This window comes from Oncorhynchus gorbuscha, linkage group LG08 (assembly GCF_021184085.1).
Source record: "Oncorhynchus gorbuscha isolate QuinsamMale2020 ecotype Even-year linkage group LG08, OgorEven_v1.0, whole genome shotgun sequence".
In the NCBI taxonomy this organism is placed as follows: domain Eukaryota; kingdom Metazoa; phylum Chordata; class Actinopteri; order Salmoniformes; family Salmonidae; genus Oncorhynchus; species Oncorhynchus gorbuscha.
This window is the reverse complement of record NC_060180.1, coordinates 18,050,952-18,187,859: the sequence shown is the minus strand read 5'-3', so window position 1 is coordinate 18,187,859 and position 136,908 is coordinate 18,050,952. Positions and strand designations below refer to the sequence as shown.

The 136,908-nt window shown below is 42.8% G+C and overlaps 2 protein-coding genes, 1 long non-coding RNA gene and 1 pseudogene across 3 annotated transcripts; 2 read left to right on the top strand and 2 right to left on the bottom strand.

The window, feature by feature from the left end:
* Window positions 1-17,121: 17,121 nt before the first annotated feature.
* On the top strand, window positions 17,122-18,274 carry LOC124041066. Its single transcript, XR_006839843.1, has 3 exons — window positions 17,122-17,487; window positions 17,681-17,822; window positions 17,915-18,274. It is a non-coding gene; the product is annotated as an uncharacterized LOC124041066 (long non-coding RNA).
* Window positions 18,275-28,299: 10,025 nt separating this feature from the next.
* soul2 (heme-binding protein soul2) lies at window positions 28,300-31,335 on the bottom strand. The gene is made up of 4 exons (XM_046357867.1): window positions 31,099-31,335; window positions 30,875-31,001; window positions 29,175-29,352; window positions 28,300-29,075 (listed from the first exon to the last, which is right to left on the bottom strand). The coding sequence occupies exons 1-4, from the start codon at window positions 31,231-31,233 to the stop codon at window positions 28,901-28,903; spliced, it is 615 nt and encodes a 204-aa protein (XP_046213823.1). The 5' UTR covers window positions 31,234-31,335; the 3' UTR covers window positions 28,300-28,900.
* A 9,403-nt stretch (window positions 31,336-40,738) lies between these two features.
* On the top strand, window positions 40,739-82,815 carry ccdc85a (coiled-coil domain containing 85A). Its single transcript, XM_046357866.1, has 5 exons — window positions 40,739-41,035; window positions 41,123-41,371; window positions 43,983-45,030; window positions 75,045-75,102; window positions 81,822-82,815. Exons 2-5 carry the CDS (start codon window positions 41,141-41,143, stop codon window positions 81,835-81,837), a joined length of 1,353 nt encoding a protein of 450 aa, XP_046213822.1. The 5' UTR covers window positions 40,739-41,035; window positions 41,123-41,140; the 3' UTR covers window positions 81,838-82,815.
* A 33,494-nt stretch (window positions 82,816-116,309) lies between these two features.
* Window positions 116,310-119,458, bottom strand: LOC124042256 (annotated as a pseudogene).
* Between the last annotated feature and the right edge of the window lie 17,450 nt (window positions 119,459-136,908).

The window sequence follows — 136,908 nt, the reverse complement described above, 5'->3', positions numbered from 1 at the left end:
TACAAAATGTACATTCTTTTCATTGTTTAACAGTCGGCTAAATTCAATGAACAGTAATTGAAAGCCACATTCACAATGCTTTTGGTGTAGGGAATAATTGTGTTTTATTTTACATAGAACTTCAGCTAGCTTAGTCCAGTTCAGTCTAGTGACATGCCTGCTGTGTCAAGCCCTGGCCATAGAGGGTTTTATTCTCTATTTTGGTTAGGCCAGGGTGTGACCAGGGTGGGCATTCTAGTTTCTTTAGTTCTATGTTTTCTATTTCTTTGTGTTTGGCCGGGTGTGGTTCTCAGAGGCAGCTGTCTATCGTTGTCTCTGATTGAGAATCATACTTAGGCAGCTTTTTCCACCTGTGTTTTGTGGGTAGTTGTTTTCTGTTTTTGTGTTTCTGCACCTGACAGAACTGTTCATTGTCATTTTTGCTCTTTGTTATTTTGTTCTAGTGTTCAGATTTTAATAAACATCATGAACACGTACCACGCTGCGCTTTGGTCCCCTCCCTCTTCAGACGAGCGTTACATGCTGCTGGTATCTAATGTCCTTTTCAGGCCTGGACAAACTGTCCAAAATACAGCTAGGAAACTGTTCTAAAGCGAGGTGGTATCTCAGCCGCCCTGGCTGACCTGTCTGATGCACTGGCTGCTGCTTCATCTTCATGCAGCAAACATGAGGGCAGCCAGTGAGTGCAGTTTTGTTCGCCAACCATGTATTAAACGTTATCCAGCAAAGGACCGTGTGGGGCCAACCAGATCTAACAACCAGAAACCCTAATCATGCAAATAAAGGTTTTGGGTCAGAATATGATTAATTGCATCATTTACATATATACACAGTGCCTTTAGAAAGTATTCATACCCCTTGAGTTACTCCACCTTTTGTTACAGCTTGAATATTTTTTTCACCCATCTACACACAATACTCATAATGACAAAGTAAAAACATATTTTTCGAAACGTGTGCAAATGTAAATTAAATACAGAAATATCTCATTTACTTAAGTATTTATACCCCTGAGCCGATACTTTGTAGAAGCACCGTTGGTGGCGATTACAGCTGTGAATATTTTGGGGTAAGTCTAAGAGCTTTGCATTTTAAAATATTTTTCCATTATTCTTTTAAAAATTCTTCAAGCTCTGTCAATTTGAGTGTTGATAATTGCTAGACAGCCATTTTCAAGTCTTGCAATAGATTTTCAATCTGATTTAAGTCAAAACTGTAACTAGGCCACTCAGGAACGTTCAATTTCGTCTTTATCAGGATAAGGTAAGACCCAGATGCAGACTGTGTCGAAGTAACAATGTTTATTACATCAACAGAGGCAAAGGTACAGGACTTCAGGCAGGCTCAGATGAGACAGAGGTCGGAAATCCAGATAGGGGCAAAGGTACAGGACGGTAGGCAGGCTCAGGGGCAGGCAGAGTGGTCAGGTGGGCAGGGTCAGGAGAGGCAAGGGTCAAAAACCAGGAGGGTGAGAAAAAGAGAGGCTAGGAAAAGACAGGAGCTGACAGGGCAAACAAGACCAACTGGCTAAAGACAGAGAACACAGGTATAAATACACAAGGGATAATGGGGAAGATGGGCGACACCTGGAGGGGGATGGAGACAATCACAAAGACAGGTGAAACGGATCAGGGCAGGACAGTACCCCCCTCTAGGGGCACCACCTAGCGTCCTACCTGGGCACACACCTGGTAGACCAGGGTGCAGGCAGTGGAAGTCGTCGATGAGGGCTGGGTCTAGGATGTCTCTAACGGGGACCCAGCACCTCTCCGCCGGACCATAAACCTCCCAGTCAACCAGGTACTGAAAACCCCGTGGTCGAACCCTCAGGAGGTGTTTCATCGTATACGCCGGATGGCCATCAACGACACAGAGAGGAGGGGTGGGCCTGGAAATGGAAGACAAGGGACTGAGATACGGGACACATGAAAGGTGGGGTGTATATGAAGGGTACGTGGCAACAGAAGAGGAATAGCACAGGGGCTAATGACAATGGAAATGGGGAAAGGTTCTGATAAACTGGGGGGACAGTTTGCTGACAGGGGGGAAGCCAGACCCTTGACAAAATCCAGGAAGATGTAACACCAGGGACAATGGGCACAGGCAGAGGTTAGAGGGGACCCGCCAGAGCTTGCGAGGAGTCTTGTTCTGTGCACAAACTGTGCAAGAAGCGACAAATGTGGACACGTCTGGGACCATGGTAGGCCACAAAAAGAGCTGTCACACAAAGGCCAGGGTCTGACGGGCGACTGGATGGCAGGCCAGGGTGGAGGAGTGGGCCAACTCCAGGACCATGGACGGTGTCAGGAATGAACATCCGGTTATCAGGCCCCCCCCGGGGTTGGTTGGGAACGCTAAACCTCACAGACCTGCATCCCTATTCCCCAACCGAGTGCTGTCACCAGGCCTGAGGTGGAAAGGATAGTAATAGTCGTGGGGCTATAGCGGTGGGACAGTGCATCAGGCTTGACATTTTGGATCCCGGCCAGTACGAGAGGGAGATGTTGAACCTTGTGAAAAGCAGGGCCCATCTGGCTTGCCTGGAGTTGAGGCGTTGGTGATGCGGAGATACTCCAGGTTCTTGTGGTCAGTCCACACAATGAACGGATGTTCCGCCCCCTCCAGCCAGTGCCTCCATTCCTCCAACGCCATCTTCACCGCAAGAAGCTCTCAATTCACCACATCGTAGTTCTTTTCTGTGGCGTTGAGGAGATGTGAAAAGAAAGCGCAGGGATGTAGCTTGAGGTCAAGGGCAGAATGCTGGGACAGGAAAGCCCCCAGTCCAACGTTCAAAGCATCTGCCTCCACCATGAACTGACGAGATGGGTCCAAATGAACCAGGATGGGAGCTGTGGTGAAGCGATGTTTGAGGTCCCGGGAGCTGGGGAACACATGAATGGAACCTTGGACAAGGTGAGTGCTGACAGGGGGGAAGCCAGGGTGCTGTAACCCCAGATAAAGTGGCGTTAGAAATTGGCAAACCTCAGGAAACGTTGCAGCTCGAACCTGGACGTAGGCTGAGGCCAATCCATCACTGCTCTCACCTTCCCAGGATCCATCGGGACACTCCCAGCAGAGATGCTGTAACCTAGAAAGGGGATGGTGGAGCGATGGAACTTGCACTTCTCTGCCATTCCAAACAGCTGATTCTCCAGAAGGAGTTTTCAGGACCTACCGGACGTGGATTACGTGTTCATGAGGAGAGCGGGAGAAGACAAGGGTGTCATCAATGTAGATGAACATGAACCGGTTCAACATGTTGTGGAGAATGTCATTCACCAGAGCCTGGAACACAGCAGGGGCATTGTTGAGGCCAAAGGGCATGACCAGATACTCGTAGTGGCCACTGGCCATGTTGAAGGCGGTCTTCCACTCATCCCCCTCTTGTATCCACACCAGGTGGTTGGCATTTTAAAGATACAGCTTGGAAAACACAGTGGCCCCCCTGGAGCGGCTTGAAGTTTGAGGGGATGAGTGGTGGTGGGTAACGGTTCTTAACCGTAATGTCGTTGTGTCCCCGGTAGTCAATGCACAGACGCAGGGTCTTGTCCTTTTTATCCACAAAGAAGAAGTCTGCGCCGGCGGGAGAGAAAGAGGGACGGATAAATCCAGCAGCTAGGGAGTCCCCAATGTAGGTCTCCATAGCCTTGGTCTCCGGTCCCAACAGAGTATAGACATCTTCGGGGCAATGTGGTGCTAGGGAGAAGGTCAATCCCGCAGTCATAGGGTCGGTGCGGGGGACGCGACATGGCCTGGACCTTGCTGAACACCTCCCGAAGGTCCTGGTACTCAGTGGGAATGGCGGAGAGGTACGGGGCACCTTCCGAGCCCCCGTGAAGACTTCCCGAGGCAGGTTGTGCTGAATGGGCTCCAGCTCATGATGGAACCAGTAGACCAGTTAATGAGGGGATTGTGTCTTGGAGCCAGTAGAATCCAATACCACGGGAATCAGAGGGGACTTGATGAGTAGGAACTGGATAGCCTCGCTATGGTTCCCTGACACCCGTAGGTGGATGGGAGTGGTGTTGTGGGTGACTCTGCCTATAGTGCGCCCGTCCAGTGCTCTAACGTCCATGGGAATGGAGAGGGGCTAAGTGGGGATGTTTAGCTCGGATGCCAGAGTAGCGTCCAAAAAAAACTATAATCGGCCTCCGAGCCAATGAGAAGAGAAATTAAGTCCCCCATCACCTGCGCCACATGCTTGGTGACCCTCTGCTTTACAGCAGAAAGAGACTGCTATGGCAACTGGCATCAGCAGCACAATGTTGTGTAGAGCTTTGGCAAAGTGGGTGGGGTTATATCCTTCCTGTTTGGCCCTGTCCGGGGGTCTCATCGGATGGGGCCAAAGTGTCTGCTGACCCTTTCTGTCTCAGCCTCCAGTATTTATGCTGCAGTAGTTTATGTGTCGGGGGGCTAGGGTCAGTTTGTTATATCTGGAGTACTTCTTCTGTCTTATCCGGTGTCCTGTGTGAATTTAAGTATGCTCTCTCTAATTCTCTCTTTCGGAGGACCTGAGCCCTAGGACCATGCGTCAGTTTCAACTGTTCTGCCAGCGGCTATGGAACCCTAAACTGTTCATATTTACTATTGAGGTGCTGTCCTGTTGCATCCTCTACAACTACTGTGATTATTATTATTTGACCCTACTGGTCATCTATGAACGTTTGAAAATCTTGGCCATGTTCTGTTATAATCTCCATCCGGCACAGCCAGAAGAGGACTGGCCACCCCTCATAGCCTGGTAAGATTGCACACCCCTGTTGAAGACAGCTAAATTGTGTGATTAGGGCTAAACAAGTGACCATGACATTATATTGACATTGAACTGTTTACCAACCGAGAATGGACCCTTGGTGCCTCGGGGTGCAGGCTCAGGGGCTGGAGGAGCATTGACTGGGTCGATAGACCCTGGGTGGTGGGGTGCAGGGTAGAGGTCGACTGATTAATCGGCATGGCATATTAATTAGGGCCGATTTCAAGTTTTCAAAACAATCGGTAATCACCCTTTTTTGATGCTAATTATGGCTGATTACATTGCAATCCACAAGGAGACTACGTGGCAGGCTGACCACCTGTTACGCAAGTGCAGTGTCAAAAGGACCTTGTGGCTGCAAGGAGCCAAGGTAAGTTGCAAGCTAGCATTAAACTTATCTTATAAAAACAATCAATCTTCACCTAATCACTAGTTAACTACACATGGTTGATGATATTACTAGGTTAACTTGCTTGTCCTGCGTTGCATATAATCAATGCGATGCCTGTTCATTTATCATCAAATCACAGCCTACTTTAACTTCGCCAAACGGGTGATGATTTAACAAAGGCATATTCGCGATAAAAGCACAATTGTTGCACAAATGTACCTAACCATAAACATCAATGCCTTTCTTAAAATCAATACAGAGAAGTATATATTTTTAAACCTTCATATTTAGTTAAAATAAATTAATGTTAGCATACAATATTAACTAGGTAAATTGTCACTTCTCTTGCATTCAGTGCAAGCAGAGTCAGGGAATGTGCAACAGTTTGAGCCGCCTAGATTGTTGCGAAAGGTGTGACCGTAATTAATTTGCCAGAATTTGCCATAATTATGACATTACATTGAAGGTTGTGCAATGTAACAGCAATATTTAGACTTAGGGTTGCCACCTGTTCGATAAAATACGGAACGGTTCCATTTTTCCCTGAAAGAATAACATTTGTAAGTCGCTCTGGATAAGAGCGTCTGCTAAATGACTTAAATGTAATGTAAATGTTTGGTTTTCAAAATTATAGTTTCCGCATTTTACCATATTAATGACCAAAGGCTTGTATTTCTGTGTTTATTATATTATAATTAAGACTATCATTTGATATCTGCTAGAGCAGTCTGACTGAGTGGTGCTAGGCAGCAGCAGGCTTGTAAACATTCATTCAAACAGCATTTTACTGCTTTTGCCAGCAGCTCTTAGAAATGCTTGAAGCACAGCGCTGTTTATGACTTCAAGCCTATCAACTCCCGAGATTAGGCTGGAAATACTAAAGTGCCTATAAGAACACCCAATAGTCAAAGGTATATGAAATACAAATGGTATATAGAAATATTTGACGTGTCATAATTCCTATAATAACTACAACCTAAAACTGGGAATATTGAAGAACTGGGAATATTGAACCACCAGCTTTCATCCTGTCTCGATTGTCTGTGTGGACCATAATTTCCTGTCAAAACTTGCAGACTTGTTTACATGCTGCTGTGTGTTTTTTTGCTAACCTTACTTTGCAACTTGACAACTTTACGGTTTTTACTTCTTAATTACCGTTTATATTGTTAGATTTTCCCTCACTCAACTTTTTTTTTTCATTCAACTTTTTCACTCCGCACGTTTTATCTGGACGTGGTTCGTCAGGACCTCCACCAGCCGAAGCTTAGTAGTAACATTAACATGATGCCTTCTAATTGCAGTCACTGTACTCATAATATACAGGAGAACGATCGCCTTACGGCGAGGATAGCTGTGCTACAAGCCCAGCTTCAGACGCAATCATTAGGCAAGGGTAATTTCAGTGTAGGAAAGGATGAAACAGCGTCTGTGCCATCAGTAAGTACAGATAGTAGTATAAATCCCCTCGCACGTTCCCCGCAGCCGAACAACTTTCTCATGGCTTCTGGAGGGAAATGCTGTAGGAATGCTCAACCGGTGTTGCTCATTCAGCCGACAGAAACTTTCAACCGGTTCTCCCCATTAAGCAGCGAGTCGGAGTCAGAGGCCGAGCCTTCTCTGGTCTCTACTCCTCCCGTTACGGGGTCTGAGACGCCGAAGCTTCCCACCATTAGCTCTGACAAATAAAAAACCCTAGTCATTGGCGCCTCCATTACCTGCAGTATTAGACTTAAATCATCCAGCGATCATACACTGTTTACCAGGGGGCAGGGCTACCGACGTTAAGGCTAATCTGTAGATGGTGCTGGCTAAAGCTGAAACTGGCGAGTGTAGAGAGTATAGGGATATTGTTATCCACGTCGGTACCAACAATGTTAGGATGAAACAGTCAGAGGTCACCAAGCGCAACATAGCTTCAGCGTGTAAATAAGCTAGAAAGATGTGTCAGCATTGAGTAATTGTCTCTGGCCCCCTCCCAGTTAGAGGGAGTGATGAGCTCTTCAGCAGTCTCACAACTCAATCGCTGGTTGAAAACTGTTTTCTGCCTCTCCCAAAAGATAGAATTGGTAGATAATTGGCCCTCTTTCTAGGACTCTACCACAAACAGGACCAAGCCTAGCCTATTGAGGAGTGACGGACTCCATCCTAGCTGGAGGGGTGCTCTCATCGTTTCTACGATCATAGACAGGGCTCTAACTCCCCTAGCTCCACATTGAAATAGGCCAGGCAGCAGGCTGTTAGCCAACCTGCCAGCTTAGCGGAGTCTGCCACTAGCACAGTCAGTGTAGTCAGCTCAGCTATCCCCATTGAGACAGTGTCTGTGCCTCGACCTAGGTTGGGCAAAACTAAACATGGTGGTGTTCGCCTTAGCAATCTCACTGCCATTATTGAAAGAGATTGTGATATCTCACATCTCAAAATAGGGATACTTAATGTTAGATCCCTCACTTCCAAGGCAGTTATAGTCAATTAACCAATCACTGATCATAATTTTGATGTGATTGGCCTCACTGAAACATGGCTTAAGCCTGCTGAATTTACTGTGTTGAATGAGGCCTCACCTTCTTATAATCTGGACCTAGTTTTGTCCCATGGAATAAATGTTGTGGATCTTAATGTTTTTCCTCATAATCCTGGACGATCGGTCCACCATTTTATTACCTTTGAAATCGCAACAAATAATCTGCTCAGACCCCAACCAAGGATCATCAAAAGTCATGCTATAAATTCTCAGGCAACCCAAAGATTCCTTGATGTCCTTCCAGACTCCCCTCTGCCTACCCAAGGACAACAGAGGACAAAAATCAGTTAACCACCTGAGGAACTCAATTTAACCTTGCGTAATACCCTAGATGCAGTCGCTCCCCTAAAAACTAAAAGCATTTGTCAAAAGAAAGTAGCTCCCTGGTATACAGAAAATACCCGGGTTCTGGGTAGAAGCAAGCTTCTAGATAATTGGAACGTAATGGCGCCACACCAAACTGGAAGTCTTCCGACTAGCTTGGAAAGACAGTACCATGCAGTATCGAAGAGCCCTCACTGCTGCTCGATCATCCTATTTTTACAACTTAATTGAGGACAATAAGAACAATCCCAAATTAATTTTTGATACTGTCGCAAAGCTAACTAAAAAGCAGCATTCCCCAAGAGAGGATGGCTTTCACTTTAGCAGTAATAAATTCATGAATTTCTTTGAGGAAAAGATCATGATAATTAGAAAGCAAATTACAGACTCCTCTTTAAATCTGTGTATTCCTCCAAAGCTCAGTTGTCCTGAGTCTGCACAACTCTGCCAGGACTTAGGATCAAGGGAGACACTCAAGTGTTTTAGTACTATATCTCTTGACCCAATGATGAATCATGGCCTCTAAACCTTCAAGCTGCATACTGGACCCTATTCCAACTAAACTACTGAAAGAGCTGCTTCCTGTGCTTGGCCCTCCTATGTTGAACATAATAAACAGCTCTCTATCCACCAGATGTGTACCAAACTCACTAAAAGTGGCAGTAATAAAGCCTCTCTTGAAAAAGCCAAACCTTGACCCAGAAAATATCAAAACTATCGGCCTAAATTGAACATGTTTCATTATCTTTTGAGACTAGAAGATTTCATGTATTATATTAAGTTAAAATAAAAGTGTTCATTGTTCATTCAGTATTGTTGTAATTGTCATTACAAATATATAAACTCATCAAAAAAAGAAACATCCTCTCTCTGTCAACTGCGTTTAATTTCAGCAAACTTAAACATGTGTAAATATTTGTATGAACATAAGATTCAACAACTGAGACATAAACTGAACAAGTTCCACAGACATGTGACTAACAGAAATGAAATAATGTGTCCCTGAAAAAAGGGGGGGCAAAATCAAAAGTAACAGTCAGTATCTGGTGTGGCCACCAGCAGTACTGCAGTGCATCTCCTCCTCATGGACTGCACCAGATTTTCCAGTTCTTGCTGTGAGATGTTACCCCACTCTTCCACCAAGATACATGCAAGCTCCCAGACATTTCTAGGGGGAATGGCCCTCGATCCAACAGGTCCCAGACGTGCTCAATGGGACTGAGATCCTGGCTCTTCCCTGGCCATGGCAGAACACTGACATTCCTGTCTTGCAGGAAATCACGCACAGACAAGCAGTATGTCTGGTGACATTGTCATGCCGGAGGGTCATGTCGGGATGAGCCTGCAGGAAGGGCACCACATGAGGGAGGAGGATGTCTTCCCTGTAACGCACAGCGTTGAGATTGTCTGCAATGACAACAAGCTCAGTACGATGATGCTGTGAGACACCAGCCCAGATCATGACGGACCCTCCACCTCCAAATCAATCCCGCTCCAGAGTACAGGCCTTGGTGTAACGCTCATTCCTTCGATGATAAACGCGAATCTGACCATCACCCCTGATGAGACAAAACCACAAATCGTCAGTGAAGAGTACTTGTTGCCAGTGATGTCTGGTGAGGACCTGCCTTACAACAGGCCTACAAGCCCTCAGTCCAGCCTCTCTCAGCCTATTGCGGACAGTCTGAGCACTGATGGAGGGATTGTGCGTTCTTGGTGTAACATGGGCAGTTGTTGTTGCCATCCTGTACCTGTCCCGCAGAAACAGTTTTGTAAAGAGGAATGGTCCAAAATTCCTCCTGACCATTGTGCTGGTCTGATCCGCAACTACAGAAAATGTTTGGTTGAGGGTATTGCTGTCAAAGTAGCGTCAGCCAGTTATTAAAACCAAGGGTTCACATACTTTTTACATCCTGCGTTGTGAATGTATAATTGTTTGTGTGTCATTAGTTTAAGCAGACTGTGTTTGTCTATTGTTGTGACTTAGACGAAGATCAGATCTAATTTGATGACCAATGTATTCAGAAGTCCAGGTCATTCCAAAGGGTTCACATACTTTTTATTGACACTGTATAGGTTTAGCTGCAGCAACGTATGTGCAGGAAGTTGGAGCTCTGTTCTGACCTACTTTCAGATGGTGGTTTATGCAAGTCATCCTGGCTTCGAGGTAGAACCCTGTCACCAAGTTCTGAGTGACAGGAGGGGAGAGAGAGAGTGAGAGAGAGAGAGAGAGAGAGAGAGAGAGAGAGAGAGAGAGAGAGAGAGAGAGAGAGAGAGAGAGAGAGAGTAGACGGGAGGAGAAGCTGACAGGGAGACAGTGCCTGGGGGAAGAGAGATGCTTGAGAGATTGAGACGGAGACAGAGAGACCGATAAACACAGAGAAAACGAGAGGAAAATAGAAAGAGAGGGTAACGAGAGAGACAGAAGTAAATCTACTCGACACAACACCAGCACGGAAAACAACGCCAGACACTAAAAGTGAAGGAGAGAGAGAAACTTCCCATACAGCTACTACAAAACATCATTACCCAGGCCTCAATGGTATTTCATGGCTTTGTTCTCAGTTATACTGTATCTGGGCTGGGGGAGACTTTGCCTTGACACCAATGTCTGAGCCTGTCTAAATATAGCTTTTGGTGTTAAACTTCCTGCTTTCTGGGCCGTTTAAAGATCACATGGCAGAGTTAAGATAGTTCCATCAAGCATTAAGAGACATACAGCGTGCCATATCTGCCCTCACCAGCCGTTATCACTGGGAAAAGGATGATAAGGCCATTTCTCTGTAAACCAGCCCCTGATAAGATAAATCCCCCATGAGCTTCAGCCAACAAGGTCTCTGTGCTGAAACAGTGATGGAGAACTGAACACCATCCACAGTGGAGCAGAATAAAACTGACGACTGATGTTTCACCATCCATTTCACTGACCAAGTGGTGGTTTCGTTAGAAAGGAACTGCTCTCACAACACAAGATGTGACTAGAATAGCAATCAGATAGATCATTAATGAATCAATTAATAAGGCACATCAGTGAACATGTAAACAATGGTATGGGTTTAGCTGCAGCACTGCATGTGATTCAATCTGTGAATTTGAAACTGTGAAAACAGGTTGATATCTGGGAATTTTCCAGGCCTATCAGAAATATGAGGCGGCTCTGCATGGGAAAAGTGTTGATAGGCAAGCAAACACACTTTGCTGGCATTATTACAGGCATTATTAAAAGTATGATTGTCTGTTGAGCGCCTGATGGTCCTGTGGCGAGTAATGGGCAATGGCATGCTGGGAAGGAAGTTGTGTGCCTTGTCCTCCAGACTAATGCCGCCCACAACCTTTCCATCAGCCTCATTCTGTACCCACTTCCCACACTCTAGAATTCTTCATTGAAACAATAACAAAGCGGGCACCCCACCTGTTTTGGTAAAAAGCTGAGGGAGGGCCTGGAGAAATAGAACCACTCAAATGTTTAGACAGAGCTATGGATGCTATTACTGACCATCTGTGATATCATAGTTTTTACTATGTTTTGAGGCTATTGTGTTTGTTTACATATCTACTTTTATTTACATTTACATTTACATTTAAGTCATTTACAAACATTGAAGGGGGAAACTATATATATTTTGGGTTCTGATGGAGCACGACAGTTGAACCAAGCTCAAGAGGAATTTACAAGTTGTATTCTTTAAAAACCATCGGGTTTATATTATTAATGTAGAAGTCCAAAAATGGACTTCTACAGATTCTAGCTTTGAAGGGGCAATAAGCAGTTGGTACATACGTTTTTGGACTTCTAAATTAATGATATATACCCATTGATTCTTGAAGAATATAACTTATAAATGAGCTTAGTTCAACTGTTGTACCCCATCAGAACCCAAAATATAAGCTTTATTCTTTACTCCCATGTTTGTAAACAAAGTAAATGTAAACAAATACTATATAGCATAAAAACATGGTTAAAACTATCATTTTCATATCATGATGGTTAGTCCTTGCATCCATAGTTCTGTTTTTCAATTTGAGAGTTGTTACATTTCTCCAGCCCCATCCGTCAGCTTTTTACCAAAAGAGTGGTGGGGAATCAGCTTTGTTATTGTTTCTACTGCTGAGTGCCGCTTTAAGGGCTGTAGTCAATCTGTATCGCTGAAGTCATTTCCAATTGAGCCTACACAGTGCCACCTCTAGCCAGTGTGGGGCCCTAAGCGAGATTTGGTTTGGGGGCCTGTCATGCCAAATAGTGTCCCCCTCAACGTCGATTCGATGAGTTCTAGCTTCTGTTGCTAGAGTAACGCAGACTTTGTCCATCTTCAGGAAACTCATTCGGGTGAAAGTGATTTGAAATTGTGGAAAGCACAATGGGGAGATATGGCCTATTTCAGTCGTGGATCAAATCATTCTGCTGGTGTGTTGACACTTATTCACACGTTTAAAGGTGACATTCTAGAATCCACATCTTCACAAGGCGGCAGATGGGTCATAGTAACTGTTAAACTTGACAATGCTATTTTCATCATCTGTAATGTATACGGACATAACTCTCATGCTCCTAATAAGACCTGTTTTACCCAGTTTACCAGGAAAGTAATGGATTTAAGCAACAAATACTCAGAGGCTTTTCTAATTATTTCAGGGGATTTTAATGAAACACCTGATGCATCTGCTGATCATTTTCCTCCTAGAACGAGTAAAAACCCTCAAAATAGTAACATTATCATTACATTATGCAAGGATATCTGTTTTGAGGATGCCTGGCGTTATTTCAATCTGGATGCTAAGTGTTATACCTGGACCAACAAAACTATGTCACGTAAATCTAGAATAGATGTATTCCCAATTGACCCTTTTTTGTTACAATTTGTTATAGATGTAGCTCATCAGTTGGCTCCCTTTTCTGATCATCACTTGATTTCCCTGAATTTACAAGCTACTAAAAACTCAAAAGGTACTCGAGGACATTGGAAATTTAACAACACTTCTTAAAGATACTACTCTCATTGAAAACATCAAATCATTAGCTAAAGATATTTTTGCAAGAAAAGACTTGGGTCATGGAAATAGATGGGAATTCTTCAAATATAAAGTCACAGTGGTAGCCATTAAACGCGCCAAAGAGCTGATGCAATTAAAGAACCTTAAAGAAAAGGAGATGATGAGCAAGCTTGACAGTTTTCTAAAGAAAGATAATCTATCTGAAGAAGAGGAGTCTGTGTTCAGGTCTTTATAACTAGAATTAGAACAGACTTATATGAATCTGGTAACGGGTGCCTTTGTAAGGTCAAGAGCAAAATGGATTGAAGAGGGGGAAAGAAACACTACTTACTTTTTTGCACTTGAAAAGAGAAGCTACAGAAGAAAATCTATAACTGCACTCAAAATTAACGATGTTTTATGCAATGATCCCATTACAATATCATCATTTGTCAATTCCTTTTATGAAAACAGGAAGATGGTTGTGAAAGCTACATTTGCCACATTCAGAATTCTGTCCCTGTAATTGAGGATGATTTCCACTCAGTTTGCGACTCACCTGTGTCTATTGGAGAAATTAGAGAGGCTCTGAATTCAATGAAAAAAGGGAAATCACCTGGCCCTGATGGCCTGTCAGTTGAATTCTGGAGACAGTTTTGGGAGTTACTAGAATACCTGATTTTCAATATGTTTCAAGATTGCATTAAAAATGGGGAAATGGTCTCCACTATGAAACAGGGCCTTATTTCATTGATTCCGAAGCCTGATAAAGACCCTTCACTCATTGGCAATTGGAGACCAATTACTTTATTAAATGTTGATTACAAATTGATTGCTCTGGTTTATGCCAAAATATTAAAGTAAGGAATAGATACCATTATAAATGAGACTCAAACAGGATTTATGAAGGGCCGTCACATAAGCTCTAACATTCGTTTAGTCTTGGACCTTATAGATTATTCAGATGCAATTGACTCAGATGCGGTTGTCCTATTTCTGGACTTCTGTAAAGCCTTTGACACAATTGAACATGAATTTCTCTTTAGGTCTCTTAAACTTTTTGGATTTGGTGAAAATTGTATTAAAGTCATTTGCATGTTTTACAAAGATATAAATAGTTCTGTGCTACTAAACCTTAATACTTCCAAAATATTTAGTATTTAACAGAAGTGTACGACAGGGATGCCCAATTTCGCCATTTTTATTAATTTTGGTTGTGGAACTTCTATCTCTAGATATTCTGAATTATGCAAATTTGTATGGCATAACCATTTTTAACAAAGAAATCAAAATTTCCCAACTGGCTGATGACACTACTCTTTTCTTAAGAGACAAAAACCAGGTTGCACATGCCCTTAATGCTATAACTGCATTTTCTATTGCATCGGGATTCATGCTGAATGTTTGTAAATGTGAAATCTTATGTTTATTTGACTCCAATGATAAAGAAATATAAATATTCCTGTAAAGGACTGTGTTAAATATTTTGTAATACATCTGTCATAAAACCACTTAGTCAGACATTTGAATTTTTCTCCTAAAATTAAAATAACTAAAAATAGATTTAATAATTGTCTACAAAGAGATCTTTCCATACTTGGGAGAGTACTTCTGTCCAAGGCAGAGGGACTGTCTCATTTTGTGTACCCCTCATTATCATTATGTGTAAATCTTGCTACTTGTAAAGAGATCAATAAGACCTTTGACTTCATCTGGAAAAATAAGTCTCACAAACTAAAAAAATCTGTTCTTTCTAACAAAAGAGCCGAAGGCGGTCTAGAAGTGTTGGATTTTGTTGACATAAATAACACTTTCAAGATAAATTGGTTGAAAAAATGTTTGTTCGATACTGATTCAATATGGTATTTCATTCCAAAAAATGTGTTTAATAAATTGGGAGGTCTTCAATTTATACTGAAATGTAATTATATTCCTGAAAGATTACCCGGTAAATTGGCTAGGTTTCACCAATAAGCTTTAATGGCCTGGAAAATATGTTTCCTGCACAATTTTTCTCCCCATAAAGCTCTTTTGTGGAATAATTCAGACAATAACTGTAAGGAATAAGTCATTGTTCTACCCCAGCTGGCATGAGGAATATTGACGTTGTTCTTGATATTTTCGACAACAAGGGTAATGTTCCCACATACGAACAATTTTTAACATTGAAAGAGTTTCCAAAACCTTTCAGAGAGTTTATTTCTGTGATTAAAGCCGTTCCCAGTGGTCTAACTACACGAATGAAAACACATCTTAATTTTGGGAATGATCAAAAAGTTTATCCAGAACTCAGATTGGAAGGTGTGGGCTTACTTGAGAGATCTTGTTGCAATAAATATACAAGACAAATTCTTCATTCACAAAACCAACTTCTACCGAGAGGAAAGTTTTTCTGGAACATGCTTATTGTAACGATGTTTGTCTGAGGAAGAAGGAGTAGAACAAAGCGCAGCGTGTTCATATTTCCTTTAATTAACTGAACACTAAATAAAAAAGAACAAAATAATAAATGAAAGCCAAAACAGTCCCGTATGGTGCAAACACTGAAAAGGAAAACAACTACCCACAACTCATAGTGGGAAAACAGGCTGCCTAAGTATGGTTCTCAATCAGAGACAACGATTGACAGGTGCCTCTGATTGGGAACCATACCAGGCCAAACACCTAGAAATATAACACACAGAACCAAAACATAGAATGCCCACCCCAACTCACGCCCTGACCAAACTAAAATAGAGACAAAAAAAGGAACTAAGGTCAGGACGTGACACTTATTCCTGACATTGTCTGGAAAAATGCATGGTTAAGGCCTTACAAATACTGTATACCAAACAAAGTTAAGGAAGTGCACTTCAAAATTTTATTCAAGATATATCCATATAATTCTATGATTTCCAAATTTGTGGCTATTGATGATATCTGCGTTTTCTGTGAAAAAGAAGGTGTCACGAATCCCGTTTCCTGAGTCTGTTTTTTGCCTGTGTTCTGTCCTGGAGTGTTTTTTTTCCGGAGTTCTGGAATGCACCCTGTCTGGTTGCCGGGCTATGTAGCCAGTTGGGAGTTCTGATTACCCGCACCTGTATCCCATCAGCTATCTGCTCACCTGGTCCTGATCATCATCATCTCTCCTCTTCATAAGCCCGGATCTGACATCCATTCCCTGCCGGATCGTTAGCCATGAACAGTATGTTGTGCCATAGTATCAGCCTCAAGTTGGATAGAATTAGTTTTGTTGTTTTTTACGTATTGCTTGCCTTAAACTTACCTCCGTTTGTTCTGTCTTCAGTTACTCACCCGGATCATTTACCCCATTGCCGCCTGGTCATCGGAGGATTCCGCTACCCCATTGGATCCACCTATTTACTCCCATCAACTCACCACCGCTGCCCGCTACGCCACCTGGATATATCTACCCATTCACATTCACTTGTAAATAAATACTCACCTTCTTCCTACTCTCCTTGTCCTGGTCTGCTTCTGGGTTCGATTTTGAAAGAACGTGACAGAAGGTGAGAATCTGTCTCACTTGTTTTTTGAATGTAAATTTGTCCGAATTTTGGGAAAACCTTGCAAAGTACTTATTTACCATTATGAACACTGCCTATATTTTTGACATTAAAGATATATATATATTTAAATTCTTGTTGCCAAATACTTTATACACAAACAAAAATTCCAAAATTGTATACCAGAATTACACATTTTTCTGATTGAATTTTATCTTATTAAAACATTAACCCTAGTGAATAACAACAAGAATAACATCTTCATTAAAAATTATAATAAGATCTCTTCAGAGTGAATATAATTGCATTTTTTTTTTATGTTTGAGTATTGTTAATACCTGTTTAGTTTGCTAGACATGTTTGATGTAGCAATGTAAGTTGATTTTTGTATTATGAATAAAAATAAATATATCTTTAAAAAAAAGCTTCTGTTGCTAGAGCTGTTGCTGGAACTTGCAACAATCTGACCGGATTACGTAATGAACCAAAGCGTCCGTTGCTATACTGGTTGCATGGTTACCTCGTAGCGGTCGCGAAGGAAGGACGCCAGCAGTTCTAGTTCTATTTCACCTCAGAAGTGCTCGCTCAGACCACGCAAAATTATTACATTAGAATTGCTCTACAAGGATGGTGCTTTTGACGGTGACAACCTGTTGACTACCTGCTGCTTCAGAGGAATGAAAAGACTGGAAAGAGAACACTATTTTTTTACCATATATTTGTCTTTATATAAGTACATATTGTTAAATAGGAATAAATAATAATTTATTAATAATAATGTAAGCTGTTTTTAGATGTATTATTGCATCATTGCTAGTTACTTATTTACCTCAGCCAGACTGTTTTATTTAGCTAACTTTATCCAAGTTAGCTCGCTAACTGTTATTGTAGCTGCTTTCTGTTTGTATGTAGCTTGCACTTTAATGGCATCCCTCGGAGGTTTTCTTTTATCTTTCCAACCAGGCGAAGTACTATAACGGCAGTAACACCACTGATCTCTACAAGAGGCAAAACATTTGTAAGTTCGGCTCATCAATGGAGAAGTCAACATACTTCTTACTACTTACACTTAAGTAAAACCTAATGACAAATGACCAAGGTTTTTTTTTCTTTTTTTCCCAATTCATTTTATTGTTTTCCATGATACATAATCAGACAGATTTCAATATCTTACACTGTCAATAGATATCCCTTTCCTACCCCTTCTCCAGGTTTGGATGAACGGAATAACCAGACCCTCAAGACTGCCATAAGGGTTACCTTGGTGGAAGCCAACAATTTTCTCCAGTTGGAGCAGTTGGATGGTCGACCACTGAAATCCCTGACACCTTACAGTGAAGCCAGTGAGACAAAGTATGTTAAGCTTTGGTTAACATTTCAGAATGCAAGAAACGGTAGTTATGCGGAGCTCATAAGTGTACCTCTTCAATTTACCTCTCCAAAAGACTTAAGGACCATCAACTGTCCGAGCCACCCAGGAAGTATCCCATCCACCAGAGACAGTAAGTTCTGCTCAGTCTGATTCTCTGTGCTCTGAGTCGTAAGGGGACCAGCTTGGGGTAGAACCCCTGACTGAGACTGGCTGCCTGTCGAGGACAAGGGACAGGAAGAACTAGCAGCAGCACCTGATCAAGCATCTCTTCTGACTCTTTCCGCTCTCCTCATCCTTTAACTTGTAACTCCCATCCCGTGAATGGGATCATTGTCATCATCTGACACTAATTAGCATAACGCAACGGACATAAATATTACTAGAAAATATTCCTATTCATGAAAATAACAAGTGAAATATATTGAAACACAGCTTAGCCTTTTGTTAATCACCCTGTCATCTCAGATTTTCAAAATATGCTTTACAACCAGAGCAAGACAAGCATTGTGTAAGTTTATCGATAGTCTAGCGTAGCATTATGTCCAGCAAGCACCAGGTAACTTCGTCACGAAAATCAGAAAAGCAATCAAATTAAATTGTTTACCTTTGATGAGCTTTGGATGTTTTCACTCACGAGACTCCCAGTTAGATGACAAATGTTCCTTTTTTCCAAAAATATTATTTTTGTAGGCGAAATAGCTCCGTTTGTTCTTCACATTTGGCTGAGAAATCGACCGGAAATTGCGGTCAAGACAACGTCGAAAAAATAGCTCCATAATAGACAGAAACATAGCAAACGTTGTTTATAATCAATCCTCAAGGTGTTTTTCAAATATCTATTCGATAATATATATGGTTTTTCAGTAGGAGCGAGAGGAAAAATGGCTACCTCTGTATTTTACGCAATAATCACTCAGAGCCATCAGTTGACCACTTGCGCAATGTAGCCGCTTACGGGTATTCTTCAACATAAGGGCGTGAAACTATGTCACAATGCTGTAGACACCTTGGGGAATACGTAGAAAAGGGAATCTGGTTGATAGCCCATTCATTACTCAATAGGGACTCATCGGAACGCAGGGCATTCAAAATACGAGTCACTTCCGGATTGGATTTCTCTCAGGCTTTCACCTGCAATATCAGTTCTGTTATACATACTTATTTTCCACCATAATTTGCAAATAATTTCATTTAAAATCCTACAATGTGATTTTCTGGATTTTTTTACAGGCCACTCTCATCTTTAAGTGGGAGAACTAGCACAATTGGTGGCTGACTAAATACTTTTTTGCCCTACTGTATATATTCAACCACAAGGGTGTACCAATGAGCTACTGTATGCACGATAGACCAAAATGAGACCATCACAGTGCAGGTGCATTTATACGGAGACTTGATTACACACAGGTGGATTGTATTTATCATCAGTCATTTAGGTCAACATTGGATCATTCAGAGATCCTCACTGAACTTCTGGAGAGTTTTCTGCACTGAAAGTAAAGGGGCTGAATAATTTTGCACGCCCAGTTTTTCAGTTTTTGATTTGTTAAAGTTTGAAATATCCAATAAATGTCGTTCCACTTCATGATTGTGTCCCACTTGTTGATTCTTCACAAACAAATACAGTTTTATATCTTTATGTTTGAAGCCTGAAATGTGGCAAAAGGTCGCAAAGTTCAAGGGGGGCGAATACTTTCGCAAGGCACTGTATGATTGTGATTGTGATGTTGCCAGATTGACTTTAAATGCAATATAACATTAGCCAGCTAACTAAGATTGAGGGGACACCAAGTCACTTGGCTCTGTCATAACCTCACATGGTCTCCTATCATTGCTATGCAGACGACACACAATTAATCTTCTCCTTTCCCCCTTCTGATGACCAGGTGGCGAATCGCATCTCTGCATGTCTGGCAGACATATCAGTGTGGATGACGGATCACCACCTCAAGCTGAACTTCGGCAAGATGGAGCTGCTCTTCCTCCCGGGGAAGGACTGCCCGTTCCATGATCTCGCCATCACGGTTGACAACTCCATTGTGTCCTCCTCCCAGAGCGCTAAGAACCTTGGCGTGATCCTGGACAACACCCTGTCGTTCTCAACTAACATCAAGGCGGTGGCCCGTTCCTGTAGGTTCATGCTCTACAACATCTGCAGAGTACGACCCTGCCTCACACAGGAAGCGGCACAGGTCCTAATCCAGGCACTTGTCATCTCCCGTCTGGATTACTGCAACTCGCTGTTGGCTGGGCTCCCTGCCTGTGCCATTAAACCCCTACAACTCATCCAGAACGCCGCAGCCCGTCTGGTGTTCAACCTTCCCAAGTTCTCTCACGTCACCCCGCTCCTCCGCTCTCCACTGGCTTCCAGTTGAAGCCCGCATCCGCTACAAGACCATGGTGCTTGCCTACGGAGCTGTGAGGGGAACGGCACCTCAGTACCTCCAGGCTCTGATCAGGCCCTACACCCAAATAAGGGCACTGCGTTCATCCACCTCTGGCCTGCTCGCCTCCCTACCACTGAGGAAGTACAGTTCCCGCTCAGCCCAGTCAAAACTGTTCGCTGCTCTGGCTCCCCAATGGTGGAACAAACTCCCTCACGACGCCAGGACAGCGGAGTCAATCACCACCTTCCGGAGACACCTGAAACCCCACCTCTTTAAGGAATACCTAGGATAGGATAAAGTAATCCTTCTCACCCCCCTTAAAATATGTAGATGCACTATTGTAAAGTGGCTGTTCCACTGGATGTCATAAGGTGAATGCACCAATTTGTAAGTCGCTCTGGATAAGAGCGTCTGCTAAATGACTTTAATGTAAATGTAATGTAATGGGACCACTGTATTTTAGGTAGCTAACATTAGCATTGCTAGCTATTTTTGACAAACTTTGCTAGTAACAGTAATCAATCACTTTAAATTAAATTTGATGACATATGGCATTTTTCATTTGCCTACATAAGCAATGTCATATTTCCAAGCCGCTATAAATGAATGTAATTTAAACTAAACAGTCACATTAGCCTCCGAGGTGCAACCCATGTCTAGGGCATAAATACATATTTAATGCAGCTATGGTGGTACTAGCTAACTCATGTCTGACTACAACAGTACCCCTGCACAGAGGCTGAAAAAACAGTACCCCCTCAGAAGGCTGAAGAAATTTGGCTTGGCCCCTAAGACCATCAAATATTTACAGATGCACAATTGAGAGCATCTTGCCAGTCTGTATAACAGGCTGGTACGGCAACTGCACCGCCCACAACTGCAGGGCTCTCCAAAGGGTGGTGCGGTCTGCCCAGTACACTACCTGACACCAGGACACCTACAGCACAGGAAGGCTAAAAAGACAATCAAGGATATCAACCCCCTGTGCCACAGCCTGTTCACTCCGCGACTATCCAGAAGGTGAGATCATTACAGGTGCATCACAGCTGGGATATAAGCTGTTTTTCAGTCTTTCTATCTCAAGGCCATCAGACGGTTAAATAGCCATCACTAGCCGGCTACCACCTGGTTACTCAACCCTGCCCATTAGAGGCTGCTGCCCAATATACATAGATATGGAATCACTGGTCACTTTAATAATGGAACACAAGTCACTTTAATAATGTTTACATGCTGCTTTATTAATTTCATACACTACCAGTTAAAAGTTTTAGAACACCTACTAATTCAAGGGTTTTGCTTTATTTTTACTATTTTCTACATTGTAGAATAATAGTGAAGATATCAAAACAATGAAATAACACATATAGAATCATGTAGTAACCAAAAACATGTTTAAACAAATCAAAATATATTTTATATTTGAGATTGTTCAAGTAGCCACCCTTTGCCTTGATGACAGCTTTGCACACTCTTGGCATTCTCTCAACCAGCTTCACCTGGAATGTTCTTCCAACTGTCTTGAAGGAGTTTCCACATATGCTGAACACTTGTTGGCTGCTTTTCCTTCACTCTGCAGTCCGACTCATCCCAAACCATCTCAATTTGGTTGAGGTCAGGGGATTGTGGAGGCCAGGTCATCTGATGTAGCACCCCATCACTCTCCTTGGTAAAATAGCCGTTACACAGCCTGGAGGTGTGTCAGGTCATTGTCCTGTTGAAAAACAAATGATAGTGGAACTAGGCCCAACCCAGATGGGATGGCGTATCACTGCAGAATGCTGTGGTAGCTATGCTGGTTAAGTGTGCCTTAAATTCTAAATAAATCACAGACGGTGTCACCAGCAAAGCACCCCCACACCATCAAACCTCCTCCTCCATGCTTCACGGTGGGAACCACACATGGGCAGACCATCCGTTCACCTACTCTGCGTCTCACAAAGACATGGCAGCTGGAACTAAAAATCAGACCAAATGATACATTTCCACCGGTCTAAGGTCAATTGCTCATGTTTCTTGTCCCAAGCAAGTCTCTTCTACTTATTGATTTCCTTTAGTAGTGGTTTCTTTGCAGCAAATCGACCATGAAGGCCTGATTCACACAGTCTCCTCTGAACAGTTGATGTTGAGATGTGTCTGTTGCTTGACCTTGGTGAAGCATTTTTTTGGGCTGCAATTTCTGAGTCTGGTAACTAATGAATTTATCCTCTGCAGCAGAGGTAACTCTGGGTCTTCCATTCCTGTGGCGGTACTCATGAGAGCCAGTTTCATCATAGCACTTGATGATTTTTGGGACTGCACTTAAAGAAACTTTCAAAGTTGTTGAAATTTTTCATGTCTTAAAGTAACAATGGACTTTCTCTTCGCTTATTTGAGCTGTTCTTGACATAATACGGACCAGGTATTTTACAAAATAGAGCTATCTTCTGTTTACCAACCCTACCTTGTCACAACACAACTGATTGGCTCAAACGCATTAAGATGGGAAAAAAATCCACAAATGAACTTTTAAGAAGGCACACCTGTTCATTGAAATGCTCACCAGCAGACGACCTCATGAAGCTCGATGAGAGAATGACAAGATTGTTTGCCTTGGTGAAAGGTTGAACATTGTGTATTTGAAGAACTTTTGACTGTTAGTGTATGTATATACTGTATTCTATTCTACTGTATTTTAGTCAATGCAACTCTGACAGCTCATCCTAATATTTACATATTTTTAATTCCATTCTTTAACCTTTAGATTTGTGTGTATTGTTGTGAATTGTTAGATACTACTGCATTGTTGGAGGTAGGAACACAAGCATTTTGCTACAACTTCAATACATTCGGAATGTATTCAGACCCTTTGACATTTTCCACATGTTGTTACGTTACAGCCTTATTCTTAAATGTATTACATTGATTGTTTTCCTCATCAATCTACACACAATACCCCATAATGACAGCAAAAACTGTTTTTAGAATTTTTTTGAAAAGTTAATAAAAATATAAAACAGAAATATCTTCTTTAAATAAGAATTCAGACCATTTGCTATGAGATTCCTACAACTTGATTGGAGTCCACCTGTGGTAAATTATGTTGATTGGACATGATTTGGAAAGGCACACACCTGTCCCACACTTGACAATGCATTTCAGAGCAAAAACAAGCCATGAGATCAAAGGAATTGTCCGTAGAGCTCGGAGACAGGATTGTGTTGAGGCACATATCTGGGTGGGTACCAAAAAAATGTCTGCAGCATTGAAGGTCCAAGAACACAGCGGCCTCCATCATTCTTAAATGGATGAAGTTTGGAACCACCAAGACTCTTCCTAGAGCTGGCCGCCCGGCCAAACTGAGCAATCGGGAGAGAAGGGTCTTGGTCAGGGAGGTGACTAAGAACCCAATGGTCACTCTGACAGAGCTCCAGAGATCCTCTGTGGAGATGGGAGAACCTTCCAGAAGGTTCAGCGGCATTGACTGGGAGACTAGTCAGGATTGAGGCAAAGATGAATGGAGCAAAGTACAGAGGGATCCTTAATGAAAACCTGCTCCAGAGCGTTCAGGACCTCAGACTTGGGTGAAGGTTCACCTTCCAGCAGGAGAATGACCTTAAGCACACAGCCAAGACAACGCCGGAGTGTCTTTGAGACGAGTTTCTGAATGTCCTTGAGTGACCCAGCCAGAGCCTGGACTTGAACCCAATCGTGTCAGTGTGTTAGACAGCCCAATCCTAAGATTTGGGTAAATGGACCATAGAAATAGAAATGCCATTCTAGTTCTGGTTAGATAGCTGAAGTTGTACTCCGCACACAACTGATATGTTAGGTTAAGTGTTGGCATACTGTCTTTATAAGCACATTAATATGATAATTACAGCAGAAAATGTTTTGTCTTTGTAACACGAACACATTAATACATTTTTTTGTTGATGTATGTACAGTCAATCTGGGCAATGTTTGTGCAATGTCCACATGTAGGGATATTAGTTCTGGGATTTGTCTTCCGGGAAAGATTTACCAGCGGACACAAGGAGAGACGAGATGAGCCAGTTATAGAATATTGTGTTGTAGGACAGCTGAGCTGACTGAAGACTGTGTGCATTCAACTCCCAGTAGTTGGTATCGTCTCCACACTATTGGAGAGTGTCCCATTGTGGCGGTGGGGTTATGGTATAGGCAGACATAAGCTACGGACAATAAACACAACTGCATTTTATCAATGGCAATTTGAACACACGTGACGAAATCCTGAGGCCCATTGTCGTGCCTTTCATCTGCCGCCATGACCTCATCTTTCAGCATGATAATGCACAGCCCCATGTCGCAAGGATCTGTACACAATTCCTTGAAGCTGAAAAAGTCCCAGTTCTTCCATGGCTTGCATACTCACCAGACCTGTCACCCATTGAGCATGTTTGCATTACTCTGGATCAATGTGTACGACTGTGTTCCAGTTCCCGCCAATATCCAGCAACTTCGTACAGCCATTGAAGAGGAGTGGGACAACATTCCACAGGCCACAATCAACAGCCTAATCAGGAGATGTGTCACGCTGCATGAGGCAAATGGTGGTCACACCAGATACTGACTGGTTTTCTGATCCACGCCCCTACCTTTCTTGTTTAAGGTATCTGTGACCAACAGATGCATATCTGTATTCCCATTCATGTGAAATCCATAGATTAGGGCCTAATTAATATATTTAAATTGACTGATTTCCTAATATGTACTGTAACTCAGTAAAATCTTTGAAATTGTTGCATGTGGCCTTTATATTTTTGTTCAGTGTAGAATGAGTGTCTTATATACACATTCCAGACACTGGCTCTTGCTATCTTGACATAACTGATTTGGCATAAAAATATAATCTAGATTGTATAGCCAGGTTCAGCTATCACCAACCTATGCATGGTAGCTGCTGTCAGCTTAGCTCAAACAAGGTCAGCGCAGGCTTCGGCCTACACATATAACTGAATTATCTGACCTTCTTGAGATGGTGAGTCAGTCAGGAGGGGAGAAGTCCTCAACTTCAAAACTTCGCTCTCTCCTTAGCAAAGCTAGCTTATTTTACTTCGCTCTTTTCAGTATTGCACTTGTTTGTTATGATTGAATGACAAAATCACACCCAAGAATCACCCATTTCAAACCACACCCCCAAGACAACTCTCGTTTGCCTTCTGTAATGGCCACTAACATTTCTTAATGAGCATTGATGAAAAACGAGGCGAAATCAGGAAGTGCAATTGAATTTAAAATTTCAATCACGATGTAACGCTGAACTTCAGCATTATGGATTGAAAGCCCAGTTTTGACTACAAAAGCAGCACTCGCCTAGCCACGCTAGCTTCTCCCTCATGTGGATGCTAACTAACAAGCAAGCTAGGTAGTGCTAGGTATCAACAGCCATTTTCAGCTAATCCAGTAGGGGCTGGAAGCTATGGTGAGCTTCGACTGGTCACTCGAGTCGTAATATCGCAGAGGATTTTTATGAAGTTCAGATTTACCCAACTTTAGTCCTACCTTGTTCAGCTCCCTCGCCCATCCTCGCATCGCTCAACGGTTCCCCACCCACTCCACCTCTCTTGCTTTCCTTCCATTGAAAGATGAATGGCTTCCGATGATTCACCAAGCGATGCCGATGTATAGTGTGAACACATTGTAGTCACACACTTAACACATCCAGTCCTGCCATGCACACACTCCAAAACACTCGCTCACAAACGCACACGTGCACGCACACCCTTGGAATTTAATTGTTATCAACAGTGCAGGTTTTGGAGGCTGACATAGAAAATATAGCAGTTATAATCAATAAATCATCTCAATTTCATTAATATTTCCAACAACTCCTAAATTTTTTACAAAGAACCTTGTATCTCTAATGAGATGATGCAGAAACCCGTTTTTCCACTACTGTCAGTAATTGTTACCTTTAACAAAGCTACAATCCAGAAAAGCAACACCACCATCTACAGGACATAATTGTACACCACAGCAGGCAAATGAAATGGCTGTGTAGTACCATAACGCTTCTTACAGACTCCCTACTAATGTCTACTTAAAGAGTTGTTTTTTAAATAATCTGTGAGATGGTAGGTATAACTCTCCTTTCCGTTCCTCTCCTGTCTCCCTCTGTTCTGTTTGTATGTAACACTGCAGTGATCAGGTGATGGCTGGCTCCTATTTCTCTGCTCCAGCACAAATAAGCCAAACCAGGAAGTAAACAAGCAACGTCATCACAATGCTTGGCCCTTTGGGAAACACTGGGGCCCAATTAGGCTGTTCCTGAATCAGTCACATACCAAACCCACATAGCTTTGTCCCTTGTTGGCTAACCCAGATTACCCCTCCTGACAACACACAGCCATGCAGCCAACTGATTCAAATCAATGCCATACCAACAGTTTACCCACAGTATTGTGCTTAAAAATACTGCTCCTGCTCACCTGTAGAAGGCAATCACTAGATGGCCATGCTATAAAAGACAAACATTTCTCAATTATCAGAATCAATGAGCACATTAGTAATTTGTTATCACCCCCACTACAGATACAATAGGTAATTAATTCACTCAGTTTCAGAGGTAGGTCAAGTGGGTTGATGAGGGCGAGATTCAAACCAGGCTTGTTTACAGGCAGGGACGAGCAATTTCAAAACAGCTAGGGTTCCTGTCCATACAAGCTCATTTAATATGCAGATGATGTGCAGTTTCAGTGAAAGGAAGATTAGGTTTGTACATGGCAATGTGAATCTCAATTTAGTATTCAGCTCTTAGTACAAGACAGTCAATACCATTGAAAAGGGTCAGTAAACATATTTGGCACAGTCTAAAAGGAATGTCCAAATATAAAACAAAACAACACATAAAATAAGAAAATTCACATAGGCTATTTTGAGGGTGGGGGTTAGATGGTCAAAACAGAAGTGGTCAATCTGGTATGGTGGGGTATCTAACCCTATTAAAAGGGCTGAGTCACTGGCTTACTGGTGCTCTTCCATGCCGTCCCTAGGAGGGGTACATCACTTGAGTGTGTTGAGTCACTGACGTGATCTTCCTGTCTGGGTTGGCGCCCCTCCTTGTGTTGTGCCGTGGCAGAGATCTTTGTGGGCTATACTCGGCCTTGTCTCAGGATGGTAAATTGGTGGTTGAAGATATCCCTCTAGTGGTGTGGGGGCTGTGCTTTGGCAAAGTGGGTGGGGTTTTATCCTGCCTGTTTGGCCCTGTCCGGGGGTATCATCAGATGGGTCCAGTGTCTCCTGACCCCTCCTGTCTCAGCCTCCAGTATTTATGCTGCAGTAGTTTATGTGTCGGGGGGCTAGGGTCAGTCGGTCAGTCTCATATTTGGAGTACTTCTACTGTCTTATCCGGTGTCCTGTGTGAATTTAAGTATGCTCTCTCTAATTCTCTTTCTTTCTCTCTCTCTGGGGACCTGAGCCCTAGGACCATCTGGCATGATGATTCCTTGCTGTCCCCAGTCCACCTGGCCGTGCTGCTGCTCCAGTTTCAACTGTTCTGCCTGTGGCTATGGAACCCTGACCTGTTCACCAGACATGCTACCTGTCCCAGACCTGCTGTTTTCAACTCTCTAGAGACAACAGGAGCGGTAGAGATACTCTTAATGATCGGCTATGAAAAGCCAACTGACATTTACTCCTGAGGTGCTGACTTGCTGCATCCTCGACAACTACTGTGATTATTATTATTTGACCCAGCTGGTCATTTATGAACATTTGAACATCTTGGCCATGTTCTGTTATAATCTCCACCTGGCACAGCTAGAAGAGGACTAGCCACCCCTCATAGCCTGGTTCCTCTCTAGGTTTCTTCCTAGGTTTTGGCCTTTGGAGTTTTGCCTAGCCACCATGCTTCTACACCAGCATTGCTTGCTGTTTGGGGTTTTAGGCTGGGTTTCTGTACAGCACTTTGATATATCAGCTGATGTAAGAAGGGCTATATAAATACATTTGATTCAGGGTAAATGTAAATCATTTTGGTGAAAAATGAAAAACAGCACAACATTGTCATGTCTGACATGTATCCAGCCACTTCCTTGTTCCTTGTCAACAAAAGATTCTTAAAGCAAAGCTGGGTATATTTATATTTTTATTGATTTACATTAATATATAAGTCAAGTAATTTGCAGGTACAAAAGTACATTATCTGTAAGTATCACTCCTCACTAGATGATATAATATGTAAGCTTCTCATGTGTCTTTACTGTGATTATCTCTTGCGGAAATTGAGAATATTCTGAGAATGTGGCTAGGTACTTTTGAGGTTACTTGCTGCACAACATTCCTACAACCAGTCGCTTTCTAATCACTCTGGCAGAAAATGAACCTGAGACTGTGGACTAACTTCACATTCTTATACAGCATGTTGTTATCGTTCTCATCTGAACTTTATTTACCCAGGAGCAGGCCATTGAGATTGCAAAATATATTTTACAAGGAACTAGGCATATAAGTGGCAGTAGAAAAACCAAATCATTTATAGAACAAATCACTCATAGTGTAAATAAAGATTGCTGATAAAATGCTAGGGATTGATGTTTTAAAAAACTGAATCTTGTGTTTGTGGATTACAATACTGAATCTATATTTTACTAAACCTGCTCTGTTTGACTTGCGACAGTTAGATGGTTGAAAGATTTTAAATCTGTGTTTATTACTTTAATCTGCCTTCCTCAGGTGGCGTGGATCCAAACCTCATTGTGTCGGCCAATCAGAGTCCACGGGCCTTCATACCCTGCCGCGATGAACCGGTGGGTGTCAAATGCTTTCCCAGCCTGTGTCAGGGCATCACGTAGCTTCTTCAAATTTTCCTGGAAGTTGTACTCTGACAGAAAACCACTGAAAGTCCTGAGAAAGAGAGTTAAAAAACAGAGACATGGACTTAAACTTCTACAGCGGGATTTGGCCCCTAGTTAGTGAAACAGGATGGCAATGGTGGTTCATCACCTGACATATATGGTGCAGGCAGGCATAGTCTCGTTCCTGATTGAGGCATCATTGGGAGTGGGGAGGACTGTATCTTCTGGAGCCACATAGAAAGAGAGAGATGCATGCTTCTCTCCACCATCCTCTACCTCAGTCGTAGAAATAAGTGCAGGCCAGGTATGAATATTGACATGTTCACCTGAGAAGGAATGATTTTTTAAAAACATACATTTTACAACCAAAAATCAGATAAAAAGGATTAATTGAAAGATAATCATTCAAATTATTCATCCTTTAGAAAAGTTTAATTGAAAGATTAAGTTTAAAGATTAAATAAAAGTTATTTAAAATATTGAAATTGTGCATTCCAACAGGTAGGCTTCCAGTTGTGTAGGCTACTGTAATTACACTGCACTTGTCTATGTTACTAGGCTACCGTGTAATAATAGATCTTTTTCTCTTTAATGTTGAGTGTTAAGTGGATCGTCATGTTAAACAGATCTTCATAAGACAGCCATAAACAGTACCTAGTAATGACATGTAGTTAGAAAGCTCAGAGGTCCTGCTTTTTGGGGTATTTATTATTTATCTATGATTTGTGTGCAATTTGTCCACTAGTATGCATTGCTATAGTAAACAAAGTGAAAAATAGTACATCGTAGATTTTATTTTCAAATGTCATATGCTATGAACAACCTATTAATGAAAAATAGGGGAATATGGCTTAATCTACATATACTCAACTTTACAATTAACATGATATACGATTTGAGCTGCCTTATACTGTAATCATTTTTTAGATTACTAGTGATACGGGAAATCATACTAATTTCCTGGTGGACTGCTCTCATTCATTGTTGTCTCTCTCCCACTGAATGTGCCGGAGTTGGCTAGCGAATCAACTGATTTGTCACAATCCCAGTTTTCATATAATATAAAGTGTGTCCCTTCACATTGTGATTTGAAAATTGTAAAGTGATTTCTTCATATTGTGTTCAATTTGATTTATTTTAAATTCGGAACAAATCGTCGTGTGTTTGTCATAGAACAAATGGGACACTTTCATATCGCTGCAGTAGACTATAAGCATTGCAGCGCTATGCTGCTTGTGTGCCTGAGATAGATGTACCGTTCTGCCCGAGCCTCCAACAGCTGTGGACATATAACTTGATACATTTAACCGAATTTAGCAGGCGTAAAAGAAACGCCTGAAACTACTACCCCATACATAGTGGTCTTGCCGAGAAGAAAAGAAAACTGTCGGGGGAGGTTCTCTTCTACACTGTTCAACCGATCCAGTAAATGTGGAGGAGGAATTAAGATGGAGTGTTGCCTTGTTAATGTCCAAAAGTGAAAGTCGTGTCATAGGCTTTCTTTCCAATTCCCCTAAAAACCGGAACACTCGGTTTTTGTAGCCACTGCCGAGGCTCCATATCCAAGATGGCCTAAAATAAGTTGATTTATAATCGAATAACCTTGATATGCCATGATAAAAAAACAATTAAATAACGAATGTCCACTAAATAGGGGAATTAACATTGCATTGGTTTGGAACATTTGTAGGCTACATTAGTATTGAATAGTCACCTTTATGCCAAAGGACTTGGATATAAATTACATTTCCTTGAAGCACATTTCAGTAATACACAATACCGCATGCTAGAACTTGCAATTAATCAATAAGGTCATTATTGCAGTTTAAACAACATTGAGACATCCACCTGCTTTATTGTCCCACTGGGTGTAGTCCCACAGTTTCGTGAATCCAGCCTTCACGTCGTGGTCAGAGACACCCTGACTGTCGACGGTTATCCAGCGGCTCACTTTGTACTCACGTTCCTCAAAGTCCTGTTCAAATAAAAACAACGCTAGGCTATTTAACAACTACACCTCAAGCTTCTTACATCAGTTATCATTCGTGTCATACATCTCTATATTCACTTACCTCATATTTATTAACGACCGTGAACTCAGGACAATCATAGCTATGACAAAACGGCGGCGCATCCCAACCGTGCGCCCCGCGTAAAAACACCACGGCCAGAACCGAGAGAAGCGTTGTTACCTCGGGAAACTTCATCTTGTCGCTGGCTAAACTCGGATGACACTTTCAATTTTAACAACTGTCTACCATCTTTGTATTTTCAGGACACACCTACAATACCTTTCTGAGAAAACAGGTGTCGCCTGACTAATTCTTTCCTCGGGGGGGGGGGGGGGGGGAAGCTAAATAAACAAAACATTGCAATACGCGGGGGAGTCGTGCGCTGTAGCGGGGAGTTACCTGGTTATGGTCTCCGTCCATAACAAGACAACGCCCCAACCCCTCCGCTGGGAATGGAGTTGAATACCTGAAGAAGATAAAAGAGAGGAGCAGGTGCACTAGAGGCATACTCCCTATGAAATTGCACACGTATAGCCACGATAACCAAGGCTACTACTATATAGAAAAACACATTAAATACGACAATAACTCATGTAAAGTAAATGTCAATGCTACTTTTCATGTAAATTCCATTGCCTGATGAAAATAGATCTACAGTATCTGCCAGACCCAAGCCTTTCTGCTTACATGGGATAGGCTAACCTTATACAACTGGTCCAACTGGTCCAGGGTCACTGCAGGATGCCAGATTTTCTTAAGCAAGTCTAGCCAGTTTCAGCTGCACAATTTAATGCAAAGTTTTGACTTTGATGGGGGGACTTTGTCTAAACAGACAGGCAGTGAGTGAGACAAGTTATGAAGTCTTTGGTTTGCTAATCAGAGCAGAATTAATATCTGTTTCCTGGCCTAGGTGTCTGTGGATGTACATTAACTTTGTGTGGGCCATTATTGCTCCTGGCTTGTCCTTGATGGATGGAGCCTGGGGTTAATAACAAAAAAAAACAGACATGTCAGATGGCATTCAGCAGATATTTGAGGCTCCATTCAGCCTTAACATAATTACTAGTTCAATTACCATGACAGAGATGACCACCTGACAAACTGTCTAATAATGTGTAGCATGTGAAATGGAACATGTCAAAATCTAGTATGTACACTAAAATAATAGTGCTGGTGTTGAAGAAAGGTTTACTGTAGCAATCCCTCTATATTGCAATATATTGGAGGTAGAGATTATATAATTATTTTATTGAAACTATTATTATATTTTGATAAAACTACCCATTGAGACATAATCCAAATGACTGTGCATGCGAAAGTGTATTCCACTGCATTGCTTCATTTCTAATAAATGTATTACTCACCTCCTGACTTAGTACTTGCCATGGAGTGGAATACAATAGCACAGACTGAAATATGTTCTGGGATTCTTCCGATGGCATTGAGGAGTTTACTACATCAGTCACTCGCTTCATCAATAAGTGCATCGATGACGTCGTCCCCACAGTGACAGTACATACCCCAATCACAGAAACCATGGATTACAGGCAATATCCTCACTGAGCTAAAGAGTAGAGCTGCCGCTTTCAAGGATCGGGACTCTAATCTGGAAGCATATAAGAAATCCCACTATGCCATCTGAAGAACCATAAAACAGACAAAGTGTCAACATAGGACTAAGATCATATCGTACTACACCGGCTCCAACACTCGTCGGATGTTGCAGGGCTTGCAAACTATTACAGACTACAAAGGGAAACAAAGCAGAGAGCTGCCCAGTGACACGAGCCAACCAGACGAGCTAAATTTACTTTTATGCTCGCTTCGAGGCAAGTAACACTGAAACATGCATGAGAGCATCAGCTGTTCCGGACGACTGTGTGATCATGCTCTCCGCAGCCGATGTGAGTAAGAACTTTAAACAGGTCAACATTCATAAGGTCCTAGGGCCAGACGGATTACCAGGACTTGTAATCCGAGCATGCACTGATCAACTGGCAAGTGTCTTCACTGACATTTTCAACCTCTCCCTGTCTGAGTCGGTAATACCAACATGTTCCAAGCAGACCACCATAGTCCCTTTTCTGAAGAACACTAAGGTAACCTGCCTAAATGACTATATACCCATAGCACTCATGTCTCTAGCCAATAAGTGCTTTGAAAGGCTGGTCATGGCTCACATCAACACCATTATCCCAGAATCCCTAGACCCACTCCAATTTGCATACCGCCCTAACAGATCCACAGATGATGCAATCTCTATTGCACTCCACACTGCCCTTTCCCACATGGACAAAAGGAACACCTATATGAGAATTCTAATTCATTGACTACAGCTCAATGTTCAACACCATAGTGCCCTCAAAGCCCATCGCGAAGCTAAGGACCCTGGGACTAAACACCTCCCTCTGCAACTGGATCCTGGACTTCCTGACAGGCTGCCCCCAGGTGGTAAGGGTAGGTAACAACACATCCGCTACGCTGATCCTCAAAACGGGGGCCCCTCTGGGATACATGCTCAGTCCCCTCCTGTACTCCCTGTTCATTCATGACTGCCAGGTTCGACTCTAACACCATCATTAAGTTTTCCAATGACACAACAGATCACCGACAACAATAAGATAGCCTATAGGGAGGAGGTCAGAGACCTGGCCGTTTGGTGGCAGGACAATAAACTCTCCCTCAACGTGATCAAGACAAAGGAGATGATTGTGGTCTACTGGAAAAGGAGGACCGAGCACGTCCCCCTTTCTCATCGGCGGGGCTGTAGTGGAGCAGGTTGAGAGCTTCAAGTTCCTTGGTGTCCACACCACCAACAAACTAACATGGTCCGAGCACACCAAGACAGATGTGAAAGGACACGACAAAACCTATTCCCCCTCGGGAGACTGAAAAGATTTGGCATGTGTCCTCAGATCCTCAAAAGGTTCTACAGCTGCACCATCAAGAACATCCTGACAGGTTGCATCACTGCCTGCTATAGCAACTACTCGGCCTCCGACCACAATCCACTACAGAGGGTTGTGCGTATGGCCCAGGACATCACTGGGGCCAAGCTTCCTGCCATCCAGGACCTCTATACCAGGTGTTGTCAGAGGAAGGCCCTAAGACTCCAGCCACCCTAGTCATAGACTTTTCTCTCTGCTACGCATGGCAAGTGGCACCGAAGCGCCAAGTCTAGGTCCAAGAGGCTTCTAAACAGCTTCTACCCCCAAGCCATAAGACTCCTGAACATCTAATCCCCCTCTCCCCTTTCCCCCCCCTGCTGCTACTCTCTGTTATTATCTATGCATAGTCACTTTAAAACTCTACCTACATATGCATATTACCTCAATTACCTCAACTAACCGGGCACATTGACCAGTGCCCCTGCACATTGACTCTGTACCCTCTGTATATAGCCTCACTATTGTTACTTAAAAATAAATAAAAGGTCGTTTTTTCATTTGTAGTTTTTTAAACTGCATTGTTGGTTTGAGATTGTAAGTAAGAATTTCACTGTAAGGTATTCGGCGCTGTTGTATTCGGCGCATGTGACAAATACAATTTTATTTCATTTAATAGCTGCACAGAGACGGCAACCAGGCTACTCTTGACCTATATTATATAGCTTAACAATAGCTATTCATTCTATGGTCTCCTTTTTTATTCTTTCTATTGTTGTTAGGTCATTTGAATTGTAGGTTAAGTCTGTCACACTGATGACTAGGTAGGTGTTGGCGGTAGACCTGTACTAAAACTTTTGTTTACAGTAAATCTACCTGTTCCTTTTCTTTGCTTACATTTGGCACCTGCACTTTTGGACAGTGGTAAATAAAATCATCCACTCCTCAACACACCTTACTTCCTGCTTTGTTCCTGCCATGAAGACCACCTCTCTGTCCACAACACTATGTTGTAGCGTTCATTAGTGAGTTATTGGGCTCAAATAGTCATGATGAGTGGTCAAAATCTGCCCAGTCACGGTATCAGAGCTAATTTTAGTGGTCATTAGAGCAACTAAATATCTTCTAATATGGCAGAGTAGTCATGGAAAATCTGAGACAAAGGGCAGAAAAAGCTGGAACATTAGTTGGCCTACATTTTGGGAGGCAACCTGTCTGTCTTGAGTAACGGTTTCCAACCTTTTCCGTTCAGAGGCTCACCAATTCACTGTCAACAGCTCTCGAGGACCTCCATTACCAAAGTCGCATCATTTATTTACATAAAATATCTTGGCAGCTACATTTTTTCAATGAACAATAAATGCAGATAGTTGACTGTCATTACAGTTTCAGTTTGAAGCGATTGTATTATTTGTGTAGTTGGCTATCTCTTCTGAACAGTGAGATATAAAATATTTTATGCCATTTGAAATCGCACATCATTAGCTCATTGTTGTGGATATATTCCCCCCCAAATCACTAGGAAACAGCTTAAACAAATGCAAATGCAGCTACTTTGCTGTTATTCTGGGTACACTGTTTGACGTGACTGTGTTAGCCAAAGTTGTCTAGCTAGCAAGCAAGGGAGAAGAACATTGCCAGCCATCATGGCAACGTAACATTTAGAACAAACAACTGGGTCGTGTCCATAGATTTAGAACACAATGACTTAATGACTGGGTCTCTTCTCTAGCAACCGAGCCGGCTTGGGTGCTAACCCTAGATTTGTGTCGGGACTATATCTCGTGGAAGGATGAAATGGTATGAATAAATTCATCAAAAGAACGTTAATGAAAATATGTAAATTATTATTTGAATATGTTGGTAACCTTGGTATAAAAGTGATAATGCCGTCGAAGCCAGTGTTTGGAGGATATATTGGCAAGGTTTTAGGGCCCTCAACTTCATCTCAGGCCTAACAACACCTGTGCCACTATATTCTCCAAATACCGTTTTTTTCTGGCATTATTACTAAAGTAAGTCATTAGGAGTTAGTAAATCCGAATAATGAGATTCTAAGTCACAATTATCAGATTGTAAGTGTCACGTTGTCTTAAGATTCGAGACAAGCTCAGGAATACAAAATAGTAAAAAATAATAAAAAATCTCCACCCAAACAAAGGGCGAGGTGTAAACCTCTAAATAATACATGGGACGAGACCCATAAAACAAGTGCACAATAACACGCAGCATGGAAGCCGATACAATAGCACAGATACTCACAGGACCAACGGACATGGTAACAATAACCGACAAGGACAATGGGGAACAGAGGGCATATACAGTTGAAGTCGGAAGTTTAAATAGATTTAGGTTGGAGTCATTAATAGTCGTTTTTCAACCACCCCACAAATTTCTTGTTAACAAACTATAGTTTTGGCAAGTCAGTTAGGACATCTTCTTTGTGCATCTGTCTGCAATTGTTTGCAGACAGATTATTTCACTTATAATATATGCCATTTAGCAGACGCTTTTATCCAAAGCGACTTACAGTCATGTGTGCATACATTCTACGTATGGGTGGTCCCGGGGATCGAACCCACTACCCTGGCGTTACAAGTGCCATGCTCTACCAACTGAGCTACAGAAGGACCACAACTTATAATTCACTGTATCACAATTCCAGTGTGTCTGAAGTTTACATACACTAAGTTGACTGTGCCTTTAAACAGCTTGGAAAATTCCAGAAAATTATGTTATGGCTTTAGAAGCTTCTGATAGGCTAATTGACTTCATTTGAGTGAATTGGAGGTGTACCTGTGGTTGTATTTCAAGGCCTACCTTCAATCTCAGTGCCTCTTTGCTTGACATCATGGGGAAATCAAAAGAAACCAGCCAAGACCTCAGAAAATAAATTGTAGACCTCCACAAGTCTGGTTTATCCGTGAGAGAAATTTCCAAACGCCTGAAGGTACCAAGTTCATCTGTACAAACAAGCGACCATCGTCCTGAAGCCCCGGTTGAACCTCCGGAAATAGTTGGCTTACCCCAGGAATCGCTGGACTGCTTTCACGGAGTTGAGGATGAGCCATGACCTGACTGCGCTGACGCGTTGCTCCTCCATCTCCACTCCATCCGTGGATATGCTGGAAAAACAAACACTTATCTTGATTTAACATATAGATCATGCTACAACAGTCTACCCAGCACAGACCTGACTAACGAGACATGCTGGGCGCGGTCAGCAGAATAGACCAAAGTCTATATAAACCACTACGCCCCATTCCAGCAAAGGCCTTGAGGACTGAAGGAGCATTAGACAGGCCAAAAGGCATTACGAGATATTCGTAATGGCCCGTTGTCGTGGAAAAGGACGTTTTCCATTTGTCGCCTGCACGAATGCACACCAGATAGTAGGCGCTCCTCCAGTGCAGTTTCGTAAAGTACTGCGCCCCATGTATTTGTTCGATGATGGTTGGGATGAGGATTAAAGGATAGCTGAATTTAACGGTGGCTTTATTCAGTGTTCGATCATCAATGCAGGGGTGCAGTCCCCCATCTTTCTTTTTAACAAAGAATAGTACCGGGAGGATCCGTGACAGAAAGTCGTTATTATAAGATAGTATGTCATAATTAGGAGATAGTAAGTCATAATTAGGAGATAGTATGTCATAATTAGGAGATAGTAAGTCATAAGTAGGAGATAGTACGTCATTATTAGGAGATAGTGAGACATTAAATATTCCTGCAGGTCGACCCCTTTTAAAGGGGGAATTTTTATGTCTCTGGATACAGACACACACACACACACACACACACACACACACACACACACACACACACACACACACACACACACACACACACACACACACACACACACACACACACACACACACACACACACACACACACACACACACACACACACACACACACCTGTGATTCATGTGATACAGTTTGCATAAACATATCTCATAATAATGGCGGGAACGAGCTTTCATATACAAAACCACATTCCTGTCACCCCCAAAAAGTATCTGATTAAGAGTTATGAGATAGTAAGTTATTATTATTATTAGATAGTAATTCATAATGGTGAGATATGTAAGTCATTATTATGAGATACTAAGTCCTAATTATGAGATTGTAAGTCATTATTATGAGATATGTTAGTCATAATTATGAGATAGTAAGTCTGGATCCTGGACATTGAACAGTCCTGCAGGTTGATCCCCAGTTTTAAAGTTGAATGGTCTTGAAACCTCTGATTTGGATCCCAAACAATAACAAAGATATATACTCTCTGATTAAGAGTTATGAGATAGTAAGTTATTATTATTATTAGATAGTAATTCATAATGGTGAGATATGTAAGTCATTATTATGAGATACTAAGTCCTAATTATGAGATTGTAAGTCAATAATTTAATTTGGTAAACAGCTGAGGAAGGGGGCAGTATAAATGTAACCACTCAAATAAACTCAGGAAAAAAAGAAATGTCCCTTTTCAGGACCCTGTCTTTCAAAGATAATTCGTAAAAATCCAAATAACTTCTCAGATCTTCATTGTAAAGGGTTTAAACACTGATTCCCATGCTTGTTCAATGAACCATAAACAATTAATGAACATACACCTGTGGACCGGTCGTTTAGACGCTAACAGCTTACAGATGGTAGGCAATTAAGGCCACACTTATGAAAACTTAGGACACTAAACAGGCCTTTCTACTTACTCTGAAACACACCATCTCCGTGAACGTGCCTTCATCTCCGTGAACGTGCCTTAGGCATGCTGCAAGGAGGCATGAGGACTGCAGATGTGGCCAGGGCAATACATTGCAATGTCTGGACTGTGAGACGCCTAAGACAGCGCTACAGGACAGACAGCTGAATGTCATCGCAGTGGCAGACCACGTGTAACAACACCTGCACAGGATCGGTACATCCGAACATCACACCTGTGGGACAGGTACAGGATGGCAACAACAACTGCCCAAGTTACACCAGGAACGCACAATCCCTCCATCAGTGCTCAGACTGTCCGCACGAGGCTGAGAGAGGCTAGACTGAGGGCTTGTAGGCCTTTTGTAAGGTAGGTCCTCACCAGACATCACCGGCAACAACGTCACCTATGGGCACAAACCTGCAATCACTGGACCAGACAGGACTGTCAAAAAGTGTCACTGACGAGTTACGATTTTGTCTCACCAGGGGTGATGGTCAGATTTGCATTTATTATCAGAGGAATGCGCGTTACACCTAGTCCTGCACTCTGAAATGGGATCGATTTGGAGGTGGAGGGTCCGTCATGGTCTGGGGCCGGTGTGTCACAGCATCATCGGACTGAGCTTGTTGTCATTGCAGGCAATCTCAACACTGTGCGTTACAGAGAAGACATCCTCCCCCCTCATGTGGTGCCCTTCCTGCATTCTCATCCTGACATGACCCTCCAGTATGACAATGCCACCAGCCATACTGCTCGTTCTGTGCGTGATTTCCTGCAAGACAGGAATGTCAGTGTTCTGCTATGGCCAGCGAATAGCCCAGATCTCAATCCCATTGAGCACGTCTGGGACCTGTTGGATCGGAGGGTGAGGGCTATGGACACCCCCCCCCCCAGAAATGTCCGGGAACTTGCAGGTGCCTTGGTGGAAAAGTGGGGTAACATCTCACAGCAAGTCTGTGGAACTTGTTCAGTTTATGTCTCAGCTGTTGAATATTGTTATGCTCATTCAAATATCTTTCAAATATTTACAAGTTAAGTTTGTTGAAAATAAACGCAGTTGACAGTGAGAGGACATTTCTTTTTTTGTCAAGTGTACATAGACGCAAGAACTCTCACTGTCACACCCTGATCTGTTTCACCTGTCTTGTGCTTGTCTCCACCTCCCTCCCCATTATCCCCTGTGCATTTATACTTGCGTTTTCTGTTTGTTGCCAGTTCGTCTTGTCCCGTTAAGTCCTACCAGCATGTTCCTGTGCTCTTATCTTTTTTTATTCTTAGTGTTCCCAGTTCTGACCTTTCTGTCTGTCCTGATCCTGCCTGCCGTCCTGTACCTGCCTGACTGATTTTGACTACGACCCTTTGCCTGCCTTGACTTACCTTTTGCCTGCCCCTTGTACTATCTAAAACTCTGAGACTCGCACTATCCACCCTCCTGTGTCTGCATCTGGGTCTTAGCCTGAGTCCTGAAACTCAGATATTGATGTGAGGACTGACCACCCATGAGATCAAAATGATATGTTTATATATAATTATATGATTTGAATCTCTCTCTCTCTCTCTCTCTCTCTCTCTCTCTCTCTCTCTCTCTCTCTCTCTCTCTCTCTCTCTCTCTCTCTCTCTCTCTCTCTCTCTCTCTCTCTCAATTCAGAATTACACTTGTAAGTGGGGCAGAAGCTCAATGTGTAATTGACTATATAATATGCATAAGGTTATCATTGAAAATTGAAGAGGGCCTGATGCTAAGGCAGGTAGCCTAGTGGTCAAGGTCACGGGTTCAAATCCCTGAACGACTGGGTGAAAAGCACTTAACCCTAATTGCTAATGAAATTCGCTTTGGATAAGAGTGTCTGCTAAATGAAAATTCAACGTGCACATTGGATTAATGTGATACAGATCACCTTTCCTCTTTTTTTGGTGGCAGGAAGAGCTTCCATAGTAGACATTTTTATGCCGACCAATATCTTCACAGGGTTTTCAAAACCTGATGAATACAGTTTTGTGCAAAATCTATTGGTTTACAAGGATAAAATCCTGCAGCAGATGGCGCAAGAAGACAACGCGTCCTTGCCATTCAACCCCTGAGGGAGAAAGAGAGAGAGAGAGAGAGAGAGAGAGAGAGAGAGAGAGAGAGAGAGAGAGAGCACCGTTGCTTCTCGAGATGCATCTACAGCCACTACTTCTCCCTTCTGGCCGAAGCGCAGGAGCAGGAGAGCCATAGGCAAAGGCTTTATGTGCAGCAGGCATGCCCAGAAACAGCCCACGAGCCGGCGATGGGCTCTCCAGAAGAGACCGCGTGCGGACTACTTTGAGAAAGGCGGGAATATAGGAGAGCGCTGCTTGTCTTGAATAGCTTTAAAATGGGCGTTCGATAAATCTGGACGTTAGATAAAGAGTGTACATTTGGGTAAGTGCAGGTGAGGAGTTACGTTTGGGTGGCTTTTGCATTGAATTAGTAGGTTACCGTCGTAGTGTTATCTTCTCATTCGAGTAGGCTAGCCTAAATTCAACGATGGAGAAGGGGACGCAGCCCCAGCTGATGGCCAAGAGCGCAGAGAGTCCAGCGGAGGAACTCTCCAAGATAAGCGACGAGGAGCTGGTGAAGTGGAGGAAAGAGGAGCTGGTGAGGCGGTTACGGAGGGCAGAAGCCGAGAAGATGGGCGTCATGCTTGACCACGGAAATTTGATCCGGGAGGTGAACCGGCGACTCCAGCAGCACCTGACAGAGATCCGGGGTTTGAAGGTGAGGCAGGTGTGATGTTGATAATGCTGGACGCACAAGTTTGCGCACTGCTCTATGGATGTCTGATGGATTCCTGATGAAAAAAGCCATGGTCTAATTATTATTATCATTCATGCGTTAAAAAAGCTGTAATTTACCACTGCAAACTCCTTAAAAATAACAACGGTAGGTGGTTTGAATGTAGCAAGGTAGTCTTCAAGTGGTTTACATAATTCAACCCAATGGACCACTTGTTGCTTGTATGCTTATCATAAGAGCTGGAACTGCTGAAGATATGGAGTAGCCCTTCCTGCAGTCGAAATGACGTGTCCCCATGGGTGGAATGTTATTCAGATTTTTTAAATAATAAATACATATTATTTAAAAATAATAATAATAATCCTGTGTTTCTATGTCAAATTGGTTTTGTTATATTTCAATCTTCTGTGATGGACAGTTGAAGTCGAAGTTTACATACACCTTAGCCAAATAAATTTTAACTCCGTTTTTCAGAATTCCTGACATTTAATCCTAGGAAAGATTCCCTGTCTTATGTCAGTTTGGCTCACCACTTTATTTTAAGAATATGAAATGTCAGAATAATAGTAGAGAGAATGATTTATTTCAGATTTGATTTCTTTCAACACATTACCAGTGGGTCTGAAGTTTACATACACTCAATTAGTATTTGGTAGCATTGCCTTTTAAATGGTTGAACTTGGGTCAAACGTTTTGGGTATCCTTCCACAAGCTTCCCACAATAAGTTGAGTGAATTTTGGCCCATTCCTCCTGACAGTGCCGGTGTAATGGAGTTAGGTTTGTAGGCCTCCTTGCTCTCACATGCTTTTACAGTACTACCCACACATTTTCTATGGAATTGAGGTCAGGGCTTTGTGATGGCCACTCCAATACCTTGGCTTTGTTGTCCTTAAGCTATTTTGCTACAACTTTGGAAGTACGCTTAGGGTCATTGTCCATTTGGAAGACCCATTTGCGACCAAGCTATAACTTCCAGACTGATGTCTTGAGATGTTGCTTCAATATATCCACATAATTGGCCCTACCTCATGATGCCATCTCTTTTGTAAAGTGCACCAGTCCCTCCTGCAGCAAAGCACCCCCACAACATGATGCTGCCACCCCTGTGCTTCACGGTTGGGATGTTGTTCTTAGGCTTGCAAGCCTCCCCCTTTTTCCTCCAAAAATTATGGCCAAACAGTTCCATTTTTGTTTCATCAGACCAGAGGACATTTTCCCCAAAAGTACGATCTTTGTCAGTTGCAAACCATAGTCTGGCTTTTCTTATGAAGGTTTTGGAGCAGTGGCTTCTTCCTTGCTGAGCGGCCTTTCAGGTTATGTCGATATAGGACTTGTTTTACCATGGATATAGATACTTTTGCACCTGTTTCCTCCAGCATCTTCCACTAACACTGAGTGGCTGCTGCCAACACACTGTCATTGACACTGACCCAACTCCAGCCATTTTAATAATGGGAATTGATGGGAAATGATATAAATATATCACTAGCCACTTTAAACAATGCTACCTTATATAATGTTACTTACCCTACATTATTAATCTCATATGCATATGTATATACTGTACTCTACATCATCGACTGCATCCTTATGTAACACATGTATCACTAGCCACTTTAACTATGTCACTTTGTTTACTTTGTCTACACACTCATCTCATATGTATATACTGTACTCGATACCATCTACTGTATGCTGCTCTGTACCATCACTCATTCATATATCCTTATGTACATGTTCCTTATCCCCTTACACTGTGTATAAGACAGTAGTTTTGGAATTGTTAGTTAGATTACTTGTTGGTTATCACTGCATTGTCGGAACTAGAAGCACAAGCATTACGCTACACTCGCATTAACATCTGCTAACCATGTGTATGTGACAAATAAAATTTGATTTGATTTGGTCCTTTGTTGTTGTTCTGGGATTGATTTGCACTTTTTGTATGAAAGTACGTTCATCTCTAGTAGACAGAACGCGTCTCCTTCCTGAGCGGTATGACGGCTGCGTGGTCCCATGGTGTTTATACTTGCGTACTATTATTTGTACAGATGAACGTGGTACCTTCAGGCATTTGGAAATTGCTCCCAAGGATGAACCAGACTTGTGGAGGTCTACAATTCATACAATTCAAGACTGAGGTCTTGGCTGATTTCATATGACTTCCCCATGATGTCAAGCAAAGAGGGGTAGGCCTAGAAGTACACCTCTAATTAACTCAAATTATGTCAATTAGCCTATCAGAAGCTTCTAATGCCATGACATTATTTTCTGGAATTTTCCAAGCTGTTTAAAGGCACAGTCAACTTAGTGTATGTACATTTCTGACCCACTGGAATTGTGATACAGTGAATTATAAGTGAAATAATCTGTCTGTAATTTTTTGAAAAATTACTTGTGTCATGCACAAAGTAGATGTCATAACCGATTTGTCAAAACTATAGTTTGTTAACAGGTAGTTTGTGGAGTGGTTGAAAAACGTGTTTTAATGACTCCACCTAAGTGTATGTAAACTTCCGACTTCAACTGCATCACCTCCTCTGTGCTTGCTCCTGTGTGTGTGTGTGTGTGTGTGTGTGTGTGTGTATCCAGGACGTGAACCAGAAGTTGCAGGAGGATAACCAAGAGCTGCGGGACCTGTGCTGTTTCCTTGATGACGACCGTCAGAAGGGCAAGCGTGTGTCTCGGGAGTGGCAGCGCCTGGGACGCTACAGCGCTGGCCTCATGAGAAAAGAGGTGTCCCTTTACCTGCACAAACTGAAGGAGCTCGAGCAGCGCCAGGGAGAGGTGATCAGAGAGAACCTGGAGCTCAAGGAGCTGTGTATCCTAATGGACGAGGAGAGAGGAGAAGGGGGAGGAGCAGTGCTGGGTGCAGGGTGCAGAAGTTCCATCGACAGCCAGAGTAGTCTGTCTCAAACTGGGGGGGCTACAACGTGCCTGCTCCGAGACGTGGGGGATGGGAGCAGCAACTCCAGCGCGGGGAGCACGGACAACCCCGATCACCCCCATCAAAAGCCCCCTACCCAGGGTTCCGGGCTGGGCTCCAATCCTGGCTCTAACCATGACAAACCAGAGGGCCCAGGCCCAGAGTCTACAGGCCGTCGCCACAGCTCCACCCCAGACTACCACACCTTCCCACAGGCCTGCAGGCCCCGTGGAGGGTCCCTCACCAGCCCTGACCCCTGGGGCCTCCGGGGACCCTGCAGCCCAGACAAACACGGCAAATCCCCTACTAGACTGGAGGCCAAGGCTCAGTCCAAACCCAGCAGTGCTGACATGCTGGCCCAGAAACAGCTCTTGGGGGCTGGGCAAGGGCTAGGGCCAAACCAGGGTCCGGGTCAGCCAAGTCCAGACCTCTCACAGAGACACAGGGGTAATCCGGTCGTGGTTGGGGCTGGATGTGGGAGCCCTGAGGCCAAACAGGCACTGCCGGGGACACCAGAGCACCTGAGGAAGGGTCGGGTGATAGTGGGGAGCCCTGAAGTGTTACGACACCAGAACCTCCACCACAGCCCCAGTTCAGAGCACGGGAAGGGGAGGTACAGCAGCAGCCCCCCAGCAGGCAGGGAGGGGGTACAGAGGAGGACCACTGGAGACGAGTTGTCCCCTCACCACCGCAGCATCTACAACGGCATGAACGGTGCGTTTTTTGTTCAGAATAGTCATAATGTTTTATTTGATTATTTATCAGGGGAAATACTGTGTGTAGCTGAGGTGGATCAGGGAACGATATCTGTGGGTTGAGTCTTTTCCAATAACACTGTCTGAGACATACAGTAAACACTTGTGCTAATACCTAGGCTTTAGCTGAGTGGGCTAACACAGTCTTTAGGTGTGCAGACATTATGGGTTAGCACACCCAGTAGCCTTCCAGGACCACTGTATATGACTAGAACACTCATATAAGCAGATCTAACACAATTGACTGTGTAATGTGTTTAGCAGCCAATTGGGAGGTTGGGGCTATGGCAGGTTCAGTTACTGTGGTATCACCTATGTGGTTCAGCTGCAGTTATGGTGTTAGCCAAGCAGCAGTGATGTCACCGCTCTGTGGGATTCTCTCTCTGTGGGTCACATGGGGTTGTGGTGGTGGGGGTGGTATTTGTGCGTGTGTGTGAATGGATGGATGGATGGTGGAGGGCATATGATGTAACACTCCCCAGGGTGTCTGAAGTCAACACAGGTAACACAGCTGTGTGCTTTCAGGGCCGTGATTCAGGCAACACACACACGCGTACGCACACACATATGTGCCACTCAGCACAGCAGGGTCCTGTCTTCTTGGTTCATTATTATTATTAGCAGCATCTTTTAGTTATTTTTACCCACAGTTCCAAGGGCATGTGTGTGTGTGTGTGTGTGTGTGTGTGTGTGTGTGTGTGTGTGTGTGTGTGTGTGTGTGTGTGTGTGTGTGTGTGTGTGTGTGTGTGTGTGTGTGTGTGTGTGTGTGTGTGTGTGTGTGTGTGTGTGTGTGTGTATAAGAGTTCAGGGAGTCTACTGTCTTGGATAAACATGGAGAGGGAGTCTATCAGTAAGGGTCTCCACTTAGTTAAATATAAGGCTTTCGTTTGACAGTTAAATAACATTAAATCAAATAGATTTTCTTAATAACCTTGACAAACGGTTCCTCTTTTAATAGTAAAAGTCTCTTTCATACCTAAAAAGATTTCTGGGAATCCATTTCAGTGACTGCATTGACTGAGGAACAGCTGAGTATGTATTCATAGATGCTCTGTCCCTTAGTAAGTATGCATTTATTAGGGAGAAATTACGTGAGTATGTTTTTCCATTTAAGAATGTGTGTGCACATGTTTGTGTGTGTGTGTGAGAGACAGAGAGAGAGAGTGTGTGTGTGTGCCTATGTTTGTATGTGTGTGTACCTGCAGCCCTGAGATCTAAAGATTAGTGTGGAGTGCTGAGTGGATCCTCTGTGTAAGGCCATGAGAATGAGTCCTGGTTGTGAGCAGTTGGCCTGATGCGTCAGTTATCAAATAAAATACAATTGCATTTGTCACATGCGCCAAACACCTTACGTTGAAATGCTTACTTACAAGCCCTTAACCAGCATTACAGTTGTAAGAAAAAGTAAATAATAAGAAAAAGTAACAAAGTAACAAATACAGGGGGTACTGGTACAGAGGGGGGGGGGGTGCAAAAAGTCTCGGTAGCCATTTGATTAGCTGTTCAGGAGTCTTATGGCTTGGGGGTTGAGAAGCCTGTTGGTCCTAGACTTGGCGCTCCGGTATCGCTTGCCGTGCGGTAGCAGAGAGGACAGTCTATCACTAGGGTGGTGATGTACTGCACCGTACGCGCTACCCTCTAGTGCATTGCGGTCAGAGGCCGAGCAGTTGCCATATCAGGCAGTGATGCAAAGAAATCAGGATGCTCTCGATGGTGCAGCTGTAGAACTTCTTGAGGATCTGACGACACATGTCAAATCTTTTCAGTCTCCGAGGGGGAATAGGCACCACACGGCCAGATCTCACCGTTGTCGTTGATCAGGCCTACAGATGTGTCATCAGAAAACTTAATGATTGTGTTGGAGTCGTGCCTAGCTGTGCAGTCATGAGTGAACAGGGAGTACAGGAGGAGACTGAGCACGTACCCCTGAGGGGCCCCTGTGTTAAGGATCAACGTAGCGGATGTGTTGTACCTACCCTTACCACCTGGGGGCGGCCCGTCAGGAAGTCCAGGATCCAGTTGCAGAGGGAGGTGTTTAGTCCCAGGGTCCTTAGCTTAGTGATGAACTTTGAGGGTACTATGGTGTTGAACGCTGAGCTGTAGTCAATTAATATAATTCTCACATAGATGTCCATGTGGGAAAGGGCAGTGTGGAGTGCAATAGAGATTGCATCATCTGTTGGGGCGGTATGCTTATTGGAGTGTGTCTAGAGTTTCTGGGATAATGGTGTTGATGTGAGCCATGACCAGCCTTTAAAAGCACTTCATGGCTACAGACGTGAGTGCTACGGGTCGGTAATCATTTCGGCAGGTTACCTTAGTGTTCTTGGGCACAGGGACTATGGTGGTCTGCTTGAAACATGTTGGTATTACAGACTCAGACAGGGAGAGGTTGAAAATATCAGTGAAGACACCTGCCATTTGGTCAGCGCATGCTCGGAGTACACGTCCTGGTAATCTGTCTGGCCCTGTTGACCTGTTTAAAGGTCTTACTCACACCGGCTGTTGAGAGCGTGATCAGTTGTCTGGAACAGCTGATGCTCTCATGCGTGTTTCAGTGTTACTTGCCTCGAAGCCAGCATATCACCACAACACTACACTCTCATTTACATACTAGCCTACTCAGTAGGAAAAACACTCTAGATACATAATGTGGACTGGGGTGATTCTGTTTTTGGGTGATGTAGTTGCTACCTTATTCAAAGATCTAAAGAAGTACTATTTAGGATCCAGTATTGATGAGAGGATTGATTATTGGAGGCATGTTGAAAAGTGGGCCTGTGGTACTGTGCACAGTTTATTATAAGGCTTTAGAACACACATCACTGTCAGAACGAGGTGTACAGTACAGTATGATCAAATCATACACAGATTGTCAGATGTTATTGCAGGTGCAGAGAAATGTTTGTGTTTCTAGCTCCAACAGTGCAGTAATACCTGGCAATAATAAAATAAACGATACACACCTAATGCAGAAAAAAATCATTAAGAAATTAAGAAATATCAGAATGCGCAATGTCAGAGACCGGAATATTAATATATATACATACAGTGCATTTTGAAAGTATTCAGATCCCTTGACTTTTTTCACATTTTGTTACATTACAGCCGTATTCTTTTCCCCTCTCATTAATCGACACACAATACCCTATAATGACAAAGCAAAAACAGTTATTTAGAAAAAATTTTTTTTAGAGAAAGCTGGCCTGATTGGTAGAGTCCTGCAGAGATGGTTGTCCTTCTGGAAGGTTTCCCCGGACAATTCCTCATGGCTTGGTCTGACATGCACTGTCAGCTGTGGGACCTTATATCGACAGATGTGTGCCCTCCAATCAATTGAATTTACCACAGGTGGATTCCAGTCAAGTTGTAGAAACATCTCAAGGATGATCAATGGAAACAGGATGCACCTAAGCTCAATTTCGAGTCTCATAGCAAAGGGTCTGAATACTTATGTAAATAAGGCATTTCAGTTTTTTTCTTTTTAATACATTTGCAAAAATGTATACAAACCTGTTTTTCACTTAGTCATTATGGATTATTATGTGTAGATTGATGAGGGAAAACATATTTAATCAATTGGCTGTAACGTAACAAATTGTGGAAAAAGTCAAGGGGTCTGAATTATTTTGAAAATAAAAGTGTTGGTTCCATGTTTCATGAGCTGAAATGTTTCATGAGCTGAAATGAAAGTTCCCAGAAATGTTCAATATGCACAGAAAATATATTTCTCTCACATTTTGGGCAGAAATTGGTTTACATCCTTGTTAGTGAGCATTTCTCCTTTGCCAAGATAATCCATCCACCTGACAGTTGTGGCATATCAAGAAGCTGATTAAACAGCATGATCATTACATTGGTGCACCTTGTGATGGGGACAATAAAAGGCCACTCTAAAATGTGCAATTTTGTCACACAACACAGTGCCACAGATGTCTCAAGTTTTGAGGGAGCGTACAATTGTTATGCTGACTGCAGGAATGTCTACCAGGGCTGTTACCAGAGAATTTAATGTTAATTTCTCTACCAAAAGCTGCCTCCAACATCGTTTTAAAGAATTTGGCAGCACGTCCAACTGGCCACACAACCACAGACCACGTGTAACCACGCCAGCCCAGGACCTTCACAACCGGCTTTAAAGTCATGTTCTCTGAACGGTCAGAGAACGATAAGAAACAATGTTCTTCTGTGGGAATTTCGGAAGTTCAGCATAATGTTTTCTACAGGTTTATACATGGTTCTATTTCATGTAAAGTTCTCAGAACGTTCAGAGAACGTTAAGTAACAATGTTCTTCTATGGGAATTTCAATACTTCAGCAAATCGTTTTCTGCAGTTTTCCTTATGGTTATATCTAAAGTCATGTTCTCAGAACATTAAGAAGACATTCCATAAAAAAACAAGAAAACATTAGTAACATTCAAAGAACGTTCTAAGAATGTTATTTAAAAACATACATTCCGTTCTCAGCGCCAACAAAACTTTCTCTATGTTGTGTGTTCAGGTGTGTTGGCCGTTCCACTAATTGGAAACACATGGTTCTTAAAGAGTGCTCGTTTTCTTTGAAATTGGGTCAGCTTTGTATGAGTAAAAAAAAAAAAACATGGCATGCTACTTCCATTCTGGTGGTGCAGTGGACTTGGACAAATTCCATGGATAGAGAACAGAAGATCATGGTTTTGAATCTCACTGTCGCTGTGCCACAATAAAAAAAAAAAACGCTTGTATGATTATTGCCTGAGCAAATTCATTTCCATGTGTCCTATCTATGCTTGGAGTTCAAAACAGTTAATCTAAACTAAGCTAGCAGTGTTATTAAAAGTCTTATTGAAACATGTTCTCAGAACATTATTTAATTACCTTCAAATAACCTTGAATTTTAGTTCTCACAACATTAATAAAACCTCTCAGGGAACCATTGTAAAACGTTCTCAGAACCTCCCTGCAACTTAAAAATGTATGTTCCCAGAACAGGTCAAATTATCATGTCTGTTTTCAGAACATTTAAAAAACGTTCAGTTTTAACGGACAGAAAATATATTGTTTCATTCCCAGAACGAATGGGTACCTAAAAATGTACGTTCCCACAATGTGCTAGCTGGGCACTCACTCTCTTCACTTCCTCCTCTCTCTCTTTCTCTTTTTCTGTTAATTCCTTTGCCTCATTCTTTCTCTCAGCCTCTCCATTTCTCTGCTCCCTCCCTCCCTGCTGTTGAAGCTGAGTTTATTGGGAAATGAATGTCTCCGTCTAGTGCTCATTCACCCTTTTGACACCATGAGCTAACGAGTGGAGAACAGTCTACAGGAGCTGACACCGCCTAGCACTGCTCTCCCTCCCCCTTCTCTCTCTATCCTCCTGCCTCTCTCTCTCTGTTTATCACTTTCTTTCATCCACCCTCTTGCTCCACTCACCCCATAGTCTCGCAGTCTCCAAATCACCCTACCTCTCTCTGCCTCCCAACGCCTTCTCTTTCTTCCCCTCTGCATCCCACTCTTTCTGTCTCCATCCCTCTGTTAATGTTGCAGAACCAATTAGGCTAACACATACTGTGGTCTGGTCTGTTGGTCTGAGGATTATAGGCACATAGAGGCACCAGTTATCTAGTTAACCCCTCACTGTTGGTGCTGGTGTCGTGTGTACGCCTGTGCCCTCTCGGTTCTGTGCCAGTTCTATCTGTACCTGTATCTGCTTGTGCCTTACTGGTGTTTTGCCATTGTATGTGTTTGTGACAATCCTGTTCACTATGTCTGTGTGCAGTGTGCGCGCCTTGTGTTGTACTCTATCAAATTGAATTCAGTTTTTACTGGCATGACTGTAAATATTTGACCGGCATTAAATAACATGGTTAATCACAGAATAATAGAGGGTAAGAATAATGTATTAAAGTGTCACTCCACAATGATACAATAATTGACAGTACAAAATACAGTTGAAAAAAAACACATTGTGGACCACTCAAATAGAGTTTTGAGACACAAAATAAATATTTACATTTAACATTTACATTTAAGTCATTTAGCAGACGCTCTTATCCAGAGCGACTTACAAATTGGTGCATTCACCTTATGACATCCAGTGGAACAGCCACTTTACAATAGTGCATCTAAATATTTTAAGGGGGGTGAGAAGGATTACTTTATCCTATCCTAGGTATTCCTTAAAGAGGTGGGGTTTCAGGTGTCTCCGGAAAGTGGTGATTGACTCCGCTGTCCTGGCGTCGTGAGGGAGTTTGTTCCACCATTGGGGAGCCAGAGCAGCGAACAGTTTTGACTGGGCTGAGCGGGAACTGTACTTCCTCAGTGGTAGGGAGGCGAGCAGGCCAGAGGTGGATGAACGCAGTGCCCTTATTTGGGTGTAGGGCCTGATCAGAGCCTGGAGGTACTGAGGTGCCGTTCCCCTCACAGCTCCGTAGGCAAGCACCATGGTCTTGTAGCGGATGCGAGCTTCAACTGGAAGCCAGTGGAGAGAGCGGAGGAGCGGGTTGACGTGAGAGAACTTGGGAAGGTTGAACACCAGACGGGCTGCGGCGTTCTGGATGAGTTGTAGGGGTTTAATGGCACAGGCAGGGAGCCCAGCCAACAGCGAGTTGCAGTAATCCAGACGGGAGATGACAAGTGCCTGGATTAGGACCTGCGCCGCTTCCTGTGTGAGGCAGGGTCACTCTGCGGATGTTGTAGAGCATGAACCTACAGGAACGGGCCACCGCCTTGATGTTAGTTGAGAACGACAGGGTGTTGTCCAGGATCACGCCAAGGTTCTTAGCGCTCTGGGAGGAGGACACAATGGAGTTGTCAACCATGATGGCGAGATCATGGAACGGGCAGTCCTACCCCGGGAGGAAGAGCAGCTCCGTCTTGCCGAAGTTCAGCTTGAGGTGGTGATCCGTCATCCCACACTGATATGTCTGCCAGACATGCAGAGATGCGATTCGCCACCTGGTCATCAGAAGGGGGAAAGGAGAAGATTAATTGTGTGTCGTCTGCATAGCAATGATAGGAGAGACCATGTGAGGTTATGACAGAGCCAAGTGACTTGGTGTATAGCGAGAATAGGAGAAGGCCTAGAACAGAGCCCTGGGGGACACCAGTGGTGAGAGCGCATGGTGAGGAGACAGATTCTCGCCACGCCACCTGGTAGGAGCGACCTGTCAGGTAGGACGCAATCCAAGCGTGGGCCGCGCCGGAGATGCCCAACTCGGAGAGGGTGGAGAGGAGGATCTGATGGTTCACAGTATCGAAGGCAGCCGATAGGTCTAGAAGGATGAGAGCAGAGGAGAGAGAGTTAGCTTTAATATCATAGTCCTTTGGCGTCATCTATAATACATCACCTCATATATACATTATTGGTATCAGTTATTATACATTAGGTCATGTATACAGTGTATGCATCAACAAAAAACGAAGACTGTAGATAAAATGACATTTATGCACTTATAAATAAATGCACAATCAGCAATTAAGGAATGCTTTATCAAAATGTTCAAAAAACTGGTAAATTGCTCCCTGTCTCTATGGTTTCCATGAGCTCTAGCCTAACCCTTTCTGTGTGTCTGTTCTCTCTCTGGTCTCCCTCTGTCCTGCCTGCTACTTCTCTGCTCTTCTCCTTTGCACCTGCATCAAAGTTCAGCAATGTCATGTGTCTTCCAAAGAACCAACCGTACATGTACATCAGTGGAGGCTGGTTTAGAGGAGCTATACTGGCTGATTGTAATGACTGGAATGGAATTCATTGAATGGAGTCGAACATGTGGTTTCCATTATGTTTGATGTGTTTGATACCGTTCCATCTATTCCATTCCAGCCATTTCAATTCTCCTAAAACTCCTCCCACCAGCCTCCTTTGATGTACATTCAGCATGGCAGTATGTGCTGTAGTCTAAGGCATGGGTAAATCCAGGGATGAAAGTTGATTTAATTTCTTACCAGTAAGGGACTCCCTATGTGTGCAAAAAACATTTATTAAAGCCTGGGTGTAATCATAGAATCACGTATAGAATCCCTATTCATTTAATATGATCTTTGTGGGCCTAGTAGGCCTAGTAAAGATTTTGTCACATACAGTTGAAGTCAGAAGTTTACATACACCTCAACCAAATACATTTATACTCAGTTTCACAATTCCTGACATTTAATCCTAGTAAAGATTCTGTGTCTTAGGTCAGTTAGGATCACCACTTGATTTTAAGAATGTGAAATGTCAGAATAATAGTAGAGATAATTATTTATTTCAGCTTTTATTTATTTCATCACATTCCCAGTGGGTCAGAAGTTTACATACACTCAATTAGTATTTGGTAGCACTGCCTTGAAATTGTTTAACTTGGGTCAAACATTCTGCCCACAAAATTTCTATAGGATTGAGGTCAGGGTTTTGTGATGGCCACTCCAATACCTTGACTTTATTGTCCTTACAACTTTGGAAGGATGTTTTTGGGTCATTGTCCATTTGGAAGACCCATTTGCGACCAAGCTTTAACTTCCTGACTGATGTCTTGATATGTTGCTTCCACATAATTGTCCTGCCTCGTCACAAGGTCCTTTGCTGTTGTTCTGGGATTGATTTACAATGTTCGCACCAAAGTACATTCATCTCTAGGAGACAGAACGCGTCTCCTTCCTGAGCGGTATGACGGCTGCGTGGTGCCATGGTGTTTATACTTGTGTACTATTGTTTGTACAGATGAACGTGGTACCTTCAGGCATTTGAAAATTGCTCCCAAGGATGAACCAGACTTGTAGAGGTCTACAATTTATTTTCTGAGGTCTTGGCTGATTTCTTTTGATTTTCCCATGATGTCAAGCAAAGAGGCACTGAGTTTGAAGGTAGGCATTGAAATACATCCACAGGTACACCTCCAGTTGACTCAAGTTATGTAAATTAAGCCATAACATAATTTTCTGAAATGTTCCAAGCTGTTTAAAGTCATAGTCAGCTTAGTGTATGTAAACTTCTGACCCACTGGAATTGTGATACAGTGAATTATAAGTGAAATAATCTGTCTGTAAACAATTGTTGGAAAAATGACTTGTGTCATGCACAAAGTAGATGTCCTACCCGACTTGCCAAAATTATAGTTTGTTAACAAGTAGTTTGTGGAGTGGTTGAAAAACAAGTTTTAATGAGTCCAACCTAAGTGTATGTAAACTGCCGACTTCAACTTTAGCTATTAACATGTATTATCTTTTAATGTAGAATAAACACAACCAGTGATGTTTTCATCTGATTGTTCAAACAATCACTTAAAAAAAGCGCTCCTGTAAGCTACCCATTCATGTTCGTCCATTCACAAAATAATTCCAGCATCCAAACAGTGCACTGTGCACCCACAATTTGATGAATGGAAACAATACTTTTTTTAGAAAACACCTAAACTTGTATTATGCTGACATTCTGTGATTTTCATAAGGCCTACACCTAGCCTGATGTCCGCGTGCGTCTTGGTATCAGCCACTCATCTCCACCTTGGCAAAATGTAAGTGTTCTCGTCAAACCAACTCAATTTGGAGTGTATACTGTGGCTGACATGTGGTAATGTTAAATAATGTTATATATAGTTTTCTTGGCATTTTGTGTTAATTATCGTGATAGGCTCATGTTTTACCGGTACGGCGTACTCCCAATATTTACTTTGCCGGGACGCTATACTGGCTTACTTTCAACCCTGGATAAATCTTTATTATAACAGAAGAGTGGTCACCTTAACAAACTATGGTCATTAAGGCCTAGTGTGTTCAATAATTGAGAAAGCCAGTAGTCAGTAAACATTTCAGAAAGGTAAGAGTTTCTATCAACCAGTTTGTAATGCATTGTAGATGCTTTATGGACATCAGTTGGCCCTGTGCATGTCAGATAATCACTTTGTTCCTTCAGAGAGGGTGGTGAGGTAACCAGGACTGCTTCTAGGGGGCTTCAACCTTGATCCTAGTGAAAAAACGTATACCGGTGTTATGGATGTCTGTGTTTGTATTTACGTTTGTGTATGTGTGTGTGTGTAACTGCACAGTGCATACCACCTGACAGGGTCCCCTTGAAACTGCCCTCTACCTAGCACGTGCGCACGCCACACACACACACACACACACACACACACACACACACACACACACACACACACACACACACACACACACACACACACACACACACACACACACACACACACACACACACACACACACACACACACACACACACACACACACACACACACACACACACACACACACACACACACACGGGCTGTGATCTGGACTACCTTGAATAAGCACCTTCCAAACACAATATCATAATAAGTGTCTCTTCTTTGTCCCCTTCGATTAGCATCATGGCTCTTACTTGTCATCCACTATTAGTATAGCACCATAACGTTCCTATTTATTCACTATGTAGAGTCTGGGTATAGTTTTCTTGGTGCTTGATTTTGTTATGTTCCTTCCCTAGAGGTGTTAACCTTGGACTAAGGACACAGAAAAACACAACTGATCTCAAAGAAAACAATGCAATATTGGATTTATCTCGGGGACATGATGCACTGCATTTGATTTCTGTTTAGTTTGACAACACACAACAATACATATCAACACACAGGTGTAAAATGGACACAACTGTATTGTTATGTCAATGTAACAACAACATATCAATATATCGAAGTCAATGATCTGCTACAGCCCTAGAGTAGCACTATATACTAGAGTTCGACCGATTAATCGGAATGGCCGATTAATTAGGGCCCATTTCAAGTTTTCATAACAATCGGAAATCTGTATTTTTGGACACAGATTTGGCCGATTTAAAATATATATATATATATATTTGACACCTTTATTGAATCTTTATTTAACTAGGCAAGTCAGTTAAGAACACATTCTTATTTTCAATGATGGCCTAGGAACGGTGGGTTAACTGCCTCGTTCAGGGGTAGAACGACAGATTTTCACCTTGTCAACTCGGGGGATCCAATCTTGCAACCTTACAGTTAACTAGTCCAACGCTATAATCACCTGCCTCTCGTTGCACTCCACAAGGAGACTGCCTGTTACGCGAATGCAGTAAACCAAGGTAAGTTGTTGTCGTTGTGTTCCTGGTTCGAGCCCAGGGAGGAGCGAGGAGAAGGGCGGAAGCTATACTGTTACACTGGCAATACTAAAGTGCCTATAAGAACATGCAATAGTCAAAGGTTAATGAAATACAAATGGTATAGAGGGAAATAGTCCTATAATTCCTAAAATAACTACATCCTAAAACCTCTTACCTGGGAATATTGTAGACTCATGTTAAAAGGAACCACCAGCTTTCATATGTTCTCAGGTTCTGAGCAAGGAACTTAAACTTTAGCTTTCTTACATGGCACATATTGCACTTTTACTCTCTTCTCCAACACTTTGTTTTTGCATTATTTAAACCAAATTGAACATGTTTCATTATTTATTTGAGGCTAAATTGATTTTATTGATGTATTATATTAAGATAAAATAAGTGTTCATTCAGTATTGTTGTAATAGTCATTATTACAAATATATATTGTTTAAAGCGTCTGATTAATCGGTATCGGCTTTTTGGTCCTCCAATAATCGGTATCGGCGTTGAAAATCATAATCGGTCGACCTATATACAGTCCCTTCAGAGAGTATTCAGACCCCTTGACTTTTTCCACATTTTGTTACGTTACAGTCTTACTCTAAATGTACTAAATTGTTTTTTTCCCTCATCAATCTAAACACAATACAACATAATAACAAAGCAAAAACAGTTTTTTAGAATGATTTGCTAATTAAAAAAATATATATATATATATACAGACCCTTTACTCAGTACTTTGTTGAAGCACCTTTGGCAGCAATTACAGCATCGAGTCTTTTTGGGTATGACGCTACAAGCTTGGCACATCTGTGTTTGGGGAGTTTCCCATTCTTCTCTGCAGATCCTCTCATGCTCTTGTCAGGTTGGATGGGGAACATTGCTGCACAGCTATTTTTAGGTCTCTCCAGAGATGTTCGATCGGGTTCAAGTCCGAGCTCTAGCTGGGCCACTCATGGACATTCAGAGACTTGTCCCGAAGCCACTCCTGCATTGTCTTGGCTGTGTGCTTAGGGTCGTTGTCCTGTTGGAAGGTGAACCTTCGCCCCAGTCTGAGGTCCTGAGCGCTCTTGAGCAGGTTTTCATCAATGATCTCTCTGTACTTTGCTCCGTTCATCCTTGGCTCGATCCTGACTAATCTTCCAGCCCCTGCCTCTGCAAAACATCCCCACAGCATGATGCTGCCACCACCATGCTTCACCGTAGGGATGGTTACAGGTTTCCTCCAGATGTGACGCTTAGCATTCAGGCCAAAGAGTTCAATCTTGGTTTCATCAGACCAGAGAATCTTGATTATCATGGTCTGAGAGTCTTTAGGTGCTTTTTGGCAAATTCCAAGTGGGCTGTCATGTGCCTTTTTACTGAAGAGTGGCTTCTGACTGGCCACTCTACCGTAAAGGCCTGATTGGTGGAGTGCTGCAGAGATGGTTGTCCTTCTGGAAAGTTCTCCCATTCACAGAGGAACTCTAGAGCTCTGTCAGAGTGACCATCAGGTTCTTGTCACTTCCCTGACCAAGGCCCTTCTACCCCAATTGCTCAGTTTGGCCAGGTGGCCAGCTCTAGGAAGAGTCTTGGTGGTTCCAAACTTTCATTTAAGAATGATTGAGGCCACTGTGTTCTTGGGGACCTTCAATGCTGACATTTTTTTTTTGTCTACGGACAATTCCTTCGACCTCATGGCTTGGTTCTTGCTCTGACATGCACTCTGACGCATTTCCAAATCATTCCCAATCAATTGAATGTACCACAAGTGGACTCTATTCCATTGTAGAAACATCTCAAGGATGATTCATGGAAACAGGATGCACGAGAGCTCAATTTTGAGTCTCATGACAAAGGGTCTGAATACTTATGTAAATAAGGTATTTCATATATTTAAAAAAACAATTTCTTCTACAAACCTGTTTTGTTTTGTTATTATGGGTTATTGTGTGTATATTTCTGAGAAAAAAATAACATTTAATCCATTTTAGAATAAGGCTGTAACGTAAAAAAATGTGGAAAATCAAGGGGTCTGAATACTTCCCGAAGGCACTGTGTATGTTTGTCTTTTGAGAGCACTTAATTTCTCTGGGCTTTGGTGGAGTGATCTCAGTGTGTCAGCCAGTCAATCAGTGAGGACTGGTGTCAGATGCTGTGTGAATAAGGCATCATTCTCCCTGTCGTGTGCTCAGGGTGCCCAGGCATTAGCATTGGAGATGTGACACCCAACAGGCCCTGCTGAATTTTCAGGCTGCTTCATGCTACATAGGTTTTCCTTTCCGTATCCTGTAGGGACAAATTGATACAGTTAGCCTACATATCGTGATATTTTTGACAAAATTATATCAATACTTTGACTACTAATTTTGCTGGGTAGTATGTGCTTAGTAGTATTAGCTAGCGCTAGTCAGCAGTTCCAGCATCCAGTCCTATAGATATCCATCTTCTTTTTACATTTTGAGCCATAATGTTTTCTCGACTTTTACTTCCGTGACTGACCAAAACTAATTTTCTCACTTGTCTCTCTGTAGTAGACATACAGTATGGTGAGCAATATGTTTGGAACATCAAATCGGAATAAAATTGCAGTATCAAATCATAATTGATATAGAATCATGAGAATCTCGAAAGCCCTGCTCTGGTCTGTCCTGTTCTGTTTGGTTTAGGATGTTTATATTGCAGTATGAACCTAATTTAATTTGGAGGGATTTTGAATTGCTCTCTGGGTTTCAATGAGTGTTGGGGGGAGGTGGGTGCGGGTGTAGAAGGTTGAACATCGGCTGTTTTGGCATCAAGCTGGAATTTGATTTATCCTCTCTTGAGATAGTGTTACTGATGAGGGAAAGAGGGAGCTGGCAGGGATCCTCTAAAGCCTTGTTCACACTGCAGGCCTTAATTCTCAAATCAGTTGTGTTTTTCAAATCCGTTATGGAATACTGACTGTCCAAACAGAAAGTTACAAGTGACCAAATTGGATTTGTGTGTGTTCAGACCGCAGTCTTTTGTTGACATGTTTGCAGTGGTGTAGACTGATTGGTGGTGGTGCCGGTACTTCCTATCACTCAGAAGTTATGTAGCAAGCTATGGTGACAACAATGCCTACAATGGACAGTTCCCGGTGGCTTTGAATGTTCAAAATCATAGTGTAAGAACACTTTTAAAACTTTAAACAACCTAGTTAGCTACCACATGTCCTTGTCAGACTGTCAACAGAGTAGCTAGCAAGCAACAAGATATGCCAAATAACAGTCCTAAAACCAGTTGAGGTAAAATAAATCAGATTTGACCATTCGCACACAATTCGCATGGCCAGGAATCAGATTTATATCTGACTTCAAACCACATATGAAAATGTGGCTTGAAGTATCCTATTCCATGTGATTTAGGGCTGTTCAGACTGCAGGAAAAATAACAGACTCAAACCAATCAGAAATGCAAAACATTTGGATTTTAGTCACTTCAAACTGCTTGAGCGTTCGTCTGAAGTTTTCAATATTGCATTTTCTCTCTTCTTTACTCTCTTCTTTAATCATTCCCTCCCCCTCCATCAATCCCTCCTGCCCGCCCTCCCTCCCTCTTTCTTTCTCTCTGTCTCTCTCTTTCACGCTCCCTCTCTCTTTCACTGTCTCTCTCCCTCTCTTCCATCGCCCTCATTCTCAGAAACTAAAGGAATTTTCTGAGAAAACCTCCTACTGTATATACCCAGCTGTTGGCATAAGTGGAAGCCCAGTTCCCTGAATAATCAGTCTGGTACACTGAGCAGTACTTAGGGCCATGTTCTCTGTGTTTCCTCCTCCACTTTTTAACACCCTGACCAGTGTCTCCAAATACCTTGGGATTTCAATAAAGTTGGTCCAATGCAATGCATACAAGGCTATTAGCAGTTGTCCAATAAGGTTGAACATGTCTGATATTACGGAAAGGAGTTGTCAGTGTGACATGTCTATTATGGCTCATTTCTAGAGGCCAATTGTTGTTGTTATCAGACTTGCATTCATATTCAATCAGGAATTGGAACTAGGGAGAGTGAAAAAGCATAGGCTGAATTGCCCCGCAATGCATTGCCTAGGACAACCCAAATACATTTTGTGGTGAAATTCTGAAGAAATTAACTTCCACACACCTGAGTCTTTTCTGAATTGAGTCTCATGTTATTCACAGGTGGGTGTTTTATGCCTCAACTGTAAAACATTGTTGCCTAAAATTGTCATGACGTGCTATGAGTTTAAAGATCCAGGGCAGTCCAAAATGTGATTTTTCCTGTGCTTTATATACAGTTGAAGTCGGAAGTTTACATACACCTTAGCCAAATACATTTAAACCCAGTTTTGAATCATTCCTGACATTTAATCCTAGTATAAATTTCCTGTTTTAGGTCAGTTAGGATCACCACTTTATTTTAAGAATGTGAAATGTCGGAATAATAGGAGGGTGAATGATTTATTTCAGCTTTTATTTCTTTCATCACATTCCCAGTGGGTCAGAAGTTTACATTAGAGGTCGACTGATTGGCATGGCCGATTAATTAGGGACGATTTCAAGTTTTCACAACAATCGGTAATCGGCAATTTTGGACGCCGATTACATTGCATTCAATGAGGAAACTGCGTGGCAGGCTGACCACCTGTTACACAAGTGCAGCAAGGAGCCAAGGTAAGTTGCTAGCTAGCATTAAACTGATCTTATAAAAAACAATCAATCTTCACCTAATCACTAGTTAACTACACATGGTTGATGATATTACTAGGTTAACTAGCTTGTCCTGCGTTGCATATAATCAATGTGGTGCCTGTTAATTTATCATCGAATCACAGCCTACAAAATCTATTTGGCTAAGGTGTATGTAAACTTCTGACTTCAACTGTAGCTCGTTTGGTAGGCTTGTGTCACTGGGCAGCTCACGGCTGTGCTTCCCTTTGTAGTCCGTTTTAGTTTGCAAGCCCTGCCACATCCGACGAGCGTCGGTGTAGTACGATAGATGGGTAAAAATGAAAAGCAATTCATATCCCTTTGAGCATGGTGAAGTTGTTATTACACTTTTGATTCTATATCAATACACCCAGCCACTACAAAGTTACATGTGTCCTTCCTAACTCAATTGCCAGAGAGGAAAGAAACCGCTCAGGGATTTCATCATGAGGCCAAGAGCTGAAAATAGTTGTTTTGCAATGATCAACAAACAACTTAACAGAGCTTGAATTAAAAAAAGAGAATAATGTGCAAATATTGTACAATCCTGGTGGGCAAAGGTCTAAGACACTTACCCAGAAAGACTCCTAGCTGTAATCACTGCCAATGTTGATTCTAATATGTATTGAGATATTTCTGTATTTCAATTAGTCATTATGGGCTATTGTGTGTAGATGGGTGAGAGAAAAAAAATCTGTTTAATCAATTTTGATTTCAGACTGTAACACAACAAAATGTGTAATGTGTCAAGAGGTAGGAATGCTTTCTGAAGGCACTGTATGCAGACACTTGTATGTGCTGCGCAGGCCGGCTCAATCAGAAATGTCTAAAATGTTAAGCACGCTATATTGAATCCGTCCCCAAGTATGTGTTGTAGCTCTCATCAGACATTCTTCATCTTATAGATCTGTCAGTCTCAGAGATAGTGCATGACTATCTGTCAAATACCCATCTCATGCTATAGTAGTTGTCTGCTGCGCTCTAATTGCCCAGCACCAGCAGAGTACATTATATTCTTGATTAATGTTAATGTGTGTGTGTGTGTGTGTGGCATGAATTAATCACAGCTTTAATTTATGCTGTCAGGCCTTAAATAGCACGATTTAGAGCCTTAATGATGATTATGTTTTGTAGATTATGTGGTTTTAGATAATGATACTATGGATGGAAAAGAGATGACTGATTTGATGTGTAGAAGTCAGTGTGTGTGTCGTTAAGACCAGAACACGAACATGCTTGGTGTCAGGTGTGGTGTGAGCAGCAACAGATGGTGCCCCATTCGCTTAAGTGAGAAAGTGTGTGTGACAGTGTGTGTGTCTGTCACAGAAAATATGATTATGAACGTGTGTGTGTGTGTGTACATGCTTTAAGGGGCATAAGTGAAAGCACTGCAGTTTGGCTGGGTCTCAGCTGGCCTTGCTTGCATTATTGTTCATAGGCAGAAAGAAGTGGTTGCTCGACTAAACAGAAGGCAACCTTTTTGTTTCTGATGAGAGGGCACACATCACTCTGTCTCTGCTCTTTCACTGTGGCCATCCTAGACTGTACAGACTTGGACTACATTACATAGAGGGAAAGGAAGTAGTAGAATCGTTTGGCAGCTAAATAGCATATGTACTGTGAATATTTAGCACATGCTTTAAGAAGTTAATAAAATACCAGAAGTAAGGCCAGCAGTCACATAGTGAATATGGAGCAAACCTGCCAGTGAAGATGCAGAGTAGGATGGAGGGACTTCCTGTAAACCAGCAGAATGGGAGAATCCAATGTCTAATTTTCCAGACTCTCACAACCAATCATGTTGGCCTAGCCACGAAAATCTGTTCAAACAGTGAGAGAGAGAGAGAGTGACAGAGTGTATTTGTGTTGTGTGTATTGTGTGCGTGGGGGTGTGCATATGCGAGTGAGGGAGTGGAGCATCAAAAGAATATGGACATTAGCAATAGCCTCTTCACTATCATACTGCCATGGTCGATTCAGCCATCCAACTGTGGTCGCTCACTGTGAGTGAATGAGTGTGTAACGCACATTGAGGGTATGACGAAGGCTGAGCTGTTGTATTTGAAGGAGCTTTACTCTTTGTGGGCTATGCCAAGCTGAAGGTCATATTCTGTCTTTCATGAACTGGCTGTATGCACCCTCCTTCCCAAGTCATCTTTTGAGAACTTGTTCACCCAGACAAAAGACAGCTGCAGAAGCCTGGCGAAGCAAAGAACACAAAGACAGAACTTTTCTCCAAGGGAGAAAATGGCGCAAACCTCATCCGTCTTTGAAATGTTTGAATCCCAATCCTGGTAGATGCAGAGTGTTTACTTTTTGCACTAGTACTGTATTCCAATCTGGTAATGGGTGTCCGTTACAGAAGTCTGATTTAGTCCCATGATAATAGCATTGGTTGGCAGTGTGTCACCTGACCGCATGATGTTCTAACGTGTCAGCAGAGAAGCTCCCGAGCACACCTTCACCAGACCTGATGACATCGCTTCTCCACTCTGTGTGTAAAGGGTTAAGCACACCAACCTCTCCTCAGGGCAGTGTGTGTGTTTGTGTGAGTGAACAAGAGAGAGAGAGAGAGAGAGCGACATTGGATAAGAGAATAGACTAAACGGTGGCTGTTTATTCTCTAGGCTGTCATACAGTGTATGATACTGGGTCTATTTTTAGCCCTGAGATTTGATCCCGGTTGTAGCTGTGAAGAAAGATTGCTGAGAAAGAGGATATGACGTCAGCATATGCTCCACATCCTCTTCTCACTGTCAGTCAGACTTCCTGTTGTCATGACAGATGTGCTAACTGGCCTGCATTCAATATCACTGATAAGCTGTGTAAACATTTTAGAATAGCAATGGTTCCGAACTGAGTAAAGGGTTGCACAATCCAACAGTATAGTGACAAGGAAGATGTTTTGTAATTGATGCATGGTTGTCAGCTCCGTCGCTGATTGCTAATCATTGTTCATCATTGTCCTGCAATATATGCTAAGACTGTTGAAGTACTTGCTGTGCTGGACATAAGGGATGTGGATCTTGTTTGATGTTCTGAGTCTGGAATGGCATGCCAGGATGCTAGTAGGGTTGGCCCTGGATCATTATTCAGCGGTATGGAACGGAACAGGGGGACGTTTTGGAGATTTGTATTGCATTTTTGAATAGTCTAGTGTTAGAGCAGAACAATCAAAGCTTTTGAACACTTGTTGGATAATGGATACAGAGATAGACGTGCCTTTTGTGCTGTTTGACAGAGTTGACAGTTAGGTGCATTCTATAAAGGAAAGGTTTTGATTAGGTTGTTCTTTCACGGATCCCTCCGGAACTTTCATTACGCACACCTGCCCCCTATTCCCAGTGATTAGTAATTGTATAAGTGTGTCTTTGGTTTACCATTGTGCTGTCGATTATTGTTACAATGTCCTTTGGTTCGTGTGAGTTCCTGGTCTATGTGTGGTTTGACTTTCGTGCCATTGTGGATTGCGCAGATGATTACGGGTCTCGTCCATTGTGTTAATCATTGTGCGCATGTGTTATTTATTCAAGGTACTCCTGGCTCTTTTGTTGGGGTTTTTACCCTGTGTTTTGTATAGTGTTTGTTTGGTTTTCGTCCCCGTGCCTTTACACGTCACGCCGTAATTTGGGTAAGAAATAAAAAAAACTATTATACGAATAATTAATACCAACGTGACATGTTCCTTTCCATGGTGTGATGGCTCACACTTTGGTTTGTGGAAGGGTTTGTTTCGGATGTGGTTAATGTTGAGAAAAGTATGTGTAAAAAAATAAAATAAATATATATATATATATGTACACTACCGTTCAAAAGTTTGGCGTCACTTAGAAATGTCCTTGTTTTTAAAAGAAAATATCATTTTTGTCCATTAAAATAACATCAAATTGATCAGAAATACAGTGTAGACATTGTAAATGACTATTGAAGCTGGAAATGGCTGATATACAGTGCCTTGCGAAAGTATTATTATTGAACTTTGCGACCTTTTGCCACATTTCAGGCTTCAAACATAAAGATATAAAACTGTATTTTTTGTGAAGAATCAACAACAAGTGGGACACAATCATGAGGTGGAACGACATTTATTGGATAATTCAAACTTTTTTAACAAATCAAAAACTGAAAAATTGGGCGTGCAAAATTATTCAGCCCCCTTAAGTTAATACTTTGTAGCGCCACCTTTTGCTGCGATTACAGCTGTAAGTCGCTTGGGGTATGTCTCTATCAGTTTTGCACATCGAGAGACTGAAATTTTTTCCCATTCCTCCTTGCCATGAAACCAAAATTGAACTTTTTGGCAACAATGCAAAATGTTATGTACACACCTTTTATATTCATATGCTGTCCATACTGTCTATATACACCACATATACAGTACATATACATTTATATTCCACATGCTGACATTGTTAGTTCTGGTATTTCTATATTTCTTAATTCTTTTCTTTTAGTTTTTTGGATTTGTGTATATTGTTTTGTATCGTTAGGTATTACGGCACTGTTGGAGCTAGGAACATAAGCATTTCGCTACACCCGCGATAACATCTGCTAAATATGTGTACGAGACCAATAAAATGTTATTTGGCCAAAACAACATATACCAATATTTTTCTCATTTTTGACAGTATGGCATTTTATTTATGTATGATATTTTATGTTCCGTAATAAAACAGGTTCTAAATATGTTTATGATCAGTACTTGAATCTCAACAAATGAATTTGAAGTGGTTTTAATGGCCTTTTTCCAATTCTGATGGTTTTATACTATAACAACTATGACAACATAACTGACAGCGAAATAGTCCAATTTGTGGAACTTTTCATTCAATTTAGTGCTGTATCATAATATCCTTATAGACGGTATAGTGAATATCCTTACCTGTATGTGGATCCATACCGGTATACTGGTATTCACGATATATCGCCCAGCCCTCTAGTACACTACACTTTTATATACAGTGCCTTGCGAAAGTAATCGGCCCCCTTGAACTTTGCGACCTTTTGCCACATTTCAGGCTTCAAACATAAAGATATATAAACTGTATTTTTTTGTGAAGAATCAACAACAAGTGGGACACAATCATGAAGTGGAACGACATTTATTGGATATTTCAAACTTTTTTAACAAATCAAAAACTGAAAAATTGGGCGTGCAAAATTATTCAGCCCCTTTACTTTCAGTGCAGCAAACTCTCTCCAGAAGTTCAGTGAGGATCTCTGAATGATCCAATGTTGACCTAAATGACTAATGATGATAAATACAATCCACCTGCGTGTAATCAAGTCTCCGTATAAATGCACCTGCACTGTGATAGTCGCAGAGGTCTGTTAAAAGCGCAGAGAGCATCATGAAGAACAAGGAACACACCAGGCAGGTCCGAGACACTGTTGTGAAGAAGTTTAAAGCCAGATTTGGATACAAAAAGATTTCCCAAGCTTTAAACATCCCAAGGAGCACTGTGCAAGTGATAATATTGAAATGGAAGGAGTATCAGACCACTGCAAATCTACCAAGACCTGGCCGTCCCACTAAACTTTCAGCTCATACAAGGAGAAGCCTGATCAGAGATGCAGCCAAGAGGCCCATGATCACTCTGGATGAACTGCAGAGATCTACAGCTGAGGTGGGACTCTCTGTCCATAGGACAACAATCAGTCGTATATTGCACAAATCTGGCCTTTATGGAAGAGGGGCAAGAAGAAAGCCATTTCTTAAAGATATCCATAAAAAGTGTTGTTTAAAGTTTTCCACAAGCCACCTGGGAGACACAGCAAACATGTGGAAGAAGGTGCTCTGGTCAGATGAAACCAAAATTGAACTTTTTGGCAACAATGCAAAATATTATGTTTGGCGTAAAAGCAACACAGCTCATCACCCTGAACACACCATCCCCACTGTCAAACATGGTGGTGGCAGCATCATGGTTTGGGCCTGCTTTTCTTCAGCAGGGACAGGGAAGATGGTTAAAATTGATGGGAATATGGATGGAGCCAAATACAGGACCATTCTGGAAGAAACCCTGATGGAGTCTGCAAAAGACCTGAGACTGGGATGGAGATTTGTCTTCCAATGTGCAAAACTGATAGAGACATGCCCCAAGCAACTTACAGCTGTAATCACAGCAAAAGGTGGCGCTACAAAGTATTAACTGTTGTTCTGATTACAGAAGCAATAAAACTGGCCTTCTTTAGACTAGTTGAGTATCTGGATCATCAGCATTTGTGGGATCGATTACAGGCTCAAAATGGCCAGAAACAAAGAACTTTCTTCTGAAACTCATCAGTCTATTCTTGTTCTGAGAAATGAAGGCTATTCCATGCGAGAAATTGCCAAGAAACTGAAGATCTCGTACAACGCTGTGTACTACTCCCTTCACAGAACTGCGCAAACTGGCTCTAACCAGAATAGAAAGAGGAGTTGGAGGCCCCGGTGCACAATTGAGCAAGAGAATAAGTACATTAGAGTGTCTAGTTTGAGAAATGGGCGCCTCACAAGTCCTCAACTGGCAGCTTCATTAAATAGTACCCGCAAAAATACCAGTCTCAACGTCAACAGTGAAAACACGACTCCGGGATGCTGGCTTTCGAGGCAGAGTTGCAAAGAAAAAGCCATATCTCAGACTGGCCAATAAAAATAAAAGATTAAGATGGGCAAAAGAACACAGACACTGGACAGAGGAACTCTGCCTAGAAGGCTAGCATCCCGGAGTCGCCTCTTCACTGTTGACGTTGAGACTGGTGAGTACTATTTAATGAAGCTGCCAGTTGAGGACTTCTGAGGCGTCTGTTTCTCAAACTAGACACTCTGGGACGGAATCAATGGAATGATATCAAGCACATGAAACATGTGGTTTCCATGAGTTTGATACCATTCTATTCACTCCATCCCAGTCATTATTATGAGCCGTTCTCCTGTGACCTCTCTCTCAGTACCAGGGCAGGCAATCAGTAGCTAGACCAGGACTGAATACTGTATAGTGTTCCTCAGTACCTTTCTCCACGTAGAGAGTGTTTCTACAGACAAGAGAAGAGACAGAAAATTGGTCTGTTGTGGGTGGATGCCTTCGGTAGGACTAAGGATGAGAGCCTAATTTGCCTCCAGAGAAACACACACACACACACACACACAGCGTAGGTGTGTATGCGTTTGATCTTAGGGTTTTTAAATAGTAGTTTAAGGTCCTAATATCGCTGGTTTCCCTGGTGTGCTCCAATCACTTCTATTTACTCCATCTCTGGGTCTTCCGGCTGCGAGTGCTAGGAGTTCCCACAAACAACTATAACAGGACAGTGTGTGTGGGAGTCAAAATGTGTGTGTGCTACCACTGTTGGGTATTTTTCTCTCTTTTGGTTGCTAGCAGGCAAGAAGTAGGTTAATAAGGTGGTAAGCCCAGCACAGATATTTGGTAGGAAACTAATTAAGTGTTGACCTGGACTGCTGTTGGATTATGGGATGTTGGAGGATGTGTGAGTGTATGTGAGCGTGTGTGAGCATGTGTATGTGTGTGTGATAGTGATCAGAGGTCCTCTACAGGGGACAGCTCCTAAGCTAGGCCAACAGCTGCTTCCCTGGCTTCTAATTTGCATTTCCACTTTGAAGCCTTTTTCCTATTATGTCTGTTGAGGAATATTTTGCATATTATTAATGTCTTACATGTGCAGCTAACCTACCCACACTGTCATGAACATAGACACGCACACATGCGCATGTACAGTATGCGTGTACAGGCACGCAACACACACACACAAACTCCCCTAACCATGTCAGCTACAGGCTTGTGACTGATCTTAGTGTACAGTGTGTTATGTATCCAAATAGATGCAGTAATATCACCCTGTTTATTTGATTCCTGGTGCTTTGAGCTTTTTGTTCCCCCACTAAAAGCCTAATGCAGAGGTTCAGATTCAGAGCAGACCTTCACTGACACTGTGTCTAATGGCTGTCATAGAGGGACTCAGGAACATAATGAAGACTGTTGAGTTGGTGTGTGTGTGTCTTTATCTTTTTATTTGTGTTTGTAGTGTTTGTGTGTGTGTGTGTGTGTTTACTCTTTGAAGCCTTCATAGAAGCCTGGCGCTGTTGTTCAAAGAGTCGCCTCTTTCTATTCTCCCTTCTTTCCTCTTTCCTCCTCTCACAATGAGGCTATGCCTCAAAGGACCCTAACAAAATGGAGGGCCACTCCCCCCCCCCCACACACACACACACACACACACACACACACACACACACACACACACACACACACACACACACACACACACACACACACACACACACACACACACACAGGTGCAGCAGAGCAGAGGAGACAGCTGTGGACTAGCCAGAGGTCTCTGTCCTTGTCTCTGGCTGGACCAATGGGAGGGCAGGAGGAAGCAGGTCAATAGTGGCAGAGAGGGCCAGGAGGATCAGGGTCTCTCTGCTTAGAGGACAGAATAGGGGCAGGATAGCCCTTCAAAACACCTGTCAGTGTTTTCTCTGTACTTAGAATATTAAATAACCGCACATGCACACAACACACACACATCATGTATGACAGATGATGAATGACTGTGGTCACTAGTCAGCTCTTCTTTATTTTCTCTTTCTGAACAGCTGTTCTGCCACATGCTCACTGGAAGTCTGATCCACTGGTCCTGCATGAATAACCAAGATGGCTGAAGGGTCTAAAAAGGATACATATGTACTGCCTAATATTTGACCATTGATGGCTAAGTATTGGGTTTTAAAATACCTTTCTCCACATAGAGAGTCAGTGTGGTGTTATGTGTGTTAATAATCACTGTCAAAGCAGTGTCTTTCCTTTTTCTCTGCCCTTGCCCAATGACATCCATGGAAGGCAACAGGGAAAAATTACCGTGTCCGACCGTCTACGGTAGATTCGGTCTTATGTAGCAAATTGTGTTTAATTTTTTTTTACATTGGATAAAAGTAGACTCAAAGCTAGAAAATTGTATATCATATACTGCAGTTGAGGAACAATGGGAAAGTAATTCTGCTTTGAAAGTTGATCAACTTTTAACCCCACTTGGCCTTTGAATCTTTTGGTACACCGACTGGAGAGTTATTCTTTGTCTCCACCCTTTCAGCATCGTTCACCCCCTCTAAAGCCTTAGCCATGCCCATCTCTTTAGGGATTCACGTGTGAGGCCATGTGGTAAACACACACTATATCAAATAAAATCTTAGTTTTGTTGTCACATGCACAGGATACAGAAGGTGTAAATGGTACAGTGAAGTGGTTACCTAGTAGCAATATCAAAAACAGAAAGTGCCCATATAAAAAATATTGTATAAATATTTTATCATTATTATATGACGCTTACCCGGTACACTTGTCTAAATTGATGGGTCATGTGAAGGAAATGCTATAACCGCTCCCCAGCCAGCTAAGTGGATGAGTCACTATTGTCTAGACATGTACACATGTTCATGAAATACAATAGATGGCCATAATTACCCCCAGACAAACCTCGCTAATTTGATGGGTCATGTAATAATCCGTCCGAATTGGAGTCCTTTGTCTAGACATGTTAGGTTAGGACTAGCTAGGTAGCTAGCTAGTTAAACAATGAACCAGGATAATCTCATAGTACTACAGTACCAATACAAACATTGTCATAGCTGTAGTATGAATCTGCAGGTAGCTAAAGCTAACAAAATTGGTTCAACGTTAGCTAGCTAACATTAGGCTATAATTAGCAATGCAAATGGATTTTCTGATTCAAATAATATTACTACACAGATCATGCCCATAATGCTAGGTAGCGAGCCAGCAAGCTAACGTTTGCTAACTAACAGTAGGCTTTAACGTGCAATAAAACGGACTTTCTGACCAAATTAGAAACTTATATCTGAAAATGTAGCTAGACTCTTACCTGTATACATGGATGAATGCTTCAAGTAGTTAAACATTTAACTCAATTTTGTTTAGCTACATCTCGTTTGGCCAGCGTGGTGTCAAGTCATGTTGTTGAGAAAAGTAGCAAAACATTTGTAGTTCTCGATGGCTAACGCTATAGCTTTCATGGAAAGGACTGTCAACACATACTGAACAGCTCACGTTATAGACAGAAGCATGTTACATGGCAGACCAATCCAAACTCATCTCCCGGCATATCCAACCCATCCATTTTCTCAGCCAATCATGGCTTGTGGGAAGGTTCCACCTTTTTCTGTGGCTAAACCAACTTGGCTAACAATTGTATTCGTATTTATGGATAGAATACACGTTTGTTAGTAAGGCACATGAAAGGTCACATATTCCAAAAGGCATTTCTACCAAAAAACACATTTTGATAAAAAATGTTTGTTTATGTTCAAATTATGCTCCTGTGAAGTAGTGCAACATATGCCTAGTTTCCTGAAACGAGTCATATATGTACAATGCCTTCAGAAAGTATTCATACCCCTTGACTTATTCCACATTTTGTTGTGTTACAGACTGATTCAAAATGTATTCAAGATTTTTTCTCACCTATCTACACACAATACCCCATAATAACAAAGTGAGTACAAGTTTTTAGAAATTTTTGCAAATTGATTGAAAATGAAATTCAGAATTATCTCATTTAATTTAAGTATTCACACCCCTGAGTCAATACATATCAGAATCATCTTCGGCAGCGACTACAGCAGTGAATCTTCCTGTTTAAGTCTCTAAGAGCTATTTACACCTAGATTGTACAACATTTGCACATTATTCTTTAAAAAATTATTCAAACTTTGTCAAGTTGGTTGCTGATCATTGCTAGAAAGCGATTTTCAAGTCTTGCCATAGATTTTCAAGCCAATTTAAGTCGAACCTGTAACTAGGCCACTCAGGAACATTCAATGTCATCATGGAAAGCAACTACAGTGTATATTTGGCCTTGTGTTTTAGGTTATTGTCCTGCTGAAAGGGGAATGTGTCTGTTAGAAGCAGACTGAACCAGGTTTTCCTCTAGGATTTTGCCTGTGTTTGGCTTTTTTACATTTCTTTTTATCCTGAAAAACTCCCTAGTCCTTGTCGATGACAATATGAAGAGTGGTACTCAGTGATGTGTTGGATTTGCTCAAAACAACATTCAGGACAAAAGTTCATTTCCTTGACACATTTTTTGCAGTTTTACTTTTGTGCCTTTTTGGAGGAGAGAATGCATGTTTTGGAATATTTTTATTCTGTACAGGCGTCAGTCTTCTCACTCTGCCATTTAAATTAGTATTGTGGAATAACTACAATGTTGTTGATCTATACTTAGTTTACTCCTATCACAGCAATTAAACTCTAACTGTTTTAAAGTGGAACTGACAGCATTTTTGCAACATGACATAAAATCTGTTCATATTCCTCCAGGAAGAATATTACACCTTTTTTGTACATTTTCTGACAAGAGAGATATGTTCATTATCATGTTTTCATAAATTCATAGTATTTTTGGGAATTACGTACAGTAAGGCGTTTGTGAAAATTCTAGATTAATATAGAGTGGGAAAGCGGACTCGCGTTTGGACAATTAATAGAAACTGCTGTAATTAAAACCAAATAAAACATCTGTCCTGTCTGGGACCAGAGTCTACGCAGACCAGTGCATCATAGCCAATCAGAGGTACAGTAGGCTTATATGCAAATACGTCATTTGCCACACAGGCCTGCCATCATTCACTTTCAACTGGACTGTGTGTTTACAGGCAGTAGTAACAGTGCAACATTAGATCATTAGAACGCATTCATCAAAAGCTACAAAATACACCTGAATGGATTTCTGCAAATATGTAAATACCACGGGAGTCCTTTTACATTTGCAAACTTCACAATCCTATTGATCGAACAACCATGAAAAGGGAGTCTCTCTCCCTCAGTTGCCTATGCACATCAACAACAACAAGATCAACAACTAATGCTAGCCAGAGCGAGATGAGCTAAAATCGAACGAGGGAACAGTAGATTAAGCCTCTCAAACTAGTTTGCCATTAAAATTGCACTGATAAACAATGGGGAATAGTGGCCTGCTCGTCCTTCTGCACCTTGCCTGCAAATGCATGCTTGTCCCAACCCACGTTTTAACAACTGAATGGGAACTTGCCTGCCTGCCCGCATATTTGATCGATGCCAAATAAATTTGATTGACAACTAAGAGATATGCTAACTGTGGATAAAGTTCAGCATCTCTAGCTGTAGCCAAAGAAAAACAATATGAGTGGAAAAAGTCGGTCACTCACCCACTCATCCAATGACATGTCATCCTCCCAGCAGCTAGCTAGCTAACGTTAGGCTCCGCGTTTTTAACTTGCTAAATAAATAGCTACATAAATAGATATGCTAGCCAAGGGGTGTCAAACTCAATTAGCACACGGGCCTTATTGAAAAAATACAAAGAATTCATGGACCAGCCATAGCCTATTTGTTTTTACAAAAAAACGTGCAACTGCGACCCAAACTGGCCATTGTTTTATTTGAAAAAATATGGCCCTTGATAATGTCCACTTATGTACATACAGTAGGATGCATTTTAACATATTAAAACAAAGAGATAAATAATATTTGTCCAGCCTTTGCTGCTATGCTACAGTAGCAGGTATGCATAATATGCTGCGACCCAAATCAACAATTATTTATTAACTCCAAATAAAAAAACTTAGCTATAGGTTGTTGTAACTTTGAAACTTAAAACATGTTTTTCATTTGCACTGGGAAAGGGGGATACCTAGTCAGTTGTACAACTGAATGCCTTCAACTGAAATGTGTCTTCCGCATTTAACCCAACCCCTCTGAATCAGAGAGGTGCGGCGGATGCCTTAATCGATATCCATGTCTTCGGCACCCGGGGAACAGTGGTTTAACTGCTTTGCTCAGGGGCAGAATGACAGACATTTAGTTTCTTGGAAGTTGTGGGAATGTACATTGTTTTGGTTTCCATTGGTTCTGGGAACAAAGCCATACGTTTCCTGACCGTTAAAACAGAACGTTTTTTAAAGGTTCTAAAAACAGAATTGATCAATTTTACCTTTTCTGGGAACAAATATTTTTCAGTTGCTGGGAGGTTCTGAGAATCTTTTACTATGGTTCCCTGAATGTTTTCCTGGGAGGTTCTATTAATGTTCTGAGAACTGAAATTATAGGTTATTTTAAGGTATTTAAATAATGTTCTGAGAATTTCACCGCTAGTTTAGTTTTTATTAACTGTTTTGAACTCCAAGCATAGATTTATTGTGGCACAGCGTCAGTGAGATTCAAAACGAAGATCTTCTGTTTTCTGTCCATGGAATTAGTCCACTGCATCACCAGAACGGAAGTAGCATGCCATGTTATTTTTACTCATACAAAGCTGTTCAGTTTAGTCTATGCAAATTGACCTAATGTCAAAGGAAACAAGCAGTCTTTAAGAACCAGGTGTGGCCAATTAGTGGGCGCGGCCAACACACCTGAACACACAACATAGAGAGTTTTGTTGACGCTGAGAACGGAATGTACGTTTTTAAATAACATTCTTTGAATGTTACTGTTTTCTTATATTTTTTTATGGAATGTCTTCCTAATGTCCTGTGAACATGACTTTAAATAGAACCATGAGGAAACCTGTAGAAAATGTTATGCTCAAGTACTGGAATTCCCACAGAAGATCGTTGTCTCTTAACGTTCTCTGAACGTTCTGAGAACATTACTTTAAATTTAACCATGAGGAAACCTGTAGGAAACTTTCATTATGTTGAAGCACTGAAATTCCCACCTAATAAACATATGTTTCATGTTATGTGCTAGTTTAGTATCCTGCACCATTCACAGAAGTTTGTGGGAAGGTTGAATGCAAAATAACCATAGAACAACCTTGTTCTCACCAAGCTCTAAGAGACATGGTTCTCAGAACGTTATGTGCAAACTGGGGTGTGTGTGTTGTCCTCAGTGTATCAAACATAAATAATTAAGCGGGCATTATAAGCAAATCAAACCAGCAGATCCAGTCCTCTCAGATTAAGTGATGCTTCCTTATTACAACACACTTGAATTATGGGGTTGTTTTCCACCTAATGACTGTAATTAGTACAGTGACTCACTACTATGGCCACATGTACGAACACACACACACACTGCTCTGGATATACTGTGAAAATCAAGACAGACACACAACAATAGTCTTAAATATGTTTATTTTATTCCATTCCATTCTGGTTTTATTGTCAGGATGTTGTGCTTGTCCCTTGTCATATAGATTATTGATCATATTTATTGATGTTGTTTGCAGCTCTCATATCTGCTGGCTGCTGCACCAACACCTGTAGGAGTGTGAAGATTTGGGACAGGTGAGACATACAATACCAGTCAAAGTTTGGACACACCTACTAATTGTATTTTTTTGGACTATTTTCTACATTGTAGAATAATAGTGAAGACTTCAAAACTATGAAATAACACATATGAAATCATGTAGTAACCAAAAAAGTGTTAAACAAATCAAAATATTCTTCAAAGTAGCCACCCTTTGCCTTGATGACAGCTTTGCACACTCTTGGCATTCTCTCAACCAGCTTCACCTGGAATCCTTTTCCAACAGTCTTGAAGGACTTCACACATATGCTGAGTACTTGTTGGCTGCTTTTCCTTCACTCTGCGGTCCAACTCATCCCAAACCATCTCAATTGGGTTGAGGTCGGGTGATTGTGGAGGCCAGGTCATCTGATACATCTCCTTCTTGGTAAAATAGCCCTTACACAGCCTGGGAATGTGTTGGTCATTGTCCTGTTGAAAAACAAATTATAGTCCCATTATGCCCTTAACCAGATGGAGCCATGCTGGTTAAGTGTGCATTGAATTCTAAATAAATCACTGTCAGTGTCACCAGCAAAGCACCCCCGCATCATCACATCATCACACCTCCTCCATGCTTCACGGTGTTAACCACACATGCGGAGATCATCTATTCACCTACTCTGCGTCTCACAAAGACATGGTGGTTGGAACCAAAAATCTCAAATTTGGACTCATCAGACCAAAGGACAGATTTCCACCTGTCTAATGCCCATTGCTCGTGTTTCTTGGCCCAAGCAAGTCTCTTCTTATTATTGGTGTCCTTTAGTAGAGGTTTCTTTGCAGCAATTTGACCATGAAGGCTTGATTCACACAGTCTCCTCTGAACAGTTGATATTGAGATATGTCTGTTACTTGAACTCTGTGAAGCATTTATTTGGGCTGTAATCTAAGGTGCAGTTAAGTCTAATGAACTTATCCTCTGCAGAAGAGGTAACTCTCGGGTCTTCCTTTCCTGTGGTGGTCCTCATGAGAGCCAGTTTCATCATAACGCTTGATGGTTTTTGCGACTGTACTTGAAGAAACTTTCAAAGTTAATCCAGATTGACTGACCTTCATGTCTTAAAGTAATGATGGACTGCCGTTTCTTTTTGCTTATTTGAGTTGTTCTTGCCATTATATGAAACAGGTCTTTTACAAAATAGGGCTATCTTCTGTATACCAACCCTACCTTGTCACAACCCAACTGATTGGCTCAAACACATTAAGGAAAGAAATTCCACAAGTTAACTTTTAACAAGACACACCTGTTAATTGAAATGCATTCCAGGAGACTAGCTGGTTGAGAGAATGCCAAGAGTGTGCAAAGCTGTCATCAAGGCAAATGGTGGCTACTTTGAAGAATCTAAAATATATTTTGATTTGTTTAACACTTTTTTGGTTACTACATTATTCCATGTGTGTTATTTCATATTTTTGATGCCTTTACTATGTAGAACATGTAGAAAATAGTACAAAATTAAGAAACCCTAGAATGAGTATGTGTGTCTACACTTTTGACTGGTACTGCACATACAAAGGCATGCACACACACAAAAACAAACACACATACAGTGCATTCAGAAAGTATTCAGACCATTTTCCATATTTTGTTACGTTACAGCCCTAATCTAAAATGTATTGAATAGTTTCCCCCCCTCATCAATCTACACACATAATGACAAAGCAAAACAGGTTTTTAGAAATGTTTGCAAATAAAAACCGGAAATATCACATTTACATAGGTATTCAGATCTTGTACTCAGTACTTTGTTAAAGCCCCTTTGGCAGCAATTATAGCCTCAAGTCTTCTTGGGTATGACGCTACAAGCTAGGCACTGTATTTGGGGAGTTTCTCCCATTATTCTCTGCAGATCTTCTCAAGCTCTGTCGGGTTGGATGAGGAGCTTCACTGCACAGCTATTTTCAGGTCTCTTCAGAGATGTTCAATCGGGTTCATGTCTGAGCTCTGGCTGGGCCACTCAAGGACATTCAGAGACTTGTTCCAAAGCCACTCCTGCATTGTCTTGGCTGTGTGCTTAGGGTCGTTGTCCTGTTGGAAGGTGAACCTTCACCCTAGTCTGAGGTCCTGAGCAGGTTTTCATCAGGGATTTTATTTTATTTTACCAGGCAAGTCAGTTCAGAACAAATTCTTATTTACAATGAGAGCCTAGGAACAGTGCGTTAACTGCCTTGTTCAGGGGCAGAACAACAGATTTTTAAATTGTCAGCACGGGGATTGTCAGCATGGGGATTCGATCCACCAACCTTTCAGTTACTGGCCCAATGCTCTAACCACTAGGCTACCTGCCACCCCAAAGGATCTCTCTTTACTTTGCTCCATTCATCTTTCTCTGGATCCTGACTAGTGTTCCAGTCCCTGCCGCTGAAAAACATCCCCACAACATGATGTTGCCACCACCATGCTTCACCGTAGGGATGGTGCCAGGTTTCCTCCAGACGTGACGCTTAGCATTCAGGCCAAAGAGTTTCTTGGTTTCATCAGACCACAGAGTCTTTCTCATGGTCTGAAAGTCCTCAGAGCTCAAAGCTCTACAGATGATTCCTTTGACCTCGTGGCTTGGCTTTTGCTCTGACATGCGCTATCAATTGTGGGACCTTATAGACAGGTGTGTGCCTTTCCATATCATCTCCAATCAATTGCATTTACCACAGGTGGACGCCAATCAAGTTGTAAACACATCAAGGATATTCTATGAAAACAGCTCAATTTTGAGTCTCATAGTAGATTCGGAATACTTGTGTAAATACGGTATTTCTGTATTTCAAGCATTTTAAAAACCTGTTTTTTGCTTTGTCATTATGTGTTATTGTTTGTAGATTGATTAGGAAAATGTTTTAATTCATCGATTTTAGAATAAGACTGGAACGAAACTGTAATGTAGTTCGTCTGTTGTTTGAAGTGAGTCAGACCGAAATGCAGCGTGTAGGTTACTCATGACTTTTAATGAAGAAAATAGCGGTACATGAAATAACTGAAAATACGAAAACAACAAACGAGTGAAACTAATACAGCCTATCTGGTGACTAACACAGAGACAGGTACAATCGCCCACGAAATACAACGCGCACTCAAGCTACCTAAATACGGTTCCCAATCCGAGACAACTAGAATCAGCTGACTCCAATTAGGAATCGCCTCAGGCAGCCAAGCCTAACTACTAACTAGACACACCCCTACTAATACACACTCCCAATTAATACAAACCCCAATACGAAATACAACATATAAACCCATGTCACACCCTGGCCTACCCAAACATATAACAAAAACACAAGATACAATGACCAAGGCGTGACAGAACCCCCCCTAAGGTGCGGACTCCGGGACGCACCTCAAGAGCATAGGGAGGGTCCGGGTGGGCGTCTGTCCATGGTGGCGGTTCTGGCTCGGGACGTGGACCCCACTCCATAAATGTCCTAGTTCCTCCCCTTCGCGTCCTAGGATAATCCCCCTTTCTCCGCCGACCATGGCCTAATAGTCCTCACCCTGATCCCCACATAACTGAGGGGCAGCTCGGGACCGAGGGGCAGCTCGGGACCGAGGGGCAGCTCGGGACCGAGGGGCAGCTCGGGACCGAGGGGCAGCTCGGGACAGAGGGGCAGCTCGGGACAGAGGGGCAGCTCGGGACAGAGGGGCAACTCGGGACAGAGGGGCAACTCGGGACAGAGGGGCAACTCGGGACAGAGGGGCAGCCCGGGACAGAGGGGCAGCCCGGGACCGAAGCAGCCCGGTACTGAGGGGAAGCCCGGTACTGAGGGGAAGCCCGGTACTGAGAGGGAGCCCAGTACTGAGAGGGAGCTCAGTACTGAGAAGAAGCTCAGTACTGAGAGGAAGCTCGGTACTGAGAGGGAGCCCAGTACAGAGAGGGAGCCTAGTACTGAGAGGAAGCTCAGTACTGAGAGGGAGCTCAGGCAGGTAGTAGGCTCCGGTAAACCCTGGCTGGCTGGTGGACCTGGATGATTAAGGTTGTCTGGCCGATCTAGAAGATCTTGGCAGACTGGCACTTCTGGCGGATCCTGGCAGACTGGCACTTCTGGTGGATCCTGGCAGACTGGTGACGCTGGGCCGACTGGCGGCACTGGGCAGACAGGAGACTCCAGCAGCGCAGGAGAGGAGAAAGGCTCTGGCTGAGCTGAACAGGCGGGAGACTCCAACAGTGCAGGAGAGGAGAAAAGCTCTGGCTACGCTGAACAGGCGAGGCGCACTGGACGCGCTGGGCCGACTGGTAGCACTGGTGGCGCTGGACAGACAGGAGACTCCGGCAGCGCCGGAGAGGAGAAAGGCTCTGGCTGCGCTAAACAGGCTGGAGACTCCGATAGCACAGGAGGGGAGAAAAGCACTGGCTGTGCTGAACAGGCGATGCGCACTGAAGGCCTGGTGCGTGGTGCTGGAACTGGTGGTACTGGCGCGAGGAAACGCACAGGAAGCCTGGTGCGGGGAGCTGCTACCGGAGGACTGGTGTGTAGAGGTGGCTCTGGATAGACCGGACCGTGCAGGCGCACTGGAGCTCTTGAACACCTAGCCTGCCCAAGCTTACCTGGCTCGATGCCCACTCTAGCCCGACAAATAGGAAGGGCTGGTATGTGTCGCAGCTGGCTCTGCACCCACACTGGAAACACCGTGCGCTCCATTGCATAACACGGTGCCTGCCCGGTCTCTCTAGCCCAACGGTGAGCACAGGGAGTATGCGCAGGTTTCCTACCTGGCATAACTATTCTCCCTTTTAGCCCCCCCCCCAATATTGTTTTTGGGGTGACTTTCCGGTTTCCAACCGCGTCGCCGTGCTGCCTCCTCATACATGCGCCTCTCCGCTTTAGCTGCCTCTATATCCTCCTTGGGACGGCGATATTCTCCCGGCTGCTCCCAGGGCCCTTGACCGTCTAATTCCTCCTCCCATGTCCAAATCTCCAAATGATGCAGTCTCTCCCATTGCAACTGCTCTTCACGATTAACAGGGAGAGTAGGCTCAGGTCTATTCTCTGACTCAGCCACTCTCTCTCTGCGCTTTCCCCCTTTCCGTCGGTTTTCGCTCTGTATAGCAATGCTTTCCTTCTCGAATCCATACGTGTATAGCCCTCTTCACATTGCTGTAGGGAATCCCAGGCGGGCTCCTGCACTCGCTCTGGGTCGGCCGCCCACCTGTCGATTTCTTCCCAGGTCTTATAATCCCTGCTTCTGCCGTCCATATCGTCCTCCTTTAGCTCCTGCCAGTTCACACGCTGCTCGGTCTGTGAATGGTGGGTGATTCTGTAATATAGTTTGTCTGTTGTTTGAAGTGAGTCAGACCGAAATGCAGCGTGTAGGTTACTCATGACTTTTAATGAAGAAAATAGCGGTACATGAAATAACTGAAAATACGAAAACAACAAACGAGTGAAACTAATACAGCCTATCTGGTGACTAACACAGAGACAGGTACAATCGCCCACGAAATACAACGCGCACTCAAGCTACCTAAATACGGTTCCCAATCCGAGACAACTAGAATCAGCTGACTCCAATTAGGAATCGCCTCAGGTAGCCAAGCCTAACTAGACACACCCCTACTAATACACACTCCCAATTAATACACACCCCAATACGAAATACAACATATAAACCCATGTCACACCCTGGCCTACCCAAACATATAACAAAAACACAAGATACAATGACCAAGGCGTGACAGAAACAAAATGTGGAAAAAGTGAAGGGGTCTGAATACTTTCTGAATGCTCTGTATGTTGCTCTAAGAGTTGTGTAAAGTTGGTAGAATCTTAATGAAAATGATTCACAGCTGTAATGGCTGCCAAAGGTGCTTCCACCAAGTATTAGCTCAGGCGGGTGGAGACTTGTCCAATTATGATATTTCAGTTGTATTATTTTTTCTTAATTTGGAAAATGTTTTATTTAACTTTGAAAAGGTGGAGTAGGTTGTGTAGCTATGTTGGGAAAAAATCTAATATAATCCCTTTTTAGATTTAAGTTTAACGCAGCAATGTGAAGAAAGTTCAATGGGGTGTAGACTTTCTATAGGCACTGTAGCTAGTTGTTGATGTTGATGAAATCTGTCGTTCTGCCCCTGAACAGGCAGTTAACCTACTGTTCCTAGGCCATCATTGAAAATAATAATTTGTTCTTAACTGACTTGCCTGGTTAAATAAAGGTAAAAAATAAATAAAAATAAAATGTTGTCCAATCAAGGTGATAAAGAGGCTCAATGTGTAGCAAGTGGAGTGAGAGTTCACTAATGCAATGCAAGATGGAATAAAATTATGGAATTCGAAGTTCTCAATGAGAAGGAGTAAGCTACAACGAGCAACCAACAGGTAAGCTGTTGTTTTATCTGAATGGGGTTGGGGAAAAAGCACAGCATGTAGCCTGAATTAGCCTAGCTAGCTATAGCAGCAGTGCTCAGGTTAAGAAACAACAACATATATTTGCAATATCCGGATATCTGACAGAAATTTCTATTCGAATAGTGAAATTATTTAAAAAACCCATCCCTAACGCGCGTGCACACACACACACACACACACACACACACACACACACACACACACACACACACACACACACACACACACACACACACACACACACACACACACACACACACACACACACACACACACACACACACACACACACACACACACACACATGGCAACTTGCACGAAACATGCATATACACAGTAATGGTAATACCCATTTTCCCCTCTTGTCTTTCAGCTTTGATGCCTCCTGACCCCGACAAGCCTCCATAATACATGCACAGTGACCAGAGCCCCTAAAGAGAGAGAGAGGGGGAGAGACAGAGAAACACTAGAGAGAGAGGTGCAGTAGAGAAAGAGAAAAAAAGAGAGAAAGACCAAAATAAAGATTGAAAGACAGTGTCTTGATGAGGGCGACTCCCACTTCAGCCATGCTCTTTCTTAATGTCAGATAGAGGAAACACGGTAGTGTGATTGCCAAATGAATATTACTGTCAGTGAATTTTCTCTCTGTTGCCAACAAAATAGTCCTACCTCCTTTGTAAAAAAAGCCTATGAAACAGAAAGGAACAAGACTTGTAGGCCATAGGCCCTTTACAGACCAACACATGCTCTCCATAATGCATTACAGTACTGTGTTCCCCTTTCAGCTTTGTGTGAAGTTCCAACCAGTGTTACAGTATAGTACATAAACCTTGTGTCAAAGTTCAACTGAGAAGATTGCATTATATTGGCCCCTTATTATACATCTACAAATGTAAACACCAGCTAATATGACAATGGTTGTGGCGAGAACCTAACAAAATCCTAATCTCAATTCATGTGATTTGTGAGGGGTCACTTACACACACACACACACACACACACACACACACACACACACACACACACACACACACACACACACACACACACACACACACACACACACACACACACACACACACACACACACACACACACACACACACACACACACACACACACACACACACACACACACACACACACACTATTACTAACAGACTGTACTGTGTAACCTCTAATCCCTGTGACTTTTAGATTTTTGGTGACAGAACTAAGATAAGTCAAAAGTAGTGTATATCTGCTTAGTTTTCTATATATAACAATTATAGTATTATTTTTGACCTACTGGTCTTATAATATCTATAAATATCATATCAAGAGATGTATGTCTAATATAATAAAGTGTCTTTATGTAAAATGCCTAATCCAGAGAGACTTGTCTTTTGTTTGGCCACACACACACACACCATACACTGACGATAGGTGTGTTTGTGTTTAGGAGTGCATGGATTCATGTTAAGGTTGAAGAAAATGACTATTTCACCCCAGCAGAAGGAGTGGCAACAGGTATTCAGCAATTATGCGCTTAACTCGTCGATCCAGGCACAACACAGATAGAAGCTTATGATGATCAAGCTCACCATTCCGCTTGACCGAAGAGACCTCCATGATATTCACAGGCTTATCTGATCAATATCTCTCTATAGTCAGCTTGTGTGTGTGTGTGTGTTTTTCGTAACAGTATATTATACAGTAAACATATAGATTTTCCTCTGGGTTGCTGCCATGGGAAATGGTCTAACATTATTTATTTACTCAAATGGCATCAGATCAAAGCAATTCTAATGAGAACCACCCTCGAACACACACTAGGAACTGGGATTGTCTAATTAGCAACATGCCTTCGCTAGCACTTTGATACCTGGTGTGTGTGTGACTTTCTGTGTGTGTGTGTGTGTGTGTGTGTGTGTGTGTGTGTGTGTGTGTGTGTGTGTGTGTGTGTGTGTGTGTGTGTGTGTGTGTGTGTGTGTGTGTGTGTGTGTGTGTGTGTGTGTGTGTGTGTGTGTGTGTGTGTGTGTCTGCATGCATGCATGGAGATCCCTGGGGATTTCTCATTATAGAAGAACTGCGTTGCTTTTTCAAGTCCTAAACATCCTACATTTGATCCAGGATAACAGTCGCACACTAATGTCAGAGCCTATGGATTTGGGAATCACATTGCAAAGTCCTGGATTTGCAATGGATTGTTCCCCTTCATTGTTATTCCCTGTTCCCTGTAGGGAACTGTCTGTGTATAAATCAGTAGTTCTCACTAGGGATTGAGTAAAGCAGCTTTTCCTTTGCCTCTATTTTCTCTCTCCGTCAGTTATGTGACTCACTACACCTGGAAGTCTACCTGGGGTGCGTTCAACCTTTGCTACATTGCATGACTGTTTGTACTGAAACCACATTTTCTCAAAACGGTCTTCAACAGCATTTGAGGTATGTTTTCTCCCGTTTGGTGGATGTAGCAATGTGCGGCCTGATCAATATGCTTGTGACCATTTGAAATCACCAAACACACCATGTATAATCACCATCTGGGCCACCATTGTCACATTGACCACGTTTACATGCACACCACTGGTCTAGTCAATAGCTAGCTGCGCTAATGTTGCAATAGACTATGGTGCCGACAGAGATGCCCGCCTCGCTTCGCGTTCCTAGGAAACTATGCAGTTTTTTGTTTTTTTTACGTGTTATTTCTTACATTAGTACCCCAGGTCATCTTAGGTTTCATTACATACAGTCGAGAAGAACTACTGAATATAAGAGCAGCGTCAACTCACCATCAGTACGACCAAGAATATGACTTTCGCGAAGCGGATCCTGTGTTCTGCCTTTCACCCAGGACAACAGAATGGATCCCAGCCGGCGACCCAAAAAAACGACTTCGTAAAAGAGGGAACCGTAGCGGTCTTCTGGTCAGACACCGAAGATGGGCTCATCGTGCACCACTCCCCAGTATACTTCTCGACAATGTCCAGTCTCTTGACAACAAGGTTGATGAAATCCGAGCAAGGGTAGCATTCCAGAGGGACATCAGAGACTGTAACGTTCTTTGCTTCACGGAAACATGGCTCACTGGAGAGACGCTATCGGAGTCGGTGCAGCCAGCGGGTTTCTCCACGCATCGCGCAGAAAGAAACAAACATCTTTCTGGTAAGAAGAGGGGCGGGGGCGTATGTCTTATGGCTAACGAGACATGGTGTGGTCACAAAAGCATACAGGAACTCAAGTCCTTCTGTTCACCTGATTTAGAATTCCTCACAATCAAATGTCGACCGCATTATCTACCAAGGGAATTCTCTTCGATTATAATCACAGCCGTATATATTCCCCCCCCAAGCAGACACATCGATGGCTCTGAACGAACTTAATTTGACTCTTTGTTTCGTATTGCATCAACAACATTGACGAATACGCTGATTCGGTGTGCGAGTTCATTAGAATGTGCGTTGAAGATGTCGTTCCCATAGCAACGATTAAAACATTCCCAAACCAGAAACCGTGGATTGATGGCAGCATTCGCGTGAAACTGAAAGCGCGAACCACTGCTTTTAATCAGGGCAAGGTGACCGGAAATATGACCGAATACAAACGGTGTAGCTATTCCCTCCGCAAGGCAATCAAACAAGCTAAGTGTCATTATAGAGACAAAGTAGAATCTCAATTCAACGGCTCAGACACAAGAGGTATGTGGCAGGGTCTACAGTCAATCACGGATTACAAAATGAAAACCAGCCCCGTCACGGACCAGGATGTCTTGCTCCCAGGCAGACTAAATAACTTTTTTGCCCGCTTTGAGGACAATACAGTGCCACTGACACGGCCTGCATCCAAAACATGCGGCCTCTCCTTCACTGCAGCCGAGGTGAGTAAAAACATTTAAACGTGTTACCCCTCGCAAGGCTGCAGGCCCAGACGGCATCCCCAGCCACGCCCTCAGAGCATGCGCAGACCAGCTGGCTGGTGTGTTTACGGACATATTCAATCAATCCCTATCCCAGTCTGCTGTTCCCACGTGCTTTAAGAGGGCCACCATTGTTCCTGTTCCCAAGAAAGCTAAGGTAACTGAGCTAAACGACTACCGCCCCGTAGCACTCACTTCCGTCATCATGAAGTGCTTTGAGAGACTAGTCAAGGACCATATCACCTCCACCCTACCTGACACTCTAGACCCACTCTGCTTACCGCCCAAATAAGTCCACAGACGATGCAATCTCAACCACACTGCACACTGCCCTAACCCATCTGGACAAGAGGAATACCTATGTGAGAATGCTGTTCATCGACTACAGCTCGGCATTTAACACCATAGTACCCTCCGAGCTCGTCATCAAGCTCGAGACCCTGGGTCTTGACCCCGCCCTGTGCAACTGGGTACTGCACTTCCTGACGGGCTGCCCCCAGGTGGTGATGGTAGGCAACAACATCTCCACCCTGCTGATCCTCAACACTGGGGCCCCACAAGGGTGCGTTGTGAGCCCTCTCCTGTACTCCCTATTCACCCACGACTGCGTGGCCACGCACGCCTCCAACTCAATCATCAAGTTTGCGGACGACACAACAGTGGTAGGCTTCATTACCAACAACGATGAGACGGCCTACAGGGAGGAGGTGAGGGCCCTCGGAGTGTGGTGTCAGGAAAATAACCTCACACTCAACGTCAACAAAACTAAGGAGATGATTGTGGACTTCAGGAAACAGCAGAGGGAACACCCCCTATCCACATCAATGGAACAGTAGTGGAGAGGGTAGCAAGTTTTAAGTTCCTCGGCATACACATCACAGACAAACTGAATTGGTCCACCCACACAGACAGCATTGTGAAGAAGGCGCAGTAGCGCCTCTTCAACCTCAGGAGGCTGAAGAAATTTGGCTTGTCACCAAAAGCACTCACAAACTTCTACAGATGCACAATCGAGACCATCCTGGCGGGCTGTATCACCGCCTGGTACGGCAACTGCTCCGCCCACAACCGTAAGGCTCTCCAGAGGGTAGTGAGGTCTGCACAACGCATCACCGGGGGCAAACTACCTGCCCTCCAGGACACCTACACCACCCGATGTTACAGGAAGGCCATAAAGATCATCAAGGACAACAACCACCAGAGCCACTGCCTGTTCACCCCGCTATCATCCAGAAGGCGAGGTCAGTACAGGTGCATCAAAGCTGGGACCGAGAGACTGAAAAACAGCTTCTATCTCACGGCCATCAGACTGTTAAACAGCCACTCCAGCCACTTTAATAATGGGAATTGATGGGAAATGATGTAAAATATATCACTAGCCACTTTAAACAATGCTACCTAATAGAATGTTTACATACCCTACATTATCCATCTCATATGTATCCGTATATACTGTACTCTATATCATCTAGTGCATCTTTATGTAATACATGTATCACTAGCCACTTTAACTATGCCACTTTGTTTACATACTCATCTCATATGTATATACTGTACTCGATACCATCTACTGCATCTTGCCTATGCCACTCTGTACCATCACTCATCACTCATGGGGCGACAGGGTAGCCTAGTGGTTAGAGCGTTGGACTAGTAACCGGAAGGTTGCAACCCCCTACAAATCTGTCGTTCTGCCCCTGAACAGGCAGTTAACCCACTGTTCCTAGGCCGTCATTGAAAATAAGAATTTGTTCTTAACTGACTTGCCTGGTTAAATAAAGGTAAAAAAATAAAATAATGTATCTTTATGTACATATTCTTTATCCCCTTACACTTGTGTGTATAAGACAGTCGTTTTGGAATTGTTAGTTAGATTACTTGTTGGTTATTACTGCATTGTCGGAACTAGAAGCACAAGCATTTCGCTACACTCGCATTAAACATCTGCTAACCATGTGTATGTGACAAATAAATTTTGATTTGATTTGATATCCCGTTATTATTCGGGATACTCAAGGATTCTGTTTTTGAGTTGATGCATATACACATCATATCCTGTTTACAATCATCTGAAAAAGCTTATATCCCGGTTATGAGAAACCCGTATAAGATGCCTGGGGTATGCTGATCTTAGACCTGATACTGTGCCTTGTAAACATCTTACCCTGTTTACTGTTGTTTTTTGCGGTCTCCGCAAGTTCAATTTTACATATCATGGGTGTGGTGTGATGATGTTTTCATCTGATTGTCAAACAAATCACTTCTAAAAGTAGGCTAGCTGTGCAGTTCCATCCACCATAGTAATTTCATAATAATTGATTTAGCTGATACTCCGTACTGGACCATATAGCCTACTGGCCACATTATAATTTGATAGGCCATTAGTTCGTCAAATATAGGCATATTGAACAAAAATATAAATGCAACATGCAATAATTTCAAAGATTCTACTGAGTTACAGTTCAAATAAGGAAATCAGTCAATGGAAATAAATTCATTAGGCCCTAATCTATGAATTTCACATGACTGGGAATACAGATATGCATCTGTTGGTCACAGATACTGTACCTTAAAAAAATGGGCGTGACAATGGGCCTCAGGATCTCTACGCATTAAAATTGCCATCGATAAAATGCAATTGTGTTCGTTGTCCGTAGCTTATGCTTGCCCATTACATAACCCCACCACCATGGGGCACTCTGTTCACAACATTGACATCAGCAAACCGCTCGCCATACACGTGGTCTGCAGTTGTGTGGCCAGTTGGACGTACTGCCAAATTCCCTAAAACGACATTGAAGGTATCTTATGGTAGAGGAATTAACATTAAATTATCTGGTAACAGCTCTGGTGAACATTACTATAGTCAGCATGTCAATTGCACACTCCCTCAAAACTTGAGACATCTGTGGCATTGTGTTGTGTGACAAAACTGCACATTTTAGAGTGGTTGTTTGTCCACGGCACAAGGTGCACTTGTGTAATGATCATGCTGTTTAATCAGCTTCTTGATATGCCACACCTGTCAGGTGGATGGATTATCTTGGCAAAGGAGAAATGCTCACTAACAGGGATGTAAAATATTTGTGGTTTTTTTTTTGGGGGGGGGGGTCTTTTAAATCAGCTCGTGATGAGACCAACACTTTACATGTTGCGTTGATATTTTTCTTCAGTACATGCAGCTTCTCTTCTGTCATAAGTTGTTGCCCTAGAAGACTAAATAAAGTAGTGCTCACCAGAATAATGTCTTACATTATATTGAATGCAGTTAACACTGGTAAAGTTTAGGGACCTGGGAGAAAACACAATAACTCCAAAACAGTGGGAAGATTGGTCCTGTGCAAAATTTCCAAGTGTCATCAGCTTGACCGGGTTTTAAGGAAATGAAAGGGGAAAAAACTATGAAACACGTTTTCTGATAAGACTTCAGTTTATCTTGGGTACATTGTTATGCAGGTGAATGAGGACCCAAAAGCGACTTAACGAAAACAGAGTCTTTATTCCAGTATTTGACAAAAGTGATAATCCTGGATATTATCAAGGTGAAAACAAAACAGGAAAACTGAAATCCACTCGTCAGTAGAGAGGACTGACTGGAGACTCGACCATAGACTGCAGGTTGCTTCGGGAAGGCACCGACCGTAGCAGACCTAGACACCTGCTCACACGCAGCATCTGAAGAAGGTAAGACACGACAGGGCGAGACAAGGACACAGAACAGCGAACATCATACAAGGATCCGACAAGGACAGAAGCGGAAAACAGGGGGAGAAATAGGGGCTCTAATCAGAGGGCAAAATAGGGGACAGGTGTGAAAAGAGTAAATGAGGTAGTTAGGAGAATGAGGAACAGCTGGGAGCAGGAACGGAACGATAGAGAGAGAGAGCGAGAGAGGGAGAGAGGGAGGGGAAGAGAGGGATAGAAAGAGGGAAAGAACCTAATAAGACCAGCAGAGGGAAACGAATAGAAGGGAAGCACAGAGACAAGACATGATAACCAATGACAAAACATGACATACATAGCTGCAACCTGCTCTCAGAATATTTCAAATGATTCTGTATGTAAATCTGAGACGCTCCATTTAGTATCATATGTTACGTTTAGTATGGTATGTATTAATTTGTGGATGTACATCATCCATTTCATATGATGTTACGGAATTTGTGAAACTTGTTGTGAACTTGCTAAATGTATGATATATTACAAATACAGTACCAGTCAAAAGTTTTGGACCCAGCTACTAATTTCAGTGTTTTTATTTATTTTTTACTATTGTCTACATTGTAGAATAATTATCAAGGCATAAGGCGAGACCCAAATGCAGAGACAGGAGGAGATGGTTGAAGTCTTACAATGTTTATTAATCCAAAGGGGTAGGCAAGAGAATGGTCATGGACAGGCAAAAAGGTAAAAACCAGATCAGAGTCCAGGAGGTACAAAGTGGCAGACAGGCTCGTGGTCAAGGCAGGCAGAATGGTCAGGCAGGTGGGTACAAAGTCCAGAAACAGGCAAGGGTCAAAACCGGGAGGACTAGAAAAAGGAGAATGCAAAATGCAGGAGAATGGGAAAACCGCTGGTTGACTTGGAAACATACAAGACAAACTGGCACAGAGAAACAGGAAACACAGGGATAAATACACTGGGGAAAATAAGTGAAGACAATCACATGGACAGGTGAAACAGATCAGGCCAAGACAATAACAGTGAAGATGTCAAAACTATGAAATAACACATGGAATTATGAAGTAAGCAAAAAAAGTGTTCTTTCTACACAAGTACCCTCAATGGACTCATTTATTCATTTGTTTTATGAAACATTACAGATGGCTTCTACTGCAATTCATATGGTTAATTTTGCAGCTTTGGTGTTGGTTGGTTGAATAATCATGGTCATATTTCATTTGGGGCTCTTCAAAAATCATAATACCATTTAAAAAAATAAATAATATATAATATTTTATATATATAGTACAGTCAAAAGTTTGGACAAACCTACTCATTCCAGGGTTTTTCTTTACTTGGACTATTTTCTACATTGTAGAATAATAGTGAAGACATCAAAACTATTAAATAACACATATGGAATCATGTAGTAACCAAAAAAGTGTTAAACAAATCAAAAGAGATTTTATATTTGAGATTGTTCAAAGTAGCCACCCTTTGCCTTGATGACAGCTTTGCACACTATTGACATTCTCTCAACCAGCTTCATGAGTTAATCACCTGGAATGCATTTCAATTAACATGTGTGCCTTGTTGAAAGTTAATTTGTGGAAATTATTTTCTTCTTAATGCGTTTGAGTCAATCAGTTGTGTTGTGACAAGGTAGGGTTGGTATACAGAAGATAGCACTATTTGGTAAAAGACCTGGTTCATATTATGTCAAAAACAGCTCAAATAAGCAAAGATAAATGACAGTCCATCATTACTTTAAGACATAAAGGTCAGTCAATTTCAAGAACTTTGAAAGTGCAGTCGCAAGAATCATCAGGCGCTATGATGAAACTGGCTCTCATGAGGACCGTCATAGGAAAGGAATACCCAGAGTTATCTCTGCTGCAGAGGATAAGTTCATTAGAGTTAACTGCACCTCAGATTGCAGCCAAAATAAATGATTCACGGAGTTCAAGCAACAGACACATCTGAACATCAACTGTGAGTAGGAGAACGGATTATCTGCGCATGTGTGGTTTCTACCGTGAAGCATGGAGGAGGAGGTGTGATGGTGTGGGGGTGCTTTGCTGGTGACACTGTCTGTGATTGATTTAGGATTCAAAGCACACTTAACCAGCATGGCTACCAGAGCATTCTGCAGTGATACGGCATCCCATCTGGTTTGGGCTTAGTGGGAGTATCATTTGTTTTTCAACAGGACACTGACCCAACACACCTCCAGGCTGTGTAAGGGCTATTTGACAAATAAGGAGTGTGATGGAGTGCTGCATCAGATGACCTGGCCTCCACAATCACCCGACCTCAACCCAATTGAGATGGTTTGGGATGAGTTGGCCGCAGAGTGAAGGAAAAGCAGCCAACAAATGCTCAGCATTTATGGGAACTCCTTCAAGACTCTTGGAAAAGCGTTCCAGGTGAAGCTTCTTGAGAGAATGCCAAGAGTGCGCAAAGCTGTCAACAAGGCAAAGTGTGGTTACTTTTCAGAATCTCAAATATGTTTTTGATTTGTTTGGTTACTACATGATTCTACGTTGTATTCTACAGTGTAGAAAATAGAACAAATAAAGAAAAACCCTTGAATTAGTTGGTGTGTCCAAATTATTAACTGGTACTGTATGTAAAATGTATCATATTTATGAATTCTAATTTGTTGTGGCTAACGTTAGCTTGGTGACTAGGTGGCTAATGTTGTCTAGCTGGTTGGGGGTTAGGGTTAAGGTTAGGAGTTAGCTTAAAGGGTTAAGGTTAGTTGAAGTGTTAGCTGAAGGCTTAAGGTTAAGTGAAGGGTTAGCTAAAAGGGTTATGGTTAGGGGAAGGGTTAGCTAACATGCTAAGTAGTTGCGAAGTAGCTAAAAAGTAGTAAATAGTTAAAAAGTTGCTATTCATCTAAAATGCTAAAGTTGTCCATTATAATATACACCCACCCTTCCACCCTGAATAACCAACCTCCCTTTGTTTTTGCCTGAAGTAACTGTCTGTCTTATGTAACCATACCAAATGTAACATATTAAATGGAGTGTCTCGGATTTACATACATAATAATAATATTAAATGCTCTGAAACCAGGTTGCTCTGTTATACCTTATGTTTTTGCCTTACATAACCTTCTGCCTTATGTAACCATAACAAACCTAACAAATAATACAATATAATTTGTATTTACTATGTTACGTCTAGTCTATGAGACCAGGCTGATATTTTATGTGGTTGAAAAACTGTGCTTGCATAACAGTGTGAAAGATAACACATTACATGCACATTTGCATTTTCTCAAGAGATTCTGAAAGAAAGAAATAATATTTCTCCACTTCTGTACCCGAGACAAAATAAACATTTGTTCTATACCTTTACTGCAAGAAATTGATAATTCTGCAGTAGTTAATATTGTATTAAGCTACATGTGAGCAGTTATAGGCCTATGGTCAGTGTCCATATTTCAATTACTATTCCATTTAACCCATATATTAACGTTAATTAGGAATATTCTGTTTTTTTCATGGATATGGGGATACTTGTTAGCGGGATATCAAAGGTGCTTATAAACGTTTTATCCCAAATAAGACTTTCAACGGCCTTATGAGCTACTATCCAGAATGCTGTGCACATGTAAACTTGGTCAATGTCTTCAACTGGTTGTTCAGTACAGTTTCCACACACTGTTGAGTCATACTGACCTAGAAGTCTGAGGGGCTACTTACACAAATGTATTGCAAGACCCAAGGGCATACGCAGTATACATTGTATTGTGTTTGACCCCATACAGTAGTTATCTAAATGCAATTTGATCAAAGGGATGGGTTATATTTGATACGTTACCACCATCTAAATATTTGCTTGTAAACTTGATGAAACGCACAAACCCACTCCTCTTTCTGTTGTGTTGTTTTGTAGCATGTTGCCCATGTTGTATCCAACCGCGTCCCCACCCCCCACACACTTACATAACGCTGCCCAACCATGGGCGACATGACTTCATCACCATGGCAACAGACCTAAATGCTCAGACACTATTATGATTATCTGGGTTTCCACAGTTTTACACTCTGTGTCTCAATGACCGTGCCTGTCTGCTCAGCGACCAGTCATTTTCAAGATGCTATTGTAATGACCTGGCTAGATCATAAAGGAACAATTGTCCAGACAGAGGATTAAGTTTACGAATTTACGGTTTATTAACCCAACTTCACACAGGCTACTGTTTGGCCATAGCCCATGCCAAATAAATGAAGGATACCCAATAAAACAATCGTGACTTTCTCTTGTGAAGGCCAGATGTAAGAGAGAGAACCATGGCTATACCTGGACTTAACCTGTGGCAGCCACCCGCTCCAGCACACGCCGTAGCGCCCCCCAGGGCTGACTGGAAGGAGCTGCCATGGGCCAGGATGTCATCGAGGTATACCAGATACTGCTGTCGGGGGACGCCATCCAGCACCCTGTCCATCAAACGCTCAAAATTAGCTGGAGCGTTGCACAGGTCGAAGCACAGGACCTTGAACTGCCAGTGTCCTCTGTTAGTGGAGAATGCAGTTTTGGCTCTGGCCTCTGGGGAGAGGGGCACCTGCCAGTAGCCACTGCGGAGGTCTAGTGAGGAGAACCAGGAGGACCACCTAACCAGGTCCAGCGACTCATCGATACGTGGTATGGGGTATGAGTCCTTCCTGGTTACCTCATGCAGCTGCCTGTAGTCCACACAGAACCTCAGCTTGCCCCCTTCTTAGGAAACATGATGACTGGCGCCGCCCAGGGGCTGTCTGAGGACTCAATGAAGTCTGCCCGCTGCGTCTCCAACACAGCCTTGTCTGCCGCCTCCTGGCGTGCCAGCGGGATATGGACGCATCTTGATGTGCCGAGCATCACCTGTATCGATCTCATGCTGCACCAGATGAGTCTGACCCACCTCTTCTTCAGTCAGTGCAAAGCTGTCTCTGAATTCAAACAGCAAATGCCACAACCGTTCCTGCTACTCGGGGTCAAGACCAACACAGTTCCTTCCCCATATCTCCCTCAAAGCAGACCGTGTCCTCTCTTCTCCCATCCGGGGTAGCTGGACTGGACTCACGGAGGGATGTGTTGTGGAGGTAGCTGGGGGAATGTAACACACAGCCGTAGGTAGCAGAGGGGCTGGGGAAAAGTCACAAAGATGTGGGGGGCATGAGTCTCTGCTGCTTTAACTGTTGGAGTAAAGGGTTTGTCGGGTTGAGTGAATGCGACATTGGGGGGGCCATGGTGACTGCCGGCCCTCCCTGGTAGCTCAGTGTGCCCCCATTTAGGTCTAACTGGTAGCCTGTGCTTCTAAGAAAGTCCAACCCCAGGATACAAGGGTCCTGCACAGCCACCACCCACACAGGATAACTCACAGACCTACAGCACAGAAAGTGGTACCGATGCACCAAGTCCAGAACCAACAGGACCCTGAACAGCTTCTACTCCCTGCTAAATAGTTAGTTAAATAGTTAACCAATAGCTACCCTGACTAGCTGCATTTACTATTTTTCCACTAACTCTTTTGACTCATCACATACGCTGCTGCTACTGTTTCTTATCTATTATGTTGTCTAGTCATTTCATCCCTACCTAAATGTTCATATCTACCTCAATTACCTCGTACCCCTACACATCAACTCAGTACTGGTACCCCGTGTGTATAGCCAAGTTAGCATTACTCATTGTTTATTTTTTCCTTGTGTCATTATTATTTTTCTCTCTGTATTGTTGGGAAGGTCCCGTAGGTAAGCATTTCATTGTTAGTCTACGACACTTGTCGTTTACGAATCACGTGACACGTACACTTTAATTTGACAATTTGAGATAAAAAATATTTATTGATGAACTACATTGAAATAGAGTTTGAATTCATCCAATGAGCACTTCGACTTTACTTCCTTCCGTAATTCCCTACCTAAAAAAGGACGTCAGAAGAATCTACATTTTATCTCAAACTTGAATAGAAGAGTTTCATTCCAAAATGCAACTGTACACAGTATATCCATTTTCAGAAATGGCATAAGAGACTGGTGTGTTTTGTCACTATCTAATCATGGTATGGGGTTGTTCAATGACAGCCATATATTTGTTAAAAATCACTTGATGGTTTAATTTCAGAGAGATACAGTTGAAGTCGGAAGTTTACATACACTTAGGTTGGAGTCATTAAAACTTCTTGGCGCATCCATCCCTTTAGCGGGATCATTTTCGTCAACATCCGCTGAATTACAGAGTGCCAAATTAAAATTAAGTTTCTAAATAGTATCCGTAAAGTTCGTAGAAACATGTCAAACGTTTTTTATAAACAATCCTCAGGTTGTTTTATAATAAATAATCAATAATATTTCAACCGTACCGTAGCTTTTTCAATAGGAGAGAGAGAGAAAATATCTGCTCCAAGTTGTTGGCGCACGCAAAACTCTAGGGACACCCAGCCATCCACTGATGCAATGTAATCATTCTCGCTCATTTTTTCAGAATAAAAGTCTGAAACTATGTCTAAAGACTGTTCACATTATGTGGAAGCCATAGGGAAAGGAATCTGGTTGATATCCCTTTAAAGGAGGGAAGGCATGAAATGGAACAGGGAGCTTTCAAAATAAGGCACTTCCTAGTTGGATTTTCCTCAGGTTTTCACCTGCACAATCAGTTATGTTATACTCACAGACAATATTTTGACAGTTTTGGAAACTTTAGAGTGTTTTCTGTCATAATCTGACATATTATACGCATATTCTAGCTTCTGGGCATGAGAAATAGGCAGTTTAATTTGGGTACGTTTTTCCTCCAAATATCAAAATACTGCCCAATACACTCAACAGGTTAAAACTTGTTTATCAACCACTCCACAAACGTCTTGTTATCAAACTATAGTTTGGCAAGTCGGTTAGGACATCTACTTTGTGCATGACACAAGTCATTGTTCCAACAATTGTTTACAGACAGATTATTTCACTTATAATTTATGGTATCACATTTCCAGTGGGTCAGAATTTTACATACACTAAGTCGGCTGTGCCTTTAAACAACTTGGAAAATTCAAGAAAATTATGTCATGGCTTTAGAAGCTTCTGATATGCTAACTGACATAATTTGAGTCAATTGGAGGTGTACCTGTGTATGTATTTCAATGCCTACCTAACTCAGTGGCTCTTTGCTTGACATCATGGGAAAATCAAAAGAAATCCTCAGAAAATAAATTGTAAATAAATTGTAGACCTCCACAATTCTGGTTCATCCTTGGGGGCAATTTCCAAACGCCTGAAGGTACCACATTCATCTGTACAAACAATAGTATGCAAGTATAAACACCATGGGACCACGCAGCCGTCATACCGCTCAGGAAGGAGACACATTCTGTCCCCTAGAAATCATGCGAAAAGTGCAAATCAATCCCAGAACAACAGCAAAGGACCCTGTGAAGATGCTGGAGGAAACAGGTACAAAATTATCTATATCCACAGTAAAACGAGTCCTATATCGACATAACCTGAAAGGCCGGTCAGCAAGGAAGAAGCCACTGCTCCAAAACCTCCATAACAAATCCAGACTACGGTTTGCAACTGCACATGAGGAGAAAGATTATACTTTTTGGAGAAATGTCCTCTGGTTTGATGAAACAAAAATAGAACTGTTTGGCCATAATGACATCGTTTTGTTTGGAGGAAAAAGGGGGAGACTTGCAAGCCGAAGAACACAATCCCAACCGTGAAGCACGGAGGTGGCAGCATCATGTTGTGAGGGTGCTTTTCTGAAGGAGGGACTGGTGCACTACACAAAATAGATGACATCATGAGGTAGGAAAATGATGTGGATATATTGAAGCAACATCTCAAGACATCAGTCAGGAAGTTAAAGCTTGGTCGCAAATGGCTCTTCCAAATGGACAATGACCCCAAGGATACTTCCAAAGTTGTGGCAAAATGGCTTAAGGACAATAAAGTCAAGGTATTGGAGTGGCCATCACAAAGCCCTGACCTCAACCCTATAGAAAATTTGCAGGCAGAGCTGAAAAAGTGGAGGCCTACGAACCTGACTCAGTTACACCAGCTCTGTCAGGAGTAATGGGCCAAAATTCACCCAACTTATTATGGGAAGCTTGTGGAAGGCTACCCGAAATGTTTGACCCAAGTTAAACAATGTTAAGGCAATGCTACCAAATACTAATTGAGTGTATGTAAACTTCTGACCCACTGGGAATGTGATGAAAATCAAATCTGAAATAAATCATTCTCTCTAATATTATTCTGACATTTCACAATCTTAAAATAAAGTGGTGATCCTAACTGACCTAAGACAGGGATTTTTTACTAGGATTAAATGTCAGGAATTGTGAAAAACTGAGTTTGAATGTATTTGGCTAAGGTTTATGTAAACTTCCAACTTCAACTGTAAATAATCAGCTAAATGAAATATATCCGCCTCACTCTCAGAGTACCTCCTACCCACCTGCCTGACCATTCTGCCTGCCTTGACCACGAGCCTGTCTGCCACTTTGTACCTCCTGGACTATGATCTGGTTTTGACCTTATTGCCTGTCCATGACCATTCTCTTGCCTACCCCTTTGGATAAATAAACATTGTAAGACTTCAACCATCTGCCTCCTGTGTATGCATTTGGGTCTCACCTTGTGCCTTTATAGTACGAACTGGCTCTGACAGACCCAGTAGACTTGGACCAGCTCCGTCAAGCTGTCTCCCTGCAGGAAGCAACCATTGGGAGAGATCAGGAGTTACTACAGGTCCTTTTGGAAGGTCTCAGTTCCTTGACGGAACACCACAACCATGGGTTAAAGGCTATTATGGAGCAAATCAAGGAGTTAGCTCATCAAGTTTGTACAGCCTATCCCGACTCCCCGTGAACCCTGCTTACTTCCTCCAGAGCGACGTTTGGGGAATCCTGGTACCTACTGGGGTTTTCTTTGTCAGTGATCGCTTATTTTTGAGCTGCAGCCATCTTCGTTTGCTTTAGACCGATCAAAGATAGCGTATATAATTACTCTAATGTCGGGAAGGGTGCTCTCCTGGGCTACGGCAGTTTTGGAACAACAATCTGCCATTTGCGGTCATTTGGAGGAATTCATGGCAGAGGTGAGACGTTTTTGAGTCTCTGGTATCCGGGAGAAAAGCAGCCAGCAAACTGCGTGACTTACGTCACAACTCCCGTAGCGTGGCAGACTACGCAATGGACTTTCTCACGTTGCCTGCAGAGAGTGGCTGGAATCCGGAGTCTCTTTTCGATACTTTTCTGCATAGATTATCTGAGGTGGTAAAGGGTGAGTTAGCTGCTCGGGAACTGCCAGTGGACCTCGACTCTCTTATCACCTTAACCATTAAAATTGATGGACGCCGAAGGGAACGAAAGAGTGAGCGGAGGTCTGGTCATGGGCACAGTCGTGCACCCGATATGGCGCATTCACCTCCTATGGAATCAGGAAGTTTCCAAAGGCAGCTCTTCCAAGAGGAGTCAAAGCCACTCGAGCTCTCTCGTGAATCTATGACGGGTTAGTTGGATATTCCTGAGTTTATACCGTTGGGAAGAGCTAGGCTATCAGTTTGGTAGCACTCACAGAGGATGAATAATAATAATAATAATCTGTACTGTGGAGGGGCAGGACATTTTATAGCTACCTGCCCTATTAGGAAACCCTTGTCTCTAGTGGGTACCAGTACTATGGTGAGTCAGACTGGGAGTCCCCTAATTCCCATCACCCGCACACCCCTTTTTGCTCTTGTGCTGTGGGGAGATCAATCTAAGTCTCTCTGAGTTAACTCTGGGACTGATGAATGTCTTATGGATGTGTTAATGGGATTTATATGTTTAAATGAATGATTGGAATATTCCACTCTGAAACCATATCATTGAATGAAATTGATTAGAATCATTAGATTATTCTAATGCTGTGTGTGGTTTTAGTCATTAGAATTATATATCTGGGAGTGTAGTTTTTAGTCAGAATTAGGGTATAACAATATATCTGTAACAATATGTCTAGTATCTTGAAAACAGACTGTCTGACCAAGAATCGGTGCTGACCTTGGCTGGGGGCACTGAGAACTTCCCAGGGTCTCCCTATCTTGAGGGAGGGTGGGGAGTGATTCTCATGGACTCCCCTAATCTCTGTTGGCTGGGTAGCTGGACAGTGGATACGTAGGATACCTTATGTTTTGTGTGGAAGTATGTGTCGCTATAAAATTAATGTCTTTGTATTGTGGACTCCAGAACGTCCCCTTGAATAAACATTTGAATATTGTGAACTGGGCCTCTGTCTGTTTTCATTTCAACCCGTATCTGACAAATCCTGGTCGCAGACTGAGTAGTTTAAATGAATTGGTTTATGAACATTGAGAACATAATTCTCCTAACAGGATGCCACGATAGCTTCGAAGCTTGGTATTCCCACTCAGCCTCTCTCTGTGCACATGGATGCTAGGGCATTGGATGGCCGCTCTATAGGGCAAGTCACCCATAGTACAGTACTGTGCCCCTTCAATTACGTGTTTCTGGTAACCACATTTCCTCCTCATTGCATCTCCCCATGTTCCGGTTGTGTTGGGATTTTCCTGGCAACAAAAACACAATCTTGTGATTGACTGGACCACAAGCTCTATCCTGGGTTGGAGTCCTTTTGCCATTCCCACTGCCTTCAAGCAGCACATCCTTCCCCAAGTTGTCCTCCTCAGGATGTTAGCAAGACTGTGGATGTCTCTGCTATTCCTACTGAATACCATGACCTCCTGGAAGTGTTCAGTGAGGCACGTGCTACTTCCCTTCCCCCGCACCGTCCTTATGATTGTGCCATTGACCTTCTCCCAGGCACTACACCACCACGGGATCGATTGTATTCTCTGTCTGGACCAGAGACCAAAGCTACGGAGGAGTACATAGAGGAGTCTCTGGCAACTGGGGTCGTCCGTCCTTCTGCATCTCCTGCCAGTGCAGGACTTTTCTTTGTGGAGAAAGACAGGACCTGTGCATTGACTACCGGGGACTTAACAATATTACTGTAAAAAATGGGTATACCCTACCTCTCCTCTGCGTTTGAACCTCTCCAGGGGGCTATCATGTTTTCCAAGTTGAACCTTCGGAATGCCTACCACCTGATTCGGATACACGAGGGGAATGAGTGGAAGACAGCCTTCAACACAGCCAGTGGACATTATGACATCAATTATGACATCAGGTTGACATCAACTTGTTTGCAGACTTGTTTACATATTGCTGTGCATTTTGTTGCCAACCTTACTTTGCTACCTGACAACTTTACGTGTTTTACTTTTTAATTACCGTTTATATTTTCAGTTTTTCCCTCACTCAACTTTTTTTTCATTCAACTTTTTCACCCCGGACGCTTTTTCTGGACATGGTTTGTCAGGACTTCCAACAGCCGAAGCGAAGTAGTAACATTAAAATGAAGCCTTCTAATTGCAGTCGCTGTACTCATAATATACAGGCGAACGATCGCCTTACGGCGAGGACAGCTGTGCTGCAAGCCCAGCTTCAGACACAATCGTTAGGCAGGGCTAATTTCAGTATAGGAAAGGATGAAACAGAATCTGTGCCACCAGTAAATACAGATAGTAAAGTTAGTACAAATCCCCTCGCACAGTCCCCACAGCCGGACAACCTTCTCATGGCTTCTGGAGGGAAATGCTGTAGGAATGCTCAACCGGTGTCGCTCATTCAGCCGTCAGAAACTTTCAACCGGTTAAGCAGCGAGTCGGAGTCTGAGGCCGAGCCTTCTCTGGTCTCTACTCCTCCCGTTACGGGGTCTGAGATGCCGAAGCTTCCCACCATTAGCTCTGACGAAATTAAAAACCCTAGTCATTGGCGACTCCATTACCCGCAGTATTAGACTTAAAACAAATCATCCAGCGATCATACACTGTTTACCACGGGGCAAGGCTACCGAAGTTAAGGCTAATCTGAAGATGGTGCTGGCTAAAACTATATCTGACGAGTATAGAGAGTATAGAGATATTATTATCCATGTCGGCACCAACAATGTTATAATGAAACAGTCAGAGGTCACCAAGTGCAACATAGCTTCAGCCTGTAAATCAGCTAGAAAGATGTGTCGGCATCGAGTAATTGTCTCTGGCCCCCTCACAGATAGGGGGACTGATGAGCTCTAAAGCTAAGTCTCACAACTCAATCGCTGGTTGAAAATTGTTTTCTGCCCCTCCAAAAAGATAGAATTTGTAGATAATTGGCCCTCTTTCTGGGACTCACCCACAAACAGGACCAAGCCTGGCCTGTTGAGGAGTGACGGACTCCATCCTAGCTGGAGGGGTGCTCTCATCTTATCTACGAACATAGACAGGGCTCTAACTCCCCTAGCTCCACAATGAAATAGGGTGCACGCCAGGCAGCAGGCTGTTAGCCAACCTGCCAGCTTAGTGGAGTCTGCCACCAGTACAGTCAATGTAGTCGGCTCAGCTATCCCCATTAAGACCGTGTCTGTGCCTCGACTTAGGTTGTACAAAACTAAACATGGCGGTGTTCGCCTTAGCAATCTCACTAGAATAAAGACCTCCTCCATTCCTGCTGATGATACTGTTATTTACTGTTGTGCCTCATCTCTTACAAAAGCTTTACAGAACTTGCAAACTGCTTTTTATACTGTTCAACATACCTTGTGTCGATTGAAGCTTATCCTCAATACTGACAAAACTAAACTAATGGTGTTTTCTAATGCAAGAAATAGACCTCTGAACCTTTCACCTATTACTACCTATCAGGGCAAGGAGATTGAGGTTGTAACCTCATATAAATATCTTGGAATTTTAATTGATGATGGCCTCTCTTTTAAATTGCATATTCAACAACTTACAAAAAAATGTAAGCTGAAATTGGTATTTTATTTTATGAATAAGGCTTGTTTTTCTTTTGAAGCCAGAAGGAGGCTAGTATCAGCTACATTTATGCCTTTACTAGACTATGGGGATATTTTATATATGAATGCTTCCGCTCAGTGTTTGAGATCAATAGAGACCCTTTACCATGGCACTTTGAGATTTATTTTCAACTGCAAAACCCTTACGAACTTTGTATACCAGGGTTGGCTGGCCTTCTCTAGTCACTCGTAGGCTCAGGCACTGGTATACTTTTATTTACAAAGCCATTTTGGGTTTACTACCGTTTTATTTGGGAATTTTTATTGTTCAGAAATGTGGTGGGTACTCTCTTCGTTCGCTGGACTTTATCCTGCTAACTGTTCCAAATGTCCGAACTGAATTTGGTAAAAGGGCTTTTATGTACTCTGCACCATTGTCTTGGAACGCCTTACAAAATGCTTTTAAACTGGAAGAACTTGTCCCGATTGGTATTTTTAAATCGCTGATGAATGATCTTGAGACTGATTCCCTGACCTGTCAATGTTTTTAATTTGCTGTTTTTGATTTTGTTATACTCTTGTGAATTCTATGGTTTTTACTAGATTACTTGTAGTCTTTCATGTTGTTTGTCTGTCATTTTTTTAATGACTTGGTGCTGCCTATCTTGGCCAGGATGCTCTTGAAAAAGAGATTTTAAATCTCAATGAGCCCTTCCTGGTTAAATAAAGGTTAAATAAAATACAAAATAAAACAATTATTGAAAGAGATCGTGATACCTCACATCTCAAAATAGGGCTACTTAATGTTAGATCCCTCACTTCCAAGGTAGTTATAGTCAATGAACTAATCACTGATCATAATCTTGATGTGATTGGCCTGACTGAAATATGGCTTAAGCCTGATGAATTTAATGTGTTTACGATGGTAAATTTCAATTAAAAAAAGAAAAACAACGTTTTTGTCTTTTGAGCTTCTAGTCATGAAATCTATGCGGCCTACTCAATTACTTTTTATAGCTACTGTTTACAGGCCTCCCGGGCCATATACAGCGTTCCTTACTGAGTTCCCTGAATTCCTATCGGACCTTGTAGTCATAGCAGATAATATTCTAATTTTAATATTCACATGGAAAAGTCCACAGACCCGCTTTCGGAGCCATCATCGACTCAGTGGGTTTTGTCCAACATGTCTCTGGACCTACTCACTGGACAGATGCAGAGCCTCTCTTGAAAAAGCCTAACCTTGACCCTGAAAATAAAAAAATAAAATAGAATCTTCCATTCCTCTCAAAAATGTTAGAAAAAGCTGTTGCGCATCAACTCACTGCCTTCCTGAAGACAAATAATGTATATGAAATGCTTCAGTCTGGTTTTAGACTCCGTCATAGCACTGAGACTGCACTTGTGAAGGTGGTAGATTACCTTTTAATGGCGTCAGACCGAGGCTCTGCATCTGTCCTCGTGCTCCTAGACCCTAGTGCTGCTTTTGATACCATTGATCACCACATTCTTTTTTATTTGTTATTTTATTTTTTGGAGAGATTGGAAACCCAAATTGGTCTACACGGACGAGTTCTGGCCTGGTTTAGATCGTATCTGTCGCTAAGATATCAGTTTGTCTCTGTGAATGGTTTGTCCTCTGACAAATCAACTGTAAATTTTGGTGTTCCTCAAGGTTTCGTTTTATGACCACTATTGTTTTCACTATATATTTTACCTCTTGGTGATGTCATTCGAAAACATAATGTTGACTTTCACTGCTATGTGGATGACACTCAGCTGTACATTTCAATGAAACATGGTGAAGCCCCAAAATTGCCCTCACTAGAAGCCTGTATTTAAGACATAAGGAAGTGGATGGCTGCAAACATTCTACTTTTAAACTCGGAGACAACAGAGATGCTTGTTCTTTGTCCCAAGAAACAAAAAAATCTTCTGGTGAATCTGACAATTAATCTTGATGGTTGTACAGTCGTCTCAAATAAAATTGTGAAGGACCTTGGCGTTACTCTGGACCCTGATCTCTCTTTTGACGAACATATCAAGACTGTTTCAAGGACAGCCTTTTTTCCATCTACGGAACATTGCAAAAATCAGAAACTTTCTGTCCAAAAATGATGCAGAAAAATTAATCCATGCTTATGTTACTTCTAGGTTAGACTACTGCAATGCTCTGCTTTCCGGCTACCCAAATAAATCACTAAATAAACTTCAGTTAGTGCTAAATACGGCTGCTAGAATCCTGACTAGAACTAAGAAATCTGGTTTAGCCTCCCTACACTGGCTTCCTTTAAGGCAAGGGCTGATTTCATTTACATTTACATTTAAGTCATTTAGCAGGCAGGTTTTACTGCTAACCTACAAAGCATTACATGGGCTTGCTCCTACCTATCTTTCCGATTTGGTCCTGCCGTACATACCTACACGTATGCTACGGTCACAAGACGCAGGCCTCCTAATTGTCCCGAGAATTTATAAGCAAACAGCTGGAGGCAGGGCTTTCTCCTATTGGAGCTCAATTTTTATGGAATGGTCTGCCTATCCATGTCTTCAGTTGGTCATATGATTGAGTGTAGTCTGGCCCAGGAGTGTGAAGGTGAAGGGAGAGGCTCTGGAGCAACGAACCGCCCTTGCTGTATCTGCCTGGCCGGTTCCCCTCCACTGTGATTCTCTGCCTCTAACCCTATTACAGGGGCTGAGTCACTGGCTTACTGGTGCTCTTCCATGCCGTCCCTAGGAGGGGTGCGTCACTTGAGTGGGTTGAGTCACTGATGTGATCTTCCTGTCTGGGTTGGCGCCCCCCTTGGGTTGTGCCGTGGCAGAGATCTTTGTGGGCTATACTCGGCCTTGTCTCAGGATGGTAAGTTGGTGGTTGAAGATATCCCTCTAGTGGTGTGGGGGTTGTGCTTTGGCAAAGTGGGTAGGGTTATATCCTGCCTGTCCGGGGGTATCATCGGATGGGGCCACAGTGTCTCCTGACCCGTCCTGTCTCAGCCGCCAGTATTTATGCTGCAGTAGTTTATGTGTCGGGGGGCTAGGGTCAGTCTGTTATATCTGGAGTACTTCTCCTGTCTTTTCCGGTGTCCTGTGTGAATTTAAGTATGCTCTCTCTAATTCTCTCTCTCTTTCTCTCTTTCTTTCTTTCTCTCTCCTGGAGAACCTGAGCCCTAGGACCATGCCTCAGGACTACCTGGCATGATGATTCCTTGCTGTCCCCAGTCCACCTGGCCGTGCTGCTGCTCCAGTTTCAACTGTTCTGCCTGCGGCTATGGAAGCCTGACCTGCTCACCGGACGTGTAACCTGTCCCAGACCTGCTGTTTTCAACTCTCTAGAGACAGCAGGAGTGGCAGAGATACTCTTAATGATCGGCTATGAAAAGCCAACTGACATTTAATCCTGAGGTGCCGACTTGTTGCAACCTCGACAACTACTGTGATTATTATTATTTGACCATGCTGGTCATTTATGAACATTTGAACATCTTGGCCATGTTCTGTTATAATCTCCACCCGGCACAGCCCGAAGTGGACTGGCCACCCCTCATAGCCTGGTTCCTCTCTAGGTTCCTTACTAGGTTTTGGCCTTTCTAGGGAGTTTTGCCTAGCCACCGGGCTTCTACACCTGCATTGCTTGCTGTTTGGGGTTTAAGGCTGGATTTCTGTACAGCACTTTGATATATCAGATGATGTAAGAAGGGCTAGATAAATAAATTTGATTTGATTTGATGAGTACCTGGTCATGCCATTTAGACTCTCCAACGCCCCCGCCCCCACTGTCTTCCAGGCTTTGGTCAATGATGTGCTTCGGGACATGCTAAACCGGTTTGTGTTCGTCTACCTGGACGACATCCTGTTTTTTTCCCGATCTGCCCAAGAACATGTACTCTATGTCAGACAGGTCCTTCAGCACCTCCCGGAGAACCAATTGTTTGTAAAAGCCGAGAAGTGAGTTCCACAGCTCTTCTATCACCTTTCCGGGATATGTCATTGTTGAGGGAAATGTTCAGATGGATCCTGGAAAGGAAAGGGGTGGATTGGCCTCAACCAACGTCCAGGGTGCAGTTGCAACGGTTTCTGGGGTTTGCAAACTTCTACCGCCATTTCATTCGGGATTACAGCACCCTGGTGGCCCCCCTCTCTGCACTCAACTCCCCCAAGGTACTGTTCAAATGGTCTCCAGCTGTCGACACATCCTTTGTGGACCTGAAGCATTGGTTTACAACAGCACCCATTCTCATCAATCCTGACCCCTCGTGTCAATTTGTGGTGGAAGTGGATGCTTCGGATGTTGGAGTGGGGGCCATCTTGTCCCAGCGATCTGTCCAGGACCAGAAGCTTCATCCCTGTGCATTCCTTTCCCATCATCTCAATCCTGCAGAGAGGAACTACAATGTTGGCGATCGAGAACTCCTGGCAGTGAAGATGGCGTTGGAGGAGTGGAGGCACTGGCTGAAAGGAGCAGAACAGCCATTCCTGGTCTGGACCGACCATAAAAACTTGGAATATCTCCATTGAGCCAAGCGCCTCAACTCAAGGCAGGCCCGGTGGGCCCTCCTGTTTACCAGACTCAACTTTACCATTTCCTACCTTCCTGGGTCTAAAAATGTGAAACCTGATGCTCTCTCCCACCTACACAGTTCCTCTGCCACACCCTCGACTTCCAAAACCATTCTCCCTACCTCATGCCTTTCTGCCACTGTGGATTGGGGTTTTGAGAACCTGGTTTGCGAGGTGCAACGCTCCCAACCTGGACTTGAAGGGGGCCCATCTAACCGGCTGTTTGTTCCTAACCCGTTCTGGTCCCGTATCCTGGAATGGGCTCATTCCTCCAGGCTGACCTGTCATCCAGGGCCCCGGCTATTCTCAAGACCAACACCAGGTATCGTCGACAATCGGACTGTCGCCGGACACCAGCTCCCCGCTACTGCATTGGGCAGAGGGTATGGCTTTCCACTTGGGATCTACCCCTTCGGGTAGAGTCCCGCAAGCTGTCTCCCTTTTCCCATCTCCAGAGTACTGAGTTCCACTACTGTCCGTCTTGTGTTACCCCGCATTCACCCTAGCTTACTTGTGTCTAGGATTAAGCCTGTGTCTCATTGTCCTTTTGTCTTCTATGTCCAGGCCCATCCCTCCCCGCCAGGTTATCGGTGGCCAGCCAGTTTATACGGTCAGATGCCTCCTGAAGGTTTGATCACGGGGTAGGGGTTTCCAGTACCTGGTTGACTGAGAGTGTTATGGCCCAGAGGAGAGGTGCTGGGTTCCTGCTAAAGACATCTTGGATCCGGCCCTCATCGCAGATTTCCACCGCCGACAACCCGGTCAGGAAGGTATGCATCCAGGTAGGAGGTCCCTAGGAGGTGGGGGTACTGTTTCTGTTTCACCTGTTCCTGTTATTGTCTCCACCCCCTCCAGGTGTCACTTATTTTCCACAGTGTATTTATTCCTGTTTCCTGTCTCTCTGTGCCAGTTTGTCTTGTATGTTTCCAAGTCAAACAGCGTTTTTCCCGTTCTCCTGCATTTTGCATTCTCCTTTTTCTAGTCCTCCCGGTTTTGACCCTTGCCTGTTTCTGGACTTTGTACCCACCTGCCTGACCATTCTGCCTGCCTTGACCACGAGCCTGTCTGCCACTTTGTACCTCCTGGACTCTGATCTGGTTTTGACCGTATTGCCTGTCCATGACCATTCTCTTGCCTACCCCTTTGGATTAATAAACATTGTAAGACTTCAACCATCTCCTCCTGTCTCTGCATTTGGGTCTCGCCTTGATAAACCTACTGGCACATCCTTTTTAATCCTGGTCATATGAAGAGAAGTAATGAAGATAAATTATAGATAAAAGGTATAGGTGCTCATCGGCCTTTGGGCATAAATATTACACAACAAAAATTCAACACAGAGTTGTTTGGAAGGAATCAGTGGCTAACTGCAAAGCAATCATTACCCTGCTATTCAGTGCAGTGGCTGTGTGGTCACAAGTCTAATATTAAAAGGTCTCTTTTCCTAGTTTAATATGATAAACATTCAACATTGGCCATGCTATCAATGAAGCATGATTTGTGCCGCACTCAAAACAACTGTTAACTTGGAACTGCAAAATTTGACTTTAGTGAGTTCAAGACAACTGGGAACTCAAGAAAAACGAGCTACGACTGGGAAAATACGTTTTGCACTTTCATCCAACTCGGAATTGTAAATCGGGAACTCTGGTCTTTTTCTAGAGCTACAACCTGAAGATCACCGACATCGTCATGGTTCAACCTTCCCAGTTGTCTTGAATGCACCATAATGCCAGACTTCGATCCCATAGTTTGATGACAGAATTTGCCCACGACGGACTGCTGCACCACTTGTGAGCACAGCACAAGGTGAGTCCAAACATGTCTTGTATGCAGCTGCCTAAATGATGTAATATGCCAGGGAGATATGTATACTGTAGCTAAGAAATTAATACTACTGTAAGTGTATGTTGTGTAGTAAACTGTTAGTAGCCCATGTGCCTCACCCTAAATTTGGTTTATTTTCTCCTCTTAATTTCTCCTCTTAATCGCTGGCATGCATCCCACTTTCTTTTTTTTGTTGCCCCACCAAGATTTACAAGCTAAAATCGCCACTGGTTAACGCTAGTCTTCATTATAACAGGGATTACATCGGCATTAAAAAATGACTGTGAGATTGGACCATGCATGCAATTAAGATGACAGAAGCATTGACCCGACACACAAGCACTGCAACCACACATGCATGCACACGCACACGCACACGCACACACACACACACACACACACACACACACACACACACACACACACACACACACACACACACACACACACACACACACACACACACACACACACACACACACACACACACACACCACCAGGCACTTCAATCACCAGCAATAATCTGTCCCCCCTGCCATCTGTTGGCCCATCACACACATCTAGATTAAACACATTTAGAACCACACTTAATAGCCACTCCGCTGGTGATACGTCTACATTTAGGAAATGTGGAAATTCCTCTTCGTCCCTGCCTAGGCAAGTTGTGTCAGAGTCTGACATCATTACTGAGAAATGTGATGTGATGTTTTTTTTAATTGGATGTCCTCAGTGACCAAGGCCTTATTCCTCCGAGTGCTCAGTTTGGCCAGGCGGCCAGCTCAAGGAAGAGTCTTGGTGGTTCCAAAGAAATGTTTGGTACTCTTACCCAGATCTGAGCCTCAAAACAATCTTGCCTCGGAGCTCTACGGAGAATTCCAGTATACTCCCACACCATTCTGTTGTTGGGGTACAATTCCAACACAGAAAAGCTGCTTTTTAACATACTTAATACAATTTATTTTAGGAAAACAATTTCACTCATATTGTAATTAATAATAGGTAATATTTCAAAGTAATCTGGAAACACTGGACAGTTACTTTAAGAAGTCAAATGTTCTTTCTTTATAGGAATAGGGAATACCTTTCGTTAAATAGAAATCAAATAACTCAGTTGACATTCATACGGTTCTATATTATGGTGATATTGTTTATATGAATGCAGCTGCCACTATATTGAAGCTATTGGACATAGTTTATCATAGCACACTGCATTTTATTATGGGCATCAGGTTCAATACACATCATTGCTTTCTGTATCAGAAAGTAGGCTGGCCCTCTTTGAAGTGTCATAGATCCATACATTGCATTATTTTTGTTTATAAAGCCCTCTAGCACCAGACTTTCACCATACATTACTTCATCGTTAACCTACATCAGATTTAAAAATATAAAAAAATTGCACCTTATTTGTGGAATAATCTCGAAAACTCTTTAAAATGTGATGTTTTGGTGCCGTTATGACAATTCAGACAGCTAATTGTTCATATTTTTACTGAAGAATGCGTTTGATTTGTATGATTGCGTTTTGATGATGTTGATGAGTATTTTGTATTTGTAAATGTACATTTGTATTGATTGTGTTCATGCAGGGCTCCCTTTGGAAAATAGGCCTTGGTCTCAATGGGCTTTACCTGCTTAAATGTTAAATAAAATAAATTAATACAACTATCTGCTCAAGTCTATCTCCTCTCTTCCTGACTCTGTGGGGGGTGATATATCAGATCGGAATCTTGTAAATGTCACATTAAATAAATAATTGAGAAAGAATCACAGAATCTTTGTACACAAGTACCCTCAATGAACTCTACGGCAATTCATGTGGTTAATTTTGCAGCGTTGGGGTTGGTTGGTTGAATAATCATGGTAATATTTCCTTTGGGGCTCTTCAAAAATCAGATTTAAAAAAACGTAAATATATAATATTTAAAATATATACAGTATCAGTCAAAGGTTTGGACACACCTAGTCATTCCAGGGTTTTTCTTTATATATATATATATTTTAAACTATTTTCTAAATTGTAGAATAATAGTGAAGACATCAACACTATGAAATAACACATATGGAATCATGTTGTAACCAAGAAAGTGTTAAACAAATCAAAATATACTTTATATTTGACATTGTTCAAGTAGCCACCCTTTGCCTTGATGACAGCTTTACACACTCAACCAGCTTCATGAGTTAGTCACCTGTAATACATTTCAATTAACAGGTACCTTGTTGAAAGTTAATTTGTGGAATTTATTTTCTTCTTAATGCGTTTGAGCCAATCAGTTGTGTTGTGACAAGGTAGGGTTGGTATACAGAAGATAGCCCTATTTGGTAAAGACCAAGTCCAGAAATTGCAGCCCAAATAAATGCTTCACAGAGTTCAAGTAACAGACACATCTCAACATCAACTATTTAGAGGAGACTGTGTGAATCAGGCCTTCATAGTCTAATTTCTGCAAAGAAACCACTACTAAAGGACACCAATAATAAGAAGAGACTTGTTCGGGCCAAAAAAACAGGAGCAATGGACATTAGCCAGGTGTAAATCAGTCTGATGAGTCCAAATTTTTGATTTTTGTTTCTATCCGTCATGTGATGGTGTGGGGCTGCTCTGCTGGTGACAGTGACTGATTTATTTGGGATTCAAGGCACACTTAACCAGCATGGCTACCACAGCATTCTGCAGCGATATGCCATCACATCTGTTTTGGGCTTAGTGCGATAATCATTTGTTTTTCAACAGGACAATGACCCAACACACCTACAGTCTGTGTAAGGGCTATTTTACAAAGGAGGAGAGTGATGGAGTGTTGCATCAGATGAACTGGCCTCCACAATCACCCGACCTCAACCCAATTGAGACGGTTTGGGATGAGTTGGACCGCAGAGTGAAGGAACTACAGCCAACAAGTGCTCGTCATATGTGGGAACTCCTTCAAGACTGTTGGGAAAGCATTCCAGGTGAAGCTGGTTGAGAGAATGCCAAGAGTGTGCAAAGATGTCATCAAGGCAAAGGGTGGACACTTTTCAGAATCTCAAATATAAAATATATTTTGATTTGTTTAACACTTTTTTGGTTACTACATGATTCCATATGTGTGATTTCATAGTTTTGCTGTCTTCACCTCTAGCAAATCTATTTCATCCTGAGGTTGTCTGATTTTATCACACAACAGCTACTCCATATTGGCTCTACAGTCGTGGTCAAAAGCAACTTTTGTTGCTACATTTTTATTTATTTCACCTTTATTTAACCAGGTAGGCTAGTTGAGAACAAGTTCTCATTTACAACTGCAACCTGGCCAAGATAAAGCATAGCAGTGTGAACAGACAACACAGAGTTACACATGGAGTAAACAATTAATGATTCCATATGTGTGATTTCATAGTTTTGCTGTCTTCACCTCTAGCAAATCTATTTCATCCTGAGGTTGTCTGATTTTATCACACAACAGCTACTCCATATTGGCTCTACAGTCGTGGTCAAAAGCAACTTTTGGTTGCTACATTTTTATTTATTTCACCTTTATTTAACCAGGTAGGCTAGTTGAGAACAAGTTCTCATTTACAACTGCAACCTGGCCAAGATAAAGCATAGCAGTGTGAACAGACAACACAGAGTTACACATGGAGTAAACAATTAATGATTCCATATGTGTGATTTCATAGTTTTGCTGTCTTCACTGTTATTCTACAATGTAGTAAATAGAAAAAATAAGAAAAACCGTTGAATGAGTAGGTTTGTCCAAACCTTTGACTGGCATTGTATATTTTAGAAGAAAATATTTTTCACAAAAGTCATACCCTAGGCTTTTAATAGTCCTGTAATAGCGGACTGATATAGCCATCTGCAGCGCGGGCAAAAACTTCTGTCCACCCCCCCACCCACACATGTGTTTGCTCAGCTCTGTTATATATTGGTCTGTGAGGTGTAGAGAGGTATTAAAAATGCACACTAAATTGCCATTTACAGAAGACAATGTATGTCAGATGAGCTATTTCTGAAATGAACATCATTTAGCATATTTAGCACATAAACTAAGCATTTGTGATGACATAGAGACCATACAACATAGTGACCCCTCATGTGTCGAACACCCACACTATTCACTAAACGGAAAACGGATGGTCCGACATTATACTCGCCTCTCCTGGAGTATTGGTAAGACAACGGAGGGGGGATTGGGAACGCTGTTCATTTGCATCGGACACAGGGCAGAAATTAGGTTCCCGTGGTGATGGATTGGCTGTCTCACAAAGATTTAAACAGACTGAGTGGAATTCTCAGAGTCACAGGTTCCCAGCTTTTCTCGTTATCATCCACCTCCTAGCAAATCTATTTCATCCTGAGGTTATCTGAATGAGAGTGTAATAAAAGTTTACATTTAGGTTGTTCTCAACACAACTATTTCTCATCACAATAGCTCATATTGTGATGAGCAATAGTTGTCCATATAATGGCAAGAATGTGGGAACTCCTTCAAGACTGTTGGGAAAGCTTTCCAGGTGATGCTGGTTGAGAGAATGCCAAGAGTGTGCAAAGATGTCATCAAGGCAAAGGGTGGATACTTTTCAGAATCTAAAGTATAAAATATTTTGATTTGTTTAACACTTTTCTGGTTACTACATGATTCCATATGTGAGATTTCATAGTTTTGCTGTCTTCACCTCCTAGCAAATCTATTTCACCCTGAGGTTGTCTGATTTTCTCACACAACAGCTAGTCCATATTGGCTCTACAGTCGTGGCCAAAAGTTTTGAGAATGGCACAAATATTAATTTCCACAAAGTGTGCTGCCTCAGTGTCTTTAGATATTTTTGTCAGATGTTACTATACTATACTGAAGTATAATTACAAGCATTTCATAAGTGTCAAAGGCTTTTATTGACAATATTTGCAGTGTTGACCCTCTTTTTCAAGACCTCTGCATTCCGCCCTGGCATGCTGTCAATTAACTTGCCCATTCTAACATAATCAATGCTTGGAGTTTGTCAGAATTAGTTTTTTTGTTTGTTTGTCCACCCGCCTCTTGAGGATTGACCACAAGTTCTCAATGGGATTAAGGTCTGGAGAGTTTCCTGGCCATGGACCCAAAATATCGATGGTTTGTTCCCCGAGCCACTTAGTTATCACTTTTGCCCTATGGCAAGGTGCTCCATCATGCTGTAAAAGGCATTGTTCTTCACCAAACTCTTCCTGGATGGTGGCAGAAGTTGCTCTTGTGTTCTTAGGCAAAAGTGTGAGTGAGCCCACTCCCTTGGCTGAGAAGCAACCCCACACATGAATGGTCTCAGGATGCTTTACTGTTGGCATGACACAGGACTGATGGTAGCGCTCACCTTGTCTTCTCCGGACAAGCTTTTTTTCCCAGATGCCCCAAACAATTGGAAAGTGGATACATCAGAGATAATTACTTTACCTCAGTCCTCAGCAGTCCAATCCCTGTACCTTTTACAGCACATCAGTCTGGCCCTGATGTTTTTCCTGGAGAGAAGTGGCTTCTTTGCTGCCCTTCTTGACACCAGGCATTCCTCCAAAAGTCTTCGCCTCACTGTGCGTTTAGATGCACTCACACCTGCCTGCTGCCATTCCTGAGCAAGCTCTGGACTGGTGGTGCCCCGATCCAGCAGTTGAATCAACTTTAGGAGATGGTCCTGGCGCTTGCTAGACTTTCTTGGGTGCCCTGAAGCCTTCTTCACAACAATTGAACTGCTCTCCTTGAAGTTCTTGATGATCCGAAAAATTTAGGTGCAATCTTACTGGCAGAAATATCCTTGCCTGTGAAGCCCTTTTTGTGCAAAGCAATGATGATGGCACGTGTTTCCTTGCCGGTAACCATGGTTGACAGAGGAAGAACAAAGATTCCAAGCACCACCCTCCTTTTGAAGCTTCCAGTCTGTTATTCAAACTCAATCAGCATGACAGAGTGATCTCCTGCCTTGTCCTCGTCAACACTCACACCTGTGTTAACGAGAGAATCACTGACATGATGTCAGCTGGTCCTTTTGTGGCAGGGCTGAAGTGCAGTGGAAATGTTTTTGGGGGATTCAGTTCATTTGTATGGCAAAGAGGGACTTTGCAATTAATTGCAATTCGTCTGATCACTCTTCATAACATTTTGGAGTATATGCAAATTGCCATCATACAAACTGAGGCAGCAGACTGTGAAAATGTATATTTGTGTCATTCTCAAAAGTTTTGGCCACAACTGTATTTTAATCCATGAACTTTAAATGGCTGTCAATGAAGAAATGCTGAAACCACAAATTTAACCTGGTGCATATCTCATGTACGTTGAAGATGTTTTGAAGAATCGTTACCTGTATCTACCACATTAATGGGAACCAGACAGGACCAGAGTATGTAAAATATCCTATTAAAAACATATATTTAATTTGGGCCTATCTGTGCAGCCTCCTGACAGGTATACCTGGTACATGTATCAACCTCGTTCACTCAAGTAATTAATTCACAGCAGTCATTCCTTTTCTGTTGTGCTGTGAATAACCAACATGGCCATCCTCCAGGATGACTCAGCGATGCCAGTGTCAGCATGACAGAGGAAGAGCAGGTGGGATACACTGTCTGCCGAAATAGAGAGGCTGAAGGACACACACACACACACTTGTATCCACACACACACACATGCATACACAGTAAATCCTCACACAGGGTTTCAAATTTAACAATAGCTCTTGGGTGTGTCAAAAATTAACTGTGGAGCCAATGGATTTTCAAACCTTATGTGGCTTCCCTGGTTAACCTATAGGGCTTACATGGTTTGTATGAGTTTACCCAGCCAATTAATTTGAACCCCGCACACAATGAGAATCACCACTTTTTCAACTTCAGGGTGGCCTGAAGGCATAAAAGAGAAATTGGAGTTGAAATTTGGTTGTTGTGTGGGTCATGGCTGCGTGTTTCCATCAATAGCGCAGTAATGAGGGGCTACATTCATTACTAACTCTAATCAATAACATGAGCCCAGTGTGAAAAGGGGTGTGTTGACCGCTGTAATTACAGGCCAATCCTGATGAATAATACACTCATGACCCCTTGGGTGGACACACGCACGGGCACACACAGTGTAAGAATGGAGACAGAAACATAATGTATGGCTGAATGCACCAACCAACACAAAATCATCCCCCAGTATTAACTGACAATACTATTGTACAGTACACTAGTCAATCATAGGGTTCACAAAGGAGCTTCCTCTGCACACGCCAGTCTTGTCCCTAACTGTTGGTTCCAGGAAGTCGTGGAAACAAGTTCTCTTTGTTCCTGTAACGACACAGCTGCATTGTTTTCCGCAGACTGATATTCATGGGGCTGTAAGCAACACGGTAAAGGCATTGCTACTAGAAAAACAACCATTTATAGTTCAGTATGTGTTTGGGATGGAATATGAGCATTTATTTTTGCTTAAGTTACAGAAAGCCATATGACCTACTCCACAAATTGCCCCAATTATTTTCTATAATAGACGGTAAGCAGAAGAGGAGATGGCGTTGAGATAGAAAAGGAGGCATTTAAAGAGTTAAAAGTTTCTTAATTGGTTATATATCAGCTTAGGGATAAGCACATTGCCTCCCAACCCTCTCTCTCTTTCTACTCACACACATGCAAACACACACACACACACACACACACACACACACACACACACACACACACACACACACACACACACACACACACACACACACACACACACACACACACAGAGAGAGAGAGATGCAGTGACACAAGGTCGTAAATCAAACACAGTGTAATCGGAGCGAGAGTAAGCAAGCTTAATGGACGCTAAAAACAAACACACAAAAACACAAGCACGCACTTACACGCGCACGCGCACACACACACACACACACACACACACACACACACACACACACACACACACACACACACACACACACACACACACACACACACACACACACACACACACACACACACACACACACACACACACACACACACACACACAATACTGTAGATTATAGAAGCTGGTAATGAAAGACTGATTTAGAGAAATGCAGAAATTTTAGAGAATGTTTTACAGTATCACAGGTAAGCAATCCCCTCCCTATTAGGCAATTGACAACACTAATGCTCGCTACAAAACAGAAATATAACGTCTTTATTTGTAAAGCATTAATTGTCACTACCCATTGAGTGGATGGATACCATTAGCATGCACTACATTTTCATTATTTATTTCAAAGCCTTTATGTATTATGTCAGCACAAATCCTTCAGCAAATAATCTCTCAGTTATACACATTCATTAAAAGGTAGAATAAGTCTGGCGCTATGCTATGGAGAGTGACGAGGAGGGGGGTTGTTCGTAAAGACTTACAGCTCTATAACAGAGGACACCTCTGCTAGTGGGCGGTTCCTCCTAGTTGTGTAAACTGCATATACGATTACCATCAAGGGCAGTGCCACACAGAGCACTATGCGACTGATTGGCAACTCATTGATGTTGTTGGTACCTGAATGAGAGGGCTTTGGAGGACTTTGACCATCAATGGGTTGTTGTGGAGCAGTGATGATTGTCCTGACAGGATCCATAGTCCCACCTGAGACCTTAGAAGTGAGGTAGACAAATGTCTTCCTCGTCCCCTCAGTCAGCTGACAGCACCACTTCCTGTTCTTATCCTTTCTCGAAAGTTTCACAGTCAGAGTGATGTCACAGCCAGACACCCGTGTGACCTGGTATCTGGAGTCTCCCTGCAACTCGCCACCTGTCTCATTCACCCAGCTCACCCTAACGATATCTCTAACGAAGGAGTCAAACGTTAGAGGACCACATATGTTAGCAGAGAGCACCTCAATGTTACATTTCTAGGATACTTTAGATCTGTCTCTGGTGTGGACATGGAGATGGTGAGAACAGACAGGTAGACAGTAGTATCCTCTCCAAGATGTGCTCTGCCATCTGTAAGGTACTGTCGGCAGACATAGACTCCAGTATCCTCAGTGCCAATGTTATGAACACGTAGTGAGTAGTCAGACCCTACTCCCAGGGGTCTGGGAAGACCCTACTCCCAGTCTCTCACTGCCCTCGTTTCCTTCATTTTGGATCTTCCCTTGAAAACCTTTTCAGTAGCACTGTGAGACTCAGTTCTGCTGAAGAGCCACACTGTAGAGGAGCAGTCAGGGTAGACCACATTGGTACAGGGCAGACTGACATCATCCCCCACACTGGAGTACAGTGAATGGGAGCCTCCATTGACACCTGGGTAGACAAAGAGGTTTCTTTCAAAAACATATATTTTGAGGACAATTTGCTAAAATAAGACTTACAACAACGTCAGTATTTTTTGTATTAATTGAAATTATGTTCCATGCACCCCGCTATCCATAACATGGGCTACAGTACCGGTCAAGAGAAGGGCAATGTTAGGAGCTCTATCAGAAGTCTATTGTGTGTAACCACAGCTATTCTCTCTGTGTTCTGTGTGTGCAGTAATGTCTCTATATAAAACACCCTGATAGCCTTTAGTCATAGGTTGACTGGGAAATAATGTGACTTCCTATTTTCTTCTGACAAGCCCTACCCTCACAACATTGCCTCTATGTATTCGTTACCTCAGTAACATTTGGAATAATGTATTTTATATGAAACTACTCTAGATAGCGTGTGTGTTGAGGTCTTTGGTGTGTTAACCAACATGCGACATCCCTCTTCACTCTAAAATCAATACCCCCATCAATTCAACTCAGTCAACTTGCTCTCTGGGGATGAAGTGCTAGAAAGATCATGGTGTTGTCACGTTCTGACCTTTATTTCCTTTGTTTTGTCTTTATTTAGTATGGTCAGGGCGTGAGTTGGGGTGGGCAGTCTATGTTTGTTTTTCTATGTTTGGTTTCTGTTTCGGCCTATTATGGTTCTCAATCAGAGGCAGGTGTTGTTAGTTGTCTCTGATTGAGAATCATACTTAGGTAGCCTGGGTTTCCCCTTTGGTTTGTGGGTGTTTGTTTCCGTGTGTCGCCACACGGTACTGTTTCGGTTTAGTTTCTTCACGGTTCTTTTGTTATTTCTGTATTCAGTGTTCAGTGCTTTCTTTGATTAAAGTTATGGACACTTACCACGCTGCATCTTGGTCCGATCTTTACTCCTCTTCAGACGAAGAGGAGATCTGCCGTTACAGAAACACCCAACAACCAAGGACCAAGCAGCGTGGTAACAGGCAGCAGCAGCAGGAGAGGCAGCGATACCTGGAGAACTGGACTTGGGAGGAGATTCTGGACGGTAAAGGGGAATATCGCCGCCCCAAGGCAGAGCTGGAGGCAGCGAAAGCAGAGAGGCGGCATTATGAGGAGCTAGCACGGGAGAGCGGCTGGAAGCCTGAGAGGCAGCCCCAAAAATATATTGGGTGGGGGCACACAGGGAGGTTGGCGAAGCCAGGTAGGAGACCTGCGCCAACTTCCCGTGCTTACCGGAGAGAGGGTCCGGGCAGGCACCATGTTATGCGGTGGAGTGCACAGTTTCCCCAGTGCGTGTGCATAGCCCGGTGCGGTACATTCCAGCTCCTCGTATCGGCTGGGCTAGAGTGGGCATCAAGCCAGGTGCCATGAAGCCGGCTCTACGCATCTAGTCTCCAGTGCGTCTCCTTGGGCCAGCATACATGGCATCAGACTTACGCATGGTGTCCCCGGTTCACCAGCACAGCCCAGTGCAGGCTATTCCACCTCGCAGCACTGGCCGGGCTACGGCGAGCATCCAACCAGGTAAGGTTGGGCAGGCTCGGTGCTCAAGAGCTCCAGTGTGCCTGCATGGTCTGGTCTTCCCAGTGCCACTTCCATGCACCAGCCCTCCGGTGGCAGCTCCCTGCACCAGGCTGTCTCTCCGTCTTCTGCCTACAGGTGCTCCTGCCTGTCCAGCACCGCCAGAGCCTTCCTCCTCTCCAGCGCCGCCAGAGTCTCCCGTCTGTCCTGAGCCGCCAGAGTCTCCCGTCTGTCCTGAGCCGCCAGAGTATCCCGTCTGTCCTGAGCCGCCAGAGTCTCCCGTCTGTCCTGAGCTGCCAGAGCCGCCAGCCAGCCAGGAGCCACCAGCCAGCCAGCCAGCCAGGAGCCTCCAGAGCCGTCAGACAGCCAGGCGATGCCAGAATCGCCCTTCACTCCGGAGCTGCCGGAGTCTCTCGTACGTCTGGCGCTGCCGGAATCTCCGGTCCATTTGGGACCCATGGCTAGGGTCCCTGGTTGGCGGCGAGGGTCACCGCTCATAAGAGGCCACGGGGGCGGTTGATGAGGCGGACAAAAACTGTGGTGAAGTGGGGTCCACGTCCAACGCCAGAGCCGCCACCGCAGACAGACGCCCACCCAGACCCTCCCCTATAGGTTCAGGTTTTGCGGCCAGAGTCCGCACCTTTGGGGGGGGGGGTGGATACTGTCACGTTCTGACCTTTATTTCCTTTGTTTTGTCTTTATTTAGTATGGTCAGGGCGTGAGTTGGAGTGGGCAGTCTATGTTTGTTTTTCTATGTTTGGTTTCTGTTTCGGCCTAGTATGGTTCTCAATCAGAGGCAGGTGTCGTTAGTTGTCTCTGATTGAGAATCATACTTAGGTAGCCTGGGTTTCACTGTTGGTTTGTCAGTGTTTGTTTCCGTGTCAGTGTGTGTCGCCACACGGTACTGTTTCAGTTTAGTTTCTTCACGGTTCTTTTGTTATTTTTGTATTCAGTGTTCAGTGCGTTCTTTGATTAAAGTTATGGACACTTACCACGCTGCATCTTGGTCCGATCCTTACTCCTCTTCAGACGAAGAGGAGATCTGCCGTTACAGGTATTGTGTGTGTATGGGGGTGATTCATGAATTTGCCTCAGTATTCTAATCATTTGTCTTTTGGGCTCATATTCCATGAACCTTCAGACCATAGTGTGATATGTAATGCAAACCGACCACATTTAGAGACAAGTAAGTGTGAATATCAACAGTGAAAGTTGTTTCCCACCTCAGATGTAATCAAAGGACATAATAGTGGTCAGCACAACAAATATGGAAATGCCTTTTTGTTTAGTTTCTAACACTACTAATTAAACCACACCAGCAAGTGAAGAAAAGGAGGAGGATGGAATAGTGAGAGAGAGATTATTTAACACTGGCTTTTTGCATTTGCAACGTAAAGATACAGTGGGGAGAACAAGTATTTGATACACTGCCGATTTTGCAGGTTTTCCTACTTACAAAGCATGTAGAGGTCTGTAATTTTTATCATAGGTACACTTCAACTGTGAGAGACGGAATCTAAAAACAAAAATCCAGAAAATCACATTGTATGAGTTTTAAGTAATTCATTTGCATTTTATTGCATGACACAAGTATTTGATACATCAGAAAATCAGAACTTAATATTTGGTACAGAAACCTTTGCAATTACAGAGATTATACGTTTCCTGTAGTTCTTGACCAGGTTTGCACACACTGGGATTTTGGCCCACTCCTCCATACAGACCTTCTCCAGATCCTTCAGGTTTCGGGGCTGTCGCTGGGCAATACGGACTTTCAGCTCCTTCCAAAGATTTTCTATTGGGTTCAGGTCTGTAGACTGGCTAGGTCACTCCAGGACCTTGAGATGCTTCTTACGGAGCCACCCTGGTTGTGTGTTGTTTCGTGTCGTTGTCATGCTGGAATACCCAGCCACGACCCATCTTCAATGCTCTTACTGAGGGAAAGAGGTTGTTGGCCAAGATCTCGCGATACATGGCCCCATCCATCCTCCCCTCAATACGGTGCAGTCGTCCTGTCCCCTTTGCAGAAAAGCATCCCCAAAGAATGATGTTTCCACCTCCATGCTTCATGGTCGGGATGGTGTTCTTGGGGTTGTACTCATCCTTCCTCTTCCTCCAAACACGGCGAGTGGAGTTTAGACGAAAAAGCTCTATTTTTGTCTCATCAGACCACATGGCCTTCTCCCATTCCTCCTCTGGATCCTTCAGATGGTCATTGGCAAACTTCAGACGGGCTTGGACATGCACTGGCTTGAGCAGGGGAACCTTGCGTTCGCTGAAGGATTTTAATCCTTGACGGCGTAGTGTGTTACTAATGGCTTTCTTTGAGACTGTGGTCCCAGCTCTCTTCAGGTCATTGACCAGGTTCTGCCGTGTAGTTCTGGGCTGATCCCTCACCTTTTTATGATCATTGATCCCGCACGAGGTGAGATCTTGCATGGAGCCCCAGACCGAGGGTGATTGACCGTCATCTTGATCTTCTTCCATTTTCTAATAATTGCTCCAACAGTTATTGCCTTCTCACCAAGCTGCTTGCCTATTGTCCTGTAGCCCATCCCAGCCTTGTTCAGGGCTATAATTTTATTTTCTGACACAGCTCTGGTCTTGGACATTGTGGAGAGGTTGGAGTCTGTTTGATTGAGTTTGTGGACAGGTGTCTTTTATACAGGTAACGAGTTCAAACAGGTGCAGTTAATACATGTAATGACTGGTTGGTAGGTGATCAAATACTTATGTCATGCAATAAAATGCAAATGAATTACTTAAAAATCATACAATGTGATTTTCTGGATTTTTGTTTTATTCCGTCTCTCACAGTTGAAATTGTACCTATGATAAAAATGACAGACATGCTACATGCTTTGTAAGTAGGGAAACCTGCAAAATCGGCAGTGTGTCAAATACTTGTTCTCCCCACTGTATGTTCCCATGCCAATAAAGTACTTTGGACTGAGAGAGAGATAGAGATTATAGTTTATTTCACTTGCTTTTGCATGTTTCCCATTGAATTGAGAGAGAGAGAGAGAGAGAGAGAGAGATAAAGAGTGAGAGAAAGTGAGAGAGATAAAGAGAGAGAGAGTGAGAGAGAGAGAGAGAGAGAGAGAGCTATGCAGTTGTATTTTTCATCCTCATCCGAAGTTTAGGTGTTTGTGTCTAAATTGTCAGGGGACTTTCCTTCCCCTGTCTGTGCTCTGACTACCATTGCTTTACTTAAAGGCTTCCTCTCTGTGTCTTCCACTAATGACAGGGTTAGCGTTACAAATCAGGGCATCCCCATATGTGTGGTACAAATATTAAAGTGGGCATCCTCATAATAAGTGATGAAAATATAAACATTGATCCAGACCATTATTTTCAGGTCACTCGCAAGAGACAACAACACATCATTGGAATTCTATGGACTAATGCAGTTATGCCAGTTATGGCGTTTTCTTTGGAGGCTATGCTGATAATTTGGTCGAGTAGGTATTTAGTTAGAGACCTGTTTTAAATCTGCTGTTCCAAAATCATTAAGGGCAGTGAAATGAACAACAGCCCAACTATGACACACACAAATCAACATGCTAATTGTCTTGTGTCTGACAAACAATCTATTCTACGTCTATACTATGATCATCTCAATTTGAGGTGTCAGATGATTTAAGACAGGTCTGTTGTCAAAAAGATGTCTTCACATTTTGGCTCACACCTCTCTCTGTATCTGAGTGATTTGTAGTGCAGTTATGTGAATATTGCACAGGTCATTCAGCACAGAACTAAAATCGTGCGTCATTTTCTTCAGCTCCATGTTTAAGTTATGGATCTACATATTTTAGAACATGCGGGTTCCGGTTTGCGAAGTCTCGCAAAGGGAAACTCTCAGCCCTATACTGATACGTCTGAGTATGTGTGTGTGTGTGTGTGTGTGTGTGTGTGTGTGTGTGTGTGTGTGTGTGTGTGTGTGTGTGTGTGTGTGTGTGTGTGTGTGTGTGTGTGTGTGTGTGTGTGTGTGTGTGTGTGTGTGTGTGTGTGTGTGTGTGTGTGTGTGTGTGTGTGTGTGACACGAATGACCCTGTTTGCCTGATGTATTTAGTTTGATGTCTTTCCCAGTAAAATACAGCAGCAGTATACTGCATACAACAACGTGGATGTCCCAACTTCTCTGGATCTTTCAGTAGAAGGACAAACATTTGGGTCTATGAGTTTATCCTACAATCCACCATTACAGATAGAGTATGCCATGGGCAGTTCTGATAAAATAATCTTCCACTACTCCAATGTCTGCTTGACAGATATTTTGTCAGTGGTATCTCTATTTTATTCTCTTTGGTGTTTGCTTCATTTACTTCAGTGTGGTTTCTGCATATCAGGCCTCCATATTGCGTCTGTGTGCTGGCACTGTGATTTGGTATGTACTGCACTGAGCTGTTAGAGAGAGTTGATTTAGCTGGCTCATTCCCTCACCTAGCCAGAGGGCAGGGGTTTCATGACAGATGTGATCTGCTGCAGACAGTCTGATACAGATACAAGGACATATACAGACACAGAGACACAAACACACGTACACAATCTCTTTCTGTCATGATTATAGTCACAGGTATGCGATTGTGGTTTCGGCTTTGCCTTCAATTCTTAGCTGTGATATAATAAAGAATTGGCTCAACCTTTTGCTTTATGATGGAAAAATACCTTATTCTAGAAATGAGTTCCAGGTAAAACTGCCAACATTGTTACCACAACTGTCTTTTTTACCTGAGGCAAAAAGTGTCAGAGGCCTTTCTTTTGCCTGAGTAAGTGGTTGGTGAACTGGAGTTCAGTAGTATTTGACTGAATCTTCTTGTTAATGTCTGCTGTGCGCTAATTAACGACTCTTGTTACAGTATTTGTGTTGGTTAAATTGCATGAATAAAACCTCTATCTCAACAAGCTCAAGGTCTCACTCAGAATTGTACAACAGCAGTTTCCCTCTCTTCCATTTACAACTAAGAAAGGGAAGCGCTACACAGCTATTTCCGTTGTACTGCTATTGTGACACCCTCATCTTGTCAGAGGTTTATGTGAAAAAAACATGGCTCAGACAATTTCTCCTCAGTCTCTGGTGTTATAGTCAGTGTAAGAGGGAGGCAACAACAGAGCCATTGTCAGTGATCTTATAGGTCACCAATACATGACCCTATGATTTAACTTTGAACATTTGCAGACAGTGTTACTTGACATTGAGAGATACTGTGTGAATTCTAAACTGTGCATTAGACACGTGCAAATGAGCTTAATCTAACCGGATGTGATGTTATATCTGGAGGTCTCATGGCTGACGTTAGCGCTGCAGCTACTGTAACATCATTTCCCATTTGGCATTTTTAACTTGATGTCTGCAATCAGCCAGCTGTGCCTGGAGTGTGGCAGATTGAATTAGCATCCTGAGGCATGCCCCTGCAAATGTCTACCAGTCAAATGTATTCAGAGCATTGATGTACTAGTGTCACATCAATGTTAAGGTGGTTGGTTCACACTGTGAGATAAGGGTGAGATGGTGCGAGGGAGGAGGGCAGAATGAAGGATGGGGTGAGGAAGAACGAAGGAGACACCAGTACATGTTGACAGCTCTTTGAGAAACATTACCATAATCACTTACCCTTTAGGGGAAACTTCCAGATATGATACATACTGATAATGTCACGCCTTGGTCATAGTATTTTGTGTTGTCTTATTGGGGTTTTTGTAGGAATTGGGATTGTTGTTAATTAGGGGTGTGTAGCATAGGTTTGGCTGCCTGAGGCGGTTCTCAATCAGAGTCAGGTGATTTTCGTTGTCTCTGATTGGGAACCATATTTAGGTAGCCGGGGTTTCAATGTGTATTTCGTGGGTGATTGTTCCTGTCTCTGTGTAGTGTTCACCAGATAGGCTGTAATTAGGTTTCACGTTCCGTTTGTTGTTTTGTATTTGTATAAGTTATTTCATGTATCGCGATTCATTCATTAAAAGAACATGAGTAACAACCACGCTGCATTTCGTTCCGACTCTCTTTCGACAAACGAAGAACGCCGATACAGAATCACCCACCACAAACGGACCGAGTGGCGTGGTAACAGGCAACGACAGCAGGAGCAGCAAAAGGAGGATGAATTATTCGGAGAATGGACATGGGAAGACGTGTTGGATGGCAAAGGTTGTTACACTTGGGAGGAGATACTGGCAGGAAGAGATCGCCTCACATGGGAACAGGTGGAGGCACTTAGGAGCCGACGATACGAGGGAACACGGTTGGCAAGGAAGCCCGAAAAGCAGCCCCAAAAAATTATTGGGGGGGGCTCAGGGGGCTTACAGGGAGTATGGCTATGCCAGGTAGGAGACCTGCGCAAACTCCCTGTGCTTACCGGGGGGCTAGAGAGACCGGGCAGGCACCATGTTATGCTATGGAGCGCACAGCGTTTCCAGTGCGGGTGCATAGCCCGGTGCGGTTCATACCAGCTCTTCGTATTAGCCGGGCTAGAGTGGCATCGAGCCAGGCAAGGTTGGGCAGGCTCGGTGCTCAAGAGCTCCAGTGCGCCTGCATGGTCCGGTCTATCCAGAGCCACCTCCACACACCAGTCCTCCGGTAGCAGCTCCCAGCACTAGGCTACAGTGCACCTCGCATCTCCTGCGCTACCGGAGTCTCCCGCCTGTTCAGCGCTATCAGAGCCTTCCTCCTCTACAGCGCTGCTGGAGTCTCCTGTCTGTTCAGCGCTATCAGAGCCTTTCTCCTCTCCTGCGCTACCGGAGTCTCCCGCCTGTTCAGCGCTTCTAGAGCATTCCTCCTCTACAGCGCTGCCGGAGCCTCCTGCCTGTTCAGAGCAGCCAGAGCTGCCAGTCTGCATGGAGCAGCCAGAGCTGTCAGTCTGCATGAAGCAGCCAGAGCTGTCAGTCTGCATGAAGCAGCCAGAGCTGTCAGTCTGCATGAAGCAGCCAGAGCTGTCAGTCTGCATGAAGCAGCCAGAGCTGTCAGTCTGCATGAAGCAGCCAGAGCTGTCAGTCTGTATGAAGCAGCCAGAGCTGTCAGTCTGCATGAAGCAGCCAGAGCTGTCAGTCTGCAAAGAGCTGTCAGTCTGCAAGGAGCTGCCAGTATGAAAGGAGCTGCCAGTCTGCAAGGAGCTGTCAGTCTGCAAGGAGCTGTCAGCCTGCATGGAGCAGCCAGAACTGTCAGTCTGCAAGGAGCTGCCAGTCTGCAGGGTGCTGCCAGCCTGCATGGAGCAGCCAGAGCTGTCAGTCTGCATGATGCAGCCAGAGCTGCCAGTCTGCATGGAGTAGCCAGAGCTGTCAGTCTGCATAGAGCAGCTAGATCCGCCAGTCAGCCATGATCTTCTAGATCTGCCAGTCAACCAGATTCTTCCAGATCTGCCAGTCTCTTCCAGATCTGCCAGTCAACCAGAATCTTCCAGATCCACCAGCCAGCCAGGATCTACCGGAGCCTACTACCTGCCTGAGCTTCATCTCAGTACTGGGCTTCCTCTCAGTACTGGGCTTCCTCTCAGTACTGGGCTTCCTCTCAGTACTGGGCTTTCTCTCAGTACTGGGCTTTCTCTCAGTCCCGGGCTTCCCCTCAGTCCCGAGCTGCCCCTCAGTCCCGAGCTGCCCCTCAGTCCCGAGCTGCCCCTCAGTCCCGAGCTGCCCCTCAGTCCCGAGCTTCCCCTCAGTCCCGAGCTGCCCCTCAGTCCCGAGCTGCCCCTCAGTCCCGAGCTGCCCCTCAGTCCCGAGCTGCCCCTCAGTTCAGTGGGGTTCTGGGTGAGGACTATTAGGCCATGGTCGGCGGCGAGGGTGGATTATCCCAGGACGCGTAGGGGAGGAACTATGACATTAATGGAGTTGGGTCCACATCCCGAGCTGGAGTAGGGGTGTAGCATAGGTTTGGCTGCCTGGGGCGGTTCTCAATCAGAGTCAGGTGATTCTCGTTGTCTCTGATTGGGAACCGTATTTAGGTAGCCGGGGTTTCACTGTGTATTTCGTGGGTGATTGTTCCTGTCTCTGTGTAGTGTTCACCAGATAGGCTGTAATTAGGTTTCACGTTCCGTGTTGTTGTTTTTGTATTTATTAAGTTATTTCATGTATCGTCAGTTGTTTCATTAAAGACATGAGTAACAACCACGCTGCATTTCGGTCCGACTCTTTTTCGACAAACGAAGAACGCCGTTACAGATTATGTTTTTTTATTTACAGTTTTTTCCAACTGCTTTACACACGTTTTCAAAATCTCCTAGCATGGCGTATCCAACCTCCATTGCCTGGAGAAGCGGCTATCACAGTGCAGGTGCATTTATACGGAGACTTGATTACACACAGGTGGATTGTATTTATCATCATTAGTCATTTAGGTCAACATTGGATCATTCAGAGATCCTCACTGAACTTCTGGAGAGTTTGCTGCACTGAAAGTAAAGGGGCTGAATAATTTTGCAGTACATTACTGTAATGCTAAAATAGTCATTAGATAGTTGCATACCTGTTCTAATTTCTGAAGGTTCGAATTATGGACGCCACTGTAAATCGACTCACGTTGGGCTGGACTCTCAGTCCAGCCTCTTTCATGGTCAAACTGTGGTTGATCACATGATCAACAAGTGTTGTCCTAATCTCATCAGAGATGGCTCTCCTTCCTTCTCTTTGCCCTCATCCTCTTCTTCCTCTCCCTCTTCCTCCTACTCCTCTTGCTCTCTGTCCATTGTTGACATCCATTGTTCAAAACATGTAATCTGACCTTTGACCTATTTATAGGCCTATACTACAGTAAAGCAGTGATTGGTTAGTGATCAGTTAAGCTATTACTTTTTACACATGTTAGGAGTGTGTGTGTGACCTGGTGAATAAGTGTAGCATTTTGATTGGTTGTGTTTGGAAAAGGAAAGCAAGTCACTTCCTGTTAGATTTTTGTGTTTTAGGTAGAGAATTGTGTGTAGTGTTTTGAAAAAAGTGTTTTATGTGTGTAGTTTTGCACTTTGAGTGAGAGGTTTCAAAAATTGTGTGACATGGCAAGATTATGTGTGTAAGCAGTTGGGAAAAAAAACGTAATATGCCCAGAATTATTTAAATTTGATATAAGTTGATTACTAATTAAATTAATTCAATTTTTACATTTATTCACAAAATACATTTTATAATTGAGAAGTAGAGTATTCATTTCTAGTACTGGGTAGATAAGGATCCAGAGTAATGGTTGTTTCTCTATGCAGCTAGCTACCTGTGAATCACCATCGCCAGTGAAGTTGAATACTTGCCGTTACTTTTCAGATGCAGTCTTTGTATTAACTTCAATACCCTGACAGACATGACAGGAAGGATGACCTTGCAAAGCAATCAAATCAACATTTGCTGTAAACATACTGATTAAAAGCCATTCTCTTTGAGAGAATCGTAAGATTCATATGATTTCAAACGATTTTGTCTGTGTTCACGCAATTTTCTCCTTGCTGTATTGGGTCCGATGTGCCCAGAAAGGATTCACACCCTTGACTTTTCCTCATTTTGTTGTGTTACAAGGTCAAATTAAAATGTATTTATTTGTATTTTTTGTGAAATAAAGTACTCTGTCATGTCAAACATTTGCAAAAAACACACATTGATTACAGAGTCTTTCTGGGTAAGTCTCTAAAGAGCTTTGCCCACCTGTATTGTACAATATTTGCACATTATCCCCCCCCCCAAATTCAAGCTCTGTCAAGTTTGTTATTGATCATTGCTAAACATACATTTTCAAGTATTGCTATAGATTTGCAAGACAATTTAAGTTGAACTATAACTAGGCCACTCATGAACATTCAACGTCATCTTGGTAAGCAACTCTAGTGTAACGGCGTTCGTCTGTCGAAAGAGAGTCGGACTCATGTTTTTAATGAAACTCAACGATACATGAAATAACTATAAATATATACAAAACAACAAACGGAACGTGAAAACCTATACAGCCTGTCTGGTGAACAACTAACACAGAGACAGGAACAATCACCCACGAAAACACTCACAGAATATGGCTGCCTAAATATGGTTCCCAATCAGAGACAACGAGAATCACCTGACTCTGATTGAGAACCGCCTCAGGCAGCCATAGACTACGTCGACGCCCCACAAAACCCCAAGACAAAAAACACACCACAATAACTCATGTCACACCCTAGCCTGACCAAATATATAAAGAAAACACAAAATACTAAGACCAAGGCGTGACATCTAGTGTATATTTGGCCTTGTGTTTTAGGTTATTGTCCTGCAGAAACCAGGCTGAACCAGGCTTTCTTCTACGATTTTACTGTGCTCTCTATTAAGTTTATTTTTATCCTAAAAAAAACTCACTAGTCCTTGCCAGTGAAAAGCATACCCATAACATGATGCAGCCACCACTATGCTTGAAAATATGAAGAGTGGAACTCAGTGATGTGTTGTGTTGGATTTGCCCCAATTATAATGATTTGTTTTCAGGATATAAAGTTAATTTTCTTGTCACAATTGTTTTCAGTTTTACTTCAGTGACTTATTGCAAACAGGATGCATGTTTTGGAACACTTGATTACTGTACAGGCTTCTTTCTTTTCACTCTGTCATTTAGGTTGGTATTGTTTTCGCCTTTCACAGCCATTAAACTCTGTAACTGTTTTAAAGTCACCATTAGCCTTATGGTGAAATCCCTGAGCGATTTTCTTCCTCTTCGGAAAATGAGTTAGGAAGGATGCATGTGTTTTTGTAGTGATTGGGTGTATTGATACACCATCCAAAGTGTAATTAATAACTTCACCATGCTCAAAAGGATATTTCATCTCATCTTTTTTAATGTTACCCATGTGCCAATGGGTGCCCTTCTTGCAAAGCATTGGAAAAAACCCTGGTCTTTGTGGTTGAATCTGGTTCTGAAGTTTGACTGCTCGACTGAGGGACCTTACAGATAATAGTATGTGTGGGGACAGAGATGAGGTAGGCATTAAAAAATGTCACTTATTAGTTAAGCTTTCCATAACAAAGGGGTTGAATACTTATAGACTCAAGACATTTCAGCTTTTAATTTTTAATTGATTTGTAAAAAATGTCTAAAAACATAATTCCTTTTCACATTATGGGGTATTGTGTGTAGGCCCGTGACACAAAATCGAAATTGAATACATTTTAAATTCAGGCTGTAACACAAAAAATGATGAAACATTCAATGGGTATGAATAGTTTTTGAAGGCCCTGTACATCTCTGTGTGGGTGTGACTGATCTCAGAGAAACAAACTTGCTGAAGCAAACCTACAACCATTGCTTTTCTCATCATGTCGGTATTAAGGCCAGAACATAGGAGTAGTTGGATATGCTTGTTTTTAAGAAAGGAATACAGAACAGAGCTTTCAGAGCTCCTTAATTAAAGGATAATTAGAAATTGAATTACCTGTGAATACATAGTTGAGATAGACATGACTTTGACTTGGGTGTCTATTTCAAACAACAATGTGCACAGTTGAAATCAATCCTTCATGTGCTATCATTTACATTCTGGTTGGCATACTGTAAGCAGCCTCTTATTTCAAAACATGGCGAAATGACACAATGACTACGAATAATGACGAGTGAGAAAGTTACAGACGCACAAATATCATACCTCCCCAATCATGTTAGCATCCACATTGATGTACAAGTGTTTAGAAACATATTCTATTCTTATTTACAATAAAAGTGACTCCAAACTGACACAATACAATATTTACCATTCCTTTCTTTTGGGCACAAAATCATCTGAAACACAACCAAAAGAAACAGCAAACGCATCCAAAAAGTTTGTAGAGTCTCAGGCTTGATGTAATCATTGTGTGCTAAGAATATGGGAACAAACACTAAACTTTTGACCATTTCTATGGGCTATAGTAGTAAAGGCCAAATGTAATATTTGATCAAATAATTGAAATAAAACTAAATGATCCATGGTATGATTATCTTAAAACAGTTGCATATGTTAGCTTAATAGAACAACATGTGCATTACTAATTTATAATGCAATGTAACTTCCTTATGGAATTCTGGATAATGTTAGGTGTCTAGAATTAGTGTGTGTTCTGGGCAGAGACAGTAAAAGAGGAAAGGTTGATATATATCCTCTTAGTACTAACACAAAACGCACACGCACACACACACACACACACACACACACACACACACACACACACACACACACACACACACACACACACACACACACACACACACACACACACACACACACACACACACACACACACCAGCTCAGAAAAGGAGTGAGTCACGTTAGATAACCCACTAATCCACCACATCACCATAGCAGTACAGGCTCCAGTGATGCAGCATCTCTCTATCCTACTCAGGGTCAGAAAGCATAATAATTAAATAATAATGAGTAATAATGAGTAATGCATATATGTATTCATTTGATATGTCACTCTTTTTTTTTCAATGTGACGTAAATGGGAGATATAATTAAGCAATAAGGCCCGAGGGGGTGTGGTATATGACCATTATACCACGGCTAAGGGCTGTTCTTATGCACGACGCAACACGGGGCAATAAGATGCCTTATTGCTATTATAAACTGGTTACCAACATAATTAGAGCAGTAAAAATAAATGTTTTGTCAACCCCATGGTGTACGGTCTGATATACACTATCGGTCAAAAGTTTTAGAAAACCTGCTCACTCAATTCTTAATTTTTACTATTATCTACATAGTAGAACAATAGTGAAGGCATCACAACTATGAAATAACACATATGGAATCATGTAGTAAGCAAAAAAAGTGTTAAAGAAATCCAAATATATTTTATATTTGAGATTCTTCAAATAGCCACCCTTTGCCTTGATGACAGCTTTGCACACTCTTGGCATTCTCTCAACCAGCTTCACCTGGAATGCTTTTCCAACAGTCTTGAAGGAGTTCCCACATATGCTGAGCACTTGTTGGCTGCTTTTCCCTCACTGCAGTCCAACTCATCCCAAACCATCTCAATTTGGTTGAGGTCAGGGGAATGTGGAGGCCAGGTCATCTGATGCAGCACTCTATCACTCTCCTTACTGATAAAATAACCCTTATACAGCCTGGATGTGTGTTGGGTCATTGTCCTGTTGAAAAACAAATGATAGTCCCACTAAGCCCAAACCAGATGGGATGGCGTATCGCTGCAGAATGCTGTGGTAGCCATGCTGGTTAAGTGTCTCAGACATTGTCACCAGCAAAGCACCCCCACATCATCACACCTCCTCCATGATTTACGGTGGGAAATACACATGCAGAGATCATCCATTCACCCACACCACGTCTCACAAAGACACGGCGGTTGGAACCAAACATCTCAAATTTGGACTCCAGACCAAAGGACAAATTTCCACTGGTCTAATGTCCATTGCTCGTGTTTCTTGGCCCAAGCAAGTCTCTTCTTATTATTGGTGTCCATTAGTAGTCGTTTCTTTGCAGCAATTCGACCTTGAGGCCTGATTCACACAGTCTCTAAACCTTTGATGTTCAGATGTGTCTGTTACTTGAACTCTGAAGCATTTATTTGGGCAGCAATTTCTGAGGCTGGTAACTCAAACTTATCCTCTGCAGCAGAGGTTACTCTGGGTCTTACTTTCCTGTGGCGGTCCTCATGAGAGCCAGTTTTATCATAGTGCTTGATAGGTTTTGCGACTGCACTTTAAGAAACTTTCAAAGTTCTTGAAATTCTCCATATTGCCTGACCTTCAGGTCTTAAAATAATGATGGACTGTCATTTCTCTTGGCTAATTTGAGATCTTCTTGACATAATATGGACTTGGTCTTTTACCAAATAGGGCCATCTTCTGTATACCCGCCTACCTTGTCACAACACAACTGATTGGCTCAAACGCATTAAGAAGAAAAGACATTCCATAAATGAACTTTTAAGAAGGCACACTTGTTAATTGAAATGCATTCTAGGTGTCTACCTCATGAAGCTGGTTGAGAGAATGCCAAGAGTGTGCAATGTAGAAAATATAAAAAATTAAGAAAAACCTTTGAATGAGTAGGTGTTCTAAAACTTTTCACCGGTAGTGTACCACGGCTTTCAGCCAATCAGCGTTCAGGGCTCGAACCACCCAGTTTAAAATTAAGCAACAAGGCACGAGTGGATGAGGTATATGGTCAATATACCATGGCTAAGGGCTGTTCTTAGGCACGACGCAACGCAGAGTGAGGAAGTTAAGGACACAGCCCTTAGCTGTGGCATATTGGCCATATACCACAAACCCTCAAGGTGCCTTATTGCTATTATAAACTGGTTACCAACACAATTAGACTAGTAAAAAAATGTAGGTTGTCATACCCATGGTATATGGTCTAATATTACACGGCGGTCAGCCAATCAGCATCCAGGGCTCGAACCACCCAGTTTATAATCACTTATATACTACTGGGCTGCACGCGCACCATACAAATATGAAATAGAACATTATCCGAGCTTGATTCAGGTGAATACATTTGGAACGCTGAGCCATTGACTGCCTGCCTGCACCAGATGGCAGTGTGCGAGTGGGTTTCTTTTGACAATGAAGCACTGGACTACAGACATATAATTTTGAACCTAGAAGAAGACCTATAGACAAGAGTAGGCAAGAAGGAATCGTAATGTCTAGTTGGACAGAAAAGTATGGTAAGTTACTGAGTGAGTGTCTTTGATCAAATCAAATCATGTGCCTAATACAACAGGTATTACAGTGAAATGCTTACTTACAAGCCCTTAACACTTATTTTTCCTAAAACCTAATTGTTGGTTAAGAAAGTATTTACTCAAATAAACTGAAGCAAAAAAATGAAAAAGCATTTATGTAAATACACTTATTTACATAAGTATTCAGACCCTTTGCAATGAGACTCGGAATTGAGATCAGGTGCATCCTGTTTCCATTGATCACCCTTGAGATGTTTCTACAGCTTGAATGGAGTCCGCCTGTGGTAAACACACCTGTCTATATAAGGTCTCACAGTTGACAGTGCATGTCAGAGCAAAAGCCAAGCCATGAGGTTGAAGAAATTGTCCTTAGAGCTCCGAGACAGGATTGTGTTGAGGTACAGATCTGGGGAAGGGTACCAACACATTTCTACAACATTGAAGGTCCCCAAGAAAACAGTGGCCTCCCTCATTCTTAAATGGAAAAAGTTTGGCACCACCAAGACTCTTCCTTGAGCTGGCCGCCCGGCCAAACTGAGCAATCGGGGAGAAGGGCCTTGGTCAGGGAGATGACCAAGAACCCAATGGTCACTCTGACAGAGCACTAGAGTTCTTCTGTGGAGATGGGAGAATCTTCCAGAAGAACAATAATATGCCATTTAATCTCTGCAGCACTCCACCAATCAGGCCTTTATGGTAGAGTGGCCAGATGGAAACCACTTCTCAGTAAAAGGCACATGACAGCCCGCTTGAAGTTTGCCAAAAGACACCATAAAGACTCTCAGACCATAAGAAACAAGATTCCCTGGTCTGATGAAACCAAGATTGAACTCTTTAGCCTGAATGCCAAGTGTCACGTCTTGAGGAAACTTGCAACATCCCTACGGTGAAGCATGGGGGTGGCAGCATCCTGCTGTGGGGATGTTTTTCAGCGGCAGGGACTGGAAGACTAGTCAGGATCATGGCAAAGATAAACAGAGCAAAGTAAAGAGAGATCCTTGATGAAAACCTGCTCAAGAGTGCTCAGGACCTCAGACTGGGGTGAAGGTTCAGCTTTCAACAGGATAACGACCCTAAGCACATAGCCAAGACAATGCAGGAGTGGATTTTGGACATGTCTCTGAATGTCCTTGAGTGGCCCAGCCAGAGCCCAGACTTGAACCCGATTGAACAGCTCTGGAGACCTGAAAATAGCTGTGTAGCAACGCTCCCCATCCAACCTGACAGAGCTTGAGTGGATCTGCAAAGAAGAATGTGAGAAACTCCCCAAATACAGGTGTGCCAATTTTAGAATATGGCTGTAACATAACAAAATGTGGAAAAAGTCCAGGGGTATGAATACTTTCCGAATGCACTGTATAACCCATACAATAATTAAAAAACGGGACAAAGTGAATATACTGGAAGTGCTTTCGTCCGTAGCAGTTTGTATGAATTTGAGTGGTTACATAAATAGATGTTGACAGATTGTCTGAGTCAGAGAGACTGTTGCTCTACTCCCAGGTAAGGCCATCGCTTCTGGAACCACTGAAGACCCCAGTATTTAAACAGGAAGCTTGAAGAAGATGTGTGTCAGATATGATGCCAATAAATGCATTTTGTACCTTTCATCACTTAAGCCATGTTCCCTGCATATGTTGCTGAACTATTCAACCATTTTGTTAGTGTCATTTGTCATGGCTGTCCTGTGATCACAAGAGGTCAGACCAGCTTGGCAATGGCTGACAATAACCAGACCATCTCTAACCTGCTGAGAGGAGGAGGTAACTGGTGTGGGGTTTTTGAAACCTCCACACCCTGTTGTAAATTTAAGTAGAAGAAGGCTCTTTATCCCCTTTAGTGCCAACCAAAGGAATGTCTTTGTTTCACAGACTTTCTCTGCTGAAACTAACACACTGAAACTTGGATAATGGTACAATATTTCTAACATAACAATTTGGGGAATGGTCAGTGGGGGAGCTATAGAAAACAAATCTAGTATTGCTTTTCGTGATATCATTAAAAACTGTATGGAAGAAATACTGTAATTTGAAAAGTATTTACATTACAGGAATGAAGCCTTCATCCTTAATGTTGTGCATATATGATGAAAAACGATTAAAGTGATTTTAGGAGGTATGAAAGAAAGATATCCTATAAACTGTGCATAAGTAAGTAGCCACACCCCAAGTGAGGTCAGAGAGCGTGTCAAACTGATGGAGCAATCCCCTTTTGACGAGAGTGCATAAAAAGCATTGCCAACTAAATTAACATCAGACCAGAAAACAGGAAGCAAGAGCTACATGTTTGAAATGGTTGGAACTTTGAACCTCAACACGAGGTGAAGAAATAAACTCACTTTCCTTTAGACCAGGAAAGACCAGAAGCAGCATCCCACATCTAAGTGGTTTAAATCCTAACTATCAACATGAGGAGGAAGAGGCAAGAAGCTCACCTCAGACAATCATTGGTACAGCTGTCCTAAGTCAGATATCTAGAAAAGCAAATCTAGACTATCCTACTACAGTCATCACCAATGGGAACAGTCGACATGGCTGGCTATCTACCAGAGTGAACAACAGTAGAAGGCTGGAAAGGGGAGACACTTTTCGGACAATCAGAGCCATACAGTTTGCCGCTGCAAGGCCAACAATATTCCTAAGGAGGGTTGGTTTAGACCGAACAAAGGCACTCACACGTGATTTCTTATTCCAAATGGGTGGCGGTTCGTGTGAAAATTATATGATTAATGTTACTGTGAGAATAGTTCTGAAATGTCTCGACGATAAGTGTCTTTTTCTCCCTCTCTCCCTCCATATCGTTGGGTAAAATGCCATATTGTAAAAGTCCGCTAAGGACCTTTTTATCATGTATCAAGTGTGTATGTTATCCTGTTATTATTTAGTTCGCTAGTAAATAAATAATTAAACCAATTTGTGGAGTACTGAATCATGAGCAAGGCTGCATTTTGAAGATGCATGAGGTTACGACTGTTCAGAATGATGATATGATAAGAGGTAATGATTAATAAGATGACTGTTTATCGATATATAGATATATACCTTATAGAGTTTAATTAAGGAGATGGTAACTCTTTAAACCACCTCCTCCGTGGTGCCCCTAATCCTAATGAGTTAATTATTACATTATTAATTTAATTGGAAACACTCCAATTTGCATAGCGTCCCAACAGATCCACAGATGATGCAATCTCTATTGCATTCCATATTGCCCTTTCACACCTGGACAAAAGGAACACCTATGTAAGAATGCTATTCATTGACAACAGCTCAGTGTTTAACACCACAGTGACCTCAAAGCTCATCACTAAGCTAAGGACC

Bases quoted from the DNA above. Each gene is read 5' to 3' on its own strand.
- soul2 (XM_046357867.1), bottom strand. From the start codon at position 31,233: ATGAAGTTTCCCGAGGTAACAACGCTTCTCTCGGTTCTGGCCGTGGTG. The intron at 29,353-30,874 runs GTGGATGTCTCA...ATTCCTTCTCAG, and splicing joins CCAGTGGGACAATAAAGCAG to GTGAACATGTCAATATTCAT. The intron at 29,076-29,174 runs GTGATGAACCAC...TCTCTTTCTCAG, and splicing joins GCCTGCACCATATATGTCAG to GACTTTCAGTGGTTTTCTGT.
- ccdc85a (XM_046357866.1), top strand. From the start codon at position 41,141: ATGGAGAAGGGGACGCAGCCCCAGCTGATGGCCAAGAGCGCAGAGAGT. The intron at 41,372-43,982 runs GTGAGGCAGGTG...GTGTGTATCCAG, and splicing joins CAGAGATCCGGGGTTTGAAG to GACGTGAACCAGAAGTTGCA. The intron at 45,031-75,044 runs GTGCGTTTTTTG...TGTTGTTTGCAG, and splicing joins CATCTACAACGGCATGAACG to CTCTCATATCTGCTGGCTGC.